The following is a 121,896-nucleotide window of genomic DNA, read 5'->3' as shown; positions in this document are numbered from 1 at the left end:
CTTAGGGCAGTTTGTGGTCAGATGGAGGGCGTTTAGGGTCCATTTTGAGCCATTTCTAGTCATGTCAGGGGTCAGGTTTTGGTTGTTTGATATCCACTCACCCCCTCTGCCTGTGTGTCCCCCCCAGCCAGGGTTGTCCAGCAGGTGGGTGGTGACTGTTGCTTTGAGGCATTTTGGGTCAGTTTTGCTTCCCTTAGGGATCAGTGATGAGATTTTCTCTCAAAAAATGGGACATTTTGATAAGTTCTGGCCTACTTGGGGGCCCTTTGGGTCAGTTCTGGGGCACTTTGGGATCAGATTTGGGCTATTTCATGTGGGATTTTTTTTGTGTTTTGGGGCTGCTTTATGCTCTTTGAGGTCAGTTTATGGGTATAGATGCTGATGCAGCCAAGAAAGATGTTGCAGAAGAGGACCATCAAGAAACTTTTGAGATATGAGACCGATCCACACTTTAGGCTTGATATGCAAGAGAAGAAGCACCCAACCAGCACTGTGCTGATGTGTACAGACATTCCAGACCCTAGGGATGGTGCCTGCAATGTGTGATTCCAGCATTTTCCTGTATGGGCTGATGTCCCTACTCTTAATTCGTGAGAAGGAAAGGTTGATAAGAACGCATAACTATGGGAAATCTCTACAGATCTCCAGAAATAAGAGACAGAAGGTCGAGGGATCCTCATTACATACTCTATTTTGAAGCAGTTTCTTGAGTACTTCAACTTGAAATTGGATTCTTTCTTATATAGCCATGCTAATGTCAAATTTCAGAATATTCTGTGATATAATAACAGAGTAGTTGTAGCCCTGATTAGATAATGGCTTTAACAACACTTACTAAAGCCTTGAAGGTGGCAGGGAAAGTTATCATCTCCTTCAATTCAGTGCTCATTTTTTCAGTAGGCTTTCTGTAGAATTGAGACAGTTATATTAATATTGAAAAGGCAAATGGACAATCTGAAAATGTACCTTGGAACTTGTAGGTTTTTCCCAAATCTTCATAGATGAATCTTTTTGTATTTTGAAGCTATTATTTTTAATATAGATACAGAAGACAAATTGAATTCTGGGAAGAAAACTGCTTAGGATGTTGCTTTCCCTTAAATACCAGGGGCTTTGAAATGGATGCAGAGGTGTATATAGACTTTCTTTGGTGTATATATAATGTTAATTTCAAGGTCTCTGTGGGTGTTTGGGGCAGTGAAATTTGTATTATATCTTTTTCCTAAGTCTGCAAGTGTCCTCTGGTTTATAGTGTTAATAGTATTCACCCTGTTCTGAAGAGTGAAAACCAGCATCTCTGAGGCCTAGACATTAAAATTTAAGAAGATATCCTCCTCAAATACTGCTGCGATTGATTAGCTGGTGATATAGTAAGGAGAAGTAAATTGAATGGTAGCAGTTTATAAATTTTAATGTGTTTTTTTATTCACATATTTAATTATATTTTGCTATATTTTTACTTTTTCAGATATAAAGTATGCAAAGGACTGATTAATCAGAAAAGTCATTCTTAAATGTAAATCCACTGAACAAAACCAAATCTCATTGCAGCTAATATGGATACGAAATATACTCTTTATTCACAGAGCTTGGATGTGGATATGAGAAAATATGCTTTAGTCTGAAGCAGGTGTAAAATGGAGAAACGTTCTGAGTATGTGTATACCAGTTAATATACAATGCTCCACTTAATACCAGCATTCGCTAAACTGTGATGTTCCTAGGTGGCACAAGAATATGCCATTCCTGGCTATCTCTGCTTAGCAGCTGCAGACAACCTTGAAAGGAACGTCAGTAATCCTTGTAAGGAACCTATCTAAGCATGGAATCTGCTGTTATTTTGTCTCCAGCAGTAACATCCTGGAGACCAGGGCCTGAGGAAGCTTAACTCAGATTGTGGTGTCATGAGACTGATGGAGCCAGTCCAATAACTCAGTGCCACTGGAAGGAGAGAGACTTTTTTTTTTTTTTTTTTTTTTTCCAGCTTCTCCCAGCTGCACAGCCCTGATGCCATGCACAGCCTCCGGGAACTGGGAACCCAGCTCACTGACCTGAGGACATTCCCTCTCAACCCCAATTAAACAAAATAAAATAAAGCCCAGATGAAAAGCCTTAAATGTTTTCTAGTCAGAGTCTGTGTAGTAGCTGGGAGCAGGAAAGAGTTGAGTAGGCACACTGGTTTTGCTGCCTGACACAAAGATGTCACTTGAAGGCAACTGGATTTGGAGACCCCTGATGTGCTTGATTCAGAGAGACTGCAGAGGGGGACAATTACTGCTTGTACAAAGTACAAACAGTTGGCTATGGAGTGATAAAAAGAGGGGGCTGTACACCACTCCTAGGAGCAAGAGACTCCCTATGGTTGTCTGGAAGGAAGCCAGTCTTGGGAGGCTATTACCTCAGAGCTGCAGGGAACAGAATAGGAGATGTGTCCAGGAGAAGCAGTTAGAATAGGCATGGGGCTGAAAACATGAGCAGGGCTGACAAGGCTGGTGGAAGGAGAAGCAGTGGCTGCTGGAGCCACACCACTTTCTCTTGTCTACTTCCCACCCACCACTGAACTCTAGAGAAAAGTGGAGAGGCAGTGGTCCCAGCCGCTGGAGAGGTTCTGTGCCAGTCTGTCCAGAGCTTGCAGTTCTTTATCCAGGGTAAGCCAAGACCATTCATTGTCAGCCAATGTCAAAACACTTTTCCTACTTCTAGAGTAGTATAAAAGCTACTGATCAGTGTTTACATAGGGATCTTGTTCTGGTGGTTCCTCCAGCTGTCCATAGATTCAAGATTTTTTAATTCCAGTTGTCACTGTTATGTTTTCCAGATAAGCTCCTGTTATTTTTTAGTCTGTAAGGTGGTGTCCTTTATTTTCAATTTTCATACTTTCCTGCTTTGTAGCTGGTCAATTTTTTAGTTACTTTCAACAGTAATTTGCCCATCAGTCAAAAAACTTACTATCAACAGTAGTTTGTTCTTTAAAGACAAGGAACTTAAATGGCTTTGATGCCTTGTAGGTTGTCACTGAAGAAATTAAACTTTGCAAGTGACTTGTTTGATGTTCAAGCCTAGTGTGAGCTAAAGCCTAGTACTAACTTCCATCTACCTTCTATGGTTTTAACATAGGTCAGGTTTGCATCCTTTTGCCTTCTGTTTACATCTTCCTGTTTCACTCCCAGTTCCTCTGCAGCAGTGCATCTTCTACATTCCACAGGAACATATTCCTAGTTTGAGGATTACTGCTGTCCTGAAGTCCTGCAGCAGTCTCATAAGGAGGTGATAATTGTATATGATAAGGGATTTGCTTGAATCTGTGAGTATTCTTTCTATGCTTCATATTTGTGTTATATCAGTGTAAAAGAGGTCATAATGGGATTGTGATTTAAATGCTGTGTTTGTATGTAAGTGCATTTAAAAATATAGAGAAAAAACTTGAAGTTTTGAATTTTGTCTCTTCCAAGATTAGGCAAGTATTGCTCTGAAGTTACCTAGTTTAGGTAAATGATAATTTATAGAAAGTGTATGTCTTAAAAGATATATGCCCTATCTTTAATTTGTTCTATAACATATCCATGAAATCTTGAAGTCGAATAAAAATTTTAGGTTTTTATGGTTGGTAAAACTACATAATTGGTACGCTCTCTGCCCTCCATTTTAACTGAGCAACATATAAACAAGTTGAATAGAAAATAAAATTTAAAAAATCTTTGAACACAGTGATATGCAATATAAGTCTATTGCCTAGCTTTATTCTTTCATGTGCATTAGCAGATCTCTTCCTGTAAAACAGTGACCTAAGGTATGGAATGAAATGATGTGGAGGATCTATCTTGAAAGTAAATATTTAATATAATTTTAATTTCTATTATACTCCCACGTTTTCATATCACAGACTGGCCACAGTTAAACTATAAGAAATGGTGAAGCTCACTCTTGTGGTGTAGTAAGAGAAGTGCAGAAGCAACAGCCCTTTATTCTTCAGTGATTTGTGTTTGCAGATACACGTTAGAACTGACCCTTAAATATATTATTTTCTGTAGAAGAATCCTTGATATTTTCATTCTTCCTCTCTCGATGAACACAGCTTCTTTTATTCTCTTTTCTTTTTCTGGTCTAAGGAACTTTGCAGGATTGATGCAGTGCACTATCAGGCTGCTGGACATGTATTAATGCTTACAGCACCACTAACCAAAGCTGCTTTACTAAAACTCACTGGTTTTTCATCAACCATGAAGTTACGAATACAGCCGATGAAGGAGTTGCGTGTAGTCAGGCTGGATGTTAGCAGAGACTCTGGAAGAAGCAGATTAAAAAAAATGAAATAAAATTACAGCTCATGATGACCCAAATAATCGGTTTGGTGGCAGAATCTATAATGGAAAGGGAGTCCCCCCATTTACAGTTCAGTGGTCTATTCTGAAGACCATGCCATAGTACATCCTACACATGGACCAGTCCACCAATAAAACTGAGGTGAGTCCAAATGAAGTGGAAAATTGTATTAAACACTAGAGTAGCCAGCTTTTGGAAGAGTCAATACATGAAAAGTATTTCTGTTCCACTGAGAAGCTTGCAGGGACTAAAGGAAAGGTGGTGGTGTCTCCAGTCTAGCCTGTATGTATGGTAAGAGTCTGCTGTGTGTTTTCCTCTCTTTTCAATTCACCTCTAACTGCAGTTCTGCTGAATCTTCTGTGGGTCTTTTAAAAGGTCTGGTCTACTGCCAGTGTCCTAGAGACCATTAAAGTAAGTATGGGGAGTTATTTACATTTATGTAAATTTCTTGATACTACAAGAGGCCTAACCTTGCATTTTTTGATGCTGCATTTTCTTTTAAATAGCTGAGTAGATGAATCCCAGGGTGTGTGTTTGTAATTTCTTTTAATGTTAAATGTATTCTTATATGTGTCTGATTAGTTAGTCTGCATTTTGTTTATGGCATTTACATGGTAGTATTGTGTCTTGTTTGTTGTCGTGAAGTTAATTGTAAGGGTTTTTTGTATGAAGGTGATAATAGCATTATAGAGCCTATGTATGGCATTGCTTTAGTATTCTATAATTAATGCAGAAGTGGAAGGCTTGGTGATGAAGCAGAACAGTATTTGCAATTACCACTTTATATTACCTCTCTGGGAAGAGTCCTGTGCTAGTAAAATTTAAGTTTAGGTTTAAAGAGTGAACAAGCATCTGCACATAGATTTTATAATTCCCTTTAGGCTCAATTTTTCTCCTGGTATTGTGGGGGGGGATGCACACATCATGCACTCAAGCCACTAATAAGATAAGCAGTATAATACATTTTGTAGTTAGAGCTGTTCATGATTGACATTCAAGGCACAGAGAAATAATGCTGCAAGTTTTCAATGAGAAATATACAGGAGATGACTTAAAAATTGAATCACGTAGAATTGATTACAGTTTGCATATGAACATCAACAGAATAGCTCTGTCTGTTGAATAAGAGAAGTAAATGTAGTGATCTTGGCCCACGCTACACAGATGGTCTGTGAGTCACAAATTCACATTAGCAGACATCTGTGCAATAGAAATCACTAGTCAGAAAAAGAGTCTTCATGTTTTGTCTTGTGGTCAAAGAAAGAAGCCTAGTAGCAACAAAACACTGAGGTTCCAGTTACAGGGACTTTCCAATCCCATTAACAGATAAATAACTTCCTAAGAATCAGTAAGCCCATACTGAAAAGTAAAGGGGAAAAAAAGTGGGTTTTTTTAGCTTGCTGATTTCTTTTCTTATTCTATACTCTGACCTCCAGCAACTGTGAATTCTTTAATTTCAATGAAGCATCACTTTTTTCTTTGAGAACTTGAGGCAAAACACTTCAGATCAGCTCCTGAGCCTTTGAATTTTACTAGGTAGTTCATATGAGGTATGTTTTGGTTTTTTTTCTTTTTTGAAATGAGAGCTAAACCTTTATGCTTTCTCTGGAAACTATGTTGAAATTTGAGAATGACATACAAAAAAATGATACATACAAAAAAAATGACTGCCAAAACCTTACCTGGTACACCTCCAATAAACACTGGCTCCCTGTGGTCAATTGCCTTTGGATTTAGTGGCCCTACCACATGGTTGACTTCAGAGTCTACATCCAGCTGCACCACATTGGCATCTCTAATAACTGAAAGGCAGAGGAACAGGGATCAAAAAGATTGTAAAAAGTAGATCATGAATTTTCTGTGACGTACAGGAGTTACCTATTTGTTCTGAGTAGTGTAATTTAGTATTTGCTAGATTGGATGTGAGCCAGTGCCAGTGACAATACATGTACAGATTTTGGCACAGAACAGGGCCACTGGAAGTTACTGTGTGAGAGAAAAGGTGCTTTTGTGTGGGGCTCCTGATTGCTGGCAGCTATGTCTGGGCTGCATGTGGCTCAGTAGCACTATGCCAAATCATTCCCAGTCTGGGATGTACAAGAGGGCAGTGAGGTTTCCTCCTTGCTTGTGTCCTTGGGTTTACTTCAAAAGTAAACAAGAATGCATGGGGAAAAGGTGTACACTCATATCTCCTCTGGATGCGACACTGGGACACATCCTAAGTGAGCATCTAGACAAGGAGGTGAGTTATTTATACCTGAGGTTTACATGTACTTTTTGACTTTCAGACCCAGGAAAGAAGAACGGATGTCTGGCACACGGGCAAAATCCTGACTTTAGACATCTCTCTGTATGAGGCAGGGGGTCTGCAGATCTTTCCTTTTATTTGACCTCTAAAGGCAGTGTTTACTTATGCCTATTGCATTCTACAAAGTTGACCTCTGATTGGGAAAATAAGAATAACATCTGGTATACGACTTGGAAGAGGTTGCCAGCATTTCTTCTAGGTTGTCTTGTGTTCTTTGAACTTCCCTCCTTCTTTTTCATCATAACAATGAGTTCTTGTCTTCCCAGGAAGCTCTACAGTTTCTTTATCTAAAGGAGGAATATGACTGGAAGCTTTCAAGGCCAGGTTGGATGGGGCTCTTAGCAACCTGATCAAGTAGGATGTGTCCCTGCCCACACAGGGTAGTGGGAACTGGATGATCATTAAGGTCCCTTCCAACTCAAGCGGAACGGGATGATCATTAAGGTCCCTTCCAATTCAAGCCATTCTATGGTTCTATGATTCAGTGACTGTCTCTTTCATACAAACTTCCACCTTGGCAAGTGAAAGGGAAGAATAGAAAATATGACTAATTCCTGATGCACTAGTCCATGGAGATGGGTATCTGGGGAGGGAGAACTGGGTCACCTTACTTAAGGGGATGATCATGTTTTACTGACCTGCAATTCGGTGCCACTTGCCATCACATAGACTCTGTTTCAGTGTCACTGAAGTTGAAAAATCCCTGATTCCATTATTCAGTTTCACAGTAACCTGTAGAAAAATAATATAGGCATCGCTGTACACTGTCCTGTCCTGTTCACTTTTTTCTTTCTGTTGTAATAATACTTCATTCGCCACTCAAAACATGTCTAGTATGTAAGTGGAAGAAAAATATTATTTGTAGTGAAATGAGGCAACCAGGTGCCACTAGTTGCCAGGCAGTGGGCATGAGCTTGTGTTAAGCCCACCTGTGCCTGATTAGGGCAGGCCCCAACTGCGCATGAGCAGGATTAGGGGGCCAATAAAAGGTGAGGCTTGAAGCACAGCAGAGAGGTCAGTGGAATCTGGAGCAGTAGCACTGAGCCAGGCTGACCAGTCCTGAGGGCAACAGACTCAGAGCACTATTTGAGCACTCCTGCTGGAGCACCTGTTGGACCCCAGAGCACCGTGCCCTAAGAGAGGTTTGTCTTGCAACGATTATTTCATGAAATTCTTTAAAATGAGGCACCTTTCTAATTCACAGGTGTATTTATTTTTTTTAGATTCAGTATGTCTGCAACATTTCTGATTGGCACTCAAGAAAGAATTTTTAAAAAATGAAAAATAACATCTAATTTCACTTAAGTTTCTAATACCACTACTGTATAATTTCCTATGTGATAAAATTGTGTTTAGAGGCATCAGATGATGTTTTGGCATCTTACTAACCTCTTAGTGAGGAAAACAGTCATGAAAAAAACAAGTTTAAGCAAACAGACAAGATGTGAGAAGGGAATAGATAAGGAACCTAAAAATAATTTTAAAGTTATTTCTTTAAGTTTACCAGGAAATTTCTGGTAGAGCTAGAAAATGAACATGATTCTGAATTTTATACCTCTGCTTTAATTATGTGGATTAATATTATATTGCATGGAAATGTCACAGTGTTGGCAGAGCAGCACCATGTCCCTGTTGTGGGGAATAAAACTCCCAGTGGTGATTGTCAGAGAACTCCAAACACTGCAATACCTTGTTTTTTCAAATGTCTAAGTTGTACCTGATAATGCTGACACCTTGTTGACTGAAAACATTGCAAGGAAACAATTTTAATTTTAGAGGATCTCTGTTTCAATATAATTGTAGTTTTAATTTTTTTTTCACAGGGGCACCAGCAAACAAAAATGCAATGATCCTCATGCTCTCTTATATGTAACTGTTGATTAAATATATAGGAGTGAACTAAGCAAATGCAGAATCATGGGAGAAAGTGGCTCCTAAATGAATCTCCTAGACAAGCTGTGCTGATAGAGAGACATGCGCATGTTTTAAAAAATGAAATAAAGGTGCTAATCATTCTTGTTGGTCCAGCAAAAATGTTTTCACAAAATAGGTCTTTAGTAATGCATTCAAAGAGAGCAGACAGTTTGTGGTAAAATCCACAGGTCCTTACTAAGGGAATGCAACTGGCATACTTATTGCAGTGACAAGCAGGGATGAGCTGCTTTTCCAGGCTGAGTTTTGTTTATGAATTGTATATACAGGAAGTGATGTTTGAAGCAATAAGTGAAGCACTTTCTTTTATTAGATTAGCTGATACAATTGGAAAACCAGACAAGTTTCTGGACATGCAAATCTTCCATCAGATCTTTACATAAGAAGTACTAAGCTCTGTCAGTTGTCTATAGATGCAGTCTTTAAGTGGAGCATGATACCTAGTGATGCAATGTGCTTTAAGTTTTTTGTTTATTCACCAAGGACAAGCTACAGCTGTGAAGAATGGACTTTATCTTACCTCATCATCTGTCAAAACTTAGGTGCCTAACTGAAGCACCTGGTGTTCACTCTGTAGTCAACATAGACACCTGCACCTCCTTTAGGATAAGGAGAATTTCCATCTTAAACTGCCCACTCGGTCTCTTTTCTGTAGCTTCCTGTTCTCATAAGGGAGGTGACTGTTTCCTCAGGTGCTGCATTGCTAATAGAGGTACAGCCAGCCTCACTTAAATACTATTACACTTGGGTTGGTGGTTAGGTACCGGGTGGTGCATTGCATTGGTTAAAGAGTATCAATGTTGCTTAAATGCTTTACTATGCCCTGAATTTCTTTTCTGCAAAAAGGATTTACCACCCTGCTTTGAACTTTTCCTTGTTTTGTCCAGTTAGACTGAAAGAAGTTACCGTACATGTGCAGTGTGAAGAGATACAAATTTCAGCAATGAATATAATAAAAAGAGCAACAGCAACAACTACCTGCCAAGGTCATTTTAAGCCTCTCCTGTTCAATTGACAAAAATCCAGAGGCTCTAGAAACCAGATCAACAGATAATGAGAATTTCCCTTTTCTCTCCCTCTCCGCATCACACACATTTTCTTTAAAGCAAGAAGAGAGCAAGCACATCTCAGTCTTCTAATAAGAATTCATTGACAATTTCCTTACTCGTACTGATAATTTTTTTTTGAGGAGGAAAGAGAAGCACCAAAGGGTCAGTGCTCTTGCTGCTTTTCAACTACTCACTGAATATTCATAGTTGGTATCAGTAAAGTGATCTGATTTTGCCTTAGGTGTTATTTTTTGTATTTTAAAAGTATCGAGGTTGCCTAATTGACTCAGTTAATATATTTAGGAGAGAAATAAGAATCAATTAATGGCAAATTTGTAAGACAAAAGCTGCATATAGCAAAACCCAAGTAAGTATGAGAGAAACCACTCAAAGCAGTGGAGGAAATGTGAACTTAATTATACCTGTCCATTTCTCATGTGCATGTTCAAATACTCTCCATTCACGCTGTGACCATGCAGTAGAACGCCTGAGCTGCTTCGGGGACGTATTTCAAAAACAACTTCAAATTTCAGGCCTAAACTGAAGGATTCATCTGTGAGGGGAAAAAGAGTAACATTATTTTTGCACTGAGTTAGTGATGAAATTGGATGTCTACTCAAAGTCAAAAGGGAAATTGAAAGCCCAAGGGTGGAGTTCTGTCTTTAAAACCATAGGAACCAGTCCTACTGTACATATGTGAAGAGATGGCATGGTGTGCTGTTAATGACCCATTTCAACTTTTGATTATGTTTGCTTGAAGTACTAATCAAGGTTTCTTTATTTTTCATTGCTTATTTATTTAAAAATATTTCTTAGCAATGAAATGGACAGCAGAAAGTAAATTCTCTGTATTTTTTGACTGTTTGTTACTGTGCAATTTACTAGACATTAGCAGTCCTTATACATTGAGTGGGAGTTTACTTGAGTTTTTGTAATTCAGTGTAAAAACCCCCCTTTTTCAGTTTGGTGCCAGGCCAGCCAACAATTAGAAACATTGTTTAGTTCTTCTTGGTGTTGCCAATGAATAGGGTTATGCAGTTTCTTTTTCTGTTGAGATCAGAGCTTATGTGACAAAAAAAACCCCATAAAACACTTCCTGGAACACAGCAGGCCTAAGTGAACAGAGAATGTTTCTGTCATGCTGTTCAATACATGCAGAAAGCCTTCCCTTAGGATTTTTGAATTACAAAATTTTCATTTATTAAAACCAAGAGATGGCCACTTACTGGTGGTCTTGGTCTTAGCCACATTGACTTCTGTTTGGATAATAGTCACCATATTATAATCTGTTCCCTTGTGAAATTATTCTAATTATTTTACATAGTTACATAGAGATGTACTTGTGAAACAACAAGTTTCATGGTGACATTGTGACTTCTCAACATCATCTGCCTACCACAATAATGATCTGTATCCATATGTTATGGTTCACAGCCTCTCAGAAGTTACCACACCCTTTAGTGGAATGTGTCATTCTGAAGCACAATGAATATTAGTCTCATTATGGGATGAATTTGTTCAGTATTATGTATTACCAAGGACAACATATCCTCCTTCTGATGAAAAGTATGTTCCTGCTTCCAATGGGCCTTCAAAGCAAGGTGTTACACTAAAGGTTTGTGAAGCTGAAGTAATTGATCTTCCATTGAGCTGTAAATTGCTGAGACAACCACTAAAACTGTAGACAGAGTTAATCTGAGGAGAGAAAAAAAGCATGATTAGTAGACGAACTGCTCATGGAAGGAAATAAACACTTCAGTCCTTATTTGTGTTTATGGGCTGTAAGGCTGTGGTTTTTTTGTGCATCAGTTTTGAGTTAAAAAACAGTTTCTAGAGAAGAGAAAGAGGACAGATGCTTTTTGTAGCCTCTCATGTCTCTCTGGTGACTTCCAGGTAACTCCAGCTTGTGCTGATTCTCAAAGAGCCTTTACTGAACCATGAGAAACAATGTGCAACTAGAGCAAGGCCATGTACACATAACACGTACCCTCAAGACAAGGCGGGATCTATTTTTTCTGAGTAGTGTATCTATCTTTTTAAGTATATAACACTAAAGCTTACCTTGAGGGAGACTTAGTTATATTAATTTTTGCTTTGATTCTCCGTTCCATATATTTCAGCACCGAGATGTGGAGCAGAATACTGACTTCTAGGTGCTGTCTTAAAACAGATACTGAGACAACATTAAAATCTCCCTGAAACTCATCTACATCTCTGACCTCTGGGTGAAACTGGTCTCACCAACTTTACCTGTCTCATCTAAGCTTGAGTTTTCCTAGGATTTCTCTGTTCCTCAGAGACCACTGGGTTTCAAGTTGCTGCTGCAAGTCCACAGAAGCCTCACCCAGCTACTGCCAGCCCAGTCCTGCAGGAGCTTTCCTATCCACTTGAACTGAGCTGTCTGTTCCTCAGCATCCTGAGGATTCAAATCATAATATGCTTTTGTCTGAACTCATCCCTACAGTCAGATCTTGCATTAGCTGTACACAGAGCTATGGGATAACGTAGTGGGTGTCTGCTTTACCTGGATATTTTTGACAGCTTTTCCTGGAGCTACACCCCCAATATAGAGTGGCTCAGTGACTCGCCAGGTATTAGCGTTACTGCTGAAAGGTTCTTCCAGTACTCGGAGACCATCAATTATCAAGCGACCAATATTTTTGCCTCTAATAAATATCACCTAGAAAGGGAGAAAAAAAGTATTTGGGAGATTAATCATTAAGGGAACAGTCCAGTGTAGTGTAAGAAGGTGAGTTTGAGAAGAAAAGCTTGTAAACAAGACCTTTTTATTAACTGTCAGTATTCCCCATCACTTCATGTTCATGTAAAGCCCAGACAGTAAAACTGCTGTCTTTTTTACATTTTGGTGTACAAGGCAGAAGCAATCAATGCATCACAAGGTCTAATGAGATCAGCCTGTCATATATTCACATGTGTGATTCATTGCTATGGTGCTGTAATTGTTGGCATTTTCACCATCTTTGCGAGTTTTATGGTCTGGATTCATCCAGCCTAATTTAGACACTTAAATGCCCAAGTTAGGAGCTTAGTAACTGTAGACTTCCTCTGTAGTGATGAGAGAGGGAATTCAGAGGAAAATTTCCCTTGACCCATAAAATTGTCTTTTTACTTTCATATACTACAGAGGGATCCTAAGGCAGCTGTGCTCCTTGCTTAAGCACTTCAAAGAAATCTGCTGAGCAAAATCATCCTTAGTCCTTCCTTTCCTAGCTAACTCTTAATTGCCTTACTGTTCTGCTTGTTTCTTTGTCTCCTGTTCAGCTGCTAGTGTTGGGAATTGCTGGTTTTTTATAGCTGATTTCACTTTCCTGCCCCTAGACTTGATAAAATGCCACACTGAACATTTAAAAATATTGGCAGAAATTTCTCAACATATAGGTGTGGCTATGAACACATGAATTCACATCAGGAGTGACTCTACTGCAGCTTTGATAGCATGTGCCATTGTAATGTTTATTGTCTTTTACTTACATTATGCCAAAGGCCATCATTGTATTTCTCTTGGCTCTTCATCCTTATCTTCTGATGACCAGCATTAAACATAAAAATGAGTCGGCCATGAGCAACAAAAAGGGCCATGAAGTTGGTTTCTTTTTGATCCGAGACGTAAAAAATCATCCCATGAGATGACTGAGTTTTCAGACTGATAGACAACTGAGCTCTGGTTCATAAAAACATAATATTAAAGTTAGATCATGTATAATTGACTTAAATCAATCAGGTAGAGGAAGACTGAGATTTTCCTCCCATGTATTCCTAAGGAATACCTATCTCCTTTATGGAACTGGTGTTTCTGAGAAACATTCCATACTAGTTTTTGGACTAGAAGTCAATTTTGGAAAAGAAGCTGCCTTACAAGGAACTATTTTTTAAAAATTTAAATCTCTAGAGTGAATAAAATTCATACAGGACACCAATAACTGACTCTATATTCCCTAGATTTCCATTTCTGATGAACAGTAATGTTGGGGGACTTCTAAACTGTGGTGGCATGGATGCCTGACAGCTCACAAACATTTGATGTTTTCTGGACTCAGTGCTAATCTTTTCTCTTCCTTATAGTTCCTTGTGAAGTTCAAGGCAACAACGGCAAGCTATACCAACTTGGTTTTACACTGTGAACAGTAAAGATTTCTTGAGTGATAGGTATTATTATTTTGGGTCTAAAAAATGGCCTTCCCTGTTACACACGTGTGCACTTTCCACAGACACTTAGGCTCTTAGCAATATCAGTTGTTTTAAAATGTCACAAGTAGTCCTTTTTTTCAAAAATGCACGTTACAATGAGAAAGCTGCAATAACAGTTGTAAAACAAATATGTCCTGTAGGGATAAAGAGACATACTAGAGTTTGGGTTTTCTTCTTCATATGAGCACCATGAGAAATGCCTTAAGTAAAACACTATTGAATTAAAATGCATATAATGCTTTTTTTAAATTTAACTCAGGAAATAGCATTCTTCTTTTCTGAATTAGTGGTCTGGTAAGATTCCAGGGAGTGCTGTGTTGCTTAATTTATTGTCTTTCATGGAAAATATTAAACCAAAATCCCTTGTTGGTCCTAACACCATATTCTGTGGAAGCCTGAGAATTACATGACCATAATATCTGGACTAATTATTAATTACATTAACTTCCATAATGGCTTGAATTGGGAATAGTTTTCATAGCTTTATGACCTACTGCATTTCATAGGTTCTTAAGTATTAAACAGCTGATAAGGTTCAGTCAACACATTACCACTTCATTTCTTGGTCAGCTGTTGGTTTCTTTTCCAGCCCTGCTTTAATATCGTTGCTTTTACTTCAAGAGGTCGAAGGTGCATTGCTTGTATAGAACAAACATCCTCAAAGTCATCATACAAATAGGCAGTGAGACACATTTTGTCAATATGCAATGCAGACGAGGACTCCACAAGAAGGATGTAGTGGGAAACACATTGTATTTATTACTCTTACTCATCTGAAACCCCTTTATACCCTAATAACATGCTCTATGGAAAAATTGGCCTAAGATATAAAGGAATAAGCCATGGTATCAACAAAAATATCCTTTTTCTGGTTTTTTTTTTCTTTTTTAATTTGAAATACATCTTCCTCCTTCCCAGTATATATAATCTTTCTGCAGTGCCTTTACCTTTCATTGAAATCCTTTGGTATGTGATCAAATTCTTGTCTGCTGTTTGCTGTTCCTCCAAACTGATAGGCATGTTTGGTTGCCTTGGGGTTCATAGACAAGTGGCAATGAGTGTCTTGTGTATTTGCTTCTTGATACTTTTTGAGGCCAATTGAAGGCTGTGAAATCTTGTCTTTATCTCTTCCCACCTTCATAGAAAGAGAACCATTAACCAGAAATTTAAGATCTGACATAATAAAATAACAATATAATTTATATCTCAGCTAATAATGTATTTGTTTTTTACAGAAATACCAGGAATGGTTCCAAGTCAGATTTTCCTTGGTCTAGTAAAGGTACTGATAAGGGAGATGAAAAGTTAAATAAAAATTGTTTATCTGACATAATTATAACTCAATTATTTTGCATTTTTCCTAATGGAATCTTTTCCTCTCTGCTTTTGATGATATCAGCTATCCTATGGGCATGAGAGGACATGATTGGACTAAAATTTCTGCATGCTGGAAGGATTTTTTCACATTCATAATAATATATGCTAATTGTGCCCAGTAGAGAGAGCCACACAGAAGCAGCTGAGAACAGAAGCAAGCTTATTCCTTTAGGATACAGAAGAAATCAAGGAGTCTTGTTTCTGAAGTACTGTTTTGAAATTTTTCTTTTACAGTCCTAGTAAGAGAGAGAATGATGCAAGTTTAAGCCAGATAGATTGGATCAGGGCAGTCATTTGCAGTGATGGAATATGTAAGGGAATAGGATCCTTTCATTCCTATATCTAAAACATTCTTCATGTGCTACATTTTGGGTCCATGATTTGGAGAATTCTCAATTATGGCACAGTATGAATCAAAATTCTAGGTGGTACTGGGGAAGTCTGTAGCAAACCTTTTTATGACGGTTTCCTTTGGCTTTTGATGAGTTTTTTCCTTTCTTGTGGAGAATAGCCAGTGGAGGAGATTCAACAGGGCATCCATAAAAAGAAGCCTGAACTTTCTCAGAGTACTGTTGGAAATCTTCCACTTCAACATCTCGATCCAGCCTGTGTGTCGAAGAGGGGATGACAAGAACAGCTTTTTTTGCAAGTATTAGAATTGTCTTCATAAAAATTGCTGAATTTTGCATTTATAGTTTTAACAATTTTTAAATGGTGGGCTTTTTGTCATTTCTGGGTCATGGATAAAAGTGCAGATTTGTCTGAGTAATGCAGGCATCCTATACTACCTCAGAGTGTTATATCCATGCTTGCAGAAACAGAAAGTCTCAAACTGCAGCATCAAATTACCTTTAAAATCTTCTATATAAGAACATTTTGTAAAGCAATTACGATAACAATTTCTGACCATTTTCACAAGACCAAGCTCCTAACTTCCCCAGCTCCTGTGAGATGCCTTAATATAATTTTGTTTCAAAGGCAGAGCTGGAAGGTATGTAATATAAATGTAAATTACAGCTGTGCAAATTATACACTGCACCAGTAGAATTAGCAGGTGGGGTACCAAAAGCTGATTTACATCAATTTATTTCTACTTTAACAATATCTTAACCTACCAGGTCTGTGACAACAAATTCCATGGAAAATAAAGTAAGAAACTTATTCAAACATACTGTCCAACCATAAGAAATGAGAGAGGGATTTATATTCTGACAATAAATCAGTTCTCAAGCTACTATCCAAGCTGTCAGGCAGCCATTGCTTGGTAAGGTGTTTGGAAGGCTGCTACGCACCTAGTGAAATAAGCGTTGCTTATACAGCCTGTGAAGTTGGCTTGCTGTGTTCTGAGGGGAGAGCCACCAAAATAAAGCTTCTTGTCATTGTCTGGGCTTTTGCCTGCTCTGTCCTTTGCTGGGTTCTTCTTGCTTTGTTTCTTGTCATCAACAGTCAGCTCATATCTGCAAAGGCAAAGCATACATTTTGTAGGCTGGTTTTGGAAAAGTCAATGCAGGTGGTCAGACAGCACATTAGAGGCACACAGAATGCTCTGTGCTGTTTATACATCACTGAGTATTAGCACTCAAAGTGACCAGAACACCTTCTTGTTTCCAACTGTGCAACAAGCAGCAGTGCAAACCCACTGGCAAAGCTGAGCCCAGAGGCCCATGAATTTCAAAATATCCTGGGGTTAATGGTGAAGTCCAAAAAAATACAGTACACTCAGTAAAGATAGAGAAGCTAAGTGATTGCTAGTAAATGGATGGAGCCAGCATTTAGGTAAAATAAGATCTAAGCAAATGCTAATTCTTCTTTATGCCCTATCCATTTTTCTTTCTCTTTTATCACAGTATACTGATTTTTTGTGTTTATACAATGTTTCTTACTTAATCTCATTTTGCAACACGTTAATTGCTGCAGAAACCAGGAAGTATTCCGTTGCTTTAATAAGAAACTGAGTACAACTAAAGCATCAGACATTCAATTTGTTTGGCAAGTTCAGAATTCAGAACACTCAGGGAAACATCACAATCCCCAAAGCTATTCCAAAGCACCTTTTTCCACCTTTAGCTTTTTAAATTATGCTTCTTGGATGTCAGAAGTCACAGGTGCAAACCTCTGTTCCTGTTAGAAAACTGAAAATGACCTAGTTGTATGTGCTTAGGCAAAATTCTTGAAAAAAGATGCTTTGATTATTTGACCTTCTAAGAAAATTTTAAACACAGAAAACAACAGTAAAACATACCAACAAAGCAATGCTTTCAAGTTTTTAAGAAGCACACAGGAAGCCTTATTCCCTGCTGTTGTACTTAGTCTTACATTTGTGTCTGATAGTGCTAAAAATATTTTTACTGTGTTCCACAGTGTATATATCCCAAATGGATCCTTTTTGTGAAGATACCTCAATTACTTCAGAGTCCATTTGGGATTGTTCTAACAATCAGAACAATCAACCCTGCTGAAAAATTAATCTCATGCTAGTTTTAAATTATATTAAACTATTTAATACCAAAGACAAAAAAAAAGGAGTAAGTGTTAAGAAAAAAAAAAATTTAGTTTTACTAAAGCTTCCCCACATCTTGTGCTTAGGCCAAGCTGGCTAGTTTTTAATGACAGATTTTTGGCTTTATACTTTTTATCTGAGCTGATCAGTTAAAATATAACTCAAAAACCCATTTAAAGATCACTTTGAAAGTGAATAGCAGATGATTACTTGCTTTATGGGAAATATTTGTTTCAAATGTATGAAGTGAGGGATGCTGGACAGCTTTACCTTTCTGGGGTGATAGAAGTAATGATGAAGTGAGTTTTTCCATCGTTGTAATTTCGGTCGGGTGATTGAATTTTGGTTCCACTTGCATTTAAAACCACAGCACCTCTGTCCATAGAGATGGATAGTACATCTGACTGAAATGCAGACAAAAATACCTTCATAAGCAAGTGAAGACAGAACAATTAACAGTTCTGTGAATTTTCCTATTGTCTTTGTTTTCCTTCCTGCTGTTTTCTCCATTTGTGCCTTATTTGCAGTAAGGTATACTGAGAAGAAAGCCAGCAGATGTTTTCATAGGGCTGATATTCTTGCTGGTTTTAAAGCCAGAATTCTGGGAATTCTACTACTGATTATTATGTCTCATGTGTCTCACATGACCTCCTTCCACTAGCATGGATGTATGGTGTTTACATTTCATTTTTGTTACAGTTGCCCCTGGTGCTGTATAGAACAGCTGTTACTGCAGGATTCCTGCTGTGATAAGACCAATACATTTTTTTTTCCTTTCATAATTCCTTCTGATCAGACCCGTTCAATCACTCAAAATTATCTCAGAGATAAGATCTGCTATCTGGGTCAGGCATACAGGATCACAGTGCCACATAACAGGAATATTATCTGTCCCATTAGAGCAAGCACTGCCACTGTACACTGGAAGAAATCATCCTGTCTCATTCTGTTAAGTGCTAAATAGCTGAACCTCCATTTGTGAGATAGGGCACTCGACACCTCATGAGATTAGAGATTTTGAGTTAAAACCTGAAGTGGCTTGTGCAAGGGCTCATTTATGCAAGCAATGTGGGTGACTGACATGGTTACTGATTTCAATTTAAGGTAATCCTCCAAACCGTAAAATATAGAAGTTATGGAGTGGTTATTGGTGTCATACAGCCTTGCAAATGTTCTCTCATCTGAACTCCTACTTGCTGCAGATGTCACTCTGAGCCTGCAGGATCTCGGAATCAATTCTTTGGCCAACACAACATTTTGGGAGTGCAAGTCCATATTGCTGCCCATGTCACACCCCTAAGGAAGCATTTAGAGCAGCCTGGCTTCCCATGGCTGCAAGGAACCATTCTCAAGTGCAGCTTTTCACAGGCACACATGGATGCCTGGCTACCATCTGGGAAGACTGACAGCTTTCTGACTGATTTTTGTGGAATGCTCAAAATACCATCCTACTAATTCAAACAGACTTTGTTTCCAGAGGATTGTCACATGATGGAAAATGCCAAGCCCTTAGTTGTATTTGTACATTGGTAGCACCTACAGATCCAAATAGGGATTGTAGTGCTGCTGAGGACAGTGAGATGCTTGCACACAGATGGACTTTACTGAGCACAAATGGATGCATGTAAATTCTAGGCATATGATCAGATCCTCTTCTCAACATCAAAATGTCTAAGCAATGCTGGTTTTCATCTGCTGGACAAATGCAAACTGTGAAAATCAGGTCATCAGTGGATGCTTCTATATTGTGAACCAGTTTCTCTATTATGAAAAGATGAAGGGAAAAATTATATTATTCCCCTAATATTCTACTGGGATACAACTCACGGGTAAAACAAAGCAAACTGTAAAGAAATGGGTACTCACTCCTTCAGTATAGTAGAAAAGCAGCCCGCTGGGCTGCAGTGTCTTGAAATTAAAGCCTCCTTCAAATTCATTAAAGAGGGACACTTTTTGGCTTGATGCAATGAAGCTCTCTCCATTAAAATATGCTTTGCGGGACATCTGTTTATTAAATAGAACATAATTACAAGTAAGCAGGACAGAACATTTAAATCATAAAAAGATTGAAGCTATTTATTTTTAAAAAGATGCAACCATTTCAGTTCTCTGAAAATGTCAATTTTCCTGCATATCCTAACCTAATTTATAAAGGCTTTCCCTTACACACTATGAAAGTCTTAAGAAAGTGCAGCCATTTTATACAGTGTAAGACAAAGTGTCCTTAGTTTCCTGAGATTCTTGGTCTCATTGTAAGTCTTCTGATGTTAGTGAGCATGAAGATGAGAAGCAGAGAGTGTTCAGTCCCCTCTCTGAGCTGTGTGGCACTGAGTGCCCATCCCAACAGGTGATATATTATTTTGAATGCTTGGATGGGGGGGTGTTTGACATGATGGTCTATATCCCTTTGAGTCTCAAGAGTAAAACTGGGTCTGAGATAGGACAAATTTCATCTAGCATCCTTATTAACAGAGGGTGAGGTTGTGTGATGAGTTCTACCAGGGGTGGGCTCCTTCGTCTTCACATGCTTTCAAGAATGGCTTTGGGTAGACATGGCAGTATGATAAAGATCACAAACACTCGTTAAATTTACCAGCCTTGCATTGTAGTGGAGGAATGATGAATGATGGAAGAGACAAAATTGTGGAGGAAACAAAATAACAATTTTCTTTGTGTTCATGCTGGTACAATTAGTTTGTGAATCACAGAGGAAAGGCTGGCCTGATCGAGGGGGAGAACTATTTTGAAGTGTGAATGTCTTGCTGTCTCTTTTGTTTCATATATCTGTATTAGGATATATGAAAGAGCAATTATCCTTGTTTCTTTAAGAAAAAATTAATTGTGTGGCATATTTCCATTCAGAACACAGCATACAATTTATTTCAGATCCAGCTTTTGCATTACATTCTCACATATGATAAGAATATCAAGTGAAACACCTTGTGCTGTAATTTGGTGTGAAAATTGGATAGTATGTCAGCAGACTTCACACACACACACACACACACACATCTGACCTCTACCAGTCAGTGAGTGCATTATAATTTCCTTGGTTCAAGACTTTCATTCTATTGGAGTAAAACTCAAGATCTCACCTGTATCCATAGCCAAAATTTTATTGTTATTTCACAAATGATGTTATGCTTACCAGTGAATCCTCTGGGCACCCGTAGCTGATTCCCAGGGTTCCGGGTTCTTCTAACAAGTTGAAATCCTTCTTTTGGAATTGGAAACCCTTCATGCAGCCTTTAAAGCCAGTGCTTCCTGTCAGTTGTGAGCTAATGCTGTTGGAAAGCAACGTCAAACAAGGTGCAGGTAGATAGCCCTTCCCTTTTTGAATAGACTTTTATCACCAAGGTTTTGTAAAAAAAACCTGGAAGAGCCTCAGCCATTTGCCTTACTAGTGCCCAATTCCTGCATCTTTATGTAAAATGACTGATTAACCACATTATGTGTTTTGAAAAGTCAAGATGTGTTAGGGGTAAGAAATATTGCAGAAGGAAATACATGAGGGTTCAGAGAGATCCATACAGAGTAACTGATGAAATGAAAAGTCTTAATTATAAATGTTTTTCTACCCACTTATAGTGAGAATCAATGGATTTCTATCTCATTTTTTAATAATTTTTAAAAGTCCTGGTTTAGTTTTCCAGCCTTGCTTTTACTAGCAGTTCTTGTCCTAGGAAGCAAATGGTTCTTAAACACAAGAGTAGCAGAAGTCAAGGAAGTCTTCCCTGCACACTTTGTCAGCAGCCCTGTTTGTTCCTTGTAAACCCTTCAGCACCAATCATACAACATAACTTAAATATGATAACAACTTAAGGATAATGATTGAATACCAATTGTAAACTAACCTGGAGTGCAAGATCTCAGTAGGTGCTCCTCCAATGTAAATGTCTGTGAATGGCATTGCTGTTCTTTCATTGTCTACACTTTTTATATGTCGCCTGTCAACTACCAAGATCATCTTCTTAGAATTGTGATATATAATAGAAATCTGAAAAGAAAAACATGTTTAAAATTGTCCAAAATGTCATCTTTTGTAAGTCGTTATAGTGATTTTGCAAAATGGATTGCATCTTTCTCTGCTTGTTTAAAAAGTTCCTCCCATTTATCAAAAAAAGTTGTTCATAAATAGGGACTGGACTGTTGGGAGCTAATTTTGATGTCACAATTTCTCTGATGGCTGAAAACCTAGGATATTTAACTTATTCATAAATCCACATGTAAATACACCATGACAAATTCTAAATTGCAGCAAACAGATAAGCTCCATTAACTTCAGAGTGACTACTTGATTTATCAAAAATTTAGGGCATACTTAAAAAAAACCTATTTGATTGTCAAAGCATAAAAGGCTTAATTGTGCTCTGCTTCAACAGGTTGGACAGAACTATAACTGTAGTTGTGGATCAGGAATAAGACTTTGAATTTACATCAAGTAAATAGTAGGAGAATCAAACTGCAGGGGGAGTTTGTTACTGTCACAGTTACACTGGCTTAAGAAGCAAATTCTCTTAAACCAAAGAGAAGCACATATTTTAGGTCTGCCAAAGTCTCTAAAATACTATACATATGTAGAAGATGGCCACCAGGTCAATTTTCCCCTCAAATGAAATGGGAAGTGCAGTATATCTTGTAATACAATGCATAACAACTAAGGTGGTTGAATTAACTTCATGACCTATTTTTAGTTGAGGGAAGCTGTATATTTGAAGGACCTAGTTGTCCTGGATATAATTTCATTTTGAATTAACAGCACTTTTTCTTCCATGTGAAATGTCCTTTTCTAGTTAGATACAGAATATTTCTCAGGAGGCAGGGAGAGCCTGCCCTCTCCACCGTGCAGTTGTGGTGGGACTTGCGTATGCGCTTTCTGATGCAAGGCAGGCACGCGCTTGGTGCTTCTGCATGTTCTACTGTGTCACCACCTGACCTCTGATCCTTTGGCTCCTTTCATTGGTGTTGGAGCAAATTATTGCTGCTTTGGAGTTTCTGGGGTGGTTGATCAAATGGCTGTGAATGTAATTGCATCTCTACCTCATGAAATTTAGCATCATTAATCTGAGCCTTCTTCATGGAGTCTTCTAGAAGCACGGGGCCGGTGCTGAAACCAAAATCGTAACGGAGGTACAAGAAACCATTCTGCATCTCTAGACTGAAGAACATACTCTGTGAAAAACAAAATAAAAGTCAGAAAATTGTCTGTGCCACTATGATGGTGGCAGTAGTTTAAGAAATTTAATAGACATTGTTACCAGAGTTTCTAACACTGTGAAAAGCATACTGGGAAAGTTTTTTTCTCTGCAAAAATGTGAGTTTCTGTATTGTTTTTATATATATGTGATAGGTGCATACAGGCACATGCATATAATTGTTTTATAAACAGCACTTATTTGAACACTTGGTGAACTGTTTCCCTGTAGGAATAGTATTTGCTAGCACAGCAATGTCAATATTCTTTACCAGCAAAGTATTTCTAATGCAAACACATCTATTTACTCTCAGAGTAATACCACATGCCCCAAATGAAAGATGTTACACTAGTAAAAGCAATGTGGTGCCAGAATGGCTGTATCAGCATTAGCAGCTTCTGTCACTGCCTCTAATAATTTGGGATTATATCTTTTCACATCCCTGACCAGCACTGAAGTATTTGGTGAAGGCTGAGCAATAGCTAGAGTTCATTTACTATGTGCTTGGTTTCTGGATTTCCTGACTCTTCCTGCTTCATGTTTTGGCTTCTGTTCTGTGGCTGGGTGACTTAAATTTTGTAAACAAGAGCTTTACTTTAGAAAATCTTTACGGAATACTTGGAATGAAGATCTGTACCAGAATTAGTCTTGTTCCAAATCTGAACGTAAAGAAGCAGGAAGGACAGATTACAGCAACTGCACATGTGTTAATGCTACTGTTTGTCTTTTCTCCTACTGTTCATGCTGTTGTTCCCATGCCAAGTGGAAGCACAGGAACAATAATTCTCAAGAAACTACTGCAGGCCGAGAACTATTGCCTCTGACATAAATGAGTCCACCCTCAGAAGTCATTACTTGAAGTAGTAAAAGTTGGTCTTAACCTAGTGATTTTACACTAAACTGCATCTTGGATTTGGCTTGAACAGCTTAAATTTTAAAATGAAAAAGGGTTTTATGAACTGTCTTTGCAGAACTGAATAATGGGCCAGCTTACACAGTCTTTCTCAAAGTGCCTGTGAGAAGGCATGATCTTCTGCAGCTGGTTTGATTGATCAAACATCAGGTTTGATTGATGTTTCCACTGCAGCACACCAAACACATACATCTCTGACAAACCTCTGGGCACTTCTAGTTGGAAGGAAAATGACTGATCTGCAATTGAGGATGTTCAACTTCTAACAGCAGTTGCCTAGTCCAAAACTTCCTAAGACTAGAGCTTAGTGGTGTCACGCTGTGCTGCAAAGCAATTGCTCTCCACAAGGCTCCTCTACAAGTTACCCTAAAGGAAAACACTAGAGAGAAGATCTTCTAGTAAGAGTGGATTTTTTCTCTTCTAATTGCTTTTTCTCTTCTATTGCAGTGATTCATGTTGGTGTCTAGACAAGTGTATGTTCATGGAAAGCATCTGCATAGTAATATGCTTTCTGTGCCTGGCTTTACCAAGTTGTAATCCACATAGGGCTTGGGAGCTTGATGGGGAGATGCCAAAAGACAAAAACCCACAAGTTTGTCTTCATAGGATATTTGCATATGGAGTCTACACTTCCAGAGTTTGCATTATCCTCAAACGTCAGGAAAGCCTGGTTATATTTAGATCAAGCCTTTTTATTTGGGCTACTTTCTATGTTCAGTAACTTAAATATTTAAACTCTAGTACACCCTGAGACAAAGTTAAAAAGTTGCAGCTACCACTGAGTGGCTCCTTTGCAGAAATTACTTCAAAGAAATTTCCTATCTATTTGATTGTGCATTCACATTTAAATAAAAATGTAACTACTGAGCTTGACTGCAGTCTTTCTGAAGTGTCATCACCAGGGTATGAGCTCTCTGAATCCCAGCTGTCTCTAGAGGAAAGCAGAGTGCAAGTCAGGGCCTTGGCTTCCTCGGCCCATTGAAGAGTAAGTTCCAGTTCCCTCCTAATGTATACAAGCACCAGATGAAAGTAAAAGATTTCCACTTTCCTGAAGTCAAATGTAAGGACACAAGCATTTCAGATTGTTCATGATATTTTAAGTACTGGGGAGCTTGTGGTGCTCATGGAAAAAGGGTACCAGCAGGATTTGGTACTCACCCCATTAATCATCAGCAGGATCAATCCATTGTCTGTGGGTGTTCGAACTTCTATGTCAAACCGAGTCACTTGGCTGAATCTTCCCCTTCTCTCAATATTTCTGGCCACAGCATAGCCAGAGCCATCAAAGAAATAGCTCACAGCCCGGCTCTGTGTGAAAGCCAACTTATTTCTATGAAAAAGGATGCAGGAAAACAATATTTGACATATTCTTAATTTAAAGGCCTTAGCAATTAAAATATTTCTTGAAATAATTTGGTCTGCTGTGTTTTTCGGGCAGTGATTACACTGATGTTTTTTTCTTTCCAGTTCTTTCTGGGATTTTTTTTTTTTCAATCAAAAATAATGTGCTGCTTAAAGGTACATTGAACTTCTTCATTGTGTTGGGCCAGAAGGCCAACCACATCCTGGGCTGCACCAAAAGAAGTACAGCCAGCTGGGTGAGGGAGGTGATTCTGTCCCTCTGCACCTGGAATACAACATACAGCTGTGGGGCCCCAGCATAGGAAACATACAGATATATTGGAGAGGGTCCAGAGAAGGGCCACAGAGATGACCAGAGGGCTGGAGCACCTCTGCTAGGAAGACAGGCTGAGATAGTTGGGACTATTCAGGCTGCAGAAGAGAATGAGCAGCATGACGGTAGGACTGTCCCCTACCTGGCACAAGGTGGCGATGTGGTGGTGTCGATGTTATGGACGTGCTTGAAGTTGTACAGACTGATCACTTCATCGTTCAGGGTAGCCAGTTCCAGGCAGCCGATAAAGCCAGGAAGGTTTAAGCTGGGAGGGAGCTGTGCAGAAGGCAAGGAAAAGTAAAAGAAGAAAGTTCACAGTCTTTATTTGGGTGCCATGAAAGCATTTGTGCCTCTGGTCGGTTTTGTGTCTCTGCTCTTTTGAAAAATCTGGGGTGATGCTACCTTGGAATAGTTTTTGCAGTCCTTGTCACGATATGGCCCTTTTGCTGTAAGTTAAAATGGAACAATAGGTGAGGGAGGATAACTGCAAACAAAAACTTCTTTTGTTCTTTTGAAAGGAGCACACTTGGAAAAGGGGAAAAGGACTAAGATTTGCCTAATCACAGATCTTGCACAGTGTATTTGAATCTCTCGCTAGGTATTTCATATCTAATGTACAGACACTCTTCACTGCCAGAAAAATAACTTTATACTGTGATGAAAGATGAACAAATGAGGAGACCTGGCTTCAAAGTTTATACCAGTGGCTAACCCTTATTAGGTATTGTTTTGAACAGTTAGGAGGATATAGAAACTTCTTTTAGTAAAGGTCACTGGAAATGGAATTTAGATAGCCACACTGGGGGCAGAGGGAAAGTACAAAAGAATAAATCTGACAGAGCTAGTGAATCATTCTTCTAATATTAAAATACTCTGCCCTGTGGAAGAGGTGTGATGTTAATAACACCTCTTATACTTCAGAGTCTGATCATGTAAAGTAACTGTTCTTTGGCTCATTATTTCCATTTTACTTGTGATACAGTACTAATCGTAATACAGCAATGCAGAATATGTGTATCTGTAAGATACCAAACGTGCACATTTGGTAAATTATCATGTTTCCTTTGTTTCTTCTACTATTCCATTAAATTATGTTAAGTATGAGGCTTCTAATGGTTAAGTGGTACATTTCATGCTTAAACAGTATGTAACTGGGAAGCAGAGGCGAAAGCTTTTAACAAGTAAGACTGTATGTTAATAAATGAAAATGTGAGTTGTCCATTCCTAAGGGAGAAGGCATCCTTATGCTTATCAAATTATTCCATTACCCTTCTCATTTCCCTTCAGTTTTCCTTTTTTCTTTTCCTCTGTTCTGCTCTGAAAAAGACCTGGAGGGTTAATTTCCCCAATTACTTTTTTCCTGTGTGCTTGCACAACAATTATTCAATCCTCAATCCTATTCACAGGCAATTTGCACCCAGGGCTCAGTTATCTAAAATGCGTAACATGGCATACATCTGGTAGTCACAGCAATGCAAAAGCTCAGGAATATATAAGTGTATTACATTAGTCTTTGTTTTTATACTCTTAGGAGGACTGCTTGTAGAACAATAGTTAGATGGTTTTAGCACCCACTGCTTAAGGAACTTGGCATTCTCTGAAGTGTTTCTACGAACGTGCAGTAACGGCCATGCAGTTTTCATAGCCAAGAGCATTTATAACAATTTCTAAATAATGATAAAAAAAAGACCTAATATGTTCACAGAAGCAGATAAGTCAGGTACTATTTTGCACAGGGAAGTCTTCACGCTGGTGTAAAGCTCTATTTAAACTAACGATAATTTCAATTCAAACAAATCACTGTATTGCTAGTTTTACACACTGTCCTAATTCTAACAATATATTACTTTTAATTTTGTGACAATTTTAAAAGAGAAACTGTAAGGACCAAGAACTTGTTAGCATTAAATGACCTTGTAGCCTACAAACTTAATTAAATAATAATAAAGATAATATAAAAACATAACAATGTTCTTATTATTACATTGCAGAAAATTTGAAGGAGAGCTTACAGGAATCTGATCATCTTACTATATAACAAGATAGGCTCAAAACTAGTGTTTTTTTCAATTGCTAGAAGATAGAGACGTAGGACGTTAAATGACTAAATAATGACATTTTGTTTATTAACTATTACTGTTTTTAAAGGGAAGCAAAGGAAGGTAAGTTTACATTATTTAATTTTGAATATAAAGTATTTGTATGACCAACCTTGAAGTCTGGAGGCACTCCGCCAACATAGAAAACAGCATTTTCAGGTTCCAAATTCAGAAGGGAGTCAGGACCAAGAACTTCTCCCTTTTTGATGAATTTTTCTTCTGCTGTGCTGCTAAGACTTGGCACAGTTAAAAATACCTTGCCGTGCCTTCCAATCCTGTAGAAGGGAATTGTAAAACAAAATTGTAAAACAAAAGAACAAACCAGCCTCCAAATAGAGGAAGGGTTTTTATTTCCTTACTAGAAGACTGGACTTACTGGGGGAAAAGAACTTCTCCTCCTCACTGCCCCCCCCCAAGCCCTTGGCCTTTTGGGTTCTGACTCTCTAAAATCAAAGAAAATTTCTACTTCTTTCAGCAGAATTAGAACCAGACACTGACGACCACTGATAAGCAGTTCTGGTTCAGCATTTTCTGTTTGATTTTTTTTCTATTAATGGTTTGCTTTTGGGGAAATGAATATTATAATTTTACCTCTCAGTTTTGATGATGCTGAAGTAAGACGGCCAGGTGCTGACTGGCTTGGCATCCAGAGGTATCTCCACATCTTGGCCCCCCAGATTATAAATGTACACAAGGTTGTCATTTTTAATTGCAAGACCAATGTAATTTTTTGCCTAAAACACCAATGGAGAAGGATGTTAGAGCTACAACATAGAAAGTGATATAATGCAGAACATTAGTGAAAGATGGGCTTTAACTGACTAAATGACACTTTCAAATGTAACTCACTTTTAAATATAACTCATAAACAAAAATTTCATTCTCTAATTGCTTTCTCTCACCAGATAGAATTGTGAAGAAAACACCTCTGATATTTTATTTCATATTAATTTTAATCAGGTAAATACAAGATCATCAGGTGTCTTCAGACCACAAATCAGTCATGTTGAATGGAGAGTTGTTCATCAGTATTTAGTGTGCAGTCTCATATGCAGGAAATAGGAAGGAGCATTTGTCTAAAGCCTAGATATTGTGCTGCCAAGAGAGGTTTCACTTGATTTATATTCAGTAGACATACTTTTTAGAAAAGCGTAAAACGAAAAGCCTGCCCCTTTATCTTTCCCAAGTGACAGCTCGCCAGGATTATACCTGGTGAGGTGTGATTTTCTTTTCTTTTAGAAAAAACAATTTTAACAAGAATAATTTCACAATTACAGGTAGTGAGAGTTTAGGTGTTTTCAAAGTCATGATGTGCAGTATACAACTGCAGCACAAGACAAAGGCAGAGAAAGCTGCTCATCTTGTGGGCCTGTGACCTCAGAGATTTAGAATTGACACTGTCAGCAGCATAAACCTGATTAAAATGTGGCTTACAAAAGCCAGTTGGGTGACACTATGTTCTTCAGAGCTCAGTACTGGCAGCGGAGATAGCAAGTGTGTCTCAGAGCAGTGACAATCAGAGCAGCATGCTGCATAGGCAGTCTAATTTGCTTCTTTGATAGAATCTGTCACTGTCTGGGGTGAGGAGTTTCAAGGTCAGGGGTCTCAGGAACCCTCTTTGCTTGTCACAAAATCAATGACAGTCATATAGTAGACATCTCTTATTTTGAAACATGGAGAAACAGTGAGAGGAAAAACCAAGGGCAAATAAACTTCATACCTATTTCAGTTTTTTTTCTTCCCCTCCCAGTACACATAAAATTGAACCAAGTTATTCTCTTACATTTTTGTCTCCGAGGTACAAAATAAATCTGTCTGGAGATGCTGCCAGTTGTGGGTTGTCTTTCTCTAACTTTATGTACAAGCTCATGGAAGTGAAAGACTTCAGTTCCTCCACGTTGATCTTTGGATTGACTTCAACAGCTGATTGTCCTCCAAACATCATAGAAACCTGGACCTGCAGTTGCAAGTGTGCTGAGTGAGACTTGGTATTGCTTCCTGGGGACATTACTTAGGTAAATGTGCAAGAATACTTAGCCAGAAGCCTTGCTCACTGCAAGAGCAGAGCTGGCACTTATATATTTGCCATTCAAAACTGTATGTTTATAACAATCAGTTCTCGAAGACAATGTAAAGAAGCTGAAGGGAATTAGTTTCAAAATAATTAAAGCTCCTAATTAGCTGTGCTTAAGCATATTCATAAAGTAAATTAAAATTCAGTGGGGCATAGATGGGTGCTTAGAATAAAGGCTACATAATTATGTATGACACATAGTAAAGTTCTTCAATAGCTGTAAAACTTCTACACGTAATTTACTCCTTTGCTTTGGGAGTAGGATGACCAATTTCTTGTTCATGAGTAATCCTGTTATATTACTGAAGTTACAGTGATATATGTGAGAGGCTAATAAAACTTTAAACCATGTTAATTTTAGTTTAAAATGCCTTCAGCATAACTGAAATTATTTTTTCAGTTTTGAGCACAATATACCTGAATGATGAAATGCACTTAAAGAACAGTCAAACATTGTGCACAATCCAGTGGGTATTTCCTTTTGTTCTTTAAGTAATGTATATGGACAGCATATTCCAGCATTGTGGACATACAATAATGCACTGAATTTTTGATTTCTCTGAATAAATTAAAATATACTGTTTTGATTTTTGACCTCAGTGTTCTTGTTACAGAAAAATCCATCACAATTTATGTGTGGTAGAAGGGTTTTTTTGTATTAAATATTAATGAACCAAAGATTCTCTTGTCTACAGAAAATTATCTCAAAAGAAAAAAAAATACTATCATCTCTGAAAAATCTGCATTAAATTGCTGTAATTACTACTGCTTATAGCTGATTTTTCTGGCTCAGTAGTGACCTGTTTTAGCTTTAAATGGTTTTGTTATTGTGGCCATCTCTAACACCCTGACAATTACTTGGAGTTGCTACTGAAGTAGCAGTGGTCTACCATGAATGCCATGGTGAAGTCAATTGCTTGCATACAGCAACTGTAAAGATTTTTAGTGACTTCTGTGATTCTTTGTTTATCCAGTTGTTAGGAAATTATAATGTCCATGTTTTCACATAACCCAATAAAATGGAGCTCCCAGTAAGATGCATTTGATTATTAGCACTAATTACCAAAAATCCCACCCAAAAGTCTTACCTTACTTGCTACACTCCTGGTTTGAGCAATTAACTCTCTGATCCGCCGAATACTGGAAGAAACATTGTTTGCTGGTGCTTTCTGTTCTACCATGCGCAGTTTGTCCAGGAGTTGAGGGAAGACTTCTGTAAGTTTCTTCACTGGAGTTAGAAAAGAAATTGCCAAGGTCAATAAAATAAGCTTTAACATTGTCAAGGAGGAAATACCTTGACTATAACCTCCCAAACACTTTCTCCTTTTTTGTTTTCCTTTCCAAACTTTCCTTCATCCTCTCTGCTGAAGCCCACCGGTTCCCTGCACAATGGTGACACAAGGAGAATTCTCAGACAAGTTCACAGAAAAGACCTTTCCAAACATCAAGGGCTTATTATTATATCAAAGGCAATCCAGACACGCCAGTTTAAAGGCTTCAGATGCCATGGCACTGTTATTGGCATGATGATCAGGTGTTTTGGTGTTTCAGAAACCTCTCTGAACGTTTTTTGTGACTTTCTTTTGGATTTAGATGGACTTAGATTATTCCTGCCAGGAAAAAAAAATAAAAAAGCTCTACTGGCAACAGACAAAGCTGATCTGAGAACACTGCCATGGCCTGGCATGTCTACATCTGTCTTTCCAAGTTGTGAATCACAGTCACGTGTGACTGGAGCAATACCCATGGCAGGCTCTTTTGTAGCACTGATCTGTCTTCTCAGCTGTTTCTACCTGATCTTTCTGGCAAAAAAACCCATCACGGTTAAAACAACAACAAAAAATCCTCCACCAAAAAAAAACCCAAACAACCCCCAAAAAACAAAACAACAACAAAAAAAGCCCACCAAACCAACCAAACAAAAAGCTTTCTTAACAAAAATGCTATGGAAAAGCATGGAAAAGCTGCCTCTGCAAATGTAGTAGGGCACACATTGGTGTAATTTCCATATTAGCATCTCTCACTTTGTGGTTAGCAGTCAGTCCAGGCATGCTTATACAATCACAGTTCTTCCAAGGTAACTCCCTGCCTGCAAACTCACTCTCACAGAGAAGAAACTTTTGGCAGGCACATCACATAGGAGCTGAGCTGTTCTTTGCAATTTGTGGTGCATGTACTCTTCATGTCGTTTTGGGAACGTAACCAACTCATGGGCTGCACCATCTTAAATCTACCCACTCTGATGGAGTCCCTCAACTTCTACTGGAAATACTTATTCCAGTATAACAGCTAGTATGAACAGATTTTCTGAATCCTGAATGTCTGCTGACATTTTGAGCAGTTTGTGTAGCTGCTCTACCTACTAATCTGGCACTGGTAAATGGTAAATGTAAATCAAATGTAAAGGTGAACAAAAACAAACCCCTTCATATTTAAGCTATAGCAGACTGTTTCTCTTCAATGTTTTTCCTCACACCATTCCCTCCCTGGATGCCAGTCAGAGCCACATTTACATTATCTTAAATGGGGGTTGGAGCCTGTAGCTGAGAGCCTAAACCGTGCTCTGTGGTCATCAAAAACATTTTACAGCAATGCAGTACAACTGCTGGTATATTAAAAACCCCCTTATGGAGCTCTGTGCAGTGAGTAGCAGTGAGCTTACCCATTCTCAGAGGGAGTAGCTTAATGTTTCCTTTGGATAAAAAGCTCAGGGAAATGTGAGTTGCCTCCAGTTCTGGACCCAGAAATTGGGATATTTGATAGTAGTGAATTTCTTTCTGTGGAGGGAATTACTTTTATACCAGTTCTTAGGAGCACTCAATCAAAAATATTAGCGCAAGGATCTTATCCATTACTGAATTCTGGAAAAAACCCATGACCTTTGGGTCTCCTGGTCCAGAGGGAAGAGTGTGGCTTTGGAGCACTGGAAGCAGTGTTGGGTTTTCACCTTATAACACCATTTGCCATAAAGTGGCACTCAAGTTGCAAAGCTCCTGGTAGAAGAAGGGATTTGGGGAAGTAGATCTGAGAGTCAGGCTTTCTGGACATAGAGTTGAGGGAGTTATGGACCTTCCTTGGGGCATTTGTGGGAGTCAAGACATCCCTGAACTGTATTGCAGGTGATGGTCTGTATCAGCAAATATCTGCAGGAAATACCTTGTTCCAGATGTCCAGCTTTCCTGGCTTAAATAACTTTGGACTAGTGAGCAGAACCAGGAATACACTGAGCAATAAATAGTGGTGTTTGTCAGCAATTTTTTATTATTAATATTTTCACTTCTAGGCTGATTCTTTCATTCTCTAATTGTTCTTTTCCTTTTTTTACCAGTCACTTCCTTTCAGCTTCACTCTCCCTGCCTTTTTTCCTTTTCTTTCCTGTAATCTTCATTTTTGTTTTCAGCCTCATTTTTTAATTTATTTATCTTCAATATTTCATAACAAGTGTTCCAATCTTTAGTCTTCCTTATTCCCCCAATAATAAAAGTGGAATTAATGTGTTTACAAGTTTTTCCAGCAATCACCCTGCTTAAATTCTTCCCTAATCTTTTTTGCCTCTTTTGTTTAGACTACAAGCTCATCAAGTTAGGGACCATTTCTTCTCTATGTTTTTACTGCGGAGGACAAAAGGGCCCTGTTTTCAAATGCCTCCCAGTGTTAAAAAAATAACTTAAATGCCAATCATAATGGCAAAAAGTGTTTAAAAAAGCTGTCTACCATTCAGTGGGACCTTGGCATTCTGATAAAAATAACTTAAAAGCTAATAATATTTAAGCCTCTAAGTTTTCAACTCATTTTTGGAAATTCCCAAGTATCCAAAAATTTTAAAGTATAGTCAGGTCTCTAGAAAACTGGTAATTTTTGAAATATTTTTATGGAGGTAAAATGCTAGAAGACTGTGTGGAATGAATGTACAATATAAAACACTACCACAAAATGATGTTGTGATGATTCTCTGAGCTTTTCATGCTAATGAATGGAAAAATTCAGATCAACCATACCTGCATCCCCAGCTGAATGCACAGCACTGTCATATTCCATTGAATTGTGCTGGAAATCTTGCAGGTTTTGAGACCACAACCTGACATTCTCATCCATGGGGGTTGTAGCTTGTGTTACTGCCATGGTAGCACTTAGAGCCTCTTCAGTCTTCAGTTTAGCTTGCTCCAAACGCTCTCTGGTGTTTGCTACAAAACAGATATGGGATGAGAAGAAACATACTTTTAAGGATTCAAGTGAGCTATAACCAGTACCTGGAAAGTGGTGACACCACTCAGATATTTTTCCACAAGGAATAAGCAAAACTTCATGTGGTTAGCCTACAGTTATATTAATAAATAAAATTTAACAAATTAGAAATTTTCAGTGTCCTTGGGTTTTGTGGATATTATGTAGCCAAGGAAATTGAAACACCTTAAAAAATATATCAATTTTCATCAAGTTTTTAAAATAAAATTCACATATTTGTTTAATATTTTACATGAAAATTTATTTTTTGAAGGAGAGAAACCCTAGACACTGAAATGTTTGGGGTTTTTTATACCTGGCATTTTGATTTTTTTGTTGTTTTTCTTTTGTTTTCTTTTTGAGTTACCAACTACTGAATTTGTAAAACGTGTCATTTTGCATGTGATAGTGTCTTGTCTGTAAAGCCCATCCATTTTAGTTGGCGTTAATGAAGAAACCTTGACCGTGTCAACTTTGAACACCTTCAGATGTACTTGTAGGATGTTCTATGAGGTCTCTTTTCTAAAGAACTAAAGTGATGTTTTATCGGTCAAGACTGCCAGTAATTAACTCCCAAATACTCTTCTTGCCAGGTGTGATGTATAAGTGAATAAGTTTTATACTATCAATACAGTAAATCCACAGACCTGCAGGTTCTTCAAGCCCTGGGATGATCAAGAGTAACATGGGAGAGAACAATTGTACTAAGGAGGATCAAGAAGAATATTAATAATTTCAGATTGTCAAAACATAGAATTTCATCATGAATGTGTTAAAGCTGGGTGTATGTTGCCTAACTTTTGTAGTTTTAGTCTTCAGGGCTCCCTGGGACTGAAATCTTCATCACCAACTTCATAGGCCACATGCATAGATAAAACACACTCTTAAATGTATCAAGATAAAGCACAATGAAGATGAAGTTTCTCTTACAACCTTGCTCTGCTGATTGCATTTTTGTGATGGCTCTCATCAGGTGGCTTCGCAGAGCATTCATTCTGGCAAAAGTGCCATTAACGTGCTGGGTAGTGTCTGCAATAGTTAAATCGTTACCTGTGGGGAGAAAATAGGAGGTTGTAGTTGAATGGCCCTGTAGTGGCATTTAAAAAGGTAAATTTTCTTCTGTGAAGGCATGTTATTAAGCTTTTATTACACCATAGGCAATATACTATAGTCTCCTCTAGTAAAGGGCATACTAACACTCTGGTCTGCACATAGCGTAAAGGAAAAAGCAACTCTGCTGCTCCCAACCATTATTGCTTATCACAGAACTTGGAAAAATCTGGAGACCTATACCTCAGCCAGTGTTATATCTCTCTTTGTGTTACCAGAACTGCTGAGAATAACTGCAGTGAGTGTACAGGAATAGTTCTAAGGAGCTCAAAAGTCCTGAAAACTGAAGAGGTAATTTCTAAATTTAGAGTTTTCTTTAATTTTCAGCGAAAAAAGGTTAATGTCCTGTAACATTTATTATTATCTTTCATTGTTGAAATTTGGCTTTCTGAACACTTACAGTTGAACTACTGACTGAATATTTACCTGTGAACAACTGTTTGCAGGATCACACGTTTTAACAGGGGTTGTATCTGAAATGGTCCTTTTGTAAATGAAATGAACTTTCAGCATCTGGTAGGATGACAACACATGAACTGCTCGAACTGCCTGTGGCCATTTCAAGTGCTAAGAGCTCCGATCAATACACTATTCTGCTACAGCAGTAATCTTGCCTTAGTGATGTGCTTTGGGAATTTATTTTAAGGTGCATGCCTATAAACTGTCTGGGAAAATAGAAAGGTTGTATATTTACTGTCTTCTGCTGTCCGTTGCAGTTCCATGGCTCGTTTAAGAAGTTCTTCGCTTTTACCTTTATGGTAAACAACCTGAGTATCAATTCCACCTGCAGCCTACAAGTATGCCCCAAAAAAGAAAGTCAGAATAATGCTTACTAAACGTTTCTGAGTTTTTGTGTATTTTTTGGAGAAAATACTGCTAGTGACGGCAGTTTCATTTGATTTATTAACGTTTAAGATTGGCAGCTAGATTGGGAAAAAAAGTCTGACAAGGAAGATTTTCTGTAGATTGCAATTAAACTTTAGAGAAACATATACTTTTCCAGAGAGCAGCTCTGAAGAACGAAGACACAGAAAGCACAGAAGTCTGCGTAATTTGTCAACACTGAAACTATGTTAGTTAGGCACTGTGACTGTTCATTTCTTCTGTCGCCTCAGATAGGTTATGACCACTTGCACTGTGTGGGGAGCTGCCTTGCAGTCTCCACTAACATGCTGGGACCAGGGCTGTACTCAAAATCCCACAGCTCCCTGTAGTTTAGGCCCCTGTAATCCAATCAAAGCCTCTTGATGACCCACTAGTAAATTGCTGTTAAGTAGCATGTATATAGGAAACTATATACATAAAAAAAATAAAATAAAAAAAAATACATATAAAAAAAATACATATAAGATATTTCAGATCTGCCAGGCCACAGATAAAATTAGCATCCTCATCCCTGCACTGAGTGTGTGAGTGGGCTATTTGGCCCATCTTGACTTTCTGTGAGAAACAGACATGCTTCTATTTAATGACTTGAGCACCTTTCCTGCAACAAGGAGCACTGTGGAGCAGGAGGACTCGAGCACTAAATGCCAGCTCAGGTACCTACAGGGCCACAGAGCTGTCTGGATTTCATAGAAATGCCTCAGTTTGAGTGACAACACAATGTGGTATCACCCTGTATTCAGGGACAGAAACACCAGGGGACTTAAGGCTGGCAAGTTAATTAGACACTTAAGATTTAATTTGGGAAATAGTAGATGAAGCAAAACGTGCAGTGGGAAGTTCAGTGCTGACAGTTTAACTGCAGCCTGTTTTTTCTTTATACTTAGGTGCCTAAAGTCCCTGAAGTGTTGCAAAGTAAAAGCTGATGTTATGAAAATTACTTACATCCTTGACCCGGTTTGTTGTGTTCAGTGCCAGCAATGCAGCTTTGTTAGCTTCTTCAATATAACCAGCAATGTTTTCATACACATTTGAAGCATTTATTGCCCTTTGTACCAAGCCATTTGTATCAACACCATACAATTTCCTGTTAGAAAGAGAATAAAAGGAGGAAGAAACCAAACTGAATCAAAGTAACTTCAAATTGCTTAATTTTCTTATAATTCTGTGAATTCTGACTGCATGATTACATGCATACTTGACTTAAGTGGTATTCTCTTTACTGTGCATGGTCCTTTATGTCAGCAGATGAAAACTATGCAGATACAAGGTACTTCCCAGTGGTTTAACTCTGGGAAATTTGCTCTTAGCATCTATATGAGCAGCAACTACTGAATTTTGATCTTTTAATATAGGTTATATATTCCATAAAGTAACAGGAAAACAGATCTATCAGTTTCCCCTCTATAGTGATATCTCCTGACCATGGGTGGAAAGACTTATGTGTGTCCAGTGATCAGGACATCTGTATCACCAGGCTGTTAATATTTTCCAGAAGAAGGTGTAAAAAGGGAGAAGATCAGATGAAGAACTATCCATGTCATTAAACTTTGCAAAATGTTTGATTTAAAATACAAAGTAGCTTCACTGGTCTTCAGGGGAGAGTCCAAACAGCAGTTGTTTCAGGGCTCAACAGTCAGCTGTTAGCAACTCTGAATAAATATTATTTTTTAATATATTTGTGATTAACAGATTTCAGGGTATATGCCTCATATAAACTCTAAATATATATAAATTTACACATACGTGTATTCACTTCAAAGTGTTTGTGCACTGAGGAGTTATTAAATTTCCAAATTCAGTGTTGTTGCAAGAATTTCTTGCTGTATTCCCCTAAGAAAAAAGTAACTACCAACTTAAAACCTAACAGGCCTATAAAGCAAACCCATAAAACCAAAATGATCTGAAGACAGCTTGAATGCTTTAAAGGATTGAAGTTTCACTGCAGGACAATCTTTTCAATAAAAGAAAGAGTCAGCATATTTCTATCTGAATATTTCATGATTATCTTTTGTTTGCTTTTTGTTAAATTCAACCTGATAGTAATTTTAAAATTATTTTGGATAAAGGATGAAGTGTAAACATATGAAGTATTTTCTTTCAAGTGATTCTAGTGCCTCCAGTTTGCTGATCTCAGGCTGAACAAAATATTTGTTTTTAGACTGTCTGTCATTTGTGTGAAGTTATAGAACAAGGTTTCAGATGTCAGATTTATACAACTATAAAAAAGAAAAAACATGTGTTATTCTTTTTTTCTGTTTTAATCTCCTATCTAGAGTATACTAATAGAAGGTACCAACTGGTACTTAGGTAATGTACTTCAAGAGCAGCTCCAAGCATATCTTCCAAAAGCATATGTTCATGATGTTACTTAAGGCAGAATTTGGTGAAATATTTGGTGAAAAAATATTTGCAGCAGTGATTTTCCATGGGTAGTTCCAACTCCAGATACAGTCATATTTCAAATCTGTCTAAAAGTGACTTTTTAGTAAGTTGGAAGAAAGCTGATGCATTTATCTCCCAGCAAAATAGGAAGACTTAACTTTTAGTTGTTACAGTGGGCCAGTTTCACTGGAATGCCAGCCACTGAGTATCAGAAATGCTACACCTGTAAACCAGTTCTTGAACATAAATTACCCCAGAGGCCATTTTATGGCACATAATGCTCAACATTTTTTATTGTGAATGAACCTACTGATATGTGCTGTTTCTGCAAACCCCAATTAATTGACCTGAATTGTTTCACTTTTCAGTAGTCTAGCTTTCCTATTGTCTTGCTATGGAAAGAGAGGAGCCTGTCAAATTAGAAAAGGGAGAATGTCAGGAAAGATATATGTTTATTCTTTGAAAGTATTAATAGATTTTCTGAGCTTGACTTCAGCTCTGCTCTCTGGACCATGACAAGTCCTTCTGTACATGATGTAAAAGAGATTTGTTAGAGCTTATTTACAGACATTAATTAATATCACCATGTTTAGCTTGTCTTTTAATTCATTCAGCTGCTCAGTCAGTAGCAGTTGTATGAACAGAGTCTGCTGAAGTTAAATTTTACCTGTCCAACTCATCAGCAAGTTCTCTCAGGCTGTGTGCATGATGCATGGCCTTTTCTACCAAACCATCATCAAACATAGACAGGTTGGCCAGTTTTTCTTGCAGTTCCTTTTTCGCTCCATCTATTTCCGCGTAGAATCCTGATGCATTCTGAACAAAATATGGAAGAAAAGAAGAGAGAAATAATTAAAAAGTCTAGTCTGTGCTTTGATTATGATGCTCTTTTTTATGCCTTACATTATGATAAAAGTGTTGTTTTCTGTTATATTTGGTTTGTGTTACATTTTTAACAGATCAAAAAGAGGGAAGATCTAAAAGAATAAGTACCAAAAATGTCAGTACAGCAAGACAAATGAAACATGATAAAAAAAACCAGAATTCTGGGATTCATTTTAAAAGGTATTGGAGAGATAAGTGTAAAATAAAAAAAAGGAAGGCAGTTGAGACATTTCTTACTATTGTTTATGTTTGCTTCAGGTCTTTCAGAGAGAAGTGTTAATAGGTGAAATTATTAAACCAGATCTTTGCAGGGTTATTTTGGTTTTGGTTTGGTTTTTGGTGTTTTTTGTTTGTTTGTTGTTGTTGTTTTTGTTGTCGTTTGTTTGTTTGTTTTTTCACCTCTGCTCTGTGAAGACTGCAGGCCTGAAATTAGGTTTTTGGGATTTCATAGAATTGGCTGGGTTGGAAGGGACCTCAGAGATCATCAAGTCCAACCCTTGAACCACCGTTGCGGTTGCTAGACCATGGCACTGAGTGCCACATCCAGTCTCTTTTTAAATATCTCCAGAGATGGAGAATCCACTACTTCCCTGGGCAGCCCATTCCAATGCTTGATCACCCTCTCCGTAAAGAAATTCTTTCTAATATCTAACTTAAACTTCCCCTGGTACAGCTTAAGACCATGCCCTCTTGTCTTGTTGAAAGTCATCTAGGAAAAGAGACCAACCCCCACCCGGCTACAACCTCCTTTCAGGTAGTTGTAGAGAGCAAAATAAATTTCTAAATTATTTCTCTAAAAGTAAACTCAGTGGTCCTGGGGTGTGTGGGCTTATGTATTGTCCTGTTACTTGGCACTGTTTAGTCCCTGGCCAGCTACCCTTCTTCCAAACCTGCCTTCTTGGGGAATAGCATGTGTTAGGTCCTGCGCCCCAGGGACAATTTAGCAGCTGCTGGGAAGGTCAAAGAGTTTAGCTGTATGACTGTGGGCTGTGCCACATTGTGGAAAATGGATCCTGGCCCCTTCTATCTCCTTGCACAGAGACATTGCTTATGCCCAGTCTTCCTGGGTTATTTTAGTTGTAAATTGGTCCATATAAATACTATCTATATGGATGTACAGATGAGGAGGAATAGTATCCCTTTACCTTAGCCAGAATTCCTTATATGAAATACTTATGAGGTAGACCAGATGGTCCTAGATGCACCTTCACTGAAATACAGAAGCTTGCTGGTATGTTTGAAGATTATAAATGTGGCCTCAAAATACATGAAAAAAGGAGGGAGAAAAAAAAGGATGAATGATTGAAGTATGAAATTACTTATTGCTGATGATGGAAGAAGAGGTTGGATTGTGTGTTACTGAAGTGTGAATGTCTGCTACGTGTAAACTTATCCACAGCAGTTGGGTGCACAAAATGATAAACTGCAGCAATTTGTTTTGCACAAAACACAGGAGAAAAATAAAATCATACTGTTTGATCACCCAGGTATATTTACAAAGCAATCTGTCTTCTGTTTATCTTCTTAGACTACTCTTTTGAAGAAAAACACTTTGGATATTTGATTTTGCATGAAAAAATAAATGGGCAACTATGATCAAAATGAACGTTTGTGGAGAATTTTCATTTGTCTTAAATAATTTCTAAAATTTAAATTACAAGAAAAAAAAACCTTGGTAAATATTATAGTTATTAAAAGCCTGGTTTTATTTTCTTCACTTTTTCATATGAAGTCCAAAACTCTAAAATTTCTACAATTTTTTTTACAAAAACTTGTCTTATTCAAAACACTGGATACTTGTCTACAGTTTCAGAAGAGGTGTTCCATAAAACAACGTACTTACATATGTTTTACACTCTGATAGTGGCTGATCTTAACCCTGATATCTGCGATCTTTACCTATGCTCACTTGCAGGCACAAGAAAAGAAAAGGAATTTAGCATATAGCACAGACTTTTACCAAAGCATCTTTTGACAGCTGCTTGCAATGAAATGGCCAAGAACTCTATTGCAAAATCTTTCATTCAGCTCTGCCTACAGTAAGGTGTCCTTATATTACAATTATTTTTCCAAGGTACTTAGATGTAAGTGGGGAGCTTTTCATCCAGGAACATTTAGACTGTTTTTTTTTTTTTTTGAAGGGGAATATCCAGTAGTATTTCACTAAAGCCATAGAAAAAAGGAAAGGTTTTCATTTAGTGGCCTAAACAGGTAACTCGAAAGTTCAAAAAATCAGGACATATTATTTAAGGCACATACCTTTATTACCTCGCTTAACTCAGAGTTTACCCTTTGTGGTCCTTCCAGAATAGTTCTGGCACTTAGCAGGATGCTGTTCACTTCATCTCCTTGCTCTTTTATTTTCTCTTGTTTTATCTACAAAAATTAAACTAAATTAAATCACATTCAAGACAACATTGCTAAAATACAGTGTTACTATTTTTGCTAAATTTAAGTGAATTCAAAAGATGAAGCGGTGAACTAACTAGATTTTAGACAATTTGAAGTCAAAGATTTTCCTAATAATCTCTTATAGCTGCATATAATAATGTGACTCTATATTTTCTTGTCTTTGTGAAAGAAATTATTTTGTTTAGTTTTTTCATTTATTAATTCCATTTTATTTTACAGCATGAGCAATTATTGGAATGAAGCATCGTTCACAACACTGTCAGCAGAGACAGCTTAAAGACAGCTTAAAGATTTTTCATAGTGGTCTAGAGACTATTTTTTTCTGGAATTTTTAAAAATCTACAGTACAGAGATCTCTTTTCCCTGTCATTCACTAATGTGAACAACAGCTTCTACACAGCATCTTCCTTCATTGTGAGGAATAATGAAGATCAAACTGGTTAAAAACAATGAACAATTGCAGGTACACCGTTCAGGCTTTGCTTCATAAATGTGAGATGAGCTGCATCTTGGCACCATCATTATGAAACAATGAAACAACAGAGGAGGCTTTGTACATAAGGATCCCAAGCTGCTTGTAGGAGAATTCACCAAAACAGCACACCTGATTTCCCTATTGAATTAACATGAACTTCTAGCTCTGCAAATTTCAAGTTGCTCAAAACTCAGCCACTGATGCAATTAAACCCAGAGGTTGGCCTGAATTTGCAAGGTTGATCTTCAAATCACAAAATTGTACCCCATACTCCTCCAGAACTCAAACAATTTCAGCCACTGAAATTAAAGCTGTCACATAAAGTGATCCTAAACTGTTCTCTTTGTAATTTTCTTCCTTGCTGAAAAAATAAATGGAAAGTTTTAGGTTGGGCATTCTGATTTATCATCTCTTCAAGGAAACTAAAGAAAACAGAGACAGAATCACAAAACTGCTGGAAAAAAAAAAAAAAAACAGTGTCTTTTTTTATTCCTAATGGATTACATACTTTTCTGAGATAAGAGACCCACGAATTCAATTGCCTTATCAGAAAGATGGGATTTGAATATAATACCACCATGAGCAGGCAAATGTGCCTCCTTCTGTGCTGTAGCAGACAGATCTCCTCTGAGCTCTCCTCTGGTGTGATTTGTTCAAAATACCAAAACATTTCATTTGAACAGAGCATAAGGGAAAACTGCAGTAGCTTTATAGCTAAGCTGTTGTCCCAGGAGATAGGAAATGCAGTTTGAACATATCTGATGTGATATTTGTAAACAACAATGGATTGTACTTGAAGATGCAAGGACAGTTGTCAGCTTTTCCTGAAAATAGTGAATGCTTTTTGTTTAAAGAGGACCAGTGAGAAAGTTTGGTCAAGACAGTACAAATGCACTCAGCTCAGGGCACAAACGAATCGAAGTTTTTATAAATACCTCTTTTGGTAGAATATAATTAGTTTTGTGAAGATGAAGTCCTTCCAAAGTATAAATCAGCATGCAATAGGTGAAAAAATCCCACCACAATATTTTAGCAACCATGCCACATGGAATTTTAAGCCTCTTAGGTTTTCTTCTAACACATCTTCCTAGTTTAGGCATTAGTATCCATCTCCTCCTTGGCCTGCTGAGACTTGCAGTGCCCAAGCTTGTAATTTATTGTAATTCCATGAATAAAAAATAGCACTTGGCACTTCCACAAATTGTTTCTTAGAACTGGAGAGTCAAACATATCCCGCTGGGCGGTCCAAGAAATTCTTTTTTGGTGTGGTGATTCTTGAATCTAAATTGTTTGCTATCTACTATTTTGAGCACTGACAGAGACTGAGTGTTCACAGACAGAAGTTATGATAAATGTACTGCATAGTACCTCATGCCTTCCAAGACTGGCTGTGTTTTCCTTATTTATATCCTCTGTTTGTATAACATAGTTAAGTGCTTGGTCTAATGCCTCCTCCAGGTCTGACAGCTTCACATCCTGTTCACTGAGCTGTTCCAGCACATCAGATACTAGAGATCTGGTGTCATTGTACCTCTCGTGAAACTCTTCAACTTGCTGTAGCACTGGGAGAAAAATCAGAGGCCACAGATTAATCCAAAGCTTGGATTTTTGACAAAACTTACCCATGCAATAATTTCTGTTGTTCTTACTCAGGGGACAGTAAAACACATTTGTTAAAAGCTCACTTAAAATATCTTACACCTAGATTTTAATACTCTCACATTTTAGTATCATATTTAAATGTCTCTCATTTTAGTAGCCTATTTCAATCCCATTAATTCCCTGTCTCAAGTAGCTTTTCCTAAAATAAACTAAGCTTGGCTTTCCCTGCTTATTTGTTTCTCATTGTGGCAGTTAACTTGACTATTCTGGAGAAGACATTCCCTATTGCCCTGGAGTTCTGACTCATGCCCACCAAGCTGTGATAATTAGGCTGCCACATTTTCCAACACCAGCAGTTCTTTCTCTGCTGGAGTTTACCGTCCTCATGGCAGAGCTGGCAGGGAGGAAGGAAGATGTTCACATGAGAGTTTCCAGCCCTGGCATGAGCTTTCCTAAACAGTTATCACTGAGGTGCTGCAGTGGATAATCACACACAGACACACACATATTTTTCCGACCATTCTGCTAGGTGGGCAGCAAGCACCAGTGGAAACTTGGGTCAAGCATTTGGAAGAAGCAGCACCTTCTGCACACCATTTGGTGCTTGGCAAGATCCTGATGGTGCTCCTCAGGGACTCAGCACTACATCCAGAGCTGCCCATCCTGTGGCAGCAGTGCATCAACATGAGTGAATGGAAACCGGACTCGACTCACACTCTTTTGCTGCATTTTCCTCCTGATCTGCAAGTTGCCTCTCGTTAGTGAACGGCTTACGGCGTTTGATCTCCTTCAGCATCTCCTCAGCCACATTCAGCTTCTGAGCAATTTCTTCAGGGCTCAGCTCTTGTTGAACTGCATAATATTTCATCTTACTGCTGATTTCTGTGTGAAAAAGGAACAGATGGTCAATCCAGCATGGCTACAGAGAAATAAATACAGTGGAGTACTTTTATTTTTGTGAATCCAGACCATGCTGATGACATAAGAAAGTTTTAATCATCTTCTAACTCTATAGTGTTTGATCCAGTCTCAAAAGTAAACCTGCAAATAAATCACACGCTTGTTTGGACATAGATACTATTTCATGGTTTTAGCCTCAGCTCAAAAAGCTCAGCTGGATCCTTACTGCTGAAATTGAGTTTACGTATTCCCAGTGTAGGCATTACAAAGTTTACCCACTTCTCACTCCCTGGCCTGGAATACCAACCATGTCCTCTTTTGTACCCTATGATCTGAGCTTGCATTCATTTCTACTTTTGTGGACAATTAGAGCTGGCAAAGCCAGCACTATATAGTTGTAAAATTTTTATAAAAAATATATGTGTAATTGTGGTACAACAGATTATTTGCCAGAGTGTCTGTGTATGCTGTCTCCTGAACTCATTAATCAAGCTGTAAAGGCTCACAGTGAGTAGTAACTGATCACAACCAACAGCTCCAGCTCCTTCTTTCCTTTTTCCTTCTCATGCAGGCATATTCATGTGGGCACATACACCTTCCCTTCAGTAAAGAGTCTTGGCCTCTTAAGGGGATGCTGCCTCTCTAGAAGATTAATTTTTGAGCACTGTGGAAATAATTTTCATCTATCATCAACAAATGTAACATCCTATGAGCCTAGTCTCAACCTGTCTCTTTTGTGGGGTAGGATATGTTAACTTTATGATTTTTGTTGAAATAAAGTAATGGTTGAAGCACCCATGGAGATAAGGACAAGCAAAGGTATCAGTTGGGATGTAACAATGCCTTCTTACACCAGTTTCCATAGAGCCTGCAAAAATTGCTGTAAGACAAAACTACTCATGTCTGTTAATCAAGCATTTCTACTGAAAAATGGGCAGTTTAGCTTCAGCTGCTAGCCAGCCTTTCTACCTTGGTGCCATATACAGCTTCTGTATACTGTTGGCTTTGCAAAAGAAGAGGGGCAATCACTGTGCTTTACGGATGGATGAAGAATTTCATGATACAGGTTCACAACAGGGATGATTCTGAGTACAGTCACTTGGGATTTTATTGGTTTCTGTAGGTACTGAAGAAGAGGTTGCAACAGGATTAATCTCAGTTTTATGTATCAGCATGATGATATGTCATTGATATTCCAGATGAAGATGATCATCTCTGATTAGGAATCCTTTTTTACATGCAGTTCTGCTGCAGAAGGTGTTCACTATTGTCATTTATCTGATACACAGAGCAGCAAAAATTCTTGAAGATGCAGGAGGTTTTGTGGGCTCTTAAATAAAAAAAATAATCTAGGAAGGTGTAGAATATATATACTGACTATTAGAAGAAAATTTATGTTTTGAAATTTATGGTAATTCCAGAGATGCTTTTGCTCATCTAACATGTTGCCCAGTTATGGACTTGATAAATTTCATCTGCATCCCCTCACATCATATGGGCAAGTGAGTACGACACTGATGCTGAAGATGACAGGTCATCCCAGCATTTAAACATGAAAAAGCTCTTGGTTTAATTTGTTTCCTAGTTTTGGGAGATCATCGTCATCACGCTCACCTCTCCTACTCTGGTACAGTGGCACTATAACCATTTCTGATGATCTGAATTAACCATGTAATGTAAATATATTTACTATTATTTTGGTCTGTCAAAGAGAGAAAAAAGAAAGAGTAGCTGTCATTCTGGGTGTCAGACCAAGTCAGCTGGAGGTGTCAGTTGTCTTTTAAGAGAGAGAAGTTTATGTCATGCCATTGCAGGCTGCAAAAACCTTATGTGAGGGTTGCTTTGTGAGAGTGCCCGGGTGCTACGACATTTTTTTGCTGGAAACTCCATTAACTCATGCTTGCCACCGAGCTGAACCAGAAAGAACTCTATTTACCTTGAATGTTATCCCTCATGTTACTGAGCTGCTGCACAAGCTGAGTAGCACCGTTGTTGGTCTCCATGGTTTCCTTGTGTATCAGTCGGCCTTTGCTGGATGCTTCATTTCCCTATGAATAAACCATGTGAGCTAGACATCAGGTTTCTTTTCAGATCCATGTGCATATGTAAGGATGAGCAGTGTAAACAGACATTTTGCTTTCTCCTGACGAGCATATGAAAGTCCATTTATCATATAAAGTGGTATTTAGGTGTTTGAAGTGAAGAGTTGTCTTGTCAGTATTTTCAGAATTGCAGAGTGAGAGATTAAAATCTGTCCCATATTTATACATCATTTGTTGCAATCAAGTTGCCATAAATGATGTAGAGTTATAAAAATCTATCTGCTGAGTTTCCTTGGCATTTAGCAGGGCTGACTCATTTTGCTGGGTTATGGTGTTTCCTGAGTAAGCATATAGATTGAAGAGTAAGGCATCAAGCTCACAGCCATTTTTAGATCAATGTCTCCCTCAAGTGAGGTGCCCAGCACTGCAACTTGTTACAATTAAGAAAAAACATGAGGATCAAAATCCTCTCAAGTGTACTTTAGAACTGCACTCCTGTTCTATATTATGTCGGAATCTGTACTTTGCATTATGTTCCCTTACATGTAATGGCCACAAAAAGTTACCATGTAGTAGTTATCATCTCTGCCAGAAGATCAATGACTTTGGGAGTCCTTAAGTTTAATTTTTGTTGGTATTACCCAGAAATGAGAAAACAATATGTCTCTTGTGCTACTGTAATTTCCTGGACCCTGTGTGTGTATGTATGTATGTGTTTGCACATTTTAACCCTGCACTACACTTTTGCCACTAGGAAGGTGTTTGATTCACCCCTTGTGTTTGCATCAACAAAAAATTCTTACTGTAAAATTAGTTGCTGGGTTTGGGGTGTCCTGACTCCTCTAAGTCAGAAGATACTTGGCTGTTGGTGTGCCTACATAATGCTTGCTTAGTGCTGCTGGAAGGACTTGAGAGGACTCTGTTGCTGAGCTCCAGCCCTGTACTGCTCCACCTTGCCTGGCTGCAAGTTTCTTGCTAGCAGCAGCCGTGACCCACTAACACTGCAAACACTGTTTTCATTCTGGGTTTGCAGAGGACCAGGTGGTCCTTGAAGGGAGGGCTAGGGTGACCAGAACTGCAGAAATGGATGGGCACCCAAATAAAACAAATTTCAAGGCTTATAGGAATGTTTTAATTTTGTGTTCTGTTTTCTATTAATATTCCTCTATTGGTGCCAGGATTTCCTGAAAATGCTCTGTTACTTAGCATCACCACTTCATGATTATTTTAAACTACTTGCTACTGTTTTTACACACACTTGCCTTTACATAATTCTCTTTCCTCTCCTAATTTTAATTTAACTATTGAACTCATAAGGAATTGCTGAGGGAGTTTTGCTGATTGCTAAGACATTGATGGTTAACACGGCAGCAGTAATCCAGGAGGCTCTTGGGGGCCCTCAGATTCCCACTGATACACAGAGTCTCATCCTGAAATTTGCTAAGAGCCCAGGAAAGAAAAGCTCTCAGCTCTCCCAGGTCTCTGCCAAAAATTTGGACTGAGCTAAGCACTGTTTTACTCTAACCTCCCTCCAAGCAGACTCAGGGAATCACAGGCCACAATTATTCTTCTCATTTAGCAGGAGGATTTGCCTATAGTTTGTGCTTTTGTGCTGCCTTTGGGTTTTAGATCACAATCTCCATGGACCCCCTCAGACATGGGGACATGCATGTGAAGTACTTTAAATGGTACATATGGTACATCTCCGCAAAACCCATTCAAGGCTCTAGCATCCACTTTCCCTAAAAGTGCCTTGAAAGAGAAAGAAGTTCTATATATTCAGAGTCATTACTGTGGCCTTCCTTCCACTGTGAGAGTCTGGGGCCATACTTCTACTGCCTTTAAAAGCAATCACAAGTATTCATGTGGAACAAGCTTTAGAAACAAGCAGGCAGAAATGCTGAATTTATTGTTTCAGGGACAATCAAACTGAGGAATGATCTATGAAATCCCCAACTAGTAGTAAAGATGACAAAAGGGTTATCCAAATTCACTAAATATTCCTAGAAAATATAATGACTTAATCCTTAATCCTTCTAGCCTACCAGCTATTTAGAAGGACGAGGTGTGTGAGCTCTGCCTGATTTTCACAGATACAGGGGTGTTTGTGTGTGTGTGTGTGTGAGTGCTGATTTAATCAAACTTCTCTTGAGCACAGGCATAGTCTGTAATTCTGCAGTGCCCTTTATGCTAAGTAAGTGCTGATTAAAAACACCCAAGCCCAAATTTTCGATCCATCTGTACAGTCCTTTCTACTCTTCTTTTGTGTTTTATTCTGCTGTCTGCTCTGCTACATGAGTTTTAGTCCAAGGTGTAATTTTAATTTGTCTTGTGAAGGAATTGGTGAATTCTGGCATTTTGGAATAAGCATGAAATATAATGTAGTTACACTACAGCTGTGGTTATCTCTGGCAATAATAGAGAGTGATGTATCTCACTAACATATATATCTTAGCAACAGAAAGCTCTTTAATAATATCTGCTTAAAATAGGGGAGAGTAAATTTTGAACTTTATTACTTCTCTTGACATATATATCAGTATTATCCTAGGTTGCAATGAATGTGTTATGTGAGCTGAGAGCAAATGACCTTGATTTTATAGCCTGGCAATTGAATGTGGATGCAACATTTATGATTACTGTTGTATTAAAACATATACTGAGTGCTGATCAGGCTGCCATTTCAGTGGGTACGTGAAAAACCTTTTAAGACGGCTGTTTTGTAATGTATTTTGAAGTGTGGAATCAGGGCTAATTTAATTTACATGTAGCATAGCCCCAAAGTCAGCCTGAATTACTTTACTGTTGGTTACTTTGCTTAATTAAGAAACAAGATTTGATATAGGAAGGCAGTGTGCCTGTCTCAGATGAACATGTACACGCTGTGTAGAGGTGTTGGTAGAAAGTCAAATTCTGAGGGGAGGCTTTTTGTGACCAGTAACAAATCTCTGACCACATTCAACAGACTTTGGCCCTACATCTGTCCTTTACTGGGAAGAAGACTTGATAGGTCATTTATGCTTTTAATTAGAATTTAAGCAAAGTAGAAAGTTCAGAAACAGATAAATAGAAAGGTCTCTCAACTATCTTTCAGGGCACTCCCACCCTTTTTTGGTGAACCTAGAGGTTTACTCTAGATGTGAGGAAACATTTCTTTACTGATGGGGTGTTTACACACTGGGATGGCTTCCTAGAGAGGTGATCAATGCCGCAGTGTTAAGAGGCATTTGGACAATGTCCTTTACAACATGCTTTAACTTTTAGTCCATAGTACAACTGAACTGGCCAGCTAGTAGGACTGGATGATTGTTTTAGGTCCCTTCCAACTGGAGTTAGTCTATGTTAACCTCAGGTATCATAATGAAAATAAGCCAAACAGCAAACCCTCAGAGCTTTGGCAGGGGGCTATTAACAAACCTGTTCATCAAGTGTTGCTGCCTCTCTCAAGAGATCATTCATTTCATCTGAAGCATCATCAACCTGGATGGTCCAAAGTACAGCATGGTTCTTTTTTTCAGACATTGCTGCCTGTGTGTGAGGGAAAAAAGTAAGTGTATCTGAAAATAAGTTATTTCCCTGGAGAGGGAAGGGATTAAAATCTACAGGAATGCAATGGAAATTGACAGATTAGAAAAACATTAAAAACTGAAATGTCATCCATTTGTACCTGAAGATGGGTGGCAGTGAGGTTCAAGTCATTCAAGCGCTTCTGAGCTGCAACACCTGTGGAAATGCTCAGTAAAGTTGCTTTGTTTTCATCAATAGCCAGCACTGCTAATCGGATGTCATCTGTTAAATCCCAGATACATTTATCGCAGCCTGATAAGAAAATAAGAGAGTGTCATTTTTCTGTAGTTTGTGTCAGTTAACAGCAAATAACTAAAATTCGCTTTATAGTGCTCTTGCCCCATGGTACTCTGTCTCTTTATCATTTATGGATGCTGATAGATACCCATTTTACTTTAACTTTCATCTGTTTGCTTCCAAGGTCCCACAGGACAGCCAAGTTGCTCCTGCTGAGCAGCACCAGATGGGATTGTTCCATGCTTCAGGAGTTCCATAATCAGTAGAGGGAAAGAGAGGAGGCATTTCCTGGCTATTCCCTAGAGGCTCTGCATGTTTGTGGCCCAAAGAACAACAGATGGGAGTCAAAGAGACAACTTCATTTTGTCAGAACCCAACACTCTATGTTTAATATTTGGTCATATATAGAGTAAGGATGGCCAGCAGATGGGCTCTTGGCTGCCTATTAAATTAAGAAGGCAACTTCTAAAAACAGAGTTATGACATGTTTGGAATATGTTTGTGCAGAGCTATATCCTGGACCCTGCTGAAGTCTGGCAATACCATCTTGGTTTTAGTGACATTGGTAACACCACTAAAGGCAAGAAATGTGAAACATATTCCTACAGCAAATTTGCTTGCTAATATATAGTCTGTATTCTTGGTGGCAGCAGCTCTCAAATGTTTTCCTTCTGGCTGCATTTTCAGGTACACAGTCCCTTTTCTTGGGAGTAGGTTTAGGAATCCATATGTGCTATATGGTATGCGTTATACCACATGCATACTTATACTAACATATAAATACATCAGTGGTTACCAATAGTTAGAACATAGTGCTTCTGGAAACTCCCCAGGCTTTCTCTCACTAAAATAGGTGAGATGATAGTGGAAAAGAAACTGCTTGTATGTCAAGTTTTCAACAGCAACAACTTGTATTAGGTGTACAACTGAAAAACAAAGAAGTGGTGTGCAAGACAGCACAGGTAAAGCTGTGATGGCAATTTTAAGTCTGGAATATTTTGCAGGCACTAAGTCTCAAAATTTCTGAAATTCACTGGGAAATGGCGTTGTTGATCCTTTCCTACTGCTCTGCAGTTTGTACCTAAACATTCAGCCTGTATCCCAGTGTTGGACCTATGCATATTCTCAGTCAGGGAAGTGAGAGCATGTTTAAATACTCAGTTAGTGGGGCATCATGCATATTGACAAGGTTTAAGTGCCCTGTGGGACCAGGGTCAAAGGGCCAAGCCCGTTGGAGAATGAAGTTCTTAAGTTAGTATTTGTTAGCAACTAAAGACAAGAATGATACTGGTTTTTTTGGTGTTCTGATGGTAATCTTCTTACTGATGGTTGGGCAGTCTGTGCCAGTAGAAAGTTCAGGACTGTCTGCTAGGCATTCTCCAGTTTTGCTGTCACACATTCTCCCTCCACAGTTACATTCTAGGGGAAAAAGAAAGGATTTTTGAAAGAATAATCTTCAAAATGTGCCACCCATCTTCCCCCCCCCCCCAGAACAGTGAAATGACTGTACATAGAGCTGTGCATAGATAGTCAAACCAAAATCAAGAGACTCTAATTCTATCATCAGCTTGAGTGTATCAAAATGTAAATATCTTCTACTACTTACAATAAAGAGCAAATGAGGTTTTACATTTTTTTAAACTTGAATAAGGTACATAATTATTGCCAGCACCAGTGAATTTTAAAAATGTTTAAAATGTTTAAAATGTTTAATCTAAAGTGTCTCTTTCAAGGTTTAATTTGCCTTTTAAAATCCATGATTTTAAAGATTAAAATATTCTTTGAAAACTTCATTAGAATAACAGAAACTCAAGCATGAGAACAGCAACAATGTATCTGCAAATAGTTTTGCTCTTGTGGTTCATGTTTTCAGCAGAATCTCATATAACAAAATTGGTTACTGCCATTTCACTGAAACCCATTAATTATTCTCTAGGACTTACCCTTTTAGTTACATTCCACATTACACATCTGAGAAATTATGAGGGAAAATATGTAATATAGCCTAATCGCCAATACAGTGCTCTACCATTGGAGTAATTCTGTGTAATTAGAAAGAATTTCTTTACCGAGAGGGTAATCAGGCATTGGAATGGGCTGCCCAGGGAAGTAGTGGATTCTCCATCCCTGGAGATATTTAAAAAGAGACTGGATGTGGCACTCAGTGCCATGGTCTGGTAACTGCAGCAGTAGTGGATCAAGGGTGGGACGTGATGATCTCTAAGGTCCCTTCCAACCCAGCCAATTCTATGATTCTATGATTCTATGAACTGACCTAGTGTTAGTAGAACTATTCAGTTTTTGTACTATTTAAAGAACAAAATTTGAAATGATCTTGTGGGGCAATTGATATTTTGACCTCACCATAATCTTTATGAACTGGATGCTGATGTGCATTTGGATATCCATTTTTTTTTTCTTTTTTCATTTCTTTTGTTCAGCAGCGAAAGAAAAATCTCAGTTAAAAGCAGAGATTTCACTTTATCTATATAGGTCTAGGATCTAGGCTATACTTGGGTGGAAAGATTACAGTTACAAGATTGGATTAGACTGGTGTTGAAGAAAAACCAATTGTGTCTTCTTACTTCAATGGATGACTATTAATTTGCTACGTAATTGCTTATAGTAAATAAATTTCAAAAGAAGTCCTGATGATTTTTCGTCTACTTATTTAGGAGGTACCACATTTTAGTAGGGAATTAGGAATTTCAATGCTACTGTGGTTTACTGATGGAGAAAGCTTTAAAAATTACCTTTATTTCTAAGGCATATTTGTGGACAGCTTTGAAGTGTGGCTAAAGGACATGTGGTTGAAAACTTTACTGAAAAAATGCTGAAAGCCATGACTTACAGATTTTGTGTTGTGCTTGAAGGAGAAAAATATTATTTTAGCTGGATAGAGCTATTTGCTCATTTAGTTCTTTTCTATTCTTTTATTCTATTTACCCTTTGAAGTACTCTGTGGAAATGATGTTCACAGACTTGCTTCTTACATTAGTTTCTTTTCTGTATTTTATTTTAAAGAAGGTATTTGTCTTATTTCAGAATCAATTTTTTTTTTATGTATAAGAGTTAATAATACCTCTAAAATGCCAAACAAAGCATAAGCTTCCCTTGCAAACTGCCTGAGTAGTTTGTGTATCCTGGATGTATTGAGTACTGGCAATCTATCCAGTACCGTCAAGTACAGCACACTGTGATGTTTAGCAGAAATTAAGATGAAGTGAGAAATGTGTAATTCTTTGAAACATAACGCTTCAAGATCATGATTTGCTAGAGACAACTACAAGATCTTATTCAGTCTTAAATAAAGAAAAGCTAGATTTCAACATATTCAAGTGCCCAGACACTTTTTTTTTTTTTTTTTTTTTTTTTTTTTAGCAAATATCAAGCAGTATAGGGAAATCTGCTAATGAAGAGAACTACCAAACTGAATTATAGTCTGCATGAAAAACCTGTGCAGTGAAGTCTTTGCACCATTAAATCCTGCTTAAACTGTAACTCAGAAATATAAATAAAGCTGAGGCACCCTGCCTCTAATTCCTGCAACTCTGTAGGGGTGTAAAGCAAAACTGCACGAAAGTGATGAAAGTGAGACTTAGCTTAAGTTCAGAAGCATTATGTTCAGAGTTGCCTTCCAGAATTATGTATTGCAGAATCTGTTTAGACAGTTGGAATACCCTGTAATCCTCAGATTTGTGGCAAAGTTAATCTTGGCTGTTCAAAGCTCTGCTTTTGTACATGGCCAGGGCATGACTGCTGCGGGTTGCTGAGCTGAAGTGCTGCACGTGTTGCTTCTGCCTCATGGCATTCAGAAGCTGCAAAGTAGATTCTGCAATTCCTTACTAGGCAAACTGCAGTTAAATATCTCTGGTAAACTGAAGCAGGCAGCCAAGTGCATAAAAAAGGTTTGATTTTGTAACCTCAAAATTACAGATGTTGTGTGGTGAAATGAGGCAACCAGGTGCCACTAATTACCAGGTAGTGGGCAGGAGCTTATGTTAAGCCCACCTGTGCCTGATTAGGGCGGGTCCTAACTGGGCATGAGCAGGATTAGGGGGCCGATAAAAGGTGAGGCTTGAAGCACAGGCTCAGCTCAGTCCTGAGCAAGCCAGCAGAGAGGTCAGTTGAATCTGGAGCAGTAGCACTGAGCCAGGCTAACCAGTCCTGAGGGCAACAGACTCAGAGCACTGTTTGTGCACTTCTGCTGGAACACCTGTTGGACCTTGGAGAGCCATGCCCTAAGAGAGGTTTGTCTCGCAACCTTTTGAATTTCAAGAATGTCTTGGGGGCCTAAATCCAGGCAGGAAGCACCCTGTTCTCTACAGCTTCTGTCTTTTAACTAGTTTGGATACCTGGTATTGGCTTTTGGGATTACTGTATGTGAGCACCACCTCTCCCTGTTCAGCATAAATGGAATTTAAGGACATGACTTAGAGATATGAATTACATCCTAGAAATGAACACACAACTTCTAGGTCTCACTAGAACATAAAACCAGAAGGATCCACTAGTAGTATAACATATCCCCTACCAAAGACAGCACAAAGAGGACTTCAGTACAAAACATCCTCACAACCTTCAAGTCCTAAAACACACGCTAACACTTTATAGTAAATTAGTCAAAAACAAAGGCCAAGAATACAGTGGATTGCAAGAGGGATGTAGGTTTAATCACGGTCTGTAGCTGTGTACCTTGAGATCCTGGACCATTTCAGAGGTCTGGGTTGGGTGTATGTTTTGGCAGTATCTTTGGCTGTGTCTTTGAGTCAGGCTAAAAGCTAGGAGTGATCCATCTCCTCCATTTGTATTCTGGTACTTGAGGGAAAGACCTTGTCAAAATGGGGGGGGGGGGGCAGGGTGGGGTGTGGAGTCCCAATATCCTTGCTCCTGAGCACCTGCATTTTACCACATTTAGCTGTGGTTATTCCTCAGTGCTTTGAAAGGAGATGTAATCTCTCCTCCCAGAGCCAAAGCAAGGACAAAGGGCATGAGGCCAAAGCCCCTTCTAAATTTAAATCCATGTAAATTAAGAGAATAATTGTATCACAGGGCATAAACCTCTTTGGCCCCTCTGTGTAGGTATGTTTTGATAAGATCACCTGGGGAGCACTTTACTAGCCCCTGAAAGTAGTAATTTCTGATGTAGAAATAAAGGATTACACAGACATATGGGGCCATGCTGTACTGAATTCTGCTCGACAATACCTGTACAGTTTTTAGCAAATCTGGCATCCCCATAGTAACCCGGAGCACATTGTTCACACTTGAACCCGGTGGTGTTGCGCAGGCAGTTGCGACACTGGCCCGTCACTTCATCACAGTCTTCAAAAATCAGGTTTGGGTCTGAGTTGCCACTGCAGTCACATTTTTTGCAAGTGCTTCCAATAAGCAAAGGGTTCCCATAGTAACCAGGTGCACACCTGAAAGGAAGAGAAAGCCCAGTGATGACAAACAATGACATTTGCTTTCATGGTGCTGTTTTTTTCTCTGACCTTATTTATGTCACCAGGAATTGATGATGGCCTGCAGCTACTAAAGGACAGAAGGAAAATCAGGAAAATTGTTCCTGCAGAGACTGTTTTGTGCTCTAAATTCAATCCATAACAATCAAGTGATACAGTTTTCCCTTCTTGAACACTCATGGTATCTCAGTCACACCAGTCTGATTTAATTTTTTTTCAGTGTGTCTTCAGCATCAAAATGTCTTGTTCCTCATTGTTTTAAAATCTATGAAAAAATGACCTTGGCAGAAAGGCAGCTCTAGTTTATTTTTGTCCACTTTCAGCTTTGGATCTCACCCACTATATTGTGTTACATAGGAAACTGGAGCAAGAAACTGTAGTTTAAACTACATGCTGAAACTCAGAGGAAGTTCAGACTGATTTTCATTATAATGATACAACAAAATACTGGCCAGAAAAAAAAGGTTTATATAAATAATTGTACAGTGCAGCATTAAGATGGTTTCTGTTTTTCTTGCAGAACAGAACAAGCTCTGAACCAGCCTCTGATTTTCAGATTTGTTTGGTGTTAACCTCTGGGCTGAGGGCAAAAGGCTGAGAGCAGCCCAGGAGGGAAGGATTCTTCTGTTGGTTTGCTGAGGGAGGGAGGGACATGGGTAACAAGGCCTGAAAATTGTCCACATTTCACTTTTGAGCAGTATTTAATTTGAAATCTTGATGCATCTTAAAACGCAAGAGATGTTTAAACTGTAGGGGACCTTGGGAGTCTAGACAAAACAGAGATACATAACATCCCTGGGTGACCAGTAGCCCTAAACTAGAAAAACAGGGGTCATCATTTGGAAAGAGAGGGTCTCAGTTGAAGGAGTTTCTGCCCATCACAGAGAGTTTGCTTAATCTTAGGAGGTAGAGGAACAAACAGGCAAACAGAGCCGGTACTAGAGAGGGCATGGAGCAGCTCGTGTGAGCAAATCATCGAGCAAGGGTTTTGCTGGAGGATTTTGCGGCTGTAGCAGGGCAGAGCAGAGGCCGATGGTCTGGAGGGGTCAGTTGGCAGGACAGGGGCAGCCCTCGTCATTCACGGTGTCACCGTGGGGTGGCAGGAGTGTTCACGACTCAGCAGCCTGAGTTACACAGAGATCACGGCCGCGCATCCCTAAACGGTGAAGGAAGAGGGGAGGGGGATAACTCTCTGGCATTGCAATTGCTCATTGAAGAGATGGAGGATTGAATAGTTGCCTGCAGTGATTTAGGAAGGAGCATCTATTGTATTTAATCCTATTTTATCACCACATTTTCCTTGACTTTTCTCCTATCCATAAAGTTCTGTTTTAGGATACCATTTATTCTGCTGTTTGTTGGCAGGGACGACAAGCTCTCGGGCAGTTTAGTTCAGTTTTCACAAGTTTCTGGCTGGGGACCTGAGTAGAGGTCTGTTGTCTCCTAAAATCTGTACGTAGTCAAATCCAGGTTCCTCCATGTCTGAACAATGAAAATGTGGGAGATCTGATAAGAGCTTCCAGTTTTGGTCTGTGACCACAGTTGCTGATTTATTTATTTTTGAATAAAGAAAGTAATTTCCACAATGCTGCTTTGTTCATGTTCCAGTCCTGTACCCCCACAGTAAAAAGAGATAAAATTTTAAGCATCTTAATATAAACCACTTGGCTGCATCAAATACTGTCTTTGCCAGTGGCAAAGACACTGTTTGTCTCTTTGCAGCACTGCCAGAATCTTTTGTGCAGATCTTATCATTTGGGTGACCCAGATGAAAGGAATAAAAATATGACCTGAAGTTCTGTCCACCCTTTGAAGAACTGTGAATGCAACATGAAGCATAATGAGCACGATTTAGCTGACTTTTGTGGAGTTACTCCTCATTCCCATGGGAGTTAAAGCAGGAAGTGATGGGAAATGTGACTATTTAGTCATGCCAAAAGTTTTGCTATGATTTTCTAGTATTTAAGGCAGCCTGAGACTGTAGTATTTTCCCAAATTTCAGAATTCTGATGTGCTTATGAAGTTCGAACAAGAAAAAAAAACCCTCTCTATTTTGTTTTTTTTTTTAAATATCTATGAACCATTTGATTTATTCTGAACTCTAAAAATCTTGCAGAGTTGCTTTTTATGTAGTTAGTTTTTTTCCAAATGGTTGTTTGTCTGATGTGTCCAAGTCACAGAAGCTGCTGAGCAGTGCTGGGGCCAGACCATCGTTTTGCTTGCAGCTCCCCAGCTCTGCCTTTCTTCCTGTATCTACCAAACACTCTATGTTATTCCTGCCAGGCCCACAACATCTGCCCTCTCATCAGGTTGGTTGTTTTTTTTTGGGGGGGGGGTGTTTTGTTGTTGTTGTTGGTTTTTTTGTTTGTTTGTTTTGTTTGTTTGTTTTGTTTTGTTTTTTCTTTTCTGAAATATACCACTCAGTTCATTGCCAGAAATGCAGTGGACAGTTTGTCACATCCCCTTAGATTTGTTTTCTAAGTGCTGCTTTTTATGACCATCTGATTCACTTTCTTTAGCTGTATCTCTTCATCTGGAATAGCTATCTAACACAAATAGAAACTTTCAGAGCTGGAAATAAATGTGTTACCTTCACTTTCTCCTCCCATTTGCCATTCATTGCATTTCATAGGACTAAACTGTTCTTGGCCTGTTTGGAAAAGTTTTTCACACATAAGAGCAGAGGCAGCTTTATGGAAACATACTGCTCCAGCTGTCACAGCCTGAAAAAGTAGACTCCTGTGGCAAATATCCTTCCTCTGTTGTATCAATAAATGATTCTTTGTTGCTAACAAAGGATATTTCCTCTCCTTAAAGAAGTTGCTAAGTTATCACTGTTTCATTTTGCAGCCATGCATGCTTTCTGTAATTATCAGTGAGTAAGAAATTAAATTCCTCTTCCCTGGCAATGCCAAAAGAACCTTTTTCATCTATTCAGGCTGGACACTAGAGTATCATTTGTTCGGTTATTTTTATTAACTTCTGGGCAACAACAAAACCTGGATTGCATCCCCCACCAAGTTACTATGTTATTGCTTAAGTCCCGGAGCAAAATGATTCATCCCCGAATTTTGAATTGGGAAGCTGGCTTTCTCAATTTCTAGCATAGGCCTCTGTGATTTCACACCATTTGCTGGCAAACATGAACTGATTAGGAGCTGCATAAGAAAGCCTCCTACCCAAATTCCAGAGGTAATGGAGAGGATTGCCTCCTGGTGTGCTGCCCTGGAGATGCTAGTAGCTGCACGTGGAAGAGTGTTCTGCAACTTGTAGCCCCATGGCCCATCACCATGGAGAGCTTGGATGGAGACCAGTATGTAGCCAGGATGAAGCCTTCCTGTCCCTGGGGAAACAACCTACTGCTTGGGCTGAGGAGATGGACCGGGGCAATAGCCCCTTCTTGCTCAGAACTCTCCAGTTCTCCTGCCAGCATGTTAATGGTGCCATAGCTGCTGGTGGGAGCAGGGAGTGGTGGCAGTGTCCTGCAGCAGTGCATGTGAGGCAGGGACTTACTCTTTAGCAGAAGACAGGGACAATCAAAACGTTTCTCTTTAGGCTTTGAATCACTTTTCATAATTTCTGACAAAAATGGGAGTAGGATTAGGAGCCTACCAGAAAGAAAGTCCCATTTGTAGAGGTTAGCCACATAGCCCACCAGTTAGTCAAGAACAGCACTATGACCAGGACAGGCTGATTTCTTTCTGTAGCTTTTTCTAACCCAGTTGCATAGCTGTGTCTTCCTCAAGACAGATGCACTGTATCAGGCTGGGTAGTGGCTATCAGAAGACAAAGCTGATGCTGTTTTCTGCTGCTACTATACATCTGCTACACATTTAATAGGATTTGAATTGTTTGTAGTCTAGGCTGATATTTTAATAACCATTAAGAATCTTCACTAACCTTTTAATTGCCTGCATTATCCTTTGTGTATAAATCTGACATTTTGGAATAACAAAAGAATGCAGCTATAGGCTTGGAAACAAAGTTGTACTTTTTATGTTTGTGTTATCTGTCTACAGGACTTTCACTATTGATGTCACCATGTTAGTGATGGAGAGGTAATATACTGAAGTTTTTGCATCATCTACAAGGGCAAAAGCCTTCACCCTTTTTTTTTTTTCATTTTACCCTTTTCATATTGATTTCTCTTTGCATCTTAAGCATTCTCTTTCCCCTTTCCCTTTTCTATAATGGTTACATTAAGTATCAGTCGAATTCAGTACTTGCCCATTAATTACAGTGAAATGATGTTTTAAATACTTCAAGGGCTTTACACAAAAATAAAAAGAGGTTTTCAGGGAGCCATTCTGAGCTATTCATTCTATATCCATATATAACAGTCTTTGTGTTAGACCTGTTTTAATTTATTGGCTGCTCAAGAAGAACTTCTGAATTATAATCAGACCTCTGACATTCATTGAAACATCATCCATGTATGTTCACAGTGAGTAAGATGACTCTTTACAAGATAGCAAAGTTGTATGTCTTCTGTATAGACCAATTTATTTGTGTACTTTGTTATTTAAAGGATATTCACTGGAATTTTTTATGGGTATAAGGGAAACTTGAAAAGCAACACTGGCCTAGGGTTGTTTGCTTCAGTTTATTGAAGTATGTCCATGAAGTACATTTAAAATTTAACTAAAAAATTTGCACCTGCTCATGAAGAATTTTGCTACATAATGGGTTTTCCCCTTGGCTTGTGAAAAAAAATTTTGATAGAATTCTGCTACATGTTTTACATCTGAGTGGTGGTTATTTTTCAGTCAGGTGCTGTTTCTGATTTTTATTTTGTATTTTGATTTGTAAAATTGTATTTCTTCTAGGAAGGTCACCACTTCAAGGTACACAAAGTACAAGAACTTGATCCAAATTCATCAGGTGTGTCTGCCCTACTGATATGCCTCCACAAAAGCTTCTTATGGTTTTTAGTAGGAACTGAATGAGATCCTGCAACAGACATACTTCAACCTAATGAAAACAGATGCACAAGATTTCTTCCCTACCAGGGAAGATTTCCTCAAAGACTTCAGGACTCCAGAATTGTTGACCATGAAGTCATCCTGTTAGTTTCTTACCTTTCACAGTTGGGTCCTGCATAGTTTTCCTTACAGACACAGCGCACGCTTCCACTTTTTCTGTAACAGGACACTGCAAAGCTGAAATATCATTAGAATGAGTATTAAGAATAGCAGGCAATAGCAAACACTTTTCATTGCTGCATTCATAGTCTTAAGCTCTGTGTTACATACATTTTACCCCTTGATGAGTCTTTTTAATTACTGTAGAAAGTGCTAATTAGTGTAGCACTATGGAGACACACACACACACACACACACATATATAATTCTTGTACATCAGACACACCTGCAGGTTTTGATTCAGACATTTTAGACTTAGGCTAAATGTATATATCATGTAGACCTAATTTCTTCCTGTGAAGATATTTCTTATGAAAGTGAAATATTACTTATGAAAAACACCACAGTAAGCATTTCAGGAACGTAGTCTCTGGAATGGGTGCAGCAATTTTCTATGCAAATCCTATTTTTCTTCAAATCCAGTCTGGAAGCCCTGAGTGGTGGAAACTGAACTCAGAGATGCTATCCTTATTTACAGTTACTGAGGCTGCTCTGCCACCTCTCTGAGTAATCTGGAAAGAGCCTGGGGCCTCTTCTGAGACCAACAAGCCAAGCGGTGATACTGACTGCAGTAACAGTTTGAGCTGCCATTTTCATTGCTGTAATTCTAAATAATGTATTTCTTTATTTTCTTATGTTTTCAGGATTTAAAAAAATATATACCTGAATATGAGACACAAGGAGTAGCAGCAGCTAGATGTGGAAAGTGCAAATTGCATACACTTCAAACACAGCAATGGACATGTCTTAAATACATTTGCAGGAAAAAGGTGTACAATCTTAAAGATATTTTCAGTTAGTTTGCAGTACGTGTGAGTAAATTCCTGCCAGCACTAGAATGTGATTAGAGAACTGAGGGGCAGCAGCTGCCAGCTGTGGACTCAGGGCTGCTGGAATGCAGGTCCTAAGTCATCCAGTGCTGGGCAGCTGTGGCCAAGTTGTCTTGCTTTTGCACAGAAGGAAAAAAGACTCAGATGGGAAAGAGCATGAACCATGCAGTGCTCATTTCAGGAAATAGCAGCATTGAAAGGTGACAACAATTCCTGCATAATTTAAGTTCCTACCAACATTTCTCAGCTGGCGTAACCAGGGTAAAATAAACCTCTGTCTGGATCTGTGCTGTCTCAAAATATTCTACATAGCTAGAGAAAATGTAAAATGAGAGAAGTCACAGAATTAACAAATTAACTTCACCAGAGCTTTCATGAGAATATATAGAAAAAATTGTAACAGTTTGGCAGCCTTCCTTGTCTTTTATGAAGGCTAATTCCTTCACCTAGTTGAAAAAAACGTGTTGTGTATTTAAGTTATGAAATAAGACCTTCTTGAGGTTTTATGGAAGTTTTTTTGTGATCTTTTAAGGAAAAAAAGTTCATAAAATTCCCCCAGGGTTGAAAAAAAGTAACATCTGCTGGACTGTGAAGCAATCTCCCTCCTCCTTTTTGTATTCCTAAGAGATGACATTACACTTCATGTGTAATGTCCAAAAGTTATTCCAAAAGTTCTCAGGATAGCAGATATGGAGATAGCCTGGCCAGAAAATCTAGAGACACACAGATGGTTCCCAAGAAGAAATATGTATCTGATGAGTCTTTCAGTTTAGAGATTTTGTCACTTTGTCTAGATGTCTTGAATTTCCTGCCTATTTACACAGTAAAATAGAATACAAAACAATATCCTCTGGATGTTCTTTATTTAAGGCTTCTTTCTGTTAGTTACTGTTTTACCCTAACATAAACGGAGTAGGATTAATGGAGGAAAAAAATAATAATAAAAAAGAACAAATGGTTGTTCTTTGATTTTAGTTATGCAAAGCTGAGTGTTGCTCAAACATTATTTGCCTGTTCCATTCCCAGCTGAAGGCTATTGCTGTGGTCAGATCTCTCTCATGCAAGAAGCTGAACAACCACTTTCTGTGTATTATTTAAATTGAAGACTTAAGCAAATTGGGATTGAGTATTTCTTTAACTATTTCCTTCAGGACTTTTCTGAGGGAAAACTGAAATATTGAAGTGGATTTTTTCTGATGTAGCTGTAAAGGAGTCACATATCACAGAACATAGAATGTTCTTATGGGGTTCAGCAAGGCCAAGTGCAAGATCCTGCACCTGGGTTGGGGCAACCCCCTGTATCAATACTGGGGAATGAAGGGATTGAGAGCATCCCTGTGGAGAAGGGCTTGGGGCCTGGAGAAGAGAAGACTCTGGGGAAACCTTATTGCAGCCTTTCATTAGTTAGAGGGGCCTATAAGAAAGATGTGGACAAATCTTTAGCAGGGCTTGTTGTAACAGGACAAGGAGGTGAAGTTTCAAACTCAAAGACGGTAGATTTAGACTAGGTATAAAGAAGTTTTTTACAGTGAGGGTGGTGAAACACTGGAACATGTTGCCCAGTAAGGTGGTAGAAGCTCCATCCCTGGAAACATTCAAGGCCAGGTCAGATGGTGCTCTAGGCAACCTGATCTGGTTGAAGATGTCAGTTGAAGAAGGGGGTGGACTTAGATTTGTAAAAGTCCCTTCCAACCTAAACCATTGTATGTTTCCATGGAATCCTGAGATGGAAGGGACCCATGGCAGCTGTCAAGTCCAGCTCCTATATTGCTACTAATACTCTCTGTAACTTTGGTCCTACCTTCCCAACCCCACACTGCTCTTTAGGTTCGTGCCTTTTTTCCCCCCTAGTAGTCTGGAATAGGAGAAGCACTATGTCCCTAGCAGAACTGCTAAGGAGCATGTTGAAGCAGGGAATGCTCCTTGGTGTCTGCACCCTTCTCCCATCACACTGGCAGAGGGTCTATAACTCAGGTCCCTGATGCTCCCACTGTACTCAGCCCTGCTGGGCTGGTGGGCAGGCAGCTACCTGCTGTCAGGGGAAACTGCTGCAGAGCCTGGTAGGGCTGGGCAGGGGGCTGGGTGAAAGCAGACACAGCTGTGCTCTGTCAAATGACACTATAGGGAGGACAGACCGGGCTTTGTTTGACTGACCATGGTTAGTAGAGACTGGGTCTTGTGAGGCAGTGCCTCAGGTATGTGTTGCCCAGGTTGTGGTTGAGAGAACAGCTACTTGCATGAAAGAGGCTGCTCTGTGCCCAACAAGTTAAAAAAAAAAATCACTTTGCTGAGGAAAAGGCACTGCTTCTGACTATTTCTGGCATTGCACCTGCTACTGGAACTGGAGGAAGTGATCTGCTTCGCCTGTGAGCTCTCTCACTCCTGAGCCTTTCTACATGTGAGCAAAGCCAGGTTCTTTCTCTGGAGGATTTCCTCTCTAATCCAAGAAAAACTGTAGTTCTGCAACAATAGCTCTTTTTCACTCCACAGTCCTGTTCATGTAACTGCAGCTCACTGCAAAAGCCAAGAGGTGATCTGCGGGAGTCTGGCCAGAGTGATTTTGCTCCGTTGCCATTTTGGGTTTGTGCCACTAAGCAGCTGAGCAAAACTCAGCTCATCCCACCTTAAGGCTTCTGAGTAATCCTATAGCAACAGCAAACAAATACAGTCATGAAATTCCCCTATGTTGATAATCCTGATGAAAGCAGAATGGGAAACAACATGAGGGGAGTGTGTAGCTTGCTAAAAAATAACTTCCACCCATTGGCAAGTGTTTAGTCTCATCTCTGTGCACTATAGTGGGATTTGCACAGATGCCTCTCTCCCAGAGCATGGACCTCAAGCAAGAGGAAGTGAGTAATTTCTTTCAGCTGCATTATTGACATGCCTCTAATAGCTTCTAATAGCTGGTCATGATTTGTAGTTATTTGTTTCTTCTGAATGCAAAAAGTGGATAACAGTGGGAGCTCTTTGACGTGATCTTGATTTTCTGTCAGGCTTCTGAGTTTCTTACCCCAAAGTACCTGTGTATCAGCTGAAGGTTGCCTTACCTGTCACAGAGCCCTCCAACCCTTTCTTTTCAACACTTTCTCTACTGACCAGATCCAGCTGCTCTTTGCTTAGGAGCAAAATGGTTTGTTTTATCCTCGTGGTTTTATGCTCGAGGGTCATGGCTTGATCTTTCTGTCTGTCTGTCTGCTTCAGCCACATGCATCTCTGATGTCACATTCCTAGTGAATTTGTCTTTGAATTCCTATAAGTAAGCAGACAGCTAAATAATCTCTCCTTCTTAACAGAGGGAGAGTCATAGAACGGTTTTGGTTGGAGGGTACCTTTTGAGGTCATCTAGCTACAACCTCCTGGCTAGGGCAATGACTTCTCCCACTAGACCAGGTTGCTCAAAGCCCCATCCAACCTGGTCTTGAACAATTCCAGGGATGAGACATCCATAACTTAAGCAGCCTGTTCCAGGGTTTCACCACTCTCACAGTAAATAATTTCTTCCTAATGTCTAACCTAAATCTACCCTCTTCCAGTTCAAAACCATTACTTCTTGTCCTATCCCTGCATACCCTTGTAAAATTGTCCTCCACAGCTTTCATGTAGGCCCCCTTCAGGAACCTGAATTTGCTCAGATATTTTCTCTTCCCTCATGGTAAGATGTATGGAAGCATTTATGTAAATTTTACATCTTCTAGATGATATGATGTTTCCTGTAATTATGAATGTGACCAGCTGAAGTCCTTCTATTTTCCTCTTGTTGGTGAGGGTGGCATCTTTTGTCTCCTGCATCAAATCAGGGATGCTGCCCTCACCTTAGAAAGGGCCAAAGCTAACCCAAATCAAAGAGAAGAAAATATTTACATACTTGGCAAGTGCTGGCAGGGGGCAGGGACAGGGCTGGCAGAACGTGGGCACTCCTCTGACAACATCACCAATGAAGCCATCTGGACACTGCTCGCAGTGCTGTCCTGTTGTGTTTCTCTGGCAGCCCTTCAGTGGAAAGAGAGAGAGTGGTGAAAGTTAAACAGAGGTGCTGCCTAATTCAGAAAGAATTTATTTAGTTGAAGACCCAGCCAAGTAGAACAGGGTCAGATGCCAGACTCTGACCCTTGAAGACATTGATAAATGAAGCCAAACCAGCTAGTACTGCTACAAATAAAAATGCTATAAATGATTACACTGACCAGCCAACAAATGTTGACAAGGATTGGTACAGATAAAAACAGACATATGTGCCTGCCAGGTGCTGGAGTAGAAGCAGCACAGCACACTGCAGACATGTCAGGGGTACTTAGGTGTGTAGCCATCAGCTCTGTTTTGAGCTGCATGTGTCAGTTTAGAGAAAAAAGCCTTTTATTGACACCAAAACATAATGAAAAATATGTGCTGCTAAATGCTATCATCAGATTTCAGTCTAGATCCAGATTTCAGCAAGGGTGCTTGTTGGAGTTGATAACTGGAAAAGAATACCAGGGGAATCTGCCTGCAAAGGGTTGTTAATACACAAGTGGCTCTGATGCTTTTCTCCTGAGATGAAAAAGGTACTAGCATAAAGGGATGTGTTATCACTTTATTCTCAGCCTTAAAGGAGGTCCACTTAATGGAGAAAAGAAAACAAAGCCTTTTAACAGTGGCCTTTCTATAAAATGTAGAGTAACTACACAAAATGTCACTCACTTTATAAGCAAGTTTCATCTCCACACTTTAATTTTTGTGAGGAACTACTCTTCCTCACACAGAAGCAAGTCATCCACTAATCAATATTGTTTGGGATCCAAGGAATTAGATCAAGCTGTGGTAATTATTATAAAATATTTTTTTAAAAATATGTCATTATACTAGGTACAAAATTCTGCCTCTTGGATAATTTCAAACTTAAAAATGTAATTTTCAATTGCACCAAAAAACTGTCATGGTTTGCTCTAAAGAACTCTAAATAGAACTTGAAAGTCATTCAAGCTTCAGTCAACCTTGTTACTTCTGCAGATTTCTGTCCCCTTTTCCACTTTAGCAAAATAACCAGAAGTTGCCATAAAAAACCCCACAATCTTCTGAATTCAAAATGTCATGAAAAATTATTTTAAAAGAGAAGGAAGGATGAGAAGTGCTTTTTTCTCTTGTAATTGTATGATGAGTTTTGTAATGTCCTGGAATCGGAACTTCATACCAATACGGTACAGATGCAAACATCCATGTGAGGCTTGAGGCAGCAAGAAGTTGCCTCTTTGGCAGAAAAATGTGGAGAACTGCTCCATCAGTGCATATGTGATGTAGTTTTGGGTCAGCGTGCTTGATTCATTCTTCTTTACTCCTACAAATAGCAGAAACAAACGATGTGGAAACTATAGATGGATTGATATGATTTCCATCCTTGGTATGATGACAGTGTCTAGAATAAAGAAGATCTCTACGTACATGACACCTGAGTCAGGAGCTCCTCCTTCATGAGCCTGCTGTATAATGGTGCAAATAGCAAGTGTATGACTGGGACTCAGGAGACATAACATATCTGGACTTCCAAAAAAGCAAACTAAGTCGGTTCTTAGTTTCTTTTATGGACTTAAAGCTAATAAAAGCTAGGAAGTAATGGGTAGGATGTAATGGTCACTTTCCAGAGTGGGGAAGAGTTTTCTATCCAAGTGTTATTTTTATTTAGTGAAGGAATTTTGTCCTGGCAACACTGATGATCTGATTTTATTTTTTTTTTCTTACTTATTTATTTATTATTTATTGATTTCATCAATCTGCATTGAAAATTGTCATTTCAGTGAAGAACATTCAGACTTCTGAAACAACATCTGAGTTTTTTAGACAATATTCCTCATATAAATCCCATTAAAGCTCCCATTTAGGACTCATTACTAATTCAGATCCTATTTGATTCTAGATAACTTTGTTTATATTCCTGCATTTTTTCATAGCCATACAGAACCTACTGCATAGTAATTACTTATATCTAAAAAGCTTTGATTTGGCTGAAGAAGTCTATGGGTGGTAGAGTATGATAAGGAAATGAAAAAATTAAAATTATTTTTCCACATGTCTTTAAATAGATTAAACACCAACAGCTGTAGAGCTTAGGGTCGGTTTTCATAGCAATATTTGATGTAAATAAGAGAGTATTTAGTATACAGAAAACCAGATTATATTATCTAAAGGATCTAAACCACAGAAGGCTTGACAGGGAGGAAGAAGAGGAGAAAATAAATTTGGTGAGAGAAGAGAAACTGAGAGCAAATGAGGGCAGAGTGGCAGGCAGCTGCTGGGGAGATATCCAGATTGTTCACTCTTGTGAGAGTGCGCCAACTGTGAGGCACATGGTGTGAGCCAGATGGCACTGGAAAGCTAATACAGTTTTAAAAATAGTTTGTATTTGTTATTATTCAAAGAAAAATGGTTTTAATGTACTACAAGGGAGAGATGAGAGTGTGGGCAATGAGCACTCAAAGAGAAAGAGCAATCCTGTATCTGAAACAATGGTGAAGGCCTCAGGTGGGATGCATTCAGTTGTAGCCTTCATCATACTCCTCGTTTATGCTCTGAGCAATTTACTTCCCCTCTTTTGTCCTCAGCTCTCCAAAACCCACATGGGCATTATCAGAATAAATGTGTTATTGGTTTCCAAAGCTCAGATACTATTGTGATGAACAGAGCAGGGCAGCAGGAAGCTGATGTTGCTCCTTAGATCTGCAGTGTTTTTCATCTTCTAAACCAAAGGGAAGGTACTAAAAAGGCCCTTTTACCCTACAGATCCTGTTAGCTGAGTGCTTGAGGCACTTCTGTAGTTTTTCCCTGGGTAGTGATTATGAAAAAGGAGCTTTATCATATGTAACAAGTCAGAATTCCTGTGGGTATTTAGAATCATATATTTATAGTGATAAAAGAAGTGGCCTATTATTTTATGTTCCCTTGACTTGCATACCTAACAAAATAATGGATGGCAAGAAGCCCGTGAGACACCTCAGAAGGCAAGGAACTCCCCTTCTGGGCAGCTCATGGGTGATTTTCAGCACTGGGTGGCACTGGCTTGTTAGTTTGGAAAAAGTATTTTGCACCTGAATGGATGACTTTTGACAGAGAAATAATGATAAAAAAAATAAATTGAATTCCACTCATGAAACTGGATTTTAAGGAAGTATTTTTCTGTAAGACTTGCAAGAGCTGTTCGTGCTCTTGCCTTGGAATGGAAGACATCATTTATGGTTTGTTTATAAATTGGACTCTGTGTGGGACTGCTCAGTGCCTTCCCTGTCTTAGTGGTTCATTCAAATGTATTAGCAAAATTGCAGAAATATGTTTACTGATATTGGCATCTACTTTATCAGTAAAGAAACTTGGTATATACAGTTTGATTTGGTTTCCATTGAGAAATGAGGAAGACTGAAGTATAAATCTCTAGAAGATATGCAGTGATATGAATCTTAGGACAGCATACACTGCAGCTAGCAGAAAGTTCCTGACTGGCTTTGTACAGAACAGAGTGGGATGTGACAAAGGGCACAAGACCAGGTATAACCATGCAAGTAGAAGTATCACAACTGGGCTTTATAACACTCTGCTTTTTGTAAAAACGTTTCAAATTGCATTAAGTTAGAACTCTAAGCACAATTCTTTCTGTATAGCCTTGTTAATACAAACTTCACAAAGCAAAAATCAAGCCAGAAGGGTCCCTTCTCCATACACACTGCAGCTTCACAGGAAGTACTCTAATGTTAGAGCAGCCTGGCTTCTAAAAGCTTCTATATGAGGATACAGCGTAATTCATCCATTACTACACCTGCATCAGCTTGTCAGAGTGGTTGCACTAAATTTTCCTAGGTTAGAAAATGCCCCAGCTGGTCCAGCTACTCTGGTCTTGCTGAGTTTCATAAACCAGGATGACTCTTACTCTAACTATCTGTACTTTACACACAGAAAAAGAACATGAACAGATGCCATGGGGGGTTACTTGGGAATGACTGTCAGCACTGAGCACCTGAACTCATCTGCTTTGGAAAGTAAAGCTGGAACTGCTTTCCTGACACTACAGAGTATTTCATGTGCCGTTCTGCTCAGTGAATACTCTTTTGCACAAGTAAGAATGAAAAGTTTGTTTTGACAAACATGGTTTCCTGTAAATGAATAGAACTCAAAATCTGAGCATTGGGAATCTGCCCCACTTTGATTTAGGAGCCTGAATTTAAGAGAGAAGAGCTCCTTATAATCATCTTCAAAGGCACGACATCCATGAAATTTGTAATTTTGCCAGTTTAAAAATTATTTCATTAAACAGCTAACACTAATTGCAATTTAGGCAGGCTGGACCTCCTCCATAGGCAACAAATACCAGATTGGTTTTCTGTCTAACTCTAAAGACAAAACAAGACCTGTCACAGATTGGTGTCAGCACCTGTGTCAGACACCTAATGCTGGATGGCATGGAGACCCTCCAGGGGCAAACCTAAGCTAGTAGTCAGTCCTACCTCTGGTGATGCTAATACAACAAGAAACCCCAAAATTCCTAGGGTATGAAATATCTTGGATGCAGATTTATACTTCCCCAAATCTGAGAGATGTCCTCATATCTGAGGTTGCAGAGCTTCATAGTATTGCCCATACAAGATCTCGCTGCTGTCCCAATATAATAACGGCAAAAAGAATACTTCAGCATAATTACTTGAAAGCCATGCAATTGAAAGGAGATGTACATGTTTTATCTTTTTCCTCTTTCAGGTTTATGATTTCAAGCTTTCTCTCTCCAGCCACTGTGGATGAGACTCCAGAATTTCTTTTGGAAGAAGGAATATGAGACACTAACAGGAAACACTAATTATTGTCCAGATTTTACTAAAGACAGCTGTCAACCTGAAATAATGAGAATAGCAACAAAACTCAGTTTCTCATACAGTTTGGGTCAACAAACCCCCTCCATGTCAAAGCTATGGTTTGTAGGACTTGTCTTGCATAGATAAGTGAAGTGAAAGCTGGTGTTGTGCCAAAACCACCTGTTCTTTTACTTTCTCAATCCATCACTTGTCTTAGCTAAGTGTGGGAAATGCAGCTGAGAGGACATGAGAGCAATGGCAGCCCTTCCTCACAATCTTGGCCTGACTTCCTATGTGCCTCTTACACTGGCTCTGTGGGGAATAGAAATTAGGTGGTAGCATGCTGGGGGTCATCGTTGATGGTTTTCAATAGTAAATCATTTACGACAACAAATACTAAGTTTTATGATTATTAGGTATAGGAAATATCTACATCTTAGAAAATGAGTCTATTAAGACTTTTGACAACTACTGATACCAATTACCTGGAAAAGAGAAGGGCTGCACTTCAGCACCAGACTATTGCAGTTCTGCTTATCTTTCCAAACATGTATCATTAGAGTCACTAAACATAGATGTAGTCCATTTTTATAGAAATAAACAGTGAGCTGTAAGCTGCAAGGCTCTTTGTGAAGCCAGAAATACTTAATAAGCTGGAGAGTTTTGCTTGCTCCCCGCTGTTTTTTCCTCATGCTTGATGGATGGTTGTAGATGCACTGGCGATTCTCCAGGCCTGCCTTGGCAGTTATGTGGAACATATTATCCTCTCAGGCAGAACTGCCAGCTCCATTCCAACCTTTCCACTCATCTGTAAACCCACACACTTAAACAAAAATCACTTACACAATAATATGCTCAATTGTAAAAAACTCCATAAAAGGTAGGAAAGGATACCAGCAAATTTATATTTATCCTCTCTACTGTTATGATCCCGTGGTTATAAACCATGGGGATTTTGGTTTTTTTCTTTTCTTTTTTTTTCTTTTTCTTTTTTTTTTTTTTTTTAATTTATGAGTTATATACATACTAATCAAATATACAAGAAATATATGGGGCTGGGATGATAACAAAACAGTTGGAGATTTTTAGGTAGACACCAATAAATTTATCCTTCACCCTCTGCTATAGTGCTCTGTATGTGTTTTCATGCATTTATGAAGAGCTAGCCTCCATTAGAAGTAGAACCTGCAGAAAGTGCACTTGCAACACAGTCCAAAAAATAAAAAAATTTCTGAATGTAAAGCATTGTAATTTAAAAAATCCTGTCAGCCTTTCAATCCATGTCACTGTGTTGATTTGGCATCGTTTCATAGTATATTTCACTCACCTCAAACAACTGTCTTCCCTAGTATGTGCAATCAATTTTTTTTAGTGTGGTAAAGCCCTGCCCTTTATACTACTTATTATACTTGCATATGGGTTGAGGGCTCATTGCTTTAGAATAGCTATTTCACCTCCATATGCCACTCATTTCACAGTGACTATGTTCTACTCAGCTGTCAAGTAATTTGATGTCCACTCTCATGTTTGAGTTTTCAGAAGTTTAACCCTCAGTGGAGATGCTGTAAAGAAACAGGCCTGCTGTGGATTGCTGTTGGGTAGGATCTAAGGGCTGAAGAAGGCAAAACATGGGGAGACCTTCATATGATGAAGAAGGGAATCTTCATATCTATCTCCATATCTTATTAACAGCAAAACCCAATGGGCTTTATGCAGAAAAAATGCACATCAAAATCTTCAGACTCTGACTTGCAGCTGTTACATTTTCGCCCAGCTAAAATGATGGATGTGCGTGTTTCCAAAATCAGAACCTGGAGGGTTCTACAAGTGACTTCTTAACTAGGATTGAGGGAGTTATCTTAAAAGTCCAAAGTCGAAAATCAGTTCAAAGAATAAGTGTTTCTTCCTCTATTATCTTTACATGCTTCACCAGCTAATGTCTTTAAAATTAAGAATTATTTGACATCTCTGTCCTATAATATCATAAATGAAGTTTACATCATGCTGGCTGCTCTTCTTTTAACACTTGAGTGATTTTCTGTATTAAGAAAACGGCCTGAGTGTCTCTTCATTTTTAATCCTAGGACCACATGATTGATTTCTCCACTGGTTTTATGTGGAGATCTATGCCAGAAAGGCTCAGTCTGCAATGGTTTCTTCTGTCTGGTTACCTAACGAGACTGTTGATTCATTGATTTTGTAAGTCATTAAGCTTTTAAAGGTTTGTGAATTTGATTTATATTCTATGAATAAGATGAGAGAACTTTTGAAACAGAAACCTAAGATAGATACTTATGTCAGCAGAAATTAAAGATGTGAGTACTTTACCCCAAGACATCGTTAATAGGGGCTTAATTTTATTGGATTTCAAATCCAGGGCAGAGGCCAATGAAAATTTCATTAATTTGTGTGCTGTTGGAACTACATTCTCCAAATTGATTTGGGGATTTGCATAATATGATGGTCTGAGAGAACTGTATGGAGTATGACCTTATATTTCATCCCTTTTGAAGTTGAGTACTTTTCATTTTCATATGGCCTTGTTCATTTGTTTAGTTTTTATAGCTTAGTTATTATTTAACTATAAGAAATAATTATCTAACAACAAAATCAAATGTTGTTATTACATTGTGTTCTGTCATAATTTGCAGAGTTGACTTAAGGAAACTTTTTCCATGTTTAAATCCTTCCATTATGTGAATAAACATGCAGACATACAAAATTGTAGTTAACATCAGTTCTTTTAAAGACCATTTGCTAAGGAATTTACAGAACATCTGTAAGTCATGCTTAGGGTAATATGGGGTGCCACTGTAGAGTCTGAACATAATAAAACACTATTGCCTCCCAGAAGCAGGTAGATAGCAGGTTTGTACCAATAGAAATGGAGGATAAAAATGATAATAATAATAATAATATGGGATAAATACAGAATGTAAGGTTTTTTATTATTATTTTTGTCCTGGTTTTGGCCAGGATAAAGGTGTTTTCGAGCTTGTACTTTTCCTTTCAGCTAAGTCTCTTGTAAGTAGCTGTGCTTGCTGAAAGTAACAGCAAGTTTCTCAGACAGTGTCGGCTTCTAGGACTGATAACCCTCAATGTTTATAGTTATAGCTAGAGACTGGTATGCAGAACCAAGGCCACTGCTCAGTTCTGAGGAACATTTTGCCCTCCAGAAGTAGAAAAGGAGTACAGAGGTCACACCTGCAGCCCTTCTTTGGGGAGGAACAGACAAGATAGTTGGCCAAAATTGACCAAAATATTCCACCATATACATGTCATACTCAGTATAAATTTGAGGGATCACAAGGGTCAAACTTCTTCCTGCTTCCCCTTTTTCACCTGTCTCTGTTTGCTTTGGCATCCTGGAAGGATTCCGTCCGTTCCGTGCCAGCCCATATCTGTGTGTTCCTGCCTCCAGTTCCTGACTGCTGCTGACCCCAGGAGTCCAACTTGGACTTTCACAGGGCTGCCTTGCAGCCTCGGTGGTGATATGAGAGTTACTGGGGGAGAGGGGGAAGGAACGTGGTATCAATTTTTCTGTATATTTGTATATATATAGTAATTTTCCTTTTTATCATTACTGTTTCACTAAAGCTGTGTAGTTTAGTTTCCAACCCATGTCTCTCTCCCTTATTCTCTCTCCTTCCTTTATCTGGGAGGGGAGGGGGATTAATAGAGAACATCTGTTATTTGGTTTAATTGCCAGGCCAGTGTTAAACTGTGGCAAGTTTTTAATTAAAAAAAAACATAACAACAACCACCAACCTCTTAGCAAACTAACTGAGTGCAGAAAGTCTGATATCTTATTACCAGGCATGGAGTAATTAGCCCTAAAAAATGAGGACTGAGAAAATAGTGAGTTCTCAATACCATGTGAATCTATCTATTCAGAGAGACTCCCAGCCTCAGGAAGTACAGGAAGTATCTAGAAGTATCTACTCCTTGCAGCTCCAGCCCCAGTCCCTAGCAGGCTTTGATCAGATCTGCTCCTGCACTTCTACAGAATGGTCCTTAAGGAAGGCTGCTTTGTCCTCTAATACAAATAATTTGATCAACCATTAGGTCTCCTTTTTCCAGATTCTTTGCATTCATTCATCTAAGATGCTTCTTCCTGCTCTGGTTCAAATTACATCTTTCTTTCTCTAGGCTTTTTTTTCTCCCAGGTTTTCACAGTCAGATTTTGCAGTTTAGCCATTTCATCAGTCTTTCAGTCTTCTCTGGAAATTTTCACATCTTCAGGAAATTCTTGTTACTGCAGGCCCCATGAGCATCTCTGCTTTTATTTTATTCTATCAAACCTTCAAACCCCATTTTTAATAATGGACTTCTGTTTCACCATGCTCTTTCCCTCTCCCTTTCACTCTTCTTTCATTCTTCACTGAAGCCTTTTTGCTGTTCCTCTTTACTCAGAAGTAAATGTTTTGTTCTTTACTACCTAATTGATTCCAAGAGTTTAACAGGCTGGAGAAATGTTTGTCAAAAATACACATATGCTTTCAGAATATTTCCTGCTGATACAGTAACTTTATTTTTCCTTTTTTTTTCTCAACCCTTGACATCAGATTTTTATTTTTTTTTTTTCAATCTGTCAGATAGGAATTAAGTCTACGGTTGTGTTTGTAAACTGAGGGTCTAATGACTTCCCTAGATCATATATCTCTGGTTACCAGATTCATCAGAATCAGACATCTGTCAAGCTCACCCTCTTGGTCTCAAGTCTTCCATCGGAAGCTTCCTCTTGTTTTCATTGTCATTTGACACTAAAGGGATAATCATTCCATGAGCAAAAATCATGTGCGTGTGAAAGAGAGTAGCTGGGAATGCCTGTCAGTTTAAAACCACTTAAAAAAATTAGTATTACTACACATAGCCAATTTGTGTTCAGTAGAAACCAGCCAATCCTAAGAACACTATGTTGGCCAAGCCATAATAATTGTCAGCTGCACTCTGTCTTCCTCCCAAGGCAATAAAATAGGTATGAAATGTGCCATGGGGTGTGGCTTTATGTATTTATATAACTGAAAATTTGATAGATACTGCAATGATGCAAAGTATGTGAATATTATCAGGCCATTTGATGAAGAGACAAACTGAGGGCAAAGGTTTATGACTTGTGAAAAGTAACACATGGCAGAGCAAGGAGTTCTGGGCTCTACTCCTGCTTTATAAGCCTGTAAAAGTGTACACTAGTGCCTAGCTCTTGCTTTGTGGTTCAGATATGTTACACTATTAAGCTCCATCCTTTTATAGTTTGTTACTACTTTGATTGACCACTAGTGATTGGGGTAAACTTTACTGGGCTGAGTTTTGCTCTGGAATTACAGGTAATCAGCTAGTAATGCTATCTCACAGCTTTCTGTATGAGCTGCTACTGAGTGAGACCAAATGTACAGGAATTTGCAACATTACCTCAGACTTCAACAAACTCTCCCCTTGGTGTATTATTTCAGCCTCTTTTTGTTGTTTCATCACAGCAGGAGGCTGCCATACAGCAGAACTACTATGGATAACACATGTATATTCACTCACAGGGGTCACTCACCATTGTAAATTGTTTATATGATATACAGCTCTGTATTCATAAAGGAGAGAACAAAATGTGCTTGGACTTACACATTTTTTCTCCAGTGGTATAAAAAATTCTTTCCATATTTATGATGGACTAAAAATTTTCTCCAGAATACTGACTCTCACAAATACTGCATGCAGAAAGCGTTTTGAATCTACAGGGATAACTTAAGTAAGGGAGAATGAAATTTGGCCAGAATAATCTTAATAATTTATTAATCTTGGCCCTACTTATGATTGCTTTTCATCAAAAAGCTCCTGTGGTACAGACAGTGCTTTTGCTGTATATTGAAACTGAGTGTTGTTACTAGAAGACTCAGACTGTGGGCTTCTGTTTGCTTAGGAAATATTTCCTTCATGTGAAGCCTCATTCAAGAGGGAAAGAACGTGAAAAGATTCATGTTACCACTAAAAATGAAAAAAAAAATTAAAAAGTTGCTGCTATTCAGTGAGGGACCAGCAAGAGAAGACGAGAATTCCTTACCACACAGATTCCAGATCCATCAAGGCATCTGTTTGCATTACCATTACAGTTGCAAGGAGAGCATTTTCCTGAGCTGGTACGGTAAAATCCTTCTTGGCATCTCTGCAATAAAAAAAATAAAAAATAAATCTTTCCTATGGAGATGTATTCAGAGAGTTAGGATATTCTGAGAGGCAGAGGAAAGAAAGAATTACAACCATCAGGTCTCCCCAGAGCACACTGCACAACCCTGTCATAGTAGACCAAACACATGTTGCTGAACTTGAGTCTGTTCTTTCCCTCCCTGCCCTGGTGCTTGCTTTTTTGCTGTACAAAAGCATCAGTCCTGCCCATATGCTGCCCATATCTTGCCCATATCCTGCTCCTGGCCAGCAGTTGGTGCCTGCCTACAGGTGAGGAGCTGGCAATTATTACTGCATTTGTACTAGAGGATGAGTTAATTAGAAATTATGATACTTATGCAGTACAGAAGGTGTATTTATTTGAACGAATAGCTTTACTTAAAAAAAAAGGTAAAGCTTCAGAAAGTTTGCTTTACACCAAAGGTTTGCTGAGCTTTGGATGAAGAGCCTAGAGGAGAGAGAAACATTTTTACAAAGATCAATGCTCTACTGTGGGAAAACAGTCTGCGGAGGCTTAAGGATTCCATGTGCACATCAATATGATCGCAGGAAAATCGTTTATTAGCAACTTGCACTCACTTTATATAGAGAAGCCTTGTTTACATCATCTTATCATGCAGGTGGCTTTGTATTCCAATTACACATTCCATTCTCACGGAAAGATTCTTCTCACATAATTATTTTCCTCTTCTGTTGCCAATTAAGTTATCTCTTTCCCAGTAGCTCATTCTTAGAAAGCCTCTAACTAGGCCTCAATAACCATTAACCCAATGTGGCCTAAATTGAAGTAAGTCAGGATTGCTCACAACCTGTATATTTCTGAACTGTTTCCCCAACACTCTACTAAATGAAAGCTGTCTGGCGGCTGTCAGAGGCTACAAAAGCAGGGTTGTCTGTCTGTCTGTCTGTGAGGTTGGTGAGATGTGCCAGCAATAATCTTTGGTCATTCCAGGTAGTAATCAGTCTCTGAGAGATACAACAGTTCTTCAATCATTCTTCACGTGACATAATACATAAATGAAGGGTAATTTGCATGATAGGTAACAATTTCTTATTATTTCCTAAATGTGAGGCTGTCAAGGGTATAAAGTTCAGTACTTCTGTAAACATACTAAAGCTTACCAAAATTAAACAGAATATAAGATAAATATCTAAATCACCTTCTTTTAAATACTAATCAGAGCAATAATACAATGAATCAGAAACAAAAACATAGCTATTAAGATGTCCCTCTAAGAATGGAGAGTAAAAAGGATATTTAAGAAGATAGCTTTCATTTGATATGTTATGTGTAAATTCTTGTTCTCCACTGAGGAACTCAGTGGTGATACATGAACTCCATAATTCCTGAATCTCTTAGCCTGGCCTAACCTAACACAGCCTTCTGATGTGTTAGCTACTCCTCTCAGTTTTGTGTCATCAGCAAACTTGCTGACAGTGAACTCTGTTCCCTCATCCAGGTCATTGCTGAACATATTGAGTAGTACTGGTTCCAGCACTGACCCCTGAGGGACTCCACTAGATACAGGAATCCAACTAGACTCCATCCTATTGACCACAACTCTCTGAGTTCTTTTCCTTAACCAGTTCACAAATCACCACACAACCCAGTCATCCAGATAACATTTCTTTAGATGCAAGGATGCAGTGGGAGACGGAACCTAATGCTTCAGATGCTTTTAACCAGTCAGATAAACTGCTTGTTTAGAAAATAATGAATCTTATGAGATGAGTAAGAACAAGCTTTAAAACTGAGGTTTACATATGAGTCACTAATCCAGTCTTATCCCTGAGAGGTCTGAGAGTCTGAGATGAACATAAATGGAAAACTCAGTTGCCTTTACCATTCTTGCACACAATATTTCATCTGGTTTGCTTTGGAAACACTTTCTTAGATAATAGCTCCTGGGAAGAAAAGCCTTCATACCATAGCCACTTTGGGACAACAGAAATACTTTCTATTTGTACTGCTTGTTTCTTTCAGCTGTGTAGTCTTAACATGGAGCTGTAGGACTGGCTCCCATCAGACTAAGGATTTCAACTGAATGATTACACCACACACTGTGGAAGGGAGACAGTTTCTAAATTGAAAACAGATTCTTATACCAGTATCTGTATTGGCAATATTTCTCTCCATCCATACAGATCTAAAGCACACTATATTCTCCAATGCCTCTCAACTGGTGGGTGGTCCTAGCTGGTCCATTGGTGTCTGCCAAAAACTTTATTGGTTTTGCAGGTCTAAGTATAATAATTTTTTTACTTATGATGGTAAATATGGTCAATGGAAATGTATGAGTATGTGTAAAGGTGCCCATGCAAATCCTTTAGTGAGCCATAAGGATCATCTTCTTTATACTTCAACTAAAAGGATGCTGCATTGCAGCTATGTCAGGTTTTATGCACACACCCAGCAATAAAACGTTAGGTGCAGTTCAGTGCAACATCACTGGTTCCAGCTCTACATGCAGGCTTGTACAGTCTTTGCTGAATTCCACTGGAACCAGTTTACCTCCTGTTCTGAGCAGACACACTTCTTGGTTCCTCAAGACATCTGCCTTCATTTGGAGTGCCTCTGCTATTCTTGCTGCCAGAGATCCCTTGGAAAATGAGATGCAGGGTCCTAAGTCACCTGGTGTTTTTTGGTAACATTTTTCCCCTCATAATTCCCCACAAAAACTTGGAAGGTGTTGATGCTTGCTAATTTAATGCAGCATTTTAAACAATGAGTTGCATCAGTTTAAACCAGAAATAGGACGATCAGCGCTATGAGGAAAGTAGGAATGACAGGAAAAAGGGATCCAGACTGTTTCTTTAGGGTTCAGATTTCTCAGGAATTCTCAGTTATTCCAATGTATTTTTGTTGCTCCTTGGCCTACTGGTGATAATGGAGTGATGGGTTAGTTCTGCCAGGTTGTGAGCCAACATCATATTTATAAAAAGTAGTGTCAGTGGTGAGATAATTGAGGGGTTCAAATGGATGAACGTTCTGGGAGCACAAAATAATTGCACACAAGCATAGATAGGTCTGGAACAAAATGGAAATACCCTCCCTTAAAAAATTATTATTTAAGCAATTGAGTGAGGAACATATCTGTCTGCTATCCGTTTCTGAACACTGAAGACCATCGTTAAGCAAAAATGCTATGTCTGCACTAGCAATTATGTCTTCACTATTTTTATGAGATTTTTTTTTTTTTTGCCTGAGGGACAATATTTGTTCCAGTTCAAGCTGAAAAGTCCAATCTAATGAGGATCTTGCTGAGCTTTTGAAAATCTTCTACACTCATGGTAAATTTATTTCCCCCCCTAGTTTGCATCTGGATTTGATTATTACATTTCTTTAAAACAAGAACCAGCTGCAGTGCTGAAGGCTCTGTGGAGCCTGTAGTCATATTCTGATTCTGGAGACCCTTCTGCTTGCATGGGTGCAAGATGGGACTGAAGACAGAAGAGAATCCACAAACATAGGACATGAGTATACTGCCATATTATATTCCATCAATTTCATTGCAGCTCCTCCTGCTCTGTGCCTGCATAACTGAGGGCAGAAGTAGATCCCCATTCCTTCTCTGCTGCCAGCTATCAGTAGTGGTGCAGCCATGCTGGAGTAGTTATGGTTTGCTGTGATTTTGCCTCTTCTGTCTTGTTTTTCCCATAAGAGTCTTGCTGGTAATGTGCTCAGAGCACTCTCTGTGGCTACATCTGAATCAGCCAGCTGAAGAGGAGCAAGGCATGGTTTCAGGCACTGACTTATGACCTTACATTCTGACTGGTGGTTCATTTTCTGCTTTGATTTTTCCCTTTGACAGACTGTGATTTTCCCAACAAAGTCCAGGCACAGTTCAGAGCATGGCATCTGTTAGGACGTGTTCCCAAAAGGCATTCTATATGGGACTGCTCTTTTCTGGACAAACACAGAATGAGCTTCAGCGCTAGGACATGAGCTGCATTATGCTACTTAACTACAAGGACTCCACACTGCTCTATTTGGTAATTCAGATGTAGCCATCTAATGGTAAGATAACATTGCATGTATCTTTAGTTAGTACTAGAACTTGTGACTTTCCTGTGTGTAAATAAAAGCACAAAGGGTCTCTTTCATCCACAATAAAAGGCTCCCTTGGATCCACACCACTGTTTATCATTTCCGAATTCTCTTGAGTGCTGGGGTACACGAAGGGATGTGTATTTAGAGTTAAATGGTCTACATACAGACATTTCAGCCTTTGTTATGTCCATAATACTCATGCCTACCAGTTTTGGGACAGGAATATCATTACATTTGATCTAAAACAAATACAGAAGAAGAAGATGTTTTTTTGCCTCCAGGACCATAGTAAAAGAGAAAACAGCTGATGCACTTGGGAAACAGAAGCTGAAGAACAGCACCCAAAGTAGCAGTCATGGCACATCAGCTGTCAAGTCACTGCCAAGATTAGTGTTAGCTGAGACTTGGTTGTAGCTGACTTGCAGTGTTGTGCATGCTAGAGATGGAGTCAAGAGATGAGCTTCCTTCCAGGTCTGAGAAGGATCCTGATTTTTGACTACAATATTACTTAGCAGATTCTTGTTTCAAAGATCTGCTCAGGATAGAAAAAGTGAGTGTGGCCTGGGCACAGTTGAATCCTATAAAATCATGGGCTTGTAATGAAAGAAAAAATAACTTATACTTGAATCCTGGTTTGAGCACTGTAAAGACTGGTGTGATAGGCAATTTCTCAATCAAAACATGTATAAAGAATTTTGAAACATTGAGAATTATTTGCACAATAATATTCATCACTTGGCATCAACTGATCAATGGATTGGCTGCTCTTATGGAGTAAAAGAGGAGAAGAATACAAACTCTACTTGAACAATATTAAGCTTTGCCTTAGAGTTCAGGGAAAAGAAAATAGAAAAATATTGCTCCACTATCTGATATAACCAGCATCATATAAGCCATAGATATCTGTCAAAGAAAGACACAGGAGTAAATAAAGCCCAGGTTTTAATGTGTTGATGGAAAGAGTCTGAAAAATTGAGTGCAACAATGGATTCTTCTAGACAGTTTCCCATTGATTTTTAAAGGTTTACTGGAAGCAATAGTTCAGCCAAACAGGACTTTAGGACTCAGCATAAATCCCTGAAACTCTCAATCTTTTGCTATACTGGAGTGAATGAATACTCTTCCATCTATTTTAAAATCCACGGATCTAAAAGAGAGACCAGTCTGCTGGAAGTGCATGGCATTGCCATGGAAACAGAAGCCCTCTGAACCTTGGGGACATTTCCAAACCCAACCCAAACATGCTTGCTTTTGCTTATTTATTTTCATTTGGGGTTTTTTTTGTGAGCAGTATTTGGAATTGGCAGACACAGTTCTGAGGCCTTTTTGAAGACTGTTTGCTTAGGCCACATTAGGCCCTTCCTAAAATAAAGATGTTTTCCTGTTTGTATATCTCCCAGTACTTTCATTTATGTAATTATTTACTAGAAAAAAAAGAACTTTGGAGAAACAAGTCTGAGAAAGCTGTCCTCTACTGTACACTTGGTATTATTCCAGTTTCTCTGGTCTCCTCAGCATAGGTAAGACTGTTTTCTGAACTCCTGGTCTTCCTCACCAACAAAACTATCTTCACACTTAGAGATACTCAATCCCCAGCCAAGTACACGGAGAAAGAATGCCAGATTTTCAGAATTCAGCAGGTCCCACCTGACACGACTGTCAGACACAAAGACAGTCTCGGGCTGAAGCATAGAGGACCTCCAGGCACCAGGTGCAGTGCTGTGCTACCACAGTTGTGGCCATGCTAGCACTGGGGCATTCTGGCAAGCAGCCTACACAGCTGGCTCGGGGCTGTGTGTGTACAAAGCCCAAACCACAGAAGGTTGGAAGTCATCAACTGGGGGACATCCACATGGGAGGAAGAAGCCAGCAAGACACCCTCTGGATGGTTCAATTCTCTCTATACTAAAATCCATCTAAAGTACCTCAGCTGTGCCTATTGCTCTCTCTTGACTGAATAGGAGCTTGAAGGGCTTGGCTCACATGTAGGTACCTGTACTGCATACAGAGTCTAACAGAGATAAAACATTTGGCACGTCAGGGTTATGGCTGCTGTGCCGCAAGTCTGAACAAACCTGATGTCCACCCTGTGACTCTGGAGAAGTGCAAAGGCTCCCAGCAGTGTTTTCCATAGAATTATCAGAATCATACAATGACCTGGGCTGGAAGGGACCTTAAAGGCCATCTAATTCTGACACCTGTGCCATAGGCAGAGATACCTCCCACCAGACCAGGCTGCTCGAAGCCCCATCCAGCCTGGCCTTGAACACTTAAAGGGGAGGGGGCAGCCACAGCTCCTCTGGGCAACCTGTGCCAGTGTCTCACCACCCTCACTCTAGAGAATTTCTTCCTAAGGTCTAACTTAAATCTACCCTTTTCCAGTTTAAAGCCATTATCCCTTGTCTTGTCCCTACACATCTTGTAAAAACTCCCTCCCCACCTTTCCTGCAGGGTGCCTCAGGTGCTGGAAGGCACCGTTGGTGACTGTTGGTGGCAGATACGCCCAGTTTAAATTTGCTGCCATTACGCCATTAGTGCTGGCTCTGCCCACTCCTCCTCGGCGGTGCTCCTGTAACCTGCCCTGTCCCCAGTGCTCTCCTTATCATCCCTGGCTCAAGCAATATCAGAAATAAAGCCTTTTCCTCTTTTTTTTTTTTTTTTTTTTTTTTCCTCTGATGCCGATGTGCCTCTTAGCCTGTTGCCTCAGTATCTTCGGTTGGAGAAAGCAAAAGCATTTAAAATTTAAAGGAAACGTCAGTGTCTGACAGGCCCAAACAATTGTGTTTCTACTTTGGAGTTTAGGCTGATTCTGACCAGTTCTGAATAGGATCACGGCATGTTTCCCTTTGTACAGATAGTGTATTTATTGATATTCACAGCTAGCAAAGCAGCTGCATTGTATTGCCCTGCACTTGTGCCACCTTTGTTGCTGAATACTTTGTGCATTCAGAAATCTGCAGAGAAAATCTTTTTGGCCCATTTCTGAGAGGTTCTTATTTGTGGGGGACAAAGCATATATATATATATATATATCTATGCTGGCACCTTTGCTAAAGCTAGAATTCTCAGAAGGAGTTTTAAAATGCCACTGGACACTATCTGGAAATTATTTTACTGCTTCTAGTAGCTCAGATTCTCTTCAGTGTGATAGCTTTGGACAGCATAGAACACATTTAGGAAATAAATCTGTAACAAATTATTATGAAGACTTTGTATAGTCATCCAGAATACTTGGTGCTCACTGCAAGCAGTGAGTTAGTTCTAGCATATGCTTGTGAAATAGAAAATTATCCCATTTTACAAAGAGCAAAACTGATCCTTGCTATCAGGGATGTCATGTTCATAGTGCTGTCATGTTCATTCCAGGCTCAGGTGCCAATTAAGTGAACTCTGATGCTGGGAAGAAGAGCTCTGATGCTGAGCAACTTTGACAATTTCAAGCTAGTGACCCAGGTAAAACTCCCTGAATAACAAAACAGTATAAATTGTACACTTTTTGGTGCACTAAAAATACTGCTTTGCCACCTGGGATGTAAATAAACAAAGTGTGTGACTCCGTGGACATCCTAGCTTAAAACCCACGCTGGGTAGACACAAACTATGGCTTATAATGCCTGGAAAGTATTGACTACAAAGCAATCTTCTTTACCTTGTATAGATAGCTACAGGAGTCTACTTCTGCTGTTTCATTTGGCTAGCAAGTACTGAGGACACCAACATGACTTCTACATCTGCTTTTCAGTTCAGGACATAATTGACTTCCAGTAGGTTTAAAATCCAGACTTTTAAAATCCAAACTGCCAACAGTAAACTGGTAGTTGTTTGATTACTTCTTGCTCTCTGTGAGCAAAGATGGTCAAAACCATATTATTCCTAAACACAGGCACAGAGATTTAGTTCTTCTTCATGCTGCTGGGAAACTTTATGCAAAAAACCCCATCTTCATTTTTAAAGACAGGTTACCCTGAAGACAGATGGCTTCTGGAGCTCATAGAAAGTGACATGAATCTAAACAGCCCCCCTGTAATCCTGAAGGACACAGTCAGTGACCTACTGAGATGCTTGGATCCCCACAAGTCTATGGGACCAGATGGGATCCACCCAAGGGTAATGAAGGAGCTGGCAGAAGAACTTGCCAAGCCTCTCTCTATCATCTACCAACAGTCCTGGCTCACTGGGGACATCCCAGATGACTGGAAGTTGGTGAATGTCTCGCCAATCCACAAAAAGGGCCGGAAAGAGGACCCAGGAAACTACAGGCCCGTCAGCCTGACCTCAGTGCCTGGCAGGGTCATGGAACAGATCATCCTCAGTGCAATCACACAGCACCTGCAGGATGGGCAAGGGATCAGACCCAGCCAGCATGGGTTTAGGAAGGGCAGGTCATGCCTGACCAACTTGATCTCCTTTTATGATCAGGTAACCCAACTGGTGGATGAGGGGAAGGCTGTGGATGTGGTCTACCTGGACTTCAGCAAAGCGCTTGACACCGTCTCCCACAGCATCCTCCTGAAAAAACTATCAGCCTGTGGCTTGGACAGGAGCACCCTGTGCTGGGTTAAGAACTGGCTGGAGGGCCGGGCCCAGAGAGTGGTGCTGAACGGGGCTGCATCCAGTTGGCAGCCGGTCACCAGTGGTGTCCCCCAGGGATCAGTGTTGGGCCCAGTTCTGTTTGATATCTTCATTGATGATTTAGATGAGGGGATTGAGTCCATCATCAGCAAATTCACAGACGACACTAAGCTGGGGGGGGAGTGTGGATCAGCTGGAAGGCGGGAGGGCTCTGCAGAGGGACCTGGACAGACTGGAGAGTTGGGCTGATTCCAATGGGATGAGGTTTAACATGGCCAAGTGCCGGGTCCTGCACTTTGGCCACAACAACCCCATGCAGCGCTACAGGCTGGGCACAGAGTGGCTGGAGAGCAGCCAGGCAGAAAGGGACCTGGGAGTCTGGATTGACAGGAAGCTGAACATGAGCCAGCAGTGTGCCCAGGTGGCCAAGAAGGCCAATGGCATCCTGGCCTGTATTCGGAACAGCGTCGCCAGCAGGTCCAAGGAAGTGATTCTGCCCCTGTACTCAGTGCTGGTGAGGCCACACCTCGAGTACTGTGTCCAGTTCTGGGCCCCCCAGTTCAGGAAGGATATTGAGGTCCTGGAGCAGGTCCAAAGGAGGGCAACCAGGCTGGTGAAGGGACTCGAGCACAGACCCTATGAGGAGAGGCTGAGAGAGCTGGGGTTGTTCAGCCTAAAGAAGAGGCAGCTCAGGGGAGACCTCATCACTCTCTACAACTCCCTGAAAGGAGGTTGTAGCCAGGTCGGGGTTGGTCTCTTTTCCCAAATGACTTTCAGCAAGACAAGAGGGCATGGTCTTAAGTTGTGCCAGGGGAAGTTTAGGTTATATATTAGAAAGAATTTCTTTACGGAAAGAGTGATCTGGCATTGGAATGGGCTGCCCACTGAAGTGGTGGATTCTCTGTCCCTGGAGATATTTAAAAAGAGACTGGATGTGGCACTCAGTGCCATGGTCTAGCAACTGCAATGGTGGTTCAGGGGTTGGACTCGATGATCTCTGAGGTCACTTCCAACCCAGCCAATTCTATGATTCTATGATTCTATGATTCTATGAACAGTCATTCATATCTCTGACATTTTTTTACAGTCATAACTACATAGCTGCAAATAATTTGTTTAACAATTTATTTTAGTTCCCCCAAAATCTGGATGGATTTGAATTTGCCAAAGAAGAATGAGTATGGATAGACATTCATGTAGTTACAATTTCCTCCAAAACACAGTGAGTACTTAGAGCAGTGAAAGGTTTGCTGCAGATAGCATGTTCCATAGGTCTGTTTATATATAGTGAGGCATTGATTAAATCCATGGCTTCTCTGTTTATATTTATAGCACACATTCACACTGGTTTTTATTTATAGGTTACCTTTTAGTCTTGTCTATATTAAATGTCTCTCTTGTTGGCAAGGAGCCTTGAATATCGTTTAAACAGTCTTACAGTAAATGCCATCCAGATGAGATGGTCGTTCATTGGCCCTTCTTGGGGGAGGCCTCTGTACTTCTCTTGGGCTGTTTCTATTAATGGAGCATCTGAACATTATGCTCATGGGCTGAGGATCTCCACATACCCCCTATTGGCTCCCACAGCCCTTCTGCCTGAACAGATAAGAAACTCACTGCCTTGTTTCTGTGCATTGTCCTCCGTCCCTAAGTACTTTCATAAGGATTTTGGGACTCAGGAAGACACATTCTTCTCTTCATCTCTTGTGTGATCATGAACGGAAAACTGTAAAAATGGAATAATCACCATAATCACACAGAATCACAGTATCACAGAATGACCGAGGTTGGAAAGGACCTCTGGATGTCACCTGCTACAACCTTCCTGCCCAAGCAAGGACACCTTAAGCTGGTTGCCTGGTACCACATCCAGAAGTATTCAATGTAATCCATGCCAATGACACAAGTCAGCAACTTTGTGTCTTTTAAAATAATTAGTCAGACCACTAAGAATAATGAATATTCCTACCTGACAGAAATTTCTGGTAGTAATGATTTGCTTGTTTCAAATGCCTGTTGCTGGACCCAAGACTTCTGGTTTTTTTAATCCAGTACTGAAAATACTTTATTTGGCTTCCATCTAAGCAGCCATACTTGAAAGCCATTGGCATATTTATGAAACACTGCTTGGCATTGTGCTCTTTCCCATTTTTTTTCTCCATCCTTTTTAAGGGATAAACCACACTCTGGTATTTGAGGGCATCTTTTATGCTGTGAGGATTTACTGCCGAAGCATACCAAATATATGAAAATAACCAGTTAAAGAGAGAAGGAAGAAATAAAAATAATTACATTTTTGTCATAAAATATCACATGAAAAGCTGAATCTAACTTTGTAGGATAGTTTTAAGCATGTAGGATACTTTTAAGATACTTGAGGAAAATCTGTTTTCTTCAGTAAGAGGAAGGAAATGGGAATATAGAATAATTATTTTATATAGAATTTGGTTTTGTTAAAATATCTTTCAGGGCATCTGTTTCTTTTTAAACACAATGCTTAAAACATTCTTCCTGCAAAAACAAACTAAGAGCTGGAGATCTTGGTGAAGTTACAAAATTCTAATGATAACTGCCACTTTTAACTTGCTCTATGTATTTCTCTTCATTTGCTACTCGTATCTCCCTGGGCTAGGTCTTGGCTACGGAAGAGGTTGCTGTGAGTTCTTCTATCCACTGAATTAAAGAGTAATTAAAAAAATAAAATGCCCTGGTGATGTCCTTTCCAAGACCTGTCATAATTCACTATAGCTTAAATTATTTGAAAGAACAAATGGATCTGTTTGAGTAACAGAAAATTCAAGACTATCTTTGTAGTTTAATCTATAAATCCTTAAAAGGGGCATTTTAGAGGGATTTTCGTCTTTGCAGAATGAGGGTCTCAGAAGTTAGTTACTGACTTGGTAGCCAGACATGCTCTACTATAAAAGTCATCATGAAGAAAGAGGGGGAGAAGTCCTGCTCTGTGCTGTGAGGTACTCTACAACATGCATACAAAATCAGGCATCTGCTCTCCAATTTTATTTCTTTTCTGCTGATTTTTTTTTTTAATTTATCTGTATTTTGAAGCTTCACAAATTTAGAGAATTAAAACCAAACAAGCTTGCTCACCAGCTTCCTCTTATGCCTCCAAGCTCTATTTATAATTTCTATAAGCCTCCATTACCTCTCATCTACAGTATCAAATTCTTCTGAACTAGAAGGTCACATTCTAACTATTATTACGGGAGAAATTAATTCAGTGTGTGGCATCATATCTAGACAGTCAATTACCCCATTTAATATGGCACCACATCTGTTAGCAAGTTGCCTGGATGCAAAAAGCAACTTTACAGTATTTACTGTTTCAAGGGCAGAAACCTCATGAAAATTAATGATTTACAATTTCAAATTTATTTTTAAAAATGTAAACATTTCCAAGAGGAATCAAATTTTTTAGCTTATTCTTCAAAGTCATGGCAGTTTTATAAAAAAGCACCCTGGTGTGTTTTATTAAATTCCTGTATTGCTCACTTAAATTTCTGACACAGATAACTGAAAAATATATATTTCTTCCAGTGCTCCACTGATGCTGTAAATTAGGAATTAATCAGAATTTGATGAAGATTTTTGGCCACAATGCTGTTAATATTTTGTGTTTTTTTAATCCCCGTGTCTTGACAGGTATCTCAATTCTCATAGCATTTAATGCTAGAGCATTACTAGAGCAATTATGTGAATTATACAATTACACAATAACAAGCTTTCTGTTTTGTTATCTAGCTTGCAAACATAAAAGTAAATTCTTTCTTGCTGAAATAGTCATTAGGTAAGAATTTGCAATATTATTGCATGTTTTGATTTTATAAATTAAGTTCTGAAGTGAGATAGGTTCAATGAAAATTAAAGTCTCACTGGGTGCATTTGCCATAGATCAGGGCAAATTAATATAATAATGGGATTTTCCAGGTCAGTGGTATGAAGTGATCATTAAACCTGCAGATATGTGTTTCTGTGAATCTCAGTAATTTGCATTTTCAAACATAAATAACCCTGACCAAAACAAGTGACATTGTTTCTGAATATGTAGTGTTTTTCAGTAAATGAACTGTTCAATGAGTAATGAAACAAAGAAAGCCTGATTTTCTGTTACTGCTATCCTTTCTGTGCTTGGGTCTCCATATTGTCCCTTTTTGTCTGCATCCTCAGTAATGCCCTTTGTTGAGAGCTCAGGGCTATGGCTGGTCCAGAGACATGCATGCAGTGCCTGGCCAGTCTGCAGCTGCTCAAGAGTATATCTGATGATTGAATTTAGTCTATTTTTCAAACTGTTTTTATGTTAAGCAACAACTCAACTGCGTAAGATATTTATCATTTATATATATGAAGAGGCTGAGCTTTCCTCAGAATTAACTGAAAAAATAGTGGTTTCCCTAAGGGAGAGAGGACACGGAGCCTGATTTGGAAGCTTGACTTACCAATTTATCCCTGGCAAATGGGACAAACTCACTTGAGAAGTTATTAACTCACCAGCTTCCAAAATAGAAAGTTATTTTGGATAATAAAAACTAGATTATATTGCTGATGAAAACCCTCTTCTCCAAGCTTTAGAAAAAGACCCTAAAGACTGCTAAAATTAAAACTGGCAAGACTGAAACTAGTAGATCCAATTCTAGGTATAATCTTGCCAGCAAGGGAGATACAGAACAAGAGTTATCTCTATTTCTCCCTGTTGCATGGCAGAGCTAGCATTTGGAGAGAAATGAATATGGCTAATTTCAATTATTAGTGATCTCCAAGCCAGTGAGCAAAGTAGTGCATGGGCAACAGGAAAAAATGAAAAGGAACCCCCTCTGCAGCCCACTGTCCCTCTATATTCTTGTTTCTTGTGTGGGCTTCTGCACCCCTCCCTTGTAAGAGTGACAGAGTGATGGTGACAGCAGCTAAAGCAATAGCTGAAAGCCAGATGGCATTATGCAGAGCACTGACATCATCGATTACCTTGACTAAGTAATTGTATTTAATTAAAAAAAATCCAAACAATTCCTGTATAGAAAATGTTTCCAGACTGTAACCCACCCCCTCCAGTCCAAGTGGAAAACAAAATGCCATTCAGCAACAGCGATGGGGTTGGATCCAACATAAACATTTCTCAGCTAGGCATTCTCCATACAAATGCGTCATCATTTTTTCCATATACAGTGGGAAAGACAAAGCCTCTGCTTAAAAGGCATTTTTCTTCAAAGAGGGGGACTAAAATGTTTTGGCTGTCTGCAAGCTGGCTAAGGATTAGAGAATAAAACCAGCCTCTTCTCTAATGTATTAATTACTATAGCCACCAAGTAAAAAACTTACTCTTACAGATGTTTATCATTGGAAATAGAAAATCTGCAACTGGAAAGGTAGCCATTTGATTTTCCCCTTTCAAACAAAAAGGTCCAGTCAATGCACGGGGAACAACTTACAGGAAAAAGGATAAATAATTCTTTGTTATTTCCTCATTACCACCCTCCACCCAGTGCCCATAAAACACTGACAAGAAATGTGCATTCTGAGTCATTTTTTCCTCTTGAGTCTCTCAGATAAGTGAGACATAATCAGTTGGCAAACTACAGCACTCCCTTAGAGATTTCCCAAAAGAGAAAAATTTTTTCAAGGGATAAAAAAGAAAAGTGGCCTTTACGCCAGGTATGACTATGTCTGTGGGACACTGTTAAAACTGAAAGATGTATCTAAAACTTCCTTTGATTTTCCCTTTGCAGCAATTTCCCTCACCCCAGATTTCCAGTATTTCCTGATTTCATTTTGCAGCTGTTTGAAATGCTGGAAAAGCAGACACATCTATCTGCTTGACTAATTGCCACAGCACCAAATTAAAAGCCAGATAGAGAGAAACACAAGTCACTGTGTGAAAAACTTGAAAGACCAAGAGAAAGAACTTTCATCCATCTCACCTACCAGAGGTGGCCCAGCTGTGGGCAAAACAGGCAGCTGCTTGGGATGGCTGATGGGCAGATGTCATGGTTTTTGGCTATTCTCAAAAATAGGGCTACCCCCTGGAGAGCGCCAGTGATTGCAAATGTGAGCAAAATAAGTGAGATAGCTTGATACAATAAAATTTGTAGTAGAAGCCTTACATCCAGCATGGAGGTGGGCAGAGTTTGTGCTCTGAAAGGAGAGAGGAAAAGCTAGTGATAGGGAGAAAGGGTAACTTACCCGGATCTCTCACCCCCTCAAACAAAAAAACCCCAAACCAACAATCTCTTTTCTCATCCTTCACAAAAATCCTTTGTCCAAGCCTCTGTTTTCAACTGACTTAAAAGGAGTTAACTTGTGCCACAGAGACTCTGTTGAGCCTCTGCAGACAATCCTCACCATTGGTAGGAAGCAGGGAGCCACAGAAAACCGCAAACTTGGAAAAAGCTAAATGAGATACACAAATTATCTCTGACCTTACACCATACCTGGAACTTCATCACCTACCCAACTCTCCTTGAAGAGATCTCTGCCAGGTACTGGGCCTCTGGATACCTTGCCAACCCTCAATGTGCCAGGCTGTGTTAGCTTTCCTGGGGAAGCTTGGTATGTAGGATTTTAATAGCTGGAGTAGTTTTTTTTCTGTTTTGGATACTAGAGCAGATTTTGTCTGGAAAAATGCTTTTTTTTTTTCATGGAGTGCTTTCCAGCAGGAATCCCTACAGTGCTTTCGAGGAAGGATCCCTGGAGTAATGAACACAGCATAAGGGAGTCATGGATGTCAGGATCTGTGGCTCTCTGTGGGCTCATCCAGGCTCAGAGGAGGAAAACCCCAGTGGGAAACCCTTGGACATATTTGCCTTGCATTAGTCTATGCAGAAAAGCAGTCTACCAATTTCTTGCTGCTCGGAAGGCCTGTAAAAAACTAACTGGGTACATCATAGGGTGGTGGTACCAGAGTACAGTGCAGCCCAGAAATGATACAGTTTGGTTGCTGGTTATGTGTGGTGTTTTTCCACCTGACACCAATAGTGAAAGGCTGAATGAATTTTTTATTATTTTTTTGGTGGGGAGACAGAGTCAAACAATGATTTAAAGCCTTACAGTTTCAGCTAGAATGACTGTTTTTGCAGATCGTATTGCAAGTTGCTCATGAAGGTAGATGACTTTTATTCAGTTATTATTACATTGTCTTTCAAACTAACATTCAAGTGCTGTTGTCCTTCCTGTACTCCCTGGCTTCCATATACCAGAACTTATCTTTTAGTTCTTTTTACAGTCTTGAAAACTTGAAATAGTAATTTCTAAAATATTTTTTGCATCCCTCTATTATTCTTTGTATCATAGTAGGTATCTTGGTAACTTTTGAATTTTAGGGTCTTAGCACTGTATTCTAGTATTTCCAAAGGATTTATTTTAAGCAAATAAAACATCTACAGAATTGTACTACACAGCTAAAAAGGAACAACAAATATTTACTGCATTTTAAACAATCTCTGTTTGCACTGACAAAAATACACTTTATGTATACTGACTGATAGTCAGAAAAATCTGTTTGAGATCAATTAGATTTCAAAAACTGTGGAGCTTTAGCAGCTTTGTACAGTACTATTCAGCAATTGTTAGCTCTTGCAATGGGATGTGTATCTCAAACATCCCCAGCCCATAAGAGTGTCTGACAAAACCACTGGGATATGATCCAAATGTTCAAAAGGACCAACTGGACTATAACAATCAAGTGTGTGTATATTTTGTTGTTTGAAATCTATGTCCAGAAGTTAAGTGTAAATTATCAGTGGCTGGTTATATATTACTCAAATACTAGACCTATTTTCCACAGCTCTTGAACACTAGGAGCTGTAATTTTTATAAGTTTAAATCAGGACAAGAACTCCTTCAGAAACCTATTCTTTCATTGCTTCTCATGCCCTCTGGAAAAACTGGGCTTTTAATTCCTTCCTTGCTTCCCATGTAATGAATAAGAGTGGGCATGAAATGCCTTTTATTGGTTTTCAGAGTCGTGAATAAGCTTTGGGGCACTTTGCTGGTACTTTCCCAAAGCTTTGTGGGAACTTTCTGCAGTTGAGTTTATATTGCATTGTTCTAGTGGGTGCTTTATGCACCTTCTTGAAATGGAGAACATTTCCTGCTATCCTTCTGCTCTGTTCTGTGCTTCCATTTACTTCAGCTTCCTATGATTTAAAAGGTTTGGGGTCTGGAGGCTCTACTCCAAGCAGCTGATTTTCATTAAAGCTTTGATGAGAAATTGAAGCTGGAATCACAAACATCTGCAGTAAAACTTCCTCCCCACTAATAGACATTTCTCAGGACACAACCTTGATGTAACAGAAGAAAAAACCCAAAACAAAAAACAGCAACTAGGAATCCAAACTGTCCATTATGGGAGTTAACCTGACATAACCTCGAGGTTCTGAAATGAGCTCATTTGAAGGTATGATTTTTTGGAGGTAGATCCAGTTTCCACTATCTTAACAGAATATAAAGATTTTGGTGAAGCTAAAACCCTTTTTGGCTCACCCCTCAGGATTAGGTCTTTTGCTTCTTCTTTCAGCGCTATTTTGTTTTGAACAAATTAATGCCACAAGTAAGGATCGAACTGATTTCTCCAAATAGTCTGTAAGAATTCCTGTTCCAGCCTTTATGAGGGAAAGCATGAAGACAATATGGTGATAGTTGGAGTCTTGGCTTACAAGCAGCTGGGAGTTTAGATTGCTCTTTTAAATATACCTAATGTGAACCATTTTAATGAGGTAAACTTGTCCTGTGCTGATTATTGCTTATTGCTTTAGGAAACCTGAAAGAAAGCACCTCAAGTACTATTTCTTGCTGTTGAAAATTTAGGTCAGCAGCTGGTGGTAGAAGAAAAGTGGGAAAAAATGGTTGTCAAACATGTAATTTTTAACATGAATCCTCCAACCGATGACTTCTGCTTTTCACTGTCTCTTATAGTAAATGGCTAATTCTGTCTTGACTGTGATTGTTGTTCCCTTTAAAGGACCTCTTTTGCCTCCCTGCCTTTACCCTGAGCCAAAAAACACTGATGCTGGAAACAGTTTTCCTCTTCCATCCATCCAATAATATCATGCCTTCCTTCACTCTGGGAATTGGCTTTCTGCCTAGTCCCAACTGAAGAATTTTTTCTACATCCTTAAGGCTCTTGATTTTCTCATTCTTGCTCTGATTTTTTTCCCTCTTTTTTTCATCTTTCTGCTTTAGCTTGCTTCTGTTCCACACTATTTGCTTCACTTCTTTTCACAGAGGACTTTTAAAATAATCTTTTCTCACTTGGCAAGTGGCCCCACAAGGTATCTGTATGCACTTTCTTCCACTAATCCTGCCTACGTTCACCTCTTGTATTGGGATTTCTGTTGTTTTCTTGACTTCAGGTTGTCATTTACCTCAGAATGAAATTAATCTTTTTCTGAATGTCACATTACATTTGTTTTTTATTAAAGCAAGTAACCGCACAATGTGAATCACAGGGAATAATTTGCCATATTCTCTAGTGTTTGAAGTCTTGTGCCATTGTTTATTCTCCCCTTAGACTCTGTACTCTTCCACTGTTTGCAAGGAACTTTGTTTCTACTGGGGAAAAAAAATCTACATTTATATAATTAAAACTCTCATGTCAGTGGAATTTACAAACACAAATGCTAACAGTGGCAGGCTTCTGACTCAAATGGTAATGACCTGTGTCCTAATTTAAAGGCATGTCCTTCACAGTGGGATATAACTGTTTTCAGGAGTCACTTTTGGTTTTCAGTTTTGACTCTCTGCCTCACCAAAACTGGAAGTGTCTCACCACCTCCTTTTCCTTCTGCTGTGTCCAAGCGAACATGTGGAACCCCAAAACAAGGATTTCTGGTGTTTGCCACTTTCTTCATTGCTTACATTTGATATCTGGCTGTCAGTTTCAAGTCCTTTGCTTCTACTTCTGATGAATCTTCCTTCTAAAATATTTTAATCTACCCTTATCTGAAAGAATCAGTCTCTGATGTAAGGCTGACAATGGCGATTGAGTTGTATTGACGAGCTTGATCAGGTGTTCTGTGTTCATTGTCTTTCAGTTTCTTATATTTTCCCCATACACATCAGGATTCAGCACTGTAACATCTCCCTCATGTCCTCTTACTGTGTTTGTGATCCAAGGAATTTAAGCATCTTAAACAGCAAACAAGCAACAAAGTACTTGACAGAGAGCTTTTCATATTGATCTGCCTCTTAATAAGCAATCCAATACAACTGGATAAATTCTTCAGGGCTTAGTTACCTTTAAAATGAAAATTTGTAACTAACTTGTAGTCTGAACTAAGTCACCGCTGATTTCCATTTGTTACATATGATCAGACTTTCATTTCTTAGACGAGTGAACCTATTATTAGCATTTTTGTTGTCTATGTACTTGCTTACACAATGAGTTTAAAGTTTTTCTCTAACACTCCAATCCTCCTCATGATACCTCTGAATATTTTTTCATCAGTTTAAAAGCATTCTTCTTGAAACAGATACAGAGAGTTATACATATTACTTCATGACAGACACTATGAGACCTCTTTGTGCAGGTGACATGACATTTCACTGGGTGGAATGTAGTCTAGTTAATTTTAACATCTACACTGTGTGTCTCAGCCTTTAGCTGGTCAAGAAAAATGTCCTGAAATGAGCATTCAGCAATGTCCTTACAGAGGAAGAGGCTCACTTTTGGGCTTCCAGGGAAGACAGTTAGGAATTGGAGATTGAAATAAACCTGCTGTCTCCATTACTGTATGAGTAATGTGGATTTATACTTGAAGACAGTGCTTGATTTGTATTGAAAAGTTTAGACAGAGTTTATGTGCCTAATTTAGGTGTACTAGATGCCACACTGATTAACAATCAGGGCACCAACCTACTAGATTTTGCTGACCTCCAATTCAAAAACATGGTCTTCTCTATGAGTGGGTACAGCATATTAGCACAGCACTGAAAATGCAGTTAGTTGTCTTCTCTCTGACATCAAGAGGCTTTCATTCCAATCCAAGGCATTCAAAAGCTCCACCCTAATGTTAATTCTGATTTTTTAAAACATTCCTCCCAGTTTCTTTGAGTTTAGGGTAGTCAATATGGGAAAGGGAGAGTAGTGGAAACCAGAAATATTCACTAAAATGTATTTGCATTAATTGGGATCACGTGTTATTTCGTAGGTTCATAGTCTCAAACTCAAACCAACATTGAAGAGCATCCCACCAGTTACAGCTTGGAAACTCCCATAAGCACTGTTTCAGACCTAGTAGATTTCTGAAGATTCTGTGTGGAGCAGAATCAGAAAAATATTGCCCAGTACTTTCCCCACACAGTGACACATCATAATTTCTGTCTGCCCTGGTCCTTCCTCTGGAACCACAGCCCACCATGAAGCCTCATCAGCTTCTCTGTGACTCTGCCTCACAAATCTGTACCCTTTAAATAATTTGGCACTATTCAACATGAGCTTTTGTCTGCTCAAGAGAGCTGTAGGTCTGAGTCAATATTTAGATGATGGAGCTGAATCAAACCATGCTGTGTAAGAGAGTTTACTCTGTAGTTCACTGTGAGCTGTAGGTTCAGAACATGGGGTTCAAAAGAATCAAATTCAAACCTGCTGAGATAAATACTGTTCCTGGGACAGAGGGAGGGAAGGTGGGCTGTGGGAGTGGAAAGCTCTCTGAGGACCAAAGGAAATGTTCTTTCCTTGGGTGAAAGACTACTAGACCATTACCTCTGGCCCCTCAATCAATGGGCTTAAAGCCCATTCCCCAGCTCCTATTACCAACTTCATACATGGATCACTGGGTAAGTATGTTCTCACCATTGAAGAGCCATCAACTCTATCAAAAAAAAAAAAAAAATAAGGCCATCGTACTGGGCCTCTGGAAATTGCCAAGGAGGTCATTCCTGAGACGCAATCATAAGATGAATCTGCAGCTATTAAAGGGTCCTGAAATCCTGGCTCCTTCCTCGTGAAACTGTAACAGCCTGAGGCCAAGGGCCTTGGCATCATTATAGCAGGCAGCATCATTCATTCCTAATATGAGACCCAGAGTCTACGTGCTACCATTGAAGGATCTGAAGTAAACTGCTGTAGCAAACTCCAGTTAGTAAGTCTATTAGATCACATTGTGCAAATGAAACTTTAGGGAGGATTGACATGGGTGAAGGAGAAAGGTGTGCATTGTCCAATATATATCACAGCACTTTCCCAAGGTAAAGTTGAATATATTAGAGTGAAACGAAGTATCTTTAGTAAAACTATACTACACAATTTATAGCTGTTAATAATCAGTTATGCCCATCATCCTGTGAAAGCAGCAACAAAACCCATCCAGCTCTTGAATCAGGCATTTCATTGAGGGATTTTCCATGTAGTAAGCAACAGGTGGCAACACAGCTTCCTGGGGCTGATCCCAGGCTAGAGGACAAGAGCTGTACAATCCAATCCATGGAGCCTGTCCAAGGCTTGGATGGCTCCCGAGGGCTTCTACACTGAACAGATCAGGATTTAGCCTACAGTTTTCTCACACAGGTCATATTTCTCTCCAAACCCCTGGCAGGGCAGGCAGGCATTTCTGAGGCTGCCCAGCTGCTCTGAGCCATTGTGACAAGCTCTGCCCAGCCCCAACTCTGGCTGTCTGAAGGGCTTATGTACTTATTTCTGTGGCTATTAGTTCTGGAAATTGGAGTGTAGGGGGAAAATTAGGCTTGTGATATCAGAGATTGAGATCTTGACATTGTCATGGTGACATGGCTGTGTTAATCTCACCTCATTTTTGAATGTTATGCTAGAAGAACTACTCTTTCGCTTCCCATGACCTTATGTAACTCAATTTGCCTCCTACATTTCATCTCCCACACACTGAGACATGACTGTCCCCCAGTCATGTATGCTGGAATAATTTATTTCTTTCTCAGGCTGTATTTTTGAGTAGTCTATTCCTGATGCAGCCTTACTGGAACAAGGAGTATCCCAAAACACAGGGATTGCAGGAAAAATCTCTACCTTACTTCCTCTGCCTCTTGATTTCATTTGTTCCCATACTTTTTGACAGTCTAAAAATGTCTGCAGGTGTTTTCTCTGCAGGCAATTTCCGACACAAATTTGATTTATTATCCCTGCTCTAATCTTGAAAAGGAACTTTGGATTCTGGCAGCCAGAAACAAAAGCCCAAACTTCTGCATTAACCTGTTTGCCACCGAGACTTCCATACTCTTTCTGGAAGTTTAAGTGAATTACAATTGCAGGAACTACAGCAAGGCAAGCAGAAAAGTGTGACAATTAACCCCTGCAAAATAGCTCTGTTTGGACAGGCCTGTTTAGTTATGTTGGCAGGAAAGTCAGAGACGTGCTACGCCAGCCTCACTGCAAAGTACGGCAGCTGTCTGCTCCCAGCAGTCAGGGCATGTGTACATTTTGAAGTCTGAACTGTATCTCTCCAGCCCCAAAATGCAATATCTCAGACCCCCCGCAAAAAAATCCTCCGGTATTGCTTTAAGGACCAAATGATTAAGCTAATGTTAACCAGATGGGAGCTTCAGCACAGAGAAAGCAGAAAAGCACAGACACCAGAGAGAGAAGGGAGTTACTGTACCTCAGCAAAAGGCACCCAACTTCCAGTAGCTACTGCCTGCTGCTGCCCTCTGATAACAGTGGCTTCTTGCTCGCTGACCGCTGAGCTACCTTCAATGTCAAACTGAAAAACGCTTCCCTCAGTTGAGGCTGCACTGGAGGAGAAGCATCTCAAAAAGAATAATATAGGAGAAACGAGGGGCCAGGCGGAGATCAAAGCCATTTCCTCCCCTTACATCCAGCAGTGGTCTTCTAGAGTCTCAGTAATTGTTTACCCTCTTCTGCAATCAGCCCCCCTTGGCTTAGTGGTGCTTCAGTTATTTTAACTTTCTTTCAGCGATCAGTTTCCAGATGTGGCACTTCAAGGCAGTCTAACCAGATCCTTATTTAAAAGGGAAAAAAAAAAAAAAAAAAAAAAGGAAAAGAAGGGAAGCAAAGCGTTTTTGCTGCCTCCCTCGTTCACTCTGTGCCTGTGGCTCCTCTTTTTCCCCAGAGGCTCCAGCTCAATAACATACAGATGGGCAGAGCTTAAGCAGAGAGTGTCAAACAGAGATTGTATTCCAGGAAAGCACCGCTGGCTCCCCAGCCACCTTATCTCACCCTGTCAGGATACAGACTGACGCTCTGCTCGGTGCTCTGGCTTCCTTCACATGTTCACATCGTTCCCTTTTTTACCTTTCGTGTCGAGATCCTCCCACTCAAACTTTGCCGTTCAGAAAGTGAGGTCACCCTTTCCTCCCCCTACACCACCCCCCCACAACTCCATCCAACAGCTCCACATGAAGCATTGACTCACGTGACTGGGGTTTTGGTTTTTTGTTGTTTTGTTTTGTTTTTTCTTTTGTTTTGTTTGTTTTAATATCTCCAGTTTATTCAGCTGAAGGCAGAAAGCTGCCAAATTTATTAAAAAACCCAAAAGCTAGACCAACCTTTTCTTTTGGTATAGGGGGAGGGGAGGCTGTGGGTTGGAGGAGGAGGAGGAGGGAGGCAGCCTGGCTGTGCCATGGGCTAATAGGGGTAAGTGGTTTCTCTGACATGCTTGATTCAGATCCTTTCTCTCAAGCTCAGCTCTCAGCTTCTCATCGGCTTGTAAAAAAGAATATCATTCATTGCGATTTTGGAAACTGACTTCATCCCTCAGACTTATGAACTTTTATTTACAAAGACCATCTTGTATTCCTGTTTCAAGAGATGCTTTGTGAGACCCTGGTAACAAGGCTTGCAGTGTATATATGAAAGTGAGCTGAATATATTGCCCACAGCTGACTTAACTTTATGACTATAATCTCAAACAGACAACGCTGTAACCCTTGCTTGGTTTTGGGAAAAATTCAGTATTTAATTATACTAATATGCACCACTCTAGCCAAGGGGTCAGCACCCTGTCCCTCAGCTGTCCTCTGTGCAGGGGTTAGTAGTGCCTTTGACCTGTCAGGCTTCATTCTTAATTCTTAACAAAAATTGGTAGGTTTGGCTTTAAATTGAGGAAGTGGATTCCTCTCTCCCTCTTAATCTGATTGAAGATATTATGAACCAAGGAAGCAGTCAACAGAGAATTAAGGGTAAAATAAAGTGCTTAGGCTGTCTGTTAACTTCTACGCACCTGTGGGCACAGCTTTGGGTCCATAAATAATTCATATAGGTACTAGAAAGAAGTTAAGCATGAGGAAACTGCCTCTTTCAGATATGATGTAGCTGAGCAGGCAAAGCCACTCAAGCTTGTGAGAAGAAGTATTACACCAGCAGATAAGAAAAACCTGTGAGATCCAAGGCTTTGAGTTTCAGCACCAAGCTTTGTAGGAGGAAATAAACCATAGCAATGGTGGTTGCAAGTAATTTTCTCCTGTGGAAATAACTCTGTCATCTGAACATGATGACAAGAACTGGAAAAGGACATCTACTTATTTCTGACAGTCAGCCTTCAACAAATTGCGATACTTAGAAGGGAACCTCTCTTTCCTTGTATGAAAGGGAATTGAAGAAAATAAGTGGTCTGAAAAAAAATTACATGAACCAGGAAGACAGGAAAGACAAGAAGATTTGGCAAAACTTTGAGGTCTTTCTAAAACTGAAACTCAAGAAAGAAGCATGTGAGAATGAAAAATAAGATTACATCTGAACACAGGAAGAACATATCAGGGTACCAAGATGGAAAGTAGAGGCAGAAAATGAGATGTAATTGTGAAAACAATAGGTGTGAGAGGAAGGTTTGGGAGATCCTTCTTTCTATATCCATCAAAGAGAGAAAGTTATCAAAGAATAAATTTGAACACTGAACTTGTTTAAGGTGGAGGACTGTGTTAAATACCTTCTTGAGATTTTTTTCTCCTCTATGAGCTCACGATTCCTAGGAAGTCATTAGCTGCTGTAGTTTTGGACCTGGAGAACAAGACTTCATATTACAGAGGAACAAAAATAGGGCGTAGCACTGTTTTTCTATAATTGACTCTGCCTCCATTTTATTTTATTTTTTAATTTTATTTTGGATTGCATTACAACAAGGAATTAAAAAAAAATTCTCTGGAACATTTGGAGATAATTTCAGAAAGTATAATTTCAGAAAAGAAGCCTCTTCAAAGAGCTTCTTTAAGAAAGGTAATTTGGAGAGTGCATGAGGTTTCTTTTCATGTCTTTTCCACTGTCAGGTGATGTGGTTTGGGTACAGTTTAGACTGGGAATGTGTCATGAGAGGTATAAATATGTAAGAAGTATTGAAAACCAGTGATAGGTAACAGTCATTACATAGAGTGATCTGTAGTTTTGACAATTTCATTATTCAAGGAATTAAAACTAATTGAATTATTAAACACTGACTATTCAATTGATTTTTTTAGGTCTTTTTATTGCAGGCATGGTGAAAGGAAGTTGGACAGTTTATCCCTGCATACTTAATTTAGCTCAAGATCCTGCAGTCATGTATATGTCATAATGGTTTTGAAGAGTTCAAGGCTTATATGTTTGCACAACTGGGCTTTATTAAGTAATTCTGTTGGGGATTAATGACAGGGCATTAGGGGCAGCAGCTGCAGGGTATTGTGGCCTGGTCCAGCTGACCCTTCAGTGGACAGAAGCAGCCCAGAGTGAGCGAAAACACAGCTCCCCCATTCCAACAGATGCTAAAAAAAGGCAGTAGCTTTGAGGCAGGAGATTATTTAGGAGGAGATGGGATTGTGTACTGAGGGCACACAAAAGGAAAAATAGGAAGATGCAAGAAGGGGACTCAAGGAGAGATATAAAGAGATGCATTTGAAGAGACGAAATGGAGGAGATGTGCTAGGGGACACTACTGGGAAAATGACTGGATATGCAGTCCTGGAAGGACACACTTGCTACTTATTAGGGTGTTAGGATGCCTACTGGAGTGTGACTCACACCAGGGCAGGGACACCCCAGGGAGTGCAGCCTGTGACCCATGTTGGCCAGCTGCACCCCTGAGGGTGCAGTTTAAGAAGGGTCTACAAAGGTGTTGGGAAGAAGTTGAGTTGGGGTAGAGATAAGAAAGGTATTTCTTTGAATGTTATTTGTTTGCTTTCTTGCCTCAATACCTGGTTGAGGGACTAAGCATTTATGCCTATTTCCAATAAAATAAAATACGTGAAACATTGTGAATTAATGCTGTCTTCACTGCAATAGTAGTGAATATAAAAATCTTGTGAATGAGGCGATGAATGAGATGTTCAACCTGAAAAACGAAGCTCCATGAGCCTTGCTCACTGCAGTAAACTGACCGTCTGTACCCTCATGCATTACTTGAATACTTGAATGCTGTGTGCAGTTCTGGGCCCCTCACTACAACAAGGACATTGAGGTGCTGGAATGTGTCCAGAGGAGAGCTGGTGAGGGGCCTTGAGAACAAGTCATGTGAGGAGGGGCCAAGGGAACTAGGCATGTTTAGCCTGGAGGAGAAGAGGCTGAGGGGAGACCTCATTGCCCTCTACAACCACCTGAAAGGAGGTTGTAGGGAGGTGGGTGTTGGCCCCTTTTCCCAAGTGAATAATGACAGAACCAGAGGAAATGGTCTGAAGCTGAGGAAGGGGAAGTTTAGGTTAGATACTAGGAAAAATTTCTTTACTGAAAGAGTAGTTAATCACTGGAAAAGCATGCCCAGGTTGACTCACCATCCCTGGAGGTATTTAAGAAACATGTAGATGTGGCACTTCAGGGCATGCTTTAGTGGCTGGGTTTGTAAAGGGTTTGTTGGTTGTGTGGGGTTGTTTGTTTGTTTTGTTAGGTTTTTTGTTTGGTTGGTTGGTTTTTTGTGTTTTCTTTGTGTATATGGTTGGATTTAGTAATCTCAGAGGTGATATTCTGTGACTATTCTGTGATTATGTTAAGAAACTTTCTTCCAATATGTATCTGCTTTACTACAGCAAGAAATATAATTTGAAATATTGCTAATGATGCTTAGATTACAAGTTCTTCAAGTGAAGACTGATTTTCATTGCATACATGTAGCAGGTGACAAAATGAACCTCAGTGTGTGATGAAGGCATCCCCCCTAGCAAGTTATTAATAATGCAAAACCCTGCATTAATGTAATGTGTGTAAACACATTTACAGAAAGCAGTAAACATCATTCTTGAAATGCCCAAAACTGTAGAAGTGAAAGCAATATAATTATCTAATACATCTTTTTATGTAAAATAGGAAAAAAAGATGTTCATATCTCCATAGAAGAGTTCACAATGCTAATTTACAGCACTTTGAGAGACATAAGGTAGTAAACAAGATAGTTAACAAGACCAAAATCTTAAAAAGAAAGAGAGATCTGGTTTAAATATTTGGAAAATCATACTGGACCAAAGCATTAAAAATTTGGAAAATACCATGTTATATATCCATATACAGAAGTAAATCCACCACTTCAAATGGTAGAATTATTAAACAGTAAATAATTTACTCTTAAAAAATATAAGAGATCAATAAAAACACAAGTCATCACAGCTCACAAGATTGAAATCACTCTACAAATACATATTTTTCCCATAGCAAAAAATATTTTAAATATATATAAATAAATTTCCCTAAATATCACTATACTTTGCATCAGTTGGTCAGCTTGCTGACCAACAAGTGCTTACAAAAGATGTTTCCTTCATGTAATTTTAAATATTTTAAAATATTCACTTCCTGTTTAAATTGTGTAGAAACCCAGAAAAATTAAAACGGTACATTGGGTGCTTGTAAAAACACAAGCTGAATGTAAAATTATGATGTGATTAAAGAAAAAAACTTCCAGTTTCTTTATCCCTGTCAGAGACAATGTGGGTGTGTTACATGAAGAGTCTCAGAGTTGGAACAGAGCTTCTTCATATGGCAGGGTAAAGAAACAGGCGTTTCTCCTTCTGTTTTCACAGTATTATCTTCTGTTCTTCAGTTCTTTGCCCTGTCTTTAGCATTTGGTTTTGATTCACTGAGGCAGACAGGAGGATTAGTGAAAGACAAATGGAAGAATCCAGTGGAAGGTTTATTAGAAATAACATATTCCAAATTTACCCATCTCTAGCTGTTGTGTGTGGGCCAATGGTGGTTTGTCAGGTCCCGAGGGGAGATCTCCAAGCAGCTTGTCAAGCTCTAGTGCCAAGCATCCTACTTCATTCCTTATGAATCCTGACACTGTCTGCTTCTGGGACAGCTTCTCTACACAAATTACTGAGAGGGAGGTAAGAAGTGCTAGCCCAGCTCCTAGTGTAGAAGTCTGCATGAGGAAAGAAAACCATCACTCATAGTGTTGCATAAATAGCAAAGACTCGGTGGACTTAAAAAAAGGAATTAGAGTAAACTAGAGGAGGTGTGTCAGGAGAGATGAGGGTCAAAAAGCATTTCCAGGGATAGAAAATGTTCTTGCTATCTTCAGTAGATAAATAATTTAGTCTTTTAATTTCCTTTTATGCAAAAGGATGCAAAAAAGATGGCAAAAGGATGAATGTAATATTCCAATTGTTCTTTTTCTTGTGGCCCAGTCTTTGGCTCTGACACCTTGGCTTGTGCATCCAGTACCTGGAATTTCCAGGTGGTCTCCCATGATAGTAAGTGCTGGGCATGTCTGCTTATCTTTTCAGATAAAATAAGCAATGACAAATCAATTCAGTCTGTTATATACAGAAAGGCAAGACCTTCTGCTAGAACAAAATAAATGTTGTGAGAAATTAAGAGAAAGAATATATATATATATATTTCTACAGTGAGAATAGCCCTAATTTTATCAAGAATATTTGTAGTTTTTTGTAAGTCTGGAGGGAGTGTGATTAGGAGGGAACAGGACAACTTTATTTTGCTTGTAGATGGTGACAGTGCTTAATATCAATGTATATACTGATGGAGAAAGATGTGTCATTGTATCATATCAAGTATGTGTTTATTTGAGTTATAAATAAATCTTACTGCTAACAGCAATGCAGTACAGAAGAGAGTGGATGGCCCTGATTAACAAAGTGTCAATAGCTTCTCTTAATATGAAGGCCTGTCCCAAACTTATATTTCCTTTTTTTTTTTTTTTTTTTTCCTTTTGTTATTCTCTCTGCAAATCATCTCCATAAAGATATTTTAAATTTTTTAAATCCTTCATAGTTTCACTCGTATCCTTATTGCCTCTGAAAATTCCTTTACTGGAGAATCCTCAAAGCTGCAACAGCTCTTTTGTGACACTTCCTTTCCAGAATAATGATTACTCTCCTTGACTTTATCTTGAGTCCTTCCATTGAAACATTGGGCACAAGGGGATAACACCTCTTCCCTGTCAAGTAAGGAAAAGTTTACTCTTAAAAAAAACCCGAAGAAGATTAAAGCAAAAAAAGGCCAATTTTTAAATTTCTAATCACTCATCCTCAACTTTTTTTTGGTACTCACATCCTAATAAACAGGAATATGTAGTTATTGCATTCCTACACAGTGCACCATTTCCCATTGCATTATGCTCTGATCTTCACTGAGTGCTTTTTGCCTGGCGTCTTCAGACACTTCCTTTTCTCTCACAGCTCATTTGTCTAATTCAAGTTGCATATCTCTCTTTTATTTAATTCTCCTTTCTCTCTCCAGGGAAGCTTCCCCACCCTTTCTCATCAGTTCTTGTTTTATCATAACAACGGAACATTTACTAAAGAAAATGAGTTTCAGAAAATTTCACATTGAACTTTACACCCCTTGTAGAAGTTCCCATAAAACAGCTTTACAAAACTGAAAAACATCAAAACCCACCCCAAGCCCCAGGCCCTGGAAAACTGGCTAGAAACTCTCACAAATCTAACAGTGCCTAACTCCACCTTAGTTATGAAGTCACACAGAAGTAGATAGTCCAGCACACTGCCAAAATGTTTCCCCTGGATCATGCCCAGGCAGCACAAAGGAAGAGTTGTCTCAGATCCTTTCAGGTTTGCCCTACATGCTCTGCAGGCATGGTGGTGGACAGAGAGACGCTTACAGTTAATAAAAAAATGTAATCTACAGACCTAACTGAAGTAATACTGAAAACACTAACAGTCCCAATGGGACTGCAAAGCACTCAGCAGAGCTTGTTTTCCTGCAAGCTGAGTGCTTTTTGTAGCCTCTATTGAACTTTGAACTTACCCTGATGTCTCTCCTTGTGCTAGATGTGGCAAGGAGACAGCAGCTGGGACTTGCAAGAGCAATCTTTTCCAACCCTGCATGTCCCATAGGAGGGTATCCCAACACTAGCCAGCTTTGTTTGCTCAGTCATTCCCTTTTTAAGCATTGTACCAGTTTTAAAAATGTCCTGTGCCAGCAGTGCTTGAAAACAGCCTTAGTTGGCCTGCAGAGCAAGCCTAAAATGCAATAAAAAAATTCTCTTCTGTCAGGGGAAAGAGAAATGTTGCTCTTGTGATATGAACAGTTCAGCAAAGCAGATTCCAAACATTTCTAAAACCAAATTTTTTGTGACACAATGATTGCTGCATGAGCTGTTGGGGAAATTTTCTAATCCTTGGTTTCTCTAGTCCTGATTTAAGTTTGTTAAAGTGGGGAGAGCTGTAACTATGCTCTGTCTTAGCTTAATGGATCTGGATGCAAAAATCGCTTCTCCTGAATGGTCCAGTAAGCAAGGAAGAGGAATTAATTTTGATAGCACCATGCCACCTGTATTCCTGACAGCTTAATTTGTTAATGTCAAGTCTGTAGACACTAAACAAACGTTCATGAGATTCTTGACTATCTGGTTAAGGCAACTAGATATTAGGGTGCAATTAGCTTAGCTCATCGATTATGATGGACAGCTGGAGTGCTGTTTTTTTCTGAAAGAGTTTAATCAAAGGCATCAGAATAATAGAAGCTCTCTAAATGAAAGAGGCAGTGAACTAAGACAGTTGATTAGATTTTTTTAAAAAAATTCTTGTGTTTATTATACTTCCCATTTGTCCTTGACATTTATGTCTTGACCACAAATGAATGTAAATGTCCTGTTGATTTTGTTTCTATCAAAAATACTTTTAATTTGCATAATAATCTGAAAGTGTTTGTGTGAAGCTAAGACCTGTGAGAAGGTGAAAAAATATTCTCACATAGATTGCCAGACTTTGCGTGTCCTGTCTTAAGAGCAAGTGTGCTTGAAAGTCACTTTCACGACTGTAAACACCAGTTTTCTGACTTTGTTTTATTTGTTTTGTGATTTTCAAGCTGGCCAACTGATGGGTTCAATGGAATAACAGAGCAATTCCCTTTGACAGGAGGCACAATACCAGCTAACCCAACTGGTCTGTTAGCAACAGGGCTGGCTGAGCAGCTGGCCCCTGTTCCACTGCCAGGAAATGCTGACAGCAACAGCTACACCATTTCAGCTGCTAACCCACTCCACAGTGAGACTTGATGGCTAATGAATTGCGTAAGTGCTACCCAGATCTGTCCAGATCTGAGGAAAAAGAACAGCAGCTTTGGAACTGCAGCTGCTTTCTGAGAGACCGTGCATCACAGAAACTTTCATTGTGAACGTGTGGGTCACGCTCTGCCCGCCATGACTTTTCATAGAGAAAAACCATGCTGTGTTTTCAGGTAAAGGAAGATGAAAAAGAGTTTAGGAGACACCAGCATCTTTCAGCTGGCACAAAGTGTTTTGCTATGACAGCAGCCAGCCAGGATGGAGCCAACAGAGAGAGCAGTGTGCATGCATGTTGAAAATTGGCTGATTTAGTTGCCTACCCACACATACAAACGAATCCTGGTAGCTCCCTAATTGCCAAACTGTTAGCTATGCAGTCAGGCAGCTCCAGATTAAGCCAGTCCCTTCAGTTTTAGACACTTGCTTTCATAGCTGTGAGGAAATTGCTCTTGCTTTGTCCACTTTTGTTAAGCTATCAGAGATCTGAATGTGTACGCATGTGGACAGGCATTGTGTAAAACTCCAAACAGATCAGTGCTGTGAAGCAACTGCCCTTAGGTGCACATGCTGAGAGGATGACCAGAGGCAGCTGTTTCTTCTCTGGTCTTAGGCAGACTATCTGCAACAGGAAAAGCCTTTAACAAGAATCTTTGCTTGATGTCTTTTTGTAAGTAGGAGAAAGTCATTAACTTCAACCAGGCTGATCAGATGATTTTGAAAGGTTGATTCTGCTGCACATTGCTGAAGGCTGTGCTGATGGCACAAGCTATTGCTTTGGGGAAAAACTGTCCCTGTGATGGATTACTCTTCAGTTGTGCTTTGGAAGTTCAGGGCTCCTGGGAAGATGTCACTGCTAGATTCCTGGTATTTGGAGAAAGGGTGGGCTGTTTAGATAACTTTGGAAACGTTTCCTTTGGATTTCTCTTAGCTTTGCACTAAGGTTAGATGATTTTTCTGGCTAAGCTGAGAATACCTTTTTTGAGAAACTGGTCTTCATAATTTAAGTGGAAAGTTGAAAAGACTTGTTTTCTCAGCTGAAATTGTTTACAACCCCTAACAAATAGGACAGCCACCTGGGCTTGTAGCTTCAGGCTACCTGGCTGGCTGGAATAACATCCTTATTACTTAAGAGGATGATGGATGCCACACGGACTCCAGCTTCATTGTCCCCTTTTTGTTCCCACAGGGCTCATTGCTATGTGAATGGAGCAATCCAGTCAAGAAGCCATCTGCAGCATAGATGCGGTCAGGACCAAAAACCTCACCCAGAAAGAGGTGAGAAAATAACAAATCAGTCAATTCACTGGTCATGTAGTGCAACACATTGAGGTAGATTTATATTTAATCTAAATATCTATATTTAATATGAGATCTAAATTTATTTCAAAAGCAACACCAATGGATGTGTTCCTGTCCTCCCAACTCAGAGTCTTCTATATCGTTCCAGCACACATACTGTGTCTCCACAGCATCAGCCATTATTCTGGTAATTGATGGGAAGTCCAAATGAGGTTTTTGTAGCCAGTGTCTTTCTGATAATTCCTGCCAAAGCTGCAGGATACAAAATACTTTATATATTTTTGCTTACTACTAATTTTATGGTAAAAAAAGACACCATCAGTATTCCTGGTACAGAGACAACAGTAAATCCACTAACATTTTGACATCGTTCCCACTGTGGTTTCCAAGGAAACCAGCTGCTTTCTCTAGTGGTTATCATTTCCATAGTTGAGAAATTACTGCTAGCTGCCAAAAAGTTTTCTTTCCATTTGGGTTTTATTCTTTATTGCTGATGAAAAAGATGGGTTTGAACTCCTATTTTTTTATTCTCTGTTTTCCATAGTTGTTGAGCTCAGGTAGAGATTTGGGTTACTTCTGTTGTGACAATTTTTCATTATTTTTTCCTAGCTCCAGACCTTATCAGAGTTGGCAAATGCTTGGATAAGAAGAGACAGTGGTCTCTTAAATTTTATTTGTTTAATGGGAAAATTCATGGCTGCTGCAGTGACTGCACTTACTGTATCCATAGCAGCCAACATCACACTTGGCTGCTTTGGAAACAGTCCCTGATGAGCACTGGATTTGCATGAAAGGCTGGATTGTTCATGCAGACCATCAAATTAAACAAAGGAAATTTCTGTTTTCAGTTGTATTTGCAGAAACACAAAAATAATTGCTGTGGGCCTCATACTGTGAGTCCTCGGTGCTTGCTGAGCCAGAGCAGGTTTTTCCTGTGGATCAAATCAAGGTATTTAAAAATCTTTTGTTTGGCAGATTCCAGGGCTGACACACTCCAGCCTGTCTCCTCTCTCAGAGCAGATGATTTTAACATTGTTAGGCATACCGGATATCCTTTAATTTCTGATTCTTTTGCCTCCTTGTGATTCCAGTGGTACCTGCCTTCTTGCCTCCTCACATACCTACATGTGACTACTTTGATCTGAGGATATTATTCTGTGCTATGCTGCTCCCTTGGCTCTCTTTCTTTGATGCAGCAATACCAGAAAATTGAAATATTTTAAGATTTTTAAGCTCATCAACTTGGGACTGCCATTATTTGACATGAGATGTTGAATTTTTTTTAGGCTAGATTTCACAGTTTTTGGACTGTAGGTTAGCACTGGAAGATCTGCTCTGGAACTTCTTACTTGTTTCCCAGATTTTGGCTGAATACTGAATTTAAACTGTCTCTTTACGGAGAGAGTGATCCGGCATTGGAATGGGCTGCCCAGGGAAGTAGTGGATTCTCTATCCCTGGAGATATTTAAAAAGAGACTGGATGTGGCACTCAGTGCCATGGTCTAGCAACCGCAACGGTGGTAAAAGGGTTGGACTCGATGATCTCTGAGGTCCCTTCCAACCCAGCCAATTCTATGATTCTATGATTCTATGATTCTATGGTTGTAGCAGACTGAAGCTATTCTAGGCAACAGAAAAAAAGCAAACAAATTCAAACGAAAAAATTTTCTGGCTTCTTTTCAAATTTGCCATGTACTTTTAATGGTGCAATCAGGAATAGAAAATGGTGTCATTAAATAAAAAAAGAATCTTTCCATATGCTTCTCTAGAGCCTCTTAAAGAATGATGTATAGAACTGTACCTCATTTGTAGAATTATATGGGACAGTAAAAGCCCCTGCTACTTTAAAAAAAAATGAAAAACTGCTCAGCAGATCTTTTACTGAGTAATTTCTGGACAACCAACCAAATATTTACATAGGCCTATTAACAATTTCATGCTGTTTTGCTCCAATTATGCTATCCAAAATGGCCACATCTGGGATATTATGTCCAGTTCTGGTCCCTTCAGCACAAGAAGGACAGGGAACCGCTTGAAAGAGTCCAGTGCAGAGTCACAGAGATGATTAGGGGAGTGGAACATCCCATGTCCCTTGTGAGGAAAGGCTGAGGGAGCTTGGGCTCTTCAGCTTGGAGGAGAATGAGGGGTGACCTCATTGTTTATAACTATGTAAAAAGTGAGTGTCAGGAGGATGCAGCCAGGCTCTTTTCAGTATTTTCCAATGATAGGATAAGGAGCAATGGGTGCAAGCTGGAGCATAGGAGGTTCTGTGTAAACATAAGAAAAAGCTTTTCACTGTGAGGGTGACAGAGCACTGGCACAGGCTGCCCAGGGAGTCTGTGGAGTCTCCTTCCCTGGAGACATTCAATACCCACCTGGACACGTTCTTGTGTGACCTACACTGAGTGATCCCACTCTGACAGGGGGGGTGGACTTGATCTCCTGAGGTCTCTTCCAACCCTTAACATTCTGTGATTCTGCAATTCTGTGAAGAATGTGATAAATAGGCACTGAACATGAAATGTGAAATGTCGTGAATTCAGTCAGACTCTTGCTGTGCTTGGTCTCACTCTTCTACCAAACTGCCTCTAAGTTTTATTTTCCAGCTCCCTTACAATTTAGGCTGATCTAAGTCCATGTGCTAGCACAAACGTTTTTCTGATCCTGTGCTGATCCAGTTCAGGGAGCTGAAAAGGAAGAAAACTGACCTTACAAAGCAAAGTAAATTGCTTTCAGTCAGTTTTGTTCCCTGAATTTGACTGCTGAGAGATCAGCAAGTGCCAGTTCCAGTACAAGTTTAAAAATGCCCCAGGAAAAAATATAGTTCAGGAACTTGGTATCCTAACTCTTACCTGATCCATGGATTTTGAATGGAGTTTGGTAATATAAATCAGAATTTGTCAGCTTCCTTACTAGGATACCTTGCTTTTCTGTTTGCCAGATGGGGTATTTGTTGTGACTCATTAGAACGCACCTTGATGAAAGAGAATGCAAAGCAAATAACTGAACTGACTTATTCAACTAGGGGTTATTCACATGCCAGTAAGAAAGTGAAGGTAGAGTATTTCAAAGTATGACAAGATTGCAATTTGTTAATCAGGTCATTTGCGTAATTTCATAGTTGTGTCAAATGAACAGATAAGGTGAATTCTTGACCTCTCTGGAATCCATAGGAGTTTTTTTATTTACTTGGACTGCACAGATTTCTCTCTTACAACAGAAAGCAGGATTTACTGCAGTGGACACATATCTTAATTAGTAAATTCAATTGTTTGAATGAAAGGGAGATCACAGAGGCAGAAACTGAATTTGGATTGAAAACAGAAAGGAGAGGATAAACTTCTAGAACCAAATCAGAAACTATTTAACTGTCTGCACATATATGTATCATTGCAATATAAGATCCAAGATTAATGCTTAGGAGGAAAGGGATCCTTTGGCAAGCATTTATTTAATCTTAATAAAGCCTAATAAATTTGATTTAATAAATCTTAATGTTTTAGTGCAATTCCTTCATAACATGTGCTGCAGTGGAATATCTGCAGTTGTGACACCTTGAAACACCCGGTGTTACTCTTTATCTGCTAAATCAGCTGTCTGTCCCAGTGAGAGACTTTACCAGGTGATTTGCTGGGATAAAATGCAATACAGGAGAGAAGGCCCAAAAGTTGTGTTCCTGTATTCTTACATATATTTGTTCTTAGAAATCACTGGAGGATTCAAAGGTGTGTAAGGACATTACAGGACATCAGCACAGATATTCTAGCTGATCCCTTTCTCAGATGTAACATTGTCAAGGTCAGGCTATTATTCTGACATAGTATTGATTGAAAAGAGGGCAAACAACATTTTCAGCAAAAATTTGTCAGTTTGAATAAGTAGTATTTCTCAACACTAAATCTGGGAAAAGTTCTCAAAGGTCAAAGCTATAACCTGAAATAAAAGAGAGAGATTCAGGGCTAGGTGATGTTTTTCAGTCAAGACTGAAAGACAGAGCACAACTGTGCCTCAGCATATATGTGATTCTATTAGAAAAGTATTCAATTTGCTTTCAAAGAGAAAGACAGTGTTTAAAACTGTCTGTACTTAGCAGAGTGTTGCTGGTCTGTTGGTCTCCACCCTGTATTAATCCACTCCAGGGACTGTGCCAGCACACAACAGTGCAGTTTTAAAAGGCTTAGTGTCTGACAGCTGTTTTTTCTTGTACTCTTGGCTCCATGTACAGAATCCTGGAGATATGGGATTACATCTTTCCCCCCCTTCACCTTAATGTGTTCACTTCCTTTCAACAGTATGGCAACCTAATTCCTCCAGAAAAGAGGAGTGAAAGGAAGAAGAGGAAGAGGAAGCAATAATTACATAAAATGCTAGGGATTTAATTTGGAGTAGAAAGAGCACAATTGTTCTTTCATGTCCCAAATTATCCCCATAGAGTGACCATTGAAACATTCTCTGAAGTTTTTTTTTTTCTGAGGGATCATGTCATGGCTTGGAATTTGGATGCATTTTCAAGTGCTGTCGTAGCTTTATCACACAGATACTTTTTCTTCCACTCATCACTGTTGCCTGATAAATTCAGAAAAAATAGATCTGGCAAGAAGCTGGAATTGATCACCTTTAAGTCAAGGTCTCTTCCTCAGTTGCCTCAATGCTGGTATGTAGGATGCTGGAATGTAGGATGCTGGGATACAAGATTATGGGCTTCACTGCAACCAGTGGAGCTGCTGTCCTTTATACCAGTAACAAGTGGCAGCAGCTAGCTGGAAACACCTTTCCCACATCTTTCAGACAAAAGTGATTCTATCATGCTCCCTAGACTATAGGAAATACAAGTATTACTTCTCCCAAGCTACCATCTTTCTGCATACTTCTGAATCTATTCAGAAGTTGAATTGTGGTGTGGAAGGGAAACATGCTGACCTGTTCACAGAGACTAGTAGCATTCTACAACAACCTGGGACTGATTGCACTGTAGTGTAAATATTATTTTAGTTCCAAGATGATTCAGTTCCAGACTGGCTTTTAGATACTGAGTGTAATTTGGCTCTTTCTTATCTCTCCTTGGCAAGGTTTTCTTAATACCCTTTGAAAGACCCCTATTTCGAAAAGCTGATAGTAAGAGGAGAAAAATGAGCAATGTGTTGAAAAGTATTTCCTTAATTAATTAATTTCTATTGTGAGGGAGAGGGAAACCAAAATAAATTTACAGGGTGTTCTCTAATACGCTCGTTTATATATCCAATAAAAGGATAAAAAGATCTATTTTGCCATGTAAGAAGCCAGCTTTGGAATCTTTGGACTACAATATATGTATACAGTGTAGACTCCAATATATATATACACTGTAGACATACTTGGCTGAATGGCTGCTGAAATGCTGAATTTCATGCCCTAGGTGGACAGGTAGGGAATGGAAGAAGCTCACTCATACAAAGACAGCACTTGCTTGGTACTTTGTTTCCTTGTGTAATGCAATTACACAATGTAATGTCCTTGCTTTGTCTAACCCCAAACAGTAAAAAGTGCTGGCAGCATCAGGATTTGGTTTAGATATTCTGTGTTTACTCTTAAAATTAAAGAACAAATCTGTTCTAAACTTTACCCTGGATGGCCCCAAGGCTGCTGGTTACCTTTAACAGTCAAGTTTATCTGAGTTTGTGCACTGAGTCTGCCTAAAACACAGGATACTGTCTGTATAAAAAATGAAGGCTTTTATTTGGAGACAAAAGAAGCATGGCATCACCTGTAGAAAAAACTCCTGCCATAGATAAACTCTATATAAAAGTGCTTTTCCTTCAGTATCTTTGGGTAAAGTCTTTTTCCTGCTTGACTATGGTCTTTGGAGGCTGAATCACTTTGTTAACCATAACACTACCATCTCTCAACACTTTCCCATTTGGAGAAAGGCATGTGGGTGAACTCTGAGCATCTGTACTTTCCCTTGTTCACCCAAAGATATTACAGAATTATTCTCACATTCAGTATATGTCCCTCTTTTAAGGGGGACAGGCTTTGAGTTGGCTTCACTTCTCTTTCCTGTGTTGGTAGAGAAGTTCTCACTCAGTTGGTGGACATACAGGGCCCAGGGATTAAGTGCACAAAGTCTCCATTAGCTTCACACGAAAAGGAGACTCCAGCACTGAGAGGACTTTCTGCTCATGGAGGAAGGGCTGCCTGGGGCCTGGGGAAGAGCCATGAAGGGAATGGGCAGAGGTCAGACCCAAACAGGCAAAGGGTACATTCCTTTTGTGGATGTGATGTGCTACTAGTCAAGGGGCAAAATATTTCCCAAGGAACTAAAAACTGTCTTTTTGTTGTATATCTCTAATTTCAACTACCAGAATACATGTAATAGTATAGAAGGATTTCACTGACCTCACAATGGTTCTTGCAGGTAGCTGCTGTGAAGTCCCCAAGGTACCTATGCCTATGTGATGTGTTTGTACCATGAAGTCCCTTCCCTATTGCAACAGCCGTGGTGACTGCCTGACCTGGGATGCTGCTGCTCTGTTCACACCACTGTGCAGCTTGCTGTGTAGCTGCTTCACCTGAATTACCAGGCCTTGTGTCCTGTGACAAACATACTGCTGTGTATGATCACCAAAATAACTCCCCTACTTGATGTGTGCTTGATGTGTGCACACAAGATGACCCTACCACCTCAGGAGACAGCCCGAGAGGACTTCAGCCACAGTACTGGTGTCTCAGTCCTGTGTGGCAGCCTAGCCCTGGCTTCATGCAAACCTGCCCCAGCTGTTAGAGACTTTCATCTCTGACACCAAGGGATGTATACACAGCTGTGGGACCAAATGGATTCAATTCTTGAATGTTTCAGAAACTTTTTAATTAGTACAGAGATTTAATTTAAGCTGGTACTTCATTTTTTTAGTAATTTACTTAGCACTTTAGAAACTCTCAAAAATTACATGTGTATGCTTATACACCTCTGGAATGCAGGATGCTGCTGCTTTTTGTCTTGCTGCTCTTATCTCTCGGTCTTAATGAGCAAATGAGTTTTTAAAAGTCAGGAGTAGCTCTTGCTCTGTCTATGTAACATGCTGAAGTAATGGGGTCAGCTCTGAACTGGCGAAATTATTGTCACAACTTCTTAACATTGTGTATCTATCTGTCAGCAAGTAGAATTCAAGACTTAGAAAAGCTCTCAGAGATACTATAGCTGACTTTTCTGTTGTTCATACTTTCCCCCTTCTTTATTTAGCTTGTTAGGAACTCTAGAAAGAGGCTTCAGGGAACATACTATATTAACATTCTGATGAAGAAAGTGGGTGCTCAATGTATCACACAATACCAAAGCTGCAGTGAAATGAATGTTGTGAAGCATGTTATGTGTGCCTTTCAACTCAAAAAGTTTTCAGTGATTAGTTAGTACTGATAATTCAAGTTGCACAGAAGTGAGAAGCCACAAAAAGTGATTGATTTGGGACATAAAAAGAGAAATGGAAATTGGATTTGCATTAAGCTATGAGCCTTACAAGCTGCAGTTTTTGTTCACCTTCTCTGGGTTCGGAGGCACAGATGAGAGAATATTTTTAGCTTTGTTATTTCTGTAGAAAAAAAAAAATCAAAGAATGTCTATGAGAAAAAAAAAAGATAAGAAAAAAATCTCACCCCCTTGATCTTTCAATCAGCATATGCTACTGTTTCTCCTGAAGAACACAGCAACTCACAAAACATGGAAGAGGAAACCTGGTGGAAAAGAAGCATACATGAGTGTTTTTTTGTATTAATTGGGTCAGCTCCCACCCCCAAGACTTCTAGATTCTGGGAAGCATGTTGCCATTAATGGATCTGAGCACCTCCTAGCTCAGTATTAGGAAAGGTTTATCTGTGGTCTTCCAAGTTCCTCTGTAAAGCACTGTGATCTTCTGCAGAAGACATTTTTCCTGGCTTCTCCTGTGATATTTGTTATGTTGCAGAGAGAAGGGGAACACATCTTCCAGCCTGGTCCTACTCTTCAGGTCTGTCACTCAAACCTCCAGGGACATCAAGCTGGAGAAGCTGAGCTCTCTGGGGAGCTGCACAGAGACTGCTACTGGCTGGCTGGAAAGTACCTTTGCAGAAAAAGACCTTGGGTTCCTGGTGGACAAAAAGTTGAACATTAGCCTTTTTGACAATTTTGGGCTGAATTAGTTAAGTTATATGCTGTAGATTGAGTGGAATAACTACTCACTCTTCTCCACTATTTGATGTTCATGGGACAGCACGTTAAATATTGTGTCCAGTTTTGAGCTCACAGGACAAATACTGTCAAAATGGAACTAGTTTAGCTGGAGATGAAGTTTAGGAGGAGTATGTGCTGTGAGAAGAGAGACTTAGGGATTGGGTTTTGTTCTGCCAGGGGAATCACGCTGCTGTGTTTGCTGCCAAAATGCTGTTATGGAGATGCATACCCTGACTCTCCCTAAAGGTGCACATTTCTGGGAGTGAGACAGTCGCAGATTCACAGAAAGTTAGGGATTGGAAGGGATCTCAAAAGGTCATCAAGTCCAACCCCCCTGCCACAGTAGGATCGCCTACAGGAGGTCACATAGTAATAGGTTCAGGCGGGTTTTGAATGTCTCTAGAGAAAGAGACTCTACAACCTGCCTGGGCAGCCTGTGCCAGTGCTCAGAGAGGCAGCAGAGGGAACTGGCTGCAGCAAGGGGAATTCCATTATACATAAGGATTATGTTTTTCAACATGAGGGTGTTCAAGCACTGGGAGGTGTTGCCAGGATATGTTGTGGAATCTCCATCCTTGGGGATGTTACCTACTGGACATTTCTCTTACCTGTCTGATCCAATTTTGTGGGTAACCCAACCGTGAGCAGAGGCTGGACCAGATGGCTACCAGAAGTCCCTTTGAGACCTCATTATTCTGTGATTATGTAATTCTAGAGTATTGTCTTGAAAGTATGCACCTGAATACACACAGGTAAAAGGAGTATGGCAAAGGGTCCTTGAAATTACCAGATTCAGAACCTGGCCTTTCTTTTAGGAAATATGCCTGTAATATGACTGTAAGTGCAATTCCAGCAGGGCAGTGATCGTAACATCTTGTAAATATCGTAATATCTTGTAAAAATGGGATTACATGAGACTTCCAGGATGACAAAATTTCATAAAGTGATCACATTACTGTGTGTTTCCACAAGCTTGATGTAACTCAGGCATTAAGGAGAAGACTGTCAGCTTGTCAAAATAACTTCCAAAAATTACAGGGAGGCCATTTGACACGGCTTAATAAAAACAGATGACATCAACTTTTTCAGAGTCAGACTGATACTGCTAGCTCTATCTCCCTTAAATTGTACATTATTCTCAATCCTGCAAAAGGTTTTGCCTGGAATCAGCTTTATTGCTATTGATTTCAACACCCCTATTGATTATAAAGGGGTTATTTAAGGACATATATTTAAGCTCTGCAGGATCAAATTATTTTTCTGTTGAATTTTCTTATTTCTTCAGATGAAATTTATTTCAGATAGAAATACCACTGACCCAAATTTATTATATATATATGTGTGTATATATATATGTGTATATATATATATATTTGAGATCCAACTTTTCAGTAATTAGTTTGCAAAACAGATCAACATCACCTACTCTTTGTTTCTTTAGGCTGATACTTTAATGCAACAGTGGCAGAATTACTGACATAAAGTGCTGTCATTAAAAAAATGTCAGAATGACTGTTTTCTTTACACATTTCTCTTTACAATATTCTACATCAGGAAGTGATTCCAATGACATTATCCCTTCAATAAACAAGCCTGATGTGCTGCTGGTAATTGTAATGTAGATTATTATACCAACACAAAGAAAGCTCTTCTCCTACGTGCCTAAGAGACCATAGTAGGTGTGGGAATCATGCCCACAGTTTGGCTCTTGAGAGCTTGGGAATGTCACACTTGAGAATTCTTGGGATATTAAGACCACATTCACATGTCAGGATAAGCTGAGGAAGAATGACCATGAGGCTTTTATGCAGAACTGTAACATATTCCATTTTAACAGCCCACTCTGGTCTTTAATGTGAGCAGAAAATTAAATGATTGCCTGACAGTGTCTGCTCATGTAACAGCATTGAGCTCCAGCACAAATTCACTGCAGTACACAGTAAAAGTGAGGCATTAGTACAATTATATTGCCCTGATTTAGACTTCTCTTTGTGCCAGCTGTGCACTAAACCCATGCTGCCTGCTCCAGGAAGGAGTGCTAGACAATCCCTCTTGTGTTCAGGCTCAATATAGCACAATGGTACGTCTCAACGTGTCCTGTCAGATGGCAAAGATACTACACTGGGCTATAATTCATTCCAAATCTGACCCTCAGTTCAAGAAGGACAGGGAACTGCTCAAAAGAGTCCAGTGCAGAGCCACAGAGATGCCGATGGGAGTGCCACATCTCCCATCTCCCTTATGAGGAAAGGCTGAAGGAACTGGGTCTCTTTAGCTTGGAAAAGAGGAGGCTGAGGAGTGAGCTCATTAATGTTTATAAATACATAAAGAGTGTCAGGAGATGCAGCCAGGCTCTGCTCAGTATTTTCCAATGATAGGACAAGGGGCAGTGGGTGCAAGCTGGAGCATAAGAGGTTCTGTGTAAACATAAAGAAAAAGCTTTTCACTGTGAGAGTGACAGAGCACTGGCACAGGCTGCCCAGGGAGGCCGTGGAGTCTCCTTCTCTGGAGACACTCAAAACCCACCTGGACACATTCCTGTGTGACCTACACTGAGTGACCCTGCTCTGGCAGGGGGGTTGGACTCAATCTGTTGAGATCCCTTCCAACCCTTACAGTTTTGTGATTCTGTGATTCTGAGATTCTGTAAATGAATCACCATAATGAAATACCATAAATCCCGGTAAGAAAGAAGGTTTCTGTACATATCCCATGTTCTTCTGAACCTCAGGAAGGGGAAATCTGGCAAAAGGGAAGCAGGTGGAAGCGGGATGCTTCTCCCATCTTGCATGACTTCCTGTGGTTTCTGAGCATTTTTCCATTTAGATGAAAAAACCCAACAAAACTAAACAGAAGCAATTCAGAGGCTTTCAAACGTAAAAGAAATCAACTCTTCCTCAACCTCTTACCACAAATGTCTCTGAGACCAACCAAAGAAAATAATAAGTTTCTGGTTATGGTACTCATCTGGGACACATAAATGCCAGATTAGGCCCTCATTCTAGCTTTTCTCCTTGTCATCAGGAACTGGGAAATGCTACAGATTCTCCAAGTTGGAACCAGCAAGCTGAAACAGCTGTCTCATCAACCCCATGCTTATTTAATGATTCCAACAGTATGGAGCTGCTGTGAGAAAGCTCCATAGGCAGTAATCCACATTAAAGTCTTCCCTGGATACAGGACCCTTCTGTATCCTTACTGTCTTTACTGTCCCCTAACTGTCCTTTCCACACTACCAAACACATGTTATTCTGGGATGGAGAGTTCTCAGACTTGAAAGCCCACTCTGAATGTTTTCTGCCCAACTTTTTTTCAAGGCCAACAAATCCTTCCATCAACACGCTTTTGACAAGATTTTTTCCCAACAACAACAGAAGCAACACTGAGTCATTAGAAAAGCTCTTCAAGTAAGACTTTCATTGGACAGAACTTCAATCTGCAGAAGTGCTTAAATATGGAGTAGAGAGCAATTTGTGGAAAATTTTCCTCATACGCCTGTTTTTCAGTCTCTAAGGATGTATGACAAAGAAATGTACAGATGCTTTTTTCCTAAAAAGATATGCTTTAAAGTGGACTAAAAGATTTAGCATCAAAATCATCTGTCTGCAAACACAAGGTAACACACTGACATCCAAAGAGAATGGCAACAGATCACTCTGCCAGAATAGGGTGATGAATTCTCTGTTCCTTGTGTGATTCATGCTGATAGCTAGATGTCAAGTCTTTGCTGCATACAAATGAAGAAATAAAAATTAACAGCCAATAAAAAACAATTAAAAAATAGTGATTACTGACAGGAAAAATCTGAGATAAGGATAAACTGCCTAAGAGAAGCTACACATGTTAATTTTATTTTCTTAGGAGTACTGAAAATATTGTCAGAGACATTTTCATGTGGAACTTTTTTAAAATTTCAATTTCCAGTTATGTGACTGAAAACTACTACATTTTTGTGGGATTTTGTCAGAAGCTAGAGTTTAATATTTTCAAGGGCAGAGCTGTCACTAGGAACACCAAGCAACTCTGAAAGTCAAAGTCTGTTAATCACCTGCATCATTTAGGCCAAGACTTTAAACAACAAAAAGTATTTGGTTGCCTCTTTGAAATCCAGTGACATCTTTAAATTCACCATCCACTTTCTGCCAAACATATTGCTACTGAGTTTGGTAAAAACCTCCCACAGGCTGATACTGCTCTATGGAGTTATGCAGAGACTTTAACCAGACTTAGAGCTATTCTTAAACCAGGTTTTATTTGACAACAGAGATAGGAATGGCTGTGCCAGACCAGGAGCAATAATCCATCTCCTTTGGGATCCTGTCTCTGTCAGCAGCCAAGTGCAACTATGTTGGAAAACATATAGGAACAAGACTGTCATGGAATAACACTTTCTCTGTGGTATTTTCTCAGTCTTCAAAAAGTAGTGTTCAACAACATTCTGAGCCAGTGTTGTCATCTTTGTATCAAATGGTCCTCCATGGATTTTTTTCCTTGAGTTTTTCTGGTAAAAGTTTCACTCATCTTAATTTTTTGCTTCCACAATGCCCTTTGCCAAAGGACTGCAGCCACCACAGTGGCATTTGATTCCTCCTGATTCTTAGAGAATTTCTTA

At 39.3% G+C, this 121,896-nt stretch overlaps 1 protein-coding gene across 1 annotated transcript; it reads right to left on the bottom strand.

Moving 5' to 3' along the window:
- Positions 1–1,957: 1,957 nt before the first annotated feature.
- Positions 1,958–99,328, bottom strand: LAMA4 (laminin subunit alpha 4). The gene is made up of 38 exons (XM_030447944.1): positions 98,999–99,328; positions 76,677–76,778; positions 65,683–65,807; positions 60,922–61,002; positions 55,587–55,801; positions 51,702–51,797; positions 50,242–50,393; positions 49,992–50,102; positions 46,469–46,580; positions 44,347–44,514; positions 43,399–43,592; positions 41,403–41,519; positions 38,926–39,074; positions 36,819–36,960; positions 35,683–35,779; positions 34,812–34,928; positions 33,653–33,838; positions 30,743–30,882; positions 29,364–29,537; positions 28,172–28,314; positions 27,693–27,855; positions 25,624–25,757; positions 24,965–25,136; positions 22,739–22,870; positions 21,553–21,695; positions 20,847–20,982; positions 19,565–19,702; positions 17,969–18,102; positions 16,491–16,655; positions 15,651–15,804; positions 14,769–14,956; positions 13,105–13,294; positions 12,137–12,292; positions 11,148–11,307; positions 10,035–10,165; positions 7,270–7,363; positions 6,006–6,125; positions 1,958–4,284 (listed from the first exon to the last, which is right to left on the bottom strand). The coding sequence occupies exons 1-38, from the start codon at positions 99,197–99,199 to the stop codon at positions 4,139–4,141; spliced, it is 5,478 nt and encodes a 1,825-aa protein (XP_030303804.1). The 5' UTR covers positions 99,200–99,328; the 3' UTR covers positions 1,958–4,138.
- Between the last annotated feature and the right edge of the window lie 22,568 nt (positions 99,329–121,896).

The sequence above is a fragment of the Calypte anna genome, chromosome 3 (genome assembly GCF_003957555.1).
Source record: "Calypte anna isolate BGI_N300 chromosome 3, bCalAnn1_v1.p, whole genome shotgun sequence".
NCBI classification, from domain to species: Eukaryota; Metazoa; Chordata; class Aves; order Apodiformes; family Trochilidae; genus Calypte; species Calypte anna.
The sequence above is the reverse complement of the archived record's forward strand: the minus strand, read 5'-3'. Positions and strand labels throughout refer to the sequence as shown.

Coding starts and splice junctions, on each gene's coding strand:
- LAMA4 (XM_030447944.1), bottom strand. CDS start 99,199: ATGGCTTTGATCTCCGCCTGGCCCCTCGTTTCTCCTATATTATTCTTT. Junction 28,315..29,363: donor TGTACCTCGGAGACAAAAAT/GTAAGAGAATAA, acceptor TTGGTGTTTTAG/GCAAAAAATTACATTGGTCT. Junction 12,293..13,104: donor ATGATGGCCTTTGGCATAAT/GTAAGTAAAAGA, acceptor CTCCCTTTCTAG/GTGATATTTATTAGAGGCAA.